The sequence below is a fragment of the Misgurnus anguillicaudatus genome, chromosome 20 (genome assembly GCF_027580225.2).
Source record: "Misgurnus anguillicaudatus chromosome 20, ASM2758022v2, whole genome shotgun sequence".
Lineage (NCBI taxonomy): Eukaryota > Metazoa > Chordata > Actinopteri > Cypriniformes > Cobitidae > Misgurnus > Misgurnus anguillicaudatus.
Window position 1 is genome coordinate 15,197,749 of NC_073356.2, and position 139,302 is coordinate 15,337,050.

At 37.9% G+C, this 139,302-nt stretch overlaps 7 protein-coding genes across 13 annotated transcripts in view; 2 read left to right on the forward strand and 5 right to left on the reverse strand.

Annotated features, from left to right (window-relative positions):
* The window catches only part of rit1 (Ras-like without CAAX 1), a 13,494-nt gene extending 6,024 nt beyond the window's left edge, over nucleotides 1-7,470 (reverse strand). Inside the window, exons 1-3 of one of the 2 annotated variants that reach the window (XM_055219905.2) lie at nucleotides 7,312-7,470; nucleotides 1,921-2,010; nucleotides 1,110-1,166 (exon numbers count right to left, since the gene is read on the reverse strand). In XM_055219905.2, the coding sequence (XP_055075880.1) occupies nucleotides 1,110-1,166; nucleotides 1,921-2,010; nucleotides 7,312-7,417 (253 nt within the window). In that variant the 5' untranslated portion in view covers nucleotides 7,418-7,470. The remainder of the gene's footprint in view (nucleotides 1-1,109; nucleotides 1,167-1,920; nucleotides 2,011-7,311) is intronic. The other variant, XM_055219906.2, reaches the window with a different exon arrangement.
* A 1,186-nt stretch (nucleotides 7,471-8,656) lies between these two features.
* On the reverse strand, nucleotides 8,657-41,611 carry syt11a (synaptotagmin XIa). Its single transcript, XM_055220189.2, has 4 exons — nucleotides 41,369-41,611; nucleotides 22,902-23,803; nucleotides 12,472-12,592; nucleotides 8,657-12,375 (listed from the first exon to the last, which is right to left on the reverse strand). Exons 1-4 carry the CDS (start codon nucleotides 41,400-41,402, stop codon nucleotides 12,065-12,067), a joined length of 1,368 nt encoding a protein of 455 aa, XP_055076164.2. The 5' UTR covers nucleotides 41,403-41,611; the 3' UTR covers nucleotides 8,657-12,064.
* Nucleotides 41,612-43,210: 1,599 nt separating this feature from the next.
* smad10a (SMAD family member 10a) lies at nucleotides 43,211-75,886 on the reverse strand. 3 transcript variants are annotated; one of them, XM_055218936.2, is made up of 12 exons: nucleotides 75,281-75,886; nucleotides 71,485-71,730; nucleotides 54,775-54,949; nucleotides 54,553-54,576; nucleotides 53,944-54,162; nucleotides 53,654-53,854; nucleotides 53,246-53,341; nucleotides 53,085-53,138; nucleotides 52,801-53,011; nucleotides 50,611-50,779; nucleotides 50,239-50,377; nucleotides 43,211-49,981 (listed from the first exon to the last, which is right to left on the reverse strand). In XM_055218936.2, exons 2-12 carry the CDS (start codon nucleotides 71,719-71,721, stop codon nucleotides 49,770-49,772), a joined length of 1,737 nt encoding a protein of 578 aa, XP_055074911.1. In that variant the 5' UTR covers nucleotides 71,722-71,730; nucleotides 75,281-75,886; the 3' UTR covers nucleotides 43,211-49,769. The 3 variants fall into 3 exon arrangements, with proteins under 3 accessions (XP_055074911.1, XP_055074912.1, XP_055074913.1); XM_055218937.2 differs by having other exon boundaries at nucleotides 71,485-71,725; nucleotides 75,281-75,885; XM_055218938.2 differs by having other exon boundaries at nucleotides 52,801-52,984; nucleotides 75,281-75,881.
* Nucleotides 75,887-76,693: 807 nt separating this feature from the next.
* On the reverse strand, nucleotides 76,694-78,165 carry snapin (SNAP associated protein). Its single transcript, XM_055218941.2, has 4 exons — nucleotides 77,870-78,165; nucleotides 77,577-77,623; nucleotides 77,327-77,445; nucleotides 76,694-77,231 (listed from the first exon to the last, which is right to left on the reverse strand). The coding sequence occupies exons 1-4, from the start codon at nucleotides 77,983-77,985 to the stop codon at nucleotides 77,124-77,126; spliced, it is 390 nt and encodes a 129-aa protein (XP_055074916.1). The 5' UTR covers nucleotides 77,986-78,165; the 3' UTR covers nucleotides 76,694-77,123.
* A 759-nt stretch (nucleotides 78,166-78,924) lies between these two features.
* chtopa (chromatin target of PRMT1a) lies at nucleotides 78,925-85,050 on the forward strand. The gene is made up of 6 exons (XM_055218940.2): nucleotides 78,925-79,222; nucleotides 79,655-79,746; nucleotides 80,788-80,938; nucleotides 81,080-81,257; nucleotides 83,078-83,212; nucleotides 84,198-85,050. The coding sequence occupies exons 2-6, from the start codon at nucleotides 79,682-79,684 to the stop codon at nucleotides 84,395-84,397; spliced, it is 729 nt and encodes a 242-aa protein (XP_055074915.1). The 5' UTR covers nucleotides 78,925-79,222; nucleotides 79,655-79,681; the 3' UTR covers nucleotides 84,398-85,050.
* Nucleotides 85,051-85,591: 541 nt separating this feature from the next.
* Nucleotides 85,592-97,157, forward strand: matcap2 (microtubule associated tyrosine carboxypeptidase 2). Of its 4 annotated transcripts, none has more exons than XR_008647885.2 (9): nucleotides 85,592-85,948; nucleotides 87,215-87,849; nucleotides 89,991-90,134; nucleotides 91,522-91,654; nucleotides 91,888-92,193; nucleotides 92,587-92,684; nucleotides 93,768-93,951; nucleotides 94,687-95,067; nucleotides 95,655-97,157. XR_008647885.2 is itself a non-coding variant. In XM_073858157.1 (7 exons), the coding sequence occupies exons 2-7, from the start codon at nucleotides 87,259-87,261 to the stop codon at nucleotides 93,924-93,926; spliced, it is 1,431 nt and encodes a 476-aa protein (XP_073714258.1). In that variant the 5' UTR covers nucleotides 85,595-85,948; nucleotides 87,210-87,258; the 3' UTR covers nucleotides 93,927-94,135. The 4 variants fall into 4 exon arrangements, 1 of the variants encoding a protein (XP_073714258.1); XR_008647886.2 differs by having other exon boundaries at nucleotides 85,593-85,948; nucleotides 87,210-87,849; XR_008647888.2 differs by lacking the exon at nucleotides 85,592-85,948 and having other exon boundaries at nucleotides 87,720-87,849; nucleotides 89,960-90,134.
* A 2,719-nt stretch (nucleotides 97,158-99,876) lies between these two features.
* eepd1 (endonuclease/exonuclease/phosphatase family domain containing 1) lies at nucleotides 99,877-137,425 on the reverse strand. Its single transcript, XM_055218915.2, has 7 exons — nucleotides 136,245-137,425; nucleotides 117,588-117,639; nucleotides 104,001-104,111; nucleotides 101,813-101,947; nucleotides 101,390-101,528; nucleotides 100,724-100,918; nucleotides 99,877-100,358 (listed from the first exon to the last, which is right to left on the reverse strand). The coding sequence occupies exons 1-7, from the start codon at nucleotides 137,075-137,077 to the stop codon at nucleotides 100,162-100,164; spliced, it is 1,662 nt and encodes a 553-aa protein (XP_055074890.2). The 5' UTR covers nucleotides 137,078-137,425; the 3' UTR covers nucleotides 99,877-100,161.
* Nucleotides 137,426-139,302: the final 1,877 nt, after the last annotated feature.

Consider the following 139,302-nt stretch of genomic DNA (forward strand, 5'->3'; position numbering starts at 1 on the left):
TAAGTAAAAGTTTTTAAATTAATGTTCCCATTTACTCCAGACTTTGTTTTTCAATGTCTGGTGGGAAAAAAGTAAATTTAAGCAATTTTTACATTTTCATGCTTGACATTTTTAAAACCAAGTTTTCGTGAGAATCACCCATTAAGAACACTGTCATTGCTGCTGTAATCTTTGGGACGTCGTCGCTGAACTTTTTTGACAGCGATCCGCTGTAAAATGTTTTGGTCCTGCTCGATTTTCATTGACTTTAAATAAAATAATGGAAAGTTTTTCATAAGATCCCCCGAGGTCAATGTGTTAGCATGACAGAAGCTTGATGCTGTTGGGAGAACAAGCAACCGCTGACATTTTTTTTGTCTCCAGAGTGCCTCTCGTGTAAATTATTCAATTTTGATGGCTTATGTTTCTTTCCCGTCACAGAAAACCACCACAGGTTTATCAATGCCATCAAAATTATTATTTTGTTTTTGTTTGTTTGTTGATTATGAAGTACAAAGTAGATGAGGACAACTAGGATTCTGTGTGTATTCAACGCGCCGCCATTGTTGTTTACGGTGCGTGGAATGGTGCGCTGTGATTTGTTAAGCAGATTTACTGCATTCTGCAGAAAAGTGGCGTTTATCGCGTTTTGGTAAAAAAAAGGGAGAAAAGATGACAGAATAAAACAGCGGATATTGAATTTTCCATAAAATTAAGAATTTACTTTTTAATACTGACCTGATATAATACTGATTTTGGCGGTAACAAATTTTTTTATGGCATTTATCACGTTTTGGAACCAAACTCTTCATATCATAATAAAAAATACAATAACAATCTGTTAAAAAACAAATCTGCCCACACTGTCTATCTGCCATTGGTCAAACTTACATATTGTCCGACCTCAAACTCAAATGGGTTGCTGATATGTCAAGGCTGTTTAAACAATAGAGCAATGTTTTGACATCACCACAGAGCCACAGTGTTTATAGGAAATTAACCCATGAAAGGATTACTTATAGTTTTCTCTGCACATTAAATCAGTGAATGTGCATAACAATGAATACTGTTTCTACCCTGGCAAAGATCTTCTGGGTCAATATCAATCGATATGCTCCTCACTGTCTTACCGATAGTAGGATCGTGATCCTCTGGAAATCTGTGACTTATAAACTGCATGATGATGGCTATGAGACAAAGAGAAAAACAGAGCTCTTACATAATTCTTGGATTATGAAATTCAACGAGAGAACTGTAAACATCGCCTGGCCGTATATAACCCCCTCCCTTTAATGTTGAGCAAACACGCCCGGCTGTCGGCATGTATTTGCTCTCCGCTCCGTGCGTTCCCATGGAGACAGCGACGTGAAGAGAGAACATCAGTCACCCTAAAGAACCTCATACAGTGCACTCTTAAACAATGAGACCTCTTCACCGTCTTCACCAGGTGACCTCTGCTTATCTCCTTGGCAACAGACTCCAGGAGGGGATAGAAGTTGCTAGGCACCTGCAGTGCACCTTCATAGCGACCAGACTGAAGGGCTGAGCCAACACCCACACTTTTATTGTCTGAGTGCTTGTGACTATACATGCAAGACTGTGGCACCAGCCCACTGTCTGACCACAATAATGAACTTTAGTAATAGAGACTTTGCTACGGTAATCTGTTCATGAAGAAAATACAACATGCATAGGATTTTAGGACTGTAAAAGTATCATACGCTGAGATATTTTAATTACATTAAGCAGCTATCCCTTTAAATTCTAATTACAGTCATAACACACATTTGAATTGTAGGCAGCATTTAATAGTATTTGTTGTACTTCATATAATGTTATTTTATGTTAAGTAAGTACTTAATGCACTACATGCTTTATTTGTACATGAGAGAGAGAGAGATAGAGAGAGGGAGAGGCAGAATACATGACAACATTACTCACCACTTTTGCCCACACCCCCCTCTCCTAACATCACCAATTTGTACTCGCGGGAGTGACCCCCTGTGCCCTGCGAGGACTCCATCCAAATAACTGAAACACATGCACGGTGCAAAACAAATGTAGTAAGCAAGTTTCAGTATCTGTTTCCAAAGGTCCACTGTTGCATGCATGTCCATTACAGAAACTGCTCTTTGTTGCATGCATGCTGCGTTTGACACCAGAGCTTCAGTTTGATGGAGAAGAGGAAGTGAGTCATTTTGTTGAGCTATTCATGTGACAAAGTGAAGCATCCACTGGGTGGGTGTTACATTAACCACGGTCAATATTAGATTATACACCACACTGTACTTTCGCATGATGTATTTTCCATTGTTTGATTAGATTTCTTTTTTTTTACATTTTGCAACAATTTAAACGATTTGTCTAGTAGAGAGTAGTATCAGTTATGGGAAATATTGGTCAACTACTTAATACTAGTACTTTAGGCAACATTTTACAATTGTCAGTCAGAATGCACTGTCAGAAAAAATTGTCAAAAAATGGTCTGGGACAGTACCCTTTTAAAAAGTCCTAATATGTACTATTTGGGTACAGATATGTATAGATTTGGCAATGGGTGATTCGCACGAAATTTGACTTATGAGGCGTCATGAAACATTTTGATAAAAAAGTTAATGCAAAGTAAGAGTATCAAAATAAGAAGCATACAGTTACAAAAATCTCTTCGTGTACTATTTTGCACATGAATTCAAACGACATCATACAAAACAATTTTGTTGTTTTTTCCACATTTAAGGGAAACATTTTCATTACCGCAACGTGTCCATGACTGGATTTTGGTTCTTTGACATGGAAATATTTATAATTAAAAAATCTAAAAAATAAAGAGCTTCAGTGCATGTTATACTATAAACATTACAGTAAAGAAACATGTGTTATTTGGTGATCATTGGTAAATGTAGAGACAATAATAAGGAATATAAATGTGTCCAAGAAAAATGTTCTCGTCCTCCGCAGCAATTTTCAATCATTGTTTAAGCCCTCAATGAACTAACATTTAAAAAAAAACAGTTGGAAGGGACATAATTGACCGCAACACTCAAAATAGCTACTAGGTAAGCAGTTCTTATTTTTTCTCTACAGAACTTGAAATTTTGTTTGTCATAGTACCTTGAAAACTTTTTAGTTCTCATTACCAAAACATGAGTTTGTAAATGCATATATTTAATGTAATATCATGTTGCGGTAATGATAATTTTTGGTAATGATAATCTAAAAAAAAATTAATAATTCTATATGAAATATTTTTAAATCCTCTGAAAATAATGGTTATAGTAAGTTCAGACCTTAATCTTATATGTGGAAAAAAATTGGCTTCAACGGCTTTTTAAAGATTCTGATGCTGGACACGGTTTTCGTGAGAATGGACACTGGATTTCATGAGAACCATCCATATGTATCTCTGAGGTACTTTTTAAACTCTTTTTCCTGGGAAACTTTTGCACCTAAAGGGGCGGCGTTTAGGTGCAAATGTGTAGTTTTTGAAAGGGTACTGTCCCAGTGATAGCTAGGGACCATTTTTTCTAATAGTGTGAGAAGGGGGTTAGCAACCTCATGAGTTATGAAACAACGTTTGCTGTGCTAAACTAATGTTTTTTTCCTAAAGTGTTAAAGAACCCCTATTTCGTTGCTAAAAACAATGTTATTTAGTGTATTTGGTGTAATACAATGTGTTTGCGTTGTTTGGGGTTCATTATTTTCCACATACCGTACATTATTGTTGCTCCTCTATGTCATGCCGCCCTGAAACGCGTCGATTTTGTAAAAAGCTCATTGTTCTGAAAAGTGCAGTGTCGACCGATTGGCCAGCTAACCAGAACGTTGTGATTGGCCTGAACACGTCAGCCGGTAATATGACGGTCCTTACCATGTTTGGAAGATTAGCTCTCAATGAAATACTGACAGAAGTTATTGTCTTTCCTACATTATCAATATGAGCTGAATCTGATCCAGAAAATGCAGATGACCAAGCTGATCGATCAGCTTTGCCAGCACGGCTTGAGCAGGACGTAACAGATTGGTAAGGTAAGATTACTAAAACATTAAAGCATGTTTGCATTTGTGATCGTAGAAACGACAAACAACAAGCGCTACTCTGCACTGCACAAATCTCGTGTTTGAGTCATGGTTTAGTCAGTAGTAAATTCTTTAAAGCGTAACTAAACCCCTGGTCTGAGCCTGACTCCACCCACTGGCAATATTTGAAAAATGCAAGAAAAGTGGGCAGATCGCAACGGAGATAGAGTCGACGAACTAAGCTCGTACCAAGTGTGTGGTGAGATCATAACAAGTTTTTTTTTTGGACCCAACATCCAATAGGAAAATTCAACTGCAGTAGCCACTGTTCAACCTGAAGAGGGCAGCACTCAGACGTTTTTACACCATATATTGTATCATTAATACACTTATACCCAAATGTCAAAAAAGTTACTCAAATCAATGAGCAGCACTAAAGCATCATTCTTACTGATCATTACCCAAAAAAAGTTGGTTTAGGGTTTAGTTACTCTTTAAATATGAAAATGTAGACTATTTACAGGCTGTGAGTCAGACGCGGAGGAATTATGATAATAACGTGTCCACGTTAACAGGTCGAGGAAGTAAACTGTTGCCTACAATCTGTGTGTTTGTTGTAGTCCAAGAAAAGAGATTTACACTGGAAACAATAATAGAGGGTATGCATGTGACGAAAGTGACTGCAGTAACGCCCACTGGGTGGCAAAAGACAGAGCGGCAGAATTTTTGTACAGTGTGAAATCAGCGGAAACACTGGAAAAATGCGTCTAAATGGTAAAAAGCTGTTGTGCAATAGACTGTAGTAACAGATTTAACAAGAATTTGGAGCTATCGTTTTACAGACTGCCAAAAAACATCGAAAGGAGAAGTAAATTGATCGTTCATGCCAACGTCCACAGACCACAGGTGGGTTAACAAGTTGCTAGGGTCACTATCAAGCAGAGCTTTTACTTTCAACTTCAAAGTATTTTTTAAAGTATTTGTATTTTATCCGTGTTTTTCTTTTGAAAACATAAAATCCAAAGCATTTTATCATAATTTTTACTCTATTCATAAATACATGTGTTTGTTATACATTTAATATTTAAGTACATTAACGTACTTTTACTCAAGTAAAAGTAAAGATTTTAATATAATTAGGTATTAAATACATTTTAATATGCAATATTAAAGAATACACAGTACATGTAGTGAAGTAAAAAATTTCCAAATACAAACACCCTAATAAAGCACAGATGCTTGGAAAATGTCACTAATGTAACTAATGGCGCTTTTCCATTGCATAGTACCCCACGGTTTGGTTTAGTTTGGGTCGGGTCAGCTTACTTTTGGGAGCCTTTCCATTGGGTGCAGTACGTAGTACCCGATACTTTTTTTCGTACCACCTCGGTTGGGGTTCCAAGCGACCCGAGCTGATACCAAACGTGACACGAAAACACTGTAGATCACTGATTGGTCTGAGAGAATCATCACGTCATCGCTATAATGTAAAAGATTAGCTTTACCTGTGCTAGGCTAGCTTGCGCTGTCTCGAGACAGCAAACATGTTGTCATCTGTGCTCTGCTAAAAGTTCCCAAACTCCCTTTTAGCGATGAAAAACATCCACAGGTTGAGAATCAGGAACACCATAACAGTTTTTTCCAAACTTGCAGTTTGTGGCGGAACATTCGCGACGAGCACGTCAGCATTATATGCTTAAATGCAACTTCAATGAGGCTCAGCTGAGCGCCGTCGACTGACACCGCGGTGTTTGAAATGAAACTGTCACGTGAGACAGCGGTAACGTTAGTGATAAACGCGATGTGCAAACATCTATTTGTGGTGGCCAATTTTAATATTGTGGCGGACTGAGAATTAAATGTATGGGAATGTACAAGGACGCTCTCAATTGTATGATGTCACAACAGTATGCAGCGCAAATATAACGACACGCCTATAATCCCTCCCACTGCAAAGTGATACCAAACTCGATGAAAAAGCTAACCACGCCAAAGTGAGGTGAGGTGAGCTGACCCGACCCAAACTAAACCAAACCGTGGGGCACCATGCAAAGGGAAAGCGCCATAAGTATGGTGCACCACTGCTATAAAGTCAAACTAAATTCAATTTAAGCTGATAATAGTCAGTTTTACTGGCATTTTTCGCAGCAGCCGCTATGAAAACCAGCCATTTTGTTGAACGCTTCATCGTTTACCTTTGGGTTTAATACCTTTTGCATATTGTTAACATATACTAAAACACACTTACACACCAAAGGAAATGTAAAATCGTGAATTGGATAATTGGTGCTCTTTAAAACCCATTTAGATGCTAGCAATGTGAACCCTATTTAAGTTATAAGTTTAAAACATTGCTTATTCCAGTTAAAACCATGGGTTAAAAAACATGAATAAAGATGTAGGCATTGTTTGAATGTACTATTATAAAAATAAGTGTGTGTGTGTTAGGTCATAACCATTTATTTATTAATGCAACAAGGTAACATTCAGTGAGTGTTAACATCTAATGTTTTGCCATTATAGTTTTTTACTAACACTCAACCATCATTTAAAGGTAAACTTGAAAGATATTTCTTTCACTTTATTTTTTTATTGACAATAGTGAGCAAGTTAGCACCGTATTATTCTTATAGCATTCACTGTAGAAACTATTGTATACAGTATATGTTGTATACAGTAAACGATGGTTACCATATATACATTTACAGAACGTTTATTATTAGGGCCTCAACTCATTAAGTGTAACAAATGTTCATTAAACCAAATAATTGTTTAAAACGTCCCTTTAGATAAAAAGACAACTGGTGACTTTAAAATATGATCACGAGAAAAGTATTTTAAATCAGCAGAAAACTAACAGCTGACCTTAATTACGGTATTATTATCTGACCGAGGCTGGGGTGAAAACCCTGACAGACTGTAAACTGTAATGACACAATGGTTTGTTTGATGTTTGATATTTGTAAGACTAATGTCTTGACCACACGCAATAAGGTTAACATCGGACAGCAGATAAAAATATATACACGTTTTGTTATATATAATACATACGTAAATATTTAAAACTTTTAAAATTGACCGAAAACCCCGCGTAAGTTTTTAACAGTCCTTTTTAAGTCAGTGAAAGGAGCCCGTGGTGTTGCTTGAAGTTAATGAGTAAGTTTGTTCATGTTGCTCGTTTAATACTTTAAAACAAACACACGAGTCTTTTAACAAAATTGTAAAACTGTGTAGGTTTCGTTACAGTGTTTCGCTATGTAACGATTAGATGCTAAAACTACGGTTATATACCGAGTGAGTTGTTTGGTGTCTTACCTGTGTCACAGGATCTCGGTCTCCATTGTAACGTTTGTATCGATGCAAATGATGTATAAATATTTGATGTTGAAAAATCCTGCCATACAATTCTCGCTGTAAACATAAAGAGCCCATGGACGTCAGGAGGAGAGTCGCGCGGATGGGTCCTAAAGCCCGCCGATTACACGCAATGCCAAACGTGACCAGCAGACTGGCCTATTTAGCTACCCTAAACATATGTGAATGTCAATAAAATAGATAAAAACAAATCAAACTAAACGTTTTACCGTCTGATATCATCACTGTTTCATGGTACCACAACAACTTTACCTGGTATTGTTGTAACTTGGTATGAGCCACTACTTCATATGGCCATTTAAATGTGTATTATGCAAATTTTAGAAGGATCTCTTGACAGTTATGCAATATAATATACATAACTATATTATCAGTGGTGAACCTTGCAAAATATACTGTATTGTTTTGTTTTTATTACCTTAGAATGCGTTTTTTTTTCAACATACACTGCAGGGCCCCTTACATAGAAGATACCATTTAGTGCCGCCATGTTTCTACAGTAGCCCTAAATGGACAAACTGTTCTATAGAGCGCGTTTTGTTACTATGTTGTCTCAGACAATGACGTGTTTGTCCTGTGACAGCAACCGTAGCTTCTCTATGTTTTTCGAAAGGTAGGGGTGAGCTGTGGACTGAGTTTTAAACTTTTTAGCCATTTAAAGAACAAGTTCGGTATTTTACACTTAAAGCACTGTTTTCAGATTGTTTATGATGATATAGAACGGTTTTGACTGAAGTTTGGACGTGTGCGGCTGCCCCGAGAATTTTCGGGCGTTTGTTGTTTCGCCTCCCACCTCTGCGGTGGGTGTGTGGGTGCGCAGGAACAATCCTTCCCAAAATGCATCAAACCCTCGTCCACAAAGACATGAAACCCACCGAGTGGTCGGGGGTGTTCACTGATGTGCGCACACAAAAATCGCTGCAAAAGACGCATTCCAACAGGTTTTATCATAGTTTTTGTCCAACTCCATTGACTTGTATTAGTTGTGCTATGAGGTACGGTATTACTCCGTGCCGGGAACTTTGTTGGTATTCTTGCAATTTGCAAAGGCGGATTAGCGCCACCAACTGGGCTGGAGTGTCTATTATTCAAGCTCTCAACGGAAGAATATACGAGTGTGAGGCGTTTGGAAAATAGGTCCACAAGTTTACAACGAATGCTAAAACATCTGTTGGAGGGCGTCTTTTAGGTATTAGGTATATTTATTAATTAGACATTTTCTGGATCATCCACAGTAAAAGAATGCAATTATGAAAATATATAAAAAAAGAGATCAGATCAGATCTATTTTATCAGTTTTAATTTTATTTGCACGTCCATTGTGTTAACAAATTCAACATACAGTACAAGTCAGCATTAGTGTAACTGTATTTAGCATAAACTCAGTAGCAGTATGCAGATAACCTGCATCGGAAAGCATTACAGGTCACACTTTATATTAGATGTCCCTGAATATAATGTAGTGAAATATGCAGTAATAAGCCAGCAATGCAAATATGTCTTTTTAAGTATGTTATACCACTGTACTTACATTAAACATAGATAACTTGCTTGTACTTACAAATATTGAAAAGCCAGGTAACCACATGAAATCACACTACTGTTTTGGTGAACTAGCATTGTTCATCATCTAAGTCTAGTGGGTTTAGGGACACCTAAAATAAAGGTGAGTCACTAAGTTTACTCCACCTTCACCATATCAACATAGCAGTATCCAAATGGACTAATATATTTACTACAGTCAGTTTCTCATCAGATCTTTGTTTGCCTTTCAATTTATTCGTACATCACATAACAGCAAAAACCGAAGGATTGTTAGACAAGTGGCAGACAGAAAAATAAAGGCAGCTACAGTAGCTCTTCAAAAGAGGTTTGCACAAAACGAAACCATTTCCATTCCCGATAAAACACTTACGAGAGGAGCGGAAAGAACCACTACCCACCAGTGCATTAAACCAAACACTCGTTTACAATAGGTTATATTTATTTTAATGCCTATAGTTATTAATTTATATAAAACAAGCGTTTTTGTGTCAAAAAAGTCTGGGTAACAAATGGAGCTGGGGCTCAAAATAAAGAGGAAGGCATGAATTATTTCACATAAGTTGCATTGGTTACCATTTTTACAAAAAAGTATTTTACTGTCATATAAACCACTAAAAACTTTAATATATACACAAGTTTTGAAGCAGAAATTTGATACTGTGCATGCAGGGTTAGAGAATGAAAGGATTCACTTTTTTGGTCTTAAATGTATCTGCAAGCTTGGACTCGGGTGGATGTAAATTACATCTTAATGTTGCTGTGTATGCAATAGGTAATCTCTTTAAGTGGTCTTAATGACTTACAATTGCAAAATTAAATTTTTCAAAAACAACACTGGGGCTTAAGTTACTGCTAAATTAATTTCACATTTTAAATATAATATGCCTTTAATCATCCAATCAATATTTTTTTCTTGTCTCACCCTCCTGCTTTCAGCAATGTACAGTCAGAGCATGTAAATCAATCTGCCTTAGGGGGCTATGGGGGCATTAAATCAGATAATTGGGAACACATCCACACACACACATTGCATGCACTTGGGTCTGTCAATGTCTGGCTGCTTCATTGTGATCCCAACACCGAATTTACATTGAGTCCAATGGTTTTGCAGACCAATTTACAAAGTTATGCACAAATTGTTCATTGGTCTCCACTTTGGTTATTTTTTGACACGTGCAGTGTAATGGTTAATAGCTAGTGCCAAAAGACTAACTTTCATATGGTTAGTTATTAGTCTCATTATAGTTGGTTTTAATACACATTTACATATATATTGTTTTTCTTTTGTTGGGCACAAATCATAAAAATAAATACAGTACTCTACGAAAGTGCAAATATTGATCTGAATCTGCATATTTTTCAACTAAATCATTCAATAATTATAAGATCCGAATAGATTGGCTAGTTGGGTTAAACATCCGGCTAAAACATCACTGTCCTTTCATTTGCATGGCAGCATTTGCATGCCAAAACATCACGTATATTTGGTGAAATTCAATTTCAGTATGAAAAAGAGAAATGGGAGAATAGCAATGTCGCGTCCTATTATACATTATGTACATCTTGACCAGACATTATTAAGAATTAGTTGTGCGACCTTTAAAAACACACACGTTCAGTGATGATAGAAACAGTGGTGCTAGGTACACGTAAACGTACAAATTTGCTGACAGTACACAAACATACTAATATCCATCACATTTGGCTTTGACTGCAATTCTCTCATTGCCATATAATCTAATTTTTCTCGATCTCAGTGCTATGGTTATACAGCGACTGGATAGATTTCTTTGCAGTTAAATAGAAATGTGCATAGATATGACAAACTAATACAATTAGGGATACATAACGATTAATCGCGATTAATCTATAGCAGAATAAAAGTTTTTGTTTACATTATGTGTGTGTGAACTGTGTATAACTTTGTATAGATAAATGCACACACATGCATGTACATATTTAAGATATGTATATACATTTGTATATTTTAGTATAATTTATATTATATATATATATAAATATAAATATATTATATATTTTTCTTAAAATAATACATGCATGTGTGCATATTTATATATTCATAACTATTATACACAGTAAACAAAAACTTTTATTCTGCTATAGATTCTTTGCGATTAATCGTTATGCATCCCTAAATACAATAATAAAAAATACATGTTGATTTCGGTCACAAATGGTTGTATAATAAGATGATCATATGTTAAGATAAATGCATAACAAACAGATCATGGAAGTGCTTTGTCCAAATCATCCACAATGAGATAACCAAGAACGTATAACTACTACAGCTACAAATAAATGAAGTAGCTACAGTGTCAAAATAGCAAGAGGCTAACTTTACTAAAAATAACAGAGTTTTTTTTACACAAATCATTGTAGTACAGAGCCGATGGTCACAACTTTTAATTTGCTAAATGGCTGAAAGGTCTGATCAGCTATGATGTAACTTACATTTAAAGTTTGAATTTTCGCAAAGATTTTACATTTCAGAAAAATCAATAAGTAATATAAACAATAAAAATATAAAAAAAATGTTTCCATGTTTCAACCTTGTTCGGTTGTAAATGGTTTGGTTGTGCTAAATATTAGCATGTTAGCTAATATCCTCAAAGAAACTTTTCGAAACTTTTCTAATTCATCAAAAAATTGTCTTATTACGTGACTAAAGACGTATCATACTTTTCATACAACCCTTCTTTAAAAAAAATAATTAATAATAATAATAAAGGCTTGTTTTATTATATGTAGCATGCAGCTAATTGAAAGTACTGTATGTATATTCTCAATACGTTTTTAGACTGGAAACGGCTCTGCGGATGCTGTGGTTTATCTTTAATACGAGTATAATTCTCATCTAATAAAAGAGAAAAACCTCATCTATGTGAATTTTTTGTTCAATTATTTAACATTTTTTGCTATTGGTTTATTAGGAAACATGTGGTTCTGTTAAACTGCCCAATGTCTTTCAAGTTTAGTAGAGCCTACGGTCCTCTTTACTATTGACACTCATCCACACATACACCTGCCTATGTGGGAAAAGAGGGTGGTTGTTAAATGGGTTTCTTTCTATAGAAGAGGTGACAGGAAGGGAGTGGTATAATACGCTTTCCTGTGTGTTAGCCGAACGCTAGTACTCTATAAGGTTATGCCACTTGGCGATCTGCCTTCGTGGGTTATCGCAAACTTCCCTCCAGTGAGTGACCCCCGATGGCACGGGACTCTGACCACCCAAAACCAGGCGACCTACGACCTCGTTTTTCGTGGTGCGGTCGAAATCGATGACCAGGAATTCCACAGAGATGTCCGGCATTAACTCTGCGGGAACATCGTAGATGAATGATTCGTTGAAAACGGGATTAAGTGTGCATTTCTTCACATGGGTCTTCTTCTTAGCTATGCGCTTGCGACCGTAGAAGACGTTGACTTTAACGTATGGGTCTGTCAAGTAAAGAAATATAGACATTATTATGACAAAGAGATATTTATATTTTGGTGTATGGAACTTTGTACATGTCAATATTGGTGTGTACTTACTGCCTGAGAAGCCAGTGATGTCCATGGTTGGCAGATGTTTGGCCTTCAGCACCACCACATTAAGCCTGTGAGTAACAGGCTGGTAGGACAGAGAGACCAGCAACTCCCCACGACTTTCACACTGCAGAGAAACAGAATAGATATTGAATACACAAATTTTGGATATTTTTTGTCTGGATGATTCAACAGTTGCAATAGAAAGTCTCCAGTCCTCCTGGCCAGTCCCAATGAAAGATTTCACTGAAAATCGTGTAGTCTATGATGGACACTGATTTTTACCTTCAGACTATGATTTGATCCAGTAGGAGGATATCAAAACGTCTGATAATTTCTGCCGATTGTAGAACTCGTATAACATTTACCCCCGACGTGCCACAAAAAATGTTGGTGTCGGCTCCTAATAGGTGTGGTTTAAGTTTGTTATTGGATGTTTTTTAAAAGGGTTGTGAATACTTGATTTGTGTGTTTGTGATTGAGTTAAACGAGAAATTGGGCGGGCCTAAATACTGTGGCTCTACCATCTCACGATCACTATGTCGCAGAACAGAGCTGCGACCCAATTCGCCTACTTATACTATGCCCTAATAGTATATACTGCATATGCACACACTGAGAAAGTGACGACACTTAAAGGGACACTCCACTTTTTTTGAAAATATTTTTTTTTTCATTTTCCAGATTTCCAGAGTTAAACATTTGGTTCTTACTGTTTTGGAATCCATTTAGCTGATCTCCGGGTCTGGCGCTAGCACTTTTAGCATAGCTTATCTTAATCTTATTAGACCATTTAACATCGCGCTCAAAAATAACCAAAGAGTTTCAATATTTTAAAACTTGACCCTTCTGTAGTTACATCGTGTACTAAGACCGACGGAAAATTAAAAGTTGTGATTTTCTAGGCAGATATGGCTAAGAACTATACTCTCATTATGGGATAATAATCAAGGACTTTGCTGCTGTAACAAGGCTGCAGGAGGCGCAATTAAATATTTTGCAGAACTTTGTAACTTTCAATAGCAGGGGACTATTTTCGGGCACTGCGTAATGTCATTGCGCCTTCTGCAGCCATGTTACGGCAGCAAAGTCCTTAAAGTGTCCCTTTAAGAAATTCAAACATCAGAATACATCTTTGCATTCAAGCATTTTTCCATTCATTATTTGTCATGTAATGTTTACTCAGTAATTTAATTTATTGATTTAGTGGTGCATCGTTTATTTAATTTGTTAGTTCTGGGTAGCGCAACTAATCCCCGCCCTCTTGCTGTGAGTATCTACACTCGAATTTTCACATTCAACAGTAGAGCATCCGGGCACTTTATGGATACTCATTGATTTGGGACATACTAATTCTAATTTTGAATACTATTTAGAATGGATAGTATGCAGATTGGGATGCAGGGTCTGGCTCCAAATGACGTCATTGGCGCAAGATGTCCCAAACATTTTAGAGATATTTTGGCTTCATTTTTTTACAGTGGAAGTCTATGGAGATGCGTCGTCCATCTTTTTTACAGTCTATGGTTAACCCACACAAGACCATATTTAAACGTGCATCAGAGACATGTTTTGCTTCTGAATGCAAGATCACAGAGAAAGAGGTACAAGTGTTTACTTTCTCATGTTGCCAGATTTTTCAAGAAACATAACAGTGAACTGCAACAATTCTACATGCTTTATATTAGAAAAAGACCGAAATATCATGATACACACTTGCGCACTTTAAAAACATTAATTAATAAACTTTATCTTTTTATGAGCCTAGCCAAAACAAGCTCAAAAACGGTTTAAATACATGAGACATGGCAACACAATATAAAAGAAGCAGCTTTACAAACACATTTAACACATAATGTCTCTGCAGATGGTGGTTTTAAAATTGTGTAACATGATGTGTCTTTTGTTGCTGAAATAATATTTTGAGTGGAACGTTGAACGTTGCTATGGTTACTTTGTGTCAATCATCACAGTGTCGTTAAAAATGTAGGGGGTTTACTCCTATATTTAATCTCCCACATCTTTTGGATTCCTCTATCTATCAAAGAGTGTGAAATTGCGTTAATTTCAATATCCACACTAAAGCCATGTAACTTTGAAGCAACTTTTCTAATCTTTTATATTGCTGTTTGGTTTTTAGTTACTGCATTTGCTTTGCGCAGAAGAGGAGAGCAACATTACCTACAAATTTACATTACATTTATGCATTTGGCAGATGCTTTTATGCAAAGGTGCATCATTACAAGGTATACATTTTTTAATCAGTATGTGTGTTCGAACCCATGACCTTTTGCGCTGCTAACCCAATGCTCTACCACTCAGCTGCTATACAGAAACACCTGTAACTACTTCCATCAGAAAACAAATCTCATGTAGTTGGCAGAATATTTTGTCCTTTTACAGAGCAGAAATCATTGTATAGATCTGCCCTGTAGTTCTGTAAAATGGACTGAGAGAGCATTCATTGTGCATGCCAGGGACATTAATTTGCCACTTATTGTCCAGATGGACAAGGTGGAGAAAAACTGTAATGCTAAGCCATCTGCGCACCTGTCAGTTCTGCTTGGGCAATGATGATCACATGATCAGGTGGGCAAGACACCCATCCATCATATAAGAGAACATTATAGGAGTGTTGGCATCTCAGTACCCTTTAGGACATTTTTAGGACTGTTTTATCCTGCTTTATTGTTTGTTCCAGAGGACTTAACAAGGGTGGATTTATGTGGCTATATACAGTATACACAGATGGGCAGGCAATTATTAAAACAGGTGGCGTCCTCATTGCATGCTGTACTTGTCCATTCAATGTTATTGATCTCATAAATATGCAAATAAGAACATTAAACCAGGGTCAACCAATGTAGTGTGAAAGTTTAAAATCTCACCAGTCAGGATTAATGAATAACTCCAGTATATATCAGATTTAAAACAACTATTTAACCACTACAGATTGAATTCTACCTAACTACTGAGACAATTTTCATACAACAGCAGAAGATGCCTTAATGGATTAAAATATATATATATATTCTTAAAATTTCAAAAAGTATTTCAGTTTTTGAAAGGTTTGGAGTATTGTGTATTTTTTCCTTGTCTGTTCAACAAATGCATGTACTGTGAATGTATGTAATATGCAAACACTTTGTTTCTAGATCTACACACTACACTGTAACAAATTGCTGTAAAAATTACAGCATTATTTTAAAAATACAGTTTTTTACAGTAATATCTGTAAATTAAATTACAGTGACACTACTGTAAATTTTACAGTAACTGGCTGGCAACCCTGCTGCCAGTATTTTACTGTAAAATTTACAGGTAATTTTTTTACAGTGTATTAACCTTGTACTTTTCCGCTCTGTGCTTCTTTCTCTCTTCTTTTTCTTAAAACAGAATGATTCAAGTCTTACTGCTGGTTATCACCATGGTAACCAGCATTGTAAGTCATCCTGGAGCTAAGCGTGAACTTAAAACAGCCTACATTTTAGTGTCTAATGTGTGCAAGTGTCTGTGATGTTCTCCTGAGCTGTACTGCACTACTGAATCTTATATTTTTTAATTTCCTGTAGTTTTAAATTCATCGACATCATCCGTAATATTTCCAAAAGAGTTGTGTGTTTATGATGCTATATTAAGCTCTGGGTGTGTGAGTTTCACACATGTAAACACATCCATTTCACAAATCAAAGGTAAAGAAAGCGTATTTTGTGCTAGGAAGTATTTTAGGACCATTAAATATTTTAAATTATTTATTTGTCTTTGCAGTATAACATTTTTCATCACAGGGTTTATGAATTTATGGCACTGTTCCTATAGCTAACTTGATAAAGCATTGCACAAAGGATGTGGTTTTGATTCCTAGGAACAAGCATACTTAGAGCTTTAATGCACTGCAAGTCATGTAAAAGTGTTTGCAAAATGCAAAAATGTTTAAAAGCAGGTACAAGCTTCCAAACATAAAGAACATGCTGTTGCCGCATAATGTCAGTCAAATTTAATGTACACCCATCTCTCTCTACCACTAACTGCACTCCATCTGTTTCCTGAGCTTTTCCTTTCCCTCCATCTCACCCATAATCCTCTCTCTCTCTCTCTCTCTCTCTCTCTCTCTCTCTCTCTCTCTCTCTCTCTCTCTCTCTCTCTCTCTCTCTCTCTCTCTCTCTCTCTCTCTCTCTCTCTCTCTCTCTCTCTCTCTCTCTCTCTCTCTCTCTCTCTCTCTCTCTCTCTCTCTCCAAGATCGATTAACATCCCTGCCACCCTCCCAGCCAACACTGTAATGCTTTTCTATCTTGCAGCGTAGTATAGCAACTGATTCAATTTAAGATATATAAGAGTACAGCACGCAGACAGAAAGTTCTCTGATTTGAGGTTATTGTGAATATTCTGTGTACTGATTTTTAAAACTGAATTCAAACAACTGAGAACTGATTTGTTCCCTGCTGCTAAAGATAATAAGAATATTTGTAATGCTATTCTTCCTGTTTAATTGAAATTAATGCATCAGTGTGCATTAGGCTGTGCTTACTTGTTATGCAACAAAAACTCTCTTATTTTTCTTCTCAAATATTGCTCAAAATGTTTGGTCCTTGAAGACACTTATTTGAAATGTTTATATTAAAATCTCTAAAATTTTAATTGCAGAATTAGGTGTTTAAGGAAATCTAAGACACATCTGGGGCCTCATTTATAAAGCGTGCGTACGCACAAAACAGGGCTTGAAACGTACGCCAGTTTCCACGCAAATGTTGTGATTTATAAAAAACAAACTTGATGGGAGAATGGGCTTGCAGGGTGGGATATTAGGATGATTCATGTATGCACACTTGCAGGTTAGCTGTGATTTATAAAGGGAACATTGCTTTGTTTTATAAGCCTTCATAATTTTTGGCGTATGCCATTTTTGGCTTTTGTGCGTACGTAGACTTTTAGTAAGAATCCTACGCACAGTTTTATTCATGAGGCCCCTGATCTCTATTTTCAAACCAGAGGAAACATGCAATTCCTATGGTCTGGTTCTCGAGAGCTAAATCTAAGAAACAGTGGACTCAGACAGAATGCAGGTGTTTGTACACCTTTCACCCTTGATCAAGGTCGGAGCAAGCACCCTCTGCTTGTAAATTTTTTATAAGTTACCACTAATGTAACAGTTAACAGCAAACCAAAGTTTCAAGAGTGCTCATGCTTTAAAAATGCCAATAAAATCAAAACTGACAATTCTTATTTTTTTATGTAATACTGCAGCGTTTATTATAAACAATTTATCTCCATTATTTAAAAAAAATCATGCGCCCTCATAAATGTCATCAAAATCTGAAAATGTGCTTCTGCCCTCTTGGGTCAGCTAAATGACTTGGGTGGGATCTAGAGGTCCTCATAAGTCCTGACCCAAACCAAACCGCGGGGTACTATGCAATGGAAAAGCCCCATTAAATCCGAAAACCCGAGGTCCGACCCGAGATGTGTGACACGGGTTGGGTATAATAATAGTAGCATCGGGTCTCAGGTAATTAAAATGAATGTGTTTTTGCCGAACGGACCAGAGAAGACCCGAACTATCTTGCGTGTGTGCGTTGGATCCTTTTCTAACCCGTCCCCTCTGTTTGCCATGAGCGCTTGTGACATTGTGTGGCTGGCATTATAGGTTAAAGAGTAACTAAACCCTAAACCAACTTTTTAAGTTAATGATCTGTAAGAATGGGGCTTTATTAGTGCTGATCATTGATTTTAGTAACTTTTTGTCATTTGGGTATAAAGTGTTTTAATTCTACAATATATGGTGTAAAAACGTCTGAGTGCTGCCCTCTTCAGGTTGAACGGTGGCTACTGCAGTTACATTTTCTTGTTTGTATGTTGCGGTACTGCGTGATGTAAGCGGTACGACCCTTTGTAAGCAGGTTCAAGCTCACCATGCACTTGGTACGAGCTCAGTTCGTCCCCCCTATCTCCGTTGGGGTCTGGACACTTTTCTTGCATTTTTAAAATATTGCCAGTGGGTGAAGTCAGGCTCTGACCAGGTGTTTAGTTACGCTTTCATTTTCATTGAGACACACCTGTCAATCAATTTTAAATGTAAATTTTAGCGGTTACCATGGTGTTGTTGTCAGATAACAAATAAATGGATCAGGGGGCCAAATTGGTTGTGAGGCCACTGGGGTTTTTTTCTGACTGTTTCGGTTACGAAACAGCTTAAAAATAAGATAATTTCAGTGATTTTTTTTTATTTAAAATTAAACTTTGGCACAATCCCATTTTGTACAAAAATAAAGCAATAATAACGGTGCTAGCACGTCAGAATCCATGATATGTGAACACTTGATATCATATCCAGTTGCTGCCCACATACGAAGGGGTGTGCCTGAAACTAAAGGTCTAATGCAAATGTTTCTTTCTCTTTTTATGTTTGTTTACTAAGAGTTTGGAATAGCCTATAGAAATCTAATATTTTTATAAACTGCTGTTTATTGTGGTTGTATGGGGGCATCATTGCTAATGATGCGAGCATAAGTGCTGGTTTCCAGATGGCTTTTGTGATGGATGTTCCCCCTGCAGTTAGTGGCCTTTATGGCTACACTGTGTCTGCAATAACAACACTTTAATGGGTCATGGATCAATAGGCGCTTCCACACCCCATACAGCCCAGCCCATATAGTTACATTATAGTTATAAAACAAAACGTATTTATACTAAAGAATATAACATGCTAGCAAAAAAAATATATATATATATAATATGGTGTTGTTATGTAGGGGCCAAGGTGTCCTGAATAGCCGTTAGTCTGTTGATGTCTGGTTGCTTATTGTCCCTAATGTGCTGGACGTGTTACACTTCCATGTTTTTTTTTTCTTTTTAAAAATGCATGTCTAACCAGGATGAAACAGAAAGGGCGATTTTCCGGTCAGGGCTTATTTTAGTCCCAGACTAAAATGCAGACTTGAAGGAATGGTCTACTCATTTTCAATGTTGAAACAGGTTGTTACCTTAACTAAGAATTGTTGATACATCCCTCTATCATCTGTGTGTGTGCACGTAAGCGCTGGAGCGCGCTGCGACGCTTCGATAGCATTTAGCTTAGCCCCATTCATTCAATGGTACCATTTAGAGATAAAGTTAGAAGTGACCAAACACATCAACGTTTTTCCTATTTAAGACGAGTAGTTATACGAGCAAGCCTGGTGGCACAAAACAAAACGCAACGCTTCTCCAAGCGGACCCAAAAGAGGAACCACATTCTACGGCGCAACAGCACCCCCGGGAGCACCTCGACTCGGCGCAGTAACACCCTCCCTCTCCCATTATGAGAGTGAGAAGGGGAGCGGACTTTTCAGGCGAGTCGAAGTACTCCCAAAAGCGCCACCACGCCATAAAATACAGCTCCTCCCCCAAATCCGCCCAGAAAAGCGCCACGTTTTACCCTGCACCACCAAACCTGCTCGCACAACCACTCGTCCCAAATAGGAAAAACGCTGATGTGTTTGGTCACCTCTAACTTCATCCCCGTTTGATACCATTGAATGAATGGGGCTAAGCTAAATGCTATTGAAGCGTCGCAGCGCGCTCCAGCGCTTACGTGCACGCACACAGATGATAGAGGGATCTATCAACAATTCTTAGTTAAGGTAATAACATATTTTAATATTGAAAATGAGTAGACTATTCCTTTAATTTAAAGACACCTTGCACTGACATATCTTAACATATCAGTTTTATTGTTTTGTCACCAGTAAGGTTTGTTTGTAAACCTACATAAACATCCGAATATAACTAAGGCCTAGTCCTGGATTAATCTAACCCCTGTTCAGGAAACCTCCCCAAAGAGTTTAATCTAAATCGCAGGTTTGGATGCAGCAACAAAAGCTCATTGGATAAGAAGGAATATCCCTCCTCAACACCTTATACGACAAAACATAAAGCCTCTAAAATGTCCACAGGAAAAATCAGTGCCAGTCTGAAGAGACGGAGGATAATAGCTTTACTGAACTGATGGTCTTGCTGCCACTTGGAGAGCACTTGTATCAATCACAGAGGTGCTTAACCTGAGGCGAAAAGCTCAAAATTGTTCTCTTTACTATATTCCCTATACCAAGTTTATGTCTAGAAAAGCCAACACTGACTTGGGGATCTCTAATCTCATGAAAACTTATTAAATGTAGTTATTGCTGTGCATGATCAAATAACAGCTGAGAAATATGATGATGTACAGGGTTAGGTGCACTCTATTGCTCCCTTATAATGTTGCCTTATTTCAGGATAATACAGCTCTACACTGCTATATGAGCATAGCTTTAAGCCATTTAAAATGTGAAAAGTACTTTGTAATAAAGTACAGGCAGGCTAACGTTCTGAGAATGTATATATAATGAACATAATGTAAAGTATTGTGTTATTTATAATTTCACAAAATGTAACATTAGTTAAAGGTTAAATTAGCAGCATTATTTTTAGTTAGCTGCTCCCCAGCACTGTTGCTTGCTGAGTCAATATTTATCTCTCTTACCACATTACTCTTCCCAGTCCTCTGTCTCTATTATTTAATGCACTATTCAGTCATTTTTATCTTTAATCTAAGCCTCACAGATGGCCCTCTAATGGTTGGAGTTAGTGGTGGGGCTTCACCCCCTTCATGGTTACATTTAACTTACAAAATGCATGTTTTTGTATAACATAATTTAAACATTTTCATGAGATATATTTGACTCTCTTTTCCTTGCACTGTAGATTTATTAATTTTTAATTGAACAGACACTGGTTCATCTACAACGTGTAAGTCAGAATATTAGGTTGGCTAAACAAATACAAATAGCATCTGATGAAGCATTAAATTCATTTTTAAATTTCAAATTTACTTGCATGATGATGCTAATGCCAGTAAGCAAAATCTTGCTTGGAGTTTCTGTGATCTCTTTGCTCTGTATGGCAGCTATAGTGTTTAGGATTTGTGTCTGATTCATCTATGTGTCTCATTCATGATAGAGTCTAAACTTACATAAGAACATTTGAATACACGTGCCTTAAACAAACAGATGCATTTGTATTGTCCGACGCACATCTTAAATGCATTTCCTGAGGTCTGAGTAATCAGATTGCTATCAAATCATCTCAGATCTTAAAGGAGACATTCACTATATGTATTTTTTTAAGATGTAAAATAAATCTTTGGTATCCCCGGAGTACATATATAAAGTTTTAGCTCAAAATACTATATAGATAATTTATTATAGAATGTTAAAATGGTCACTTTGTATGTGTGAGCAAAAATGGGTTTTTGGTTGTGTCCTTTTAAATGCAAAGGAGCTGATGAAATGCAAACACTGATCGCCATGATGCTGGTTTGTTGAAATTGAAACTCAATTGTGCTGTCAATTATTTTTACACTCTCTCTCTTTCTCTCTGCACTAAATGGCAATGCAGTGGTGCAGATTAAGGAGCGGTATTATCCCCTTCTGACATCACAAGGGGAGCCAAATTTCAATTACCTATTTTTTCATATGCTTGCAGAGAATGGTTTACTAAAACTAAGCTACTGGCTTGTTCTTTTTCACATTTTCTAGGTTGATAAAAACACTGGGGACCCAATTGGAAAAAGTCAGAGTTTTATGATATGTTATTAAATATAATTATTTATGTAATAACGCGAGACACAAGTGTAAATACCCATTAAATATTCACTTGAATCTGCTATTTCACACTGCACACTGTCAGAAAAAAAGTCTAAATATGCACCCTAGATGTCAGTAGGGCGGGACCCTTTCGAAAAGTACAGCTTTGCACCTAAAGAGTTCATATTAGTATCTCAAAGGTACATATTGGTACCAAATGTATACATATTTTTACCTAAATGGTACATATTAGGACATTTTTTAAAGGGTACTGCCCCAGTGACAGCTTTGTACGTTTATTTTTGACAGTGTATCCATGTTGGCTCAATGAGAAAATAAGTTATTAAATTCAGCGATTTTATAATACTTAATGTTGCTGGCCCTAAGACATGCCTGGCCCTATTCTTTATTAACTCTTTCCCTGCCATGGACGAGTTATCTCGTCAATCCGCAATACTGTTATTATTCACCAGGCGGCGCACTTCCACAACTTATAAAACCCCGAAGTATCGCCCTAGGGCAAACAGCTGTATGTCCGTGTATGTTTTGAGGATCGCTCCGAATCTGATCTCTATCAAAAGTCCTTCACAAAAATGAAATTTTCTCAGCTTTTTGCTCAAAATTTGGTGTTTTTGAAGAAACCTACCCATATTTGAGAGGTGATAAAAAGAAAACTAATGAAGGTAGGATGAAACTTTTTTTTTAGAGTTAATAATGTTTGTGTCCGCTAAATTACTATGCATCTCTCTTCAGTTCTGTACAAAGCCCTAAAATGGGTGTCTCATATCAGTGAGACCTAAACTGTAACATTGACAATGAATGATAATGCTATCCCACCTGTGTGTTCCTCTTGCTGATCTGCTGGGTGATGTGCACTTTGCCTGTACTTGGGTCCACGCCCGCCATTGGCACGACTGCCTCCCCGATGACATCATCCCGTGCGAATCGATCAAAACTGAGCACTAGGAAGTGCAGCGCAAGCTCGGGCAGCAAACTGTACTGGATGCCATAGAAGGTAAATGTCTCGTCGAAAACGGGCTCCAGCGTCTTCCTCAGCACGCGCGTCTTCACCCGGTGCTTCTTCTCCGGCAGGATGGTCATCTTCACGTAGGGGTCAGAGCTGCCTGCCTGTTCATCCACAGCGGGGAGCCCTTGAGCTCCAACGATCGTGACGACGAGAGCTTTCTTGGGAAAGTTGTAGTCAATAGTCAAGCTGAGCGTGCCCAAGGAGGGTGAGCTGAGACTGTAGGGTGTTGCTGTTTTACTGGGAGCTTCGCTGCTGCTTCCTGAGCTGCTCTCCATACAGCAGTAGTCTGCACGGATGGGCAGCGACCTCTCCAGTTTGGGAGGACCCATGGGTGGTACCAAATGGTTCATCTGAAGGTGCGGCGTACCATTCAGCAGTCCACCTTCAGGATCTGCATCCACAAGGAGAACGTTACCATTTCTTGACCCACGACCCCATTCTTTTAATAAGGATCCTGTTCCTGAGCGCCGGCCCACCCGCACAATCTTCTTGCTGTTGCTGAGGGTCTCGGGGTAAATGCTGATGCCTTTCAGCATGTGGATGAATTTGTAAGGGGGGTCAACAGGTGGGTCGTAGGGGCCGCTAGTCAGCTTGTACGCGCCTGTCATTTGACGATAACGTCGCTGACAGCACGTCCACAGGAAAACGGACACCGTAACGGAGACCACCAAAACACCCGCACCAAGAAAACCCGCAAGAACTGGGGACACATCTGAAAAAAAGAGACAGAAAAAAAGATATATATTGTATTTAGAGAAGAAAGAAGGTATTGGTTCGTTTTTCTCAGTGTCAGTATGGTACTGAATTACCAGTACTTTTGACGCATCTTGTACCTTAGTACTCCGTTCTCAGTACACTGACAGACATGTTTATTTGTGACGAACGTAACTAAAAGTTAAGGTCACTTTGCTCATAAAAAAAAACATTTTGATTTAAGAATTTTTAGATATTTGTACTGAAAACAAGACAAAAAAACTAAGTAAGAACGTAATTTTTTGCAGAGTAACGCTGGATTTCCACCGACTGCGGAACGGCTGCGGATCCGCTGTGGAACGGTGGCGGAGTCAATCGGTTTCCATTCAAGTCAATGTGTGTATTTCCATTGACTGCATTTGGAATCCGTCACAGCTCCGGCCATCGCGTGATCATACCTGAATTCGCGAGATCTCGTGTCATGATCTGGGCTGGTCCAGCAAAACGTCATAATTTAACGTCATAATGGGCGGAGACAGAACTAGATATCGCTCGATCATCACGTGATTTGTGAGACCTCATGGGTCCTCATCACTTCAGCACGCAGCCGCTCTGCAACAAATTCGGAACTGGTGGGTTTTGGCGGACGGCGGAGTGCGGAGCCATAACGCAGCGGAGCCGATCTGCAGCCGCTCCGCAGTTGGTGGAAATCCAGCGTAAGATTCAGAGCATCAAAGTTTGATTTCACTCATTGATTTTATTCTTTGACATGACCTCAGTTAGTAAATATTAAATATATTAATGTTATATTTTCTTTACGTTATGTAGCATGATTTTATGTAGATCGAAAACAGTAAATCACAAAAAAAGGGTTTTCACACACTGCATCACATATTCTCTGAATTTTTAACCTTCCTCGCAGTTTGTCTCTCACTCATTTTCCTGTGAAAATGAGCATTAATTGCTCCTTAATTTATCACTAACTCTTTAACATGATGACAACAGCTAGTTTAACATCGATTACAAAAGTGTGCATGAAATACAGGAACATTTGAAGAGCTTAGATGCAAAAGCCACTAAACGCCACCTCAGTCAAAAATGAGATAATGACATTAACCGAATGCACTCGGCACGTATTATAAGTTCATCAAATATCTTGGCTTCAAATCTGCTTAATCCCGACGTCAGGCTATTCAGAAATACCGCTTTGTTGGCAGAATCCATTAAACGGCACATTGATTTTATTTTCAGCAAACTCCTCTAAGTGCACGAAAGATGAATTGGATGAACGACGGTGTGCCAACAATAGCAACAATCACATTCAAACTTGGGTCCCTTGTGAGTACTTGGAGCTGAAAACAACCTGAATCTGGCAATCACATGGATCTAGGGATGCTCATATCAGTTAATTTTCCCGACCGACAACCGTAGCTTCTGAACCGAACATTAACCGTTAACTTATAAGATTTTAATATGAAATTGATATTGAGTAAAAATACAGTTGACGGTTGTCTGAACTAGTAAAAACAAAACATTTAATTTGAACGTGCAAACAGCAGCGATAGATCAACAACCGAACCAGGATTCATACATTATCAGATATTCACGCAACATTACCTTATTAAAAAGCACGCGATCAGTCCAGAGGATTAATATCCAAAAAGGGCAGATTGTGTCTGTTTCATCTACCACAGTGATCATAAAGCAGGACGCTTTTCAGAAAGTTTTGCTTTTGCGTCGTGTTTCTCCGTTTGTGCAAAAAGAGAGATGTTTATGGTCAGGGTCAGAGGCCATCAGCGAACGTCTGTCCGGATGTGCGCGAGATCGTGACGGACCGCGTCATCTTGCGTGGACACTTCTCCATTCAGCTTCCAAACACGCATACAAATGATTTCTCATCCAAATGATTACTTTATCAGATCGTCAGGGCAGCAATAATTTGTGTCATATACAGGAAATTCACAAATTAAAGATAGAAAAGTGGGCTCATGACGACACGCACCATGTATTAACAATTTTTTTTTTCTTTTAACTGATAACGTTAATCGGTCATAAATTCTTTCCTTCGATTAACGGTTAAACGGTCAATGTGAACATCCCTACATGGATCACAGCGCCCCCTAATGTGTGGTTCAGTTTCATCAATTTTACATTTTGTCTAGTGATGTCATGAACAGTGAACGAGTTGAATCAGTATACCAAATCAGACTGAATCGTTTAAAACATAAATTAGATATGAATGGCGTCATTACGTGAGCACGGTTTGATCCGTTTTTTTTAAAAGAATTGTCCGAAAGGTTACTGATTCACGAAAAAATACGGATTTCCCATCACTAATTCTGACTTTAATCATTTGCAATGTGTATTAATCCTCGTGTATGAATGTAAAGTTACATGTTTAGTGATTCTGCAATTGTTTACTATGACTCCTAAAAAGTGGATTTTTTAGCCAAAAACTTTTGCATGCAATTAAATACTAATGAAATGACTAAGGTGATGTTTGTAACATTTCAATACTGACTATTAACATTTTCATTGCCAAAATAAAATGACAACTTGAACATAAGAGCCTGATAAAAATGCTTATTTAAAAGAAAACATGAGGGTTTTGCACCTGAACTCCTCGTGTATTAATGTAACATGCATGAAAACAGTCAGGAGTATAATGATGTCATGGTTTAGTGTAAGTAAAAACAATTAATCTAGTGTTCCTTTAGCTTAACTGGTAGAGCATGGTGCTTGCAATGACAGACAGGGGTCATGGGTTTGATAAAATGTGGATCATTTGTAGAAAAGGATCAGGCAAATGTCTAAGTGTGATCACTATTAACAATACAATACACCTTAACTGTTTTAGCCTTGACTTAAGGTCATTGCAAAAGATGTGAGACTTGACTTAGATCCGGCCTTAAAGACTTGAGATTTCACAAGACCATCAGACTGTCGACACAAATGTCTGAACTCTAAAGCAGCTTTCATTGGCCAAGGACAGAAATGTAAAGCAACCAATCACATTCGACTTTGTTTCCAAGATGAAAAACACATCTCCTGGAAATCCTGTAGAATAAAACCAATAAGATTGATCTCAGATCTCCTGAAGATAAGTGCTTTATGCATCAGATGTTCACCCAACAGTCTGCTGACATGACATCTGAGGCTGAAACTGAATAAAACATTATGCAACTGTCTTGCATCTAAAAGCAAATATAAAACTTGATCTCACAGCAAAGCAGAGAGAATTTTACATAGACAAGCACTCCTCTCAAGACCTGCTAAAGTTTAAGATGTCAGCAATTTCCAGAAGCAGAGCAAAATAGTCATTCATACTCCAAGTGATCAAGTTACAGAAGTTTATGGTCAATATTATTTTTATGTGTTTGGAAAATGTGATGTGTGCATGTCACATATATCTTGGTGTAGCTTATCACATACGGTGCCTTGTTTAATTGAAACATTTCCGGTATAGATGAAACCTTGGTGTCATCTTTTGTTTTGTCATGTTGTCTTACTGTTGTCTCACAGATGTTTCCCGACAGTGATAATAACAAAGAAACTAAAATTATTTTTAAACTGCAGTTCCTTGGAGCATAATTTCTTCTGCAGGACTGTAATTAAATCTACCGTACAGAGCACAAATCATTTTTCCATAACTTCATATCAACTCATTATAGTCCAATGGAGACATTCTGACCCACATTCATACAGAGCTGTGTTTGAATAATGTCTCTATGAGCAAACATCTGGTCTAACTATATTTTAGCACAACAACTACGACGAAATGGTGATATAATAACCCTGTTAGAAAACACAGAAGGTCAGAGATGAATAGGGTCAGTTTAAAGAATGCAAAAAGAGGAATATACACTCACCTAAAGGATTATTAGGAACACCTGTTCAATTTCTCATTAATGCAATTATCTAATCAACCAATCACATGGCAGTTGCTTCAATGCATTTAGGGGTGTGGTCCTGGTCTAGACAATCTCCTGAACTCCAAACTGAATGTCAGAATGAGAAAGAAAGGTGATTTAAGCAATTTTGAGCATGGCATGGTTGTTGGTGCCAGACGGGCCGGTCGGAGTATTTCACATATTCACGAATCTGCTCAGTTTCTGGGATTTTCACGCACAACCATTTCTAGGGTTTACAAAGAATGGTGTGAAAAGGGAAAAACATCCAGTATGCGGCAGTCCTGTGGGCAAAAATGCCTTGTTGATGCTAGAGGTCAGAGGAGAATTGGCCGACTGATTCAAGCTGATAGAAGAGCAACTTTGACTGAAATAACCACTCGTTACAACCGAGGTATGCAGCAAAGCATTTGTGAAGCCACAACACGCACAACCTTGAGTCGAATGGGCTACAACAGCAGAAGACCCCACTCAGAAGGTACCACTCATCTCCACTACAAATAGGAAAAAGAGGCTATAATTTGCACAAGCTCACCAAAGTTGGGCAATTAAAGACTGGAAAAATGTTGCCTGGTCTGATGAGTCTCGATTTCTGTTGAGACATTCAGATGGTAGAGTCAGAATTTGGCGTATACAGAATGAGAACATGGATCCATCATGCCTTGTTACCACTGTGCAGGCTGCTGCTGGTGGTGTAATGGTGTGGGGGATGTTTTCTTGGCACACTTTAGGCCCCATAGTGCCAATTGGGCATCGTTTATATGCCACGGCCTACCTGAGCATTGTTTCTGACCATGTCCATCCCTTTATGACCACCATGTACCCATCCTCTGATGGCTACTTCCAGCAGGATAATGCACCATGTCACAAAACTCGAATGATTTCAAATTGTTTTCTTGAACATGACAATGAGTTCACTGTACTAAAATGGCCTCCACAGTCACCAGATCTCAACCCAATAGAGCATCTTTGGGATGTGGTTAAACGGGAGCTTCGTGCCCTGGATGTGCACCCTACAAAGCTACATCAACTGCAAGATGCTATACTATCAATATGGGCCAACATTTCTAAAATATGCTTTCAGCACCTTGTTGAATAAATGCCATGTTGAATTAAGGCAGTTCTGAAGGCGAAAGGGGGTCAAACACAATATTAGTTTGGTGTTCCTAATAATCCTTTAAGGTTAAGTACTACATGTAGACTAAAGAGATGAGCAAACTATATAATTACAGATCAACCCTGCATTTTAAACTGCATACTTTTCTGCAACATAATATGCAAAAAGCAGTAAATTAAATGTAAAGGACACTTCGGATTTTTTTCTGTCCAGTTTGTTTCTTGATTGTTTCAAAGACATTTAATGCCTAATGGTGCAGATGCTGAGCACAGCGGTTATATTTATGACATGGATTCTTTATTACAGACTATAAGTGGATCCAGTGGTAATATTCACCTGAGTGAAGCATTTACTGTTACGGTCCTCTATTACTTCAATAAATGAGAGACACTACAGACAAAATTTGATTGTTTATATTGCTTACATACTGTATCTGATTTGTTAATACAAACCCCACTGAAGAAACCCATCTAAAATGTCAACTACAATCCAAAACAAGCTTAACTAGAATTGAAAGGTGCCATTTTCTTTACAAAACATCACACATGGGCTTCCTTCAGGCGAAACATCTTTTTATAACAGATGTTGTTATTTTAGTGTGTTTGGAGGGTAAAGTGGGTTATTTAAAGTCTATGTGAAATGACATCCGCAGCCAGTTTTACTTCCGTAATGTTAAATATGTATAATTTCAAAACATTTATAATAAATAAGGTATTAAAAAAAAAATATGTACTACTGGATAGGGCTGTCGCGGTGAAGGAATTTCCCTTGCGGTGATTTTGCGTGGCTCACCAGCGCGGTATGCGGTTTTACCGCCCTTCATTTACTAAAATAAAATTATTTTTTAAATCCAGAACAATGAGGTCAAGTAATAGATCTACCCGTTCTCACCAAGATGCATACAAATAACACGCAGTGTCATTATCGTGCAATAGATACGCCAAATTCCGATTTTGCGTGCATATGATACGCCAGTCCTTCCCATTCACTTATATGGCGAATCGTTTCGTGACGTTTTATTTATTGTTTTCTCATTTGTTTTCTGTTTTTTAAACCATTTTCGCTTGGGTTTAGGGTTAGATTTCACATTTGTTTAAGCAGGTTATTTAATATACAGGTTTCTCTATGTTTTTATCTATATTTAAGCCATGGTCGCTTGGAGTTGGGGTTAGAGTTGGGGTTTGGGTTAGGATGTTATTTTTATATAACAAAAAGTTGTTCTAACCCTAAACCCAAGCGAAAATGGTAAAAAAAACAGAAAACAAATGAGAAAACAACAAATAAAACGCCACGAAACGATTCGCCATACAAGTGAATGGGAAGGACCGGCGCACCACACGCACGCAAAATCGGAACCTGGCGCATCCACTGCACGATAATGACACTGCGTGTCATTTGTACGCTTTTTGGTGAGAAGGGGTTGCTACTGCATGACGTGAAAAACAAGGCGGCATATAGTTTCATGAATTTAACGTGAAAAGGCGCGGTTGTTGCGGTTGCTTTTTTTCCATGCGGTTGGGCTTGTCAGTAGCGCGGTCATGCGGTAATGCGGTTACCGCGACAGCCCTACTACTGGATCAGGAATAGATTAGCTTGCAGTTTGGAGTGGATTGTGTACAACTGCATCCTCCTGAAACACCTCCATTCAGTGGTGGCTCGTGATTGCTCTTCCGAGATTATACGAGTATCTGGCAAACATGAGCATCTCTTTTATCATAAACCCTTTAGATGCGTTTACATCAGGCGCTTATTTTGACAAAACACGTGATGCACATAGGTTCACTCCACGCACCAAACTCATATTTTGAAATGACGAAGCACACACATTACGGTACATACATGTGTTGAACTTCGCATCGTGCTCCCTCGAAAAAAGTAGTCACCGGCCGCCACTGCCTCCATTTCAAATAACTGGATTACTTTTGTGCCAAAAAAGCATGTGTGTTGTGAGTAATCCAAGCATGAGATGAAGCGCTGGGTCTATATCGGATTTATTTAATTAAGTAAATAAACAAGACAAGGCAACTACACTAAACAACTACCTCAAATACATTCCAAAACCGACAATAGATAATGAAGACAATAGGGCTTATAAAGGGGCAGGGAACCAATGGGAACATGACAGATAGACAAGGGAACCAATAAGAACATAATATGAAACAAGATGCAATGACCGATATCAAAATAAAAGACATGAACATAAGATAAGAACACATGACAAAACCCTGACAGACTACCACATCATTTGCGTTAAAGTTGGCAACCCTGCTAACATACTTACTAAGTAATTTACACAACAAAGTACATACACTAAAACTATTCAGATAACTGCATCCAGATCGCTCTCCAAAATCCACTCCACTGAAATCTAAACTTCCTGATCAGGGAGCAGTCAATCCAAGCATCATTAGCCAATGAGAGTAAAGCACGGTTAAGTCCATCCCACACAAGAGGGTTGTGCCAGAATGGCGAATGTAAACTTGTGAAGTAAAAACAAAAACTTGGGAAATGACTAGGGATGCACGATATATCGGCCGACATATCGTTATCGGCCAATAACTGCTTATTTTTAATATTATCGGTTATCGGTCTGATAGCAAAATTAAGCAGATAAATGAAAGCAGATAAATGATGGATTATTTTGGTTTGTTGAACCACTTCACTTGCTCATTGCTGGCCATGTGGAGTTTTGATTGGTGCTTTCTGTGACATAGCATGAAGATGACACGTGTTGCGGGCTTAAGAAGAGTATGCTAGTTTAGCACAAAGACAAGATGTCCGCGGTCTGGGAGATTTTCATTATGAAAATAATATTAATATTTATCAGTCTAAATATATCGGTTATCGGCCCCCAAATATAAAGAGTTATCGGTTATCGGTATCGGCCAAAATTTCCATATCGGTGCATCCCTAATGAATAAACTCTGATTTGCTGAAGATGCTTAAAGTCTTTGTAAAGTCCAATATTAAATGTGTTTCTCGTGACACCACAGAAAAATTTGAAATTAACCACTCAGCCAAATTTGAATGATAAAAATGGCAAAAGTTATCAAAATCTTGAAAAAATAGGCAGGATTCTCGGCTCTCAAAAGCAAGGGGGCATGTCCGATGTCCCACTCGTGGGAAAGCTGCCATCTCTCTGAACTTTATTTGAAATCTATGTTATATTTTTGCATTTGAGGTTATTATTTTTTTATTTTTTAGAGTGTTTTTTCGTTGTTCTCATTTTATATCTTTGTTAATTTCTTGAAAGTTTTTATTGGCACAAAAGTAGACCCATACATTTTTGATGACACAGATTACAACGATAAAATGTATGCTATGAATATAAACAAGAGAATTTATGTTGACATAATAAAATCTCACTGGTTAAAGCACTTTTTTATAATAGATTTGCTGCCACCAACTATTTTATTTGGCATCTTGTCTGCAGTATCTAAGCATCTAAGCATGTCTCATGCTCCTTCATTTATCCATTTACTTATTTGACACTCTTCCCCTTTCTTCTGTTAAATGAGTTTCACACTGTACCCTATTTCTTCCCCTGCACTTCTCTCATCTCCTCTTGCCAAAATCTAGGCATGGGGGTGGTGAAATGTTCAGGTCGCCGTGGCAACAACAGGTCTTTTTCTTTCGTCATGCCGGTCGAAGCTGATTGGAATTCTGAGTTGAGTTTGGGTTCAATGAGCTGATGAGAACAGGATGTGCCCTAGAACCCCCCAAGACGGCCTCCTTAAAGAAATACCAGCCAATGGGAACACAGAAACAAACCACATGCATGAGCAACAAAATAAAATAAAAAAGATGCGAGGGACAAGCCAGCAACACCACTTCCTACTACAAAATGTTGACATGTGGTAAAATATATGTTTAAGAAACATCATGGTAATGCATGACATAATATGGTTAAATAAGGCTAGAAATCATGATAAACCTAAATATCCGTTATTCTGTATTTTTAATAATTTTATAAATGTATTAAATAAGTACATTTTTAAAACATGCCAAACCTACACATACATGCACTTCAAACACATCCACACAGCATTTACTACGTTTCTGGTGGGATTACCAAAAACACATTTTACTGCTTTTAATATAAAAACATCTCTTATGCTCTACTGGGCTCAACCTGGGTAGTAGGTGTTAAGGTTTATTATCAAGGATTTTGCCTATTACAGCAACTTTCTGACCACTCAAGAGTGACTTTCAAGACCCTTCAGGGAACCTGCTGACATATACTCAAGTTTTAAGTCTAAGTAATAGTTTGTTTTTTACGTGTACACTAATGTACGCACATGGTCGAACGCACAGCTTTGAAAGGCATAGTTTATTTGCCTCGTACATGTACACATACGTTCCATGCATTGCGACAAAACCCAATGTTTCTCCTGGGCTACATACTACATTCTCCTGTATGTGCATGTGCGATCTACGCATACAAGGTACGAGCGGTTACACAATATACGGCGGTGGGTGTACAGTGTATGCAAACCCTCGCATATGGTAATAATGGATCTATATTTCTAGCTTAAGACCTTGAGACTATGTTACATTAGTGCGTTTTCGTTTTAAAATGCTTTGCTTTTTTACGCCTGGGATCAACATTACGATTACTCGTAAATGGAGACTTTTATCAAATCTGCAGACCCTGTTTTAGTTTAAAAACTGTGAGGTCGCACTGAAGTGTGGACGCACATAAACAAAGACGCATGTAAATGAAGTGCCCACTACCTGATTGGGTCTTCTGGATCATTTGCCTCTACTTCACTGATTGGACCGAAGGCTGACAATAGCTGCATTTCCGTTACCCTTTAAATTGCGCAAATTGACATTGCGAATCGAAAATACTTTGCAAAAACTACCATATATCTCAAAAAAAGGTTTTATGCTCGCATGAGGTGATTTTTCAGGCAATTCGGATGAGGTGTATTACGCAAAACTGCAACGGAAACAGTTTATAAGCTATTCAGGTCACCTGATGCAAGAAAGTCACATCATTATTTTTTGAAGATGACGCGGTATGTCCTAAAACCTACCAGAAACACCTTAAGGACACAATTACACTATCTAAACCGCACCCGGGCATGCTTGACCCCCAATGCCTGGTTGTTTGACAAGTGTGATCGCTTTGTACCGTGCCCGGTTTGAATAATCCTGCCCTGGCCGGCTTGCAGAGATGGGCTCGAGCGCGGTTCACTTAGGTCCAGGTGCGGACCAAAGGAGAGACGTCAATTCCGCAACCACTCACCTTCATCTGCCTTTGTAAGGGTTACGTGTATGTCTAAGCTGCACACAGTGTTGCCAGATTGGGCGGGTAAAAATTGGCTTGGGTGGGTGTGCAAAATTTGGGTGGGTTTGGGATCAGTTGGGCGGGTTTGAAACATGGCTAATTATTTAATAAAAAACGCCCACAGCATGTGTTTGTGTTGACGCCACGCCGATGAATGATGAGCCCGCTCTCAGTCTCAGAGGGAAATCAAGATGTCGAAATGGGAAATTATATAAAAAGTTACAGAAAGGAGTGGGAGAGTGACCCGGGCCTGAAGCAATGAATAATGCCATCTAAATCGGAAAATAGCACTGCAAATTCTGCAACACGGACTCCGGACATCAATTAATGCCGTGAATTAATTTCAGAGCATTTCAGGTGTACAGAACCAAATGTTCGACTGTCATTAAGTCAATTCTAGCTGATCAAATTGAACCAAAATTTAAATATTTGGGCGGGTTTTTTTTGAGTTTGGGTGGGTTTTGGACAGTTTTGGGCTGGAAATCATCAACTCTATCTGGCAACACTGGCTGCACACGCACCAGATCAACTAAGCAATATGATGGCATGTGACAGGGCTGTGTGTCATTGACTCAAATGACTCAGAATAAAAAACACAGACTTAACATTGTGAAGAGTTCCTGTGTTATGCGATAGGTATTTGTCGACATTTAGAAAATAGCGCTAACATTTCACGCAAATCTGCAATGGAAACTGTAAGCAATTACATGTTTTTTGCTACAAAAGCCATGGTTTTCATGCACTGTAAACAATATGCAGCATTTTTGTCAAATAAACATAATTTTTTGTTACTTTAACTTAAAAAAAATACGTTTCAACTTTTCAACTTTTCACAAGCCAAAACATAAAATAGTATGTTGAATTGACTCACAAAACCAAGTGGTTTTAACTTCATACTGCATTTTTTTTACTGTGTGGTTACTGCCGTAAAATTATGGTTTTGCTAATATCAATGCGCAAACAAACAGGGTTTCTTTTAAAAAAAGTACATTTTTAAGGTTAATGTTGGGGCTTGCCTGAACAAAACTGATGCTCGAAAGCACAATGGCTGTTTTGAGTGGTTGCCAGTTGTTTTAGCATGTTGCTAGGCAGTTGCTTATTGACCCAAGAGCCCAACCAATCTGATCTCTAAATGTGGCTTTTTAAGAAAGGTTTCAGACTTCACTGTAAATGTAATAATTAGAGTCCAATATTTAAACAAACCCCTAATCTTAAGTAATTTTAAAGTTCATGTCAAGTATCATAAACCTATAAGGAAGGTCCTGTGTTGGATGGGTCTCACATTAATGAAGAAACATCAAAACATTATGTGGAATAAACTGCAAGTCATAAGAGACACAGAACAGAATAAACAAGGAATGAGTATGAATAATTGACTATGGGCCGTTGAATTATAAGAAAATAATGCACACCCAAAGTGTTAATGCGCGACGACGTGAAGTGGAGTTACACTGCGGCTGTGCATTATTTTCAAATAACTCAAAGGACCGGAATCAATTATTATAAATAAAGATAATGTGTGACAGTCAGAGAAAGGGGCTACAGAGACTGAACAGAGCAGGGAGACATCATTTATAGAGCTTGTTTTAATGTGTCTAATTTATAAAGCTCAAAATGAATCTGTCGGTTATCTAGAACATGACTATAGGAAATGCATAACGTGGTTTGCACATGAAACAGCACAGCAGCGTCTCTCTGCCACGCCCTGTTTCATCCACACAAAGACCGAAGCCCTCCTCTATATTCCATTGGACATTATGACCCCAGAGGGACACTGAACATGATGATGTCACTTTTGGCTTTATGTTTAAAATCCAGCTGGATCTGTTGCTTAGAGACGACCCCTCTGAGAGAGGAACCAAATGGGAAAAAATAATTCTGCTGATATTTTTATCACAGTAAAAATGATATGTTTTACTGATCTGGCTGAAATGTGATGGTTTTAATAAGACACACATTAAAATGACCATAAATATATCACTATTAGTGGTGTTTGCCAACAATATTACCAATACTACTGCTTACAGTTAGGGGTATGAACATATATCACAAACACATGCAGTTTCCTCGAACTGTGTGGCATGTTGAGGAGATGTGTGCTATTTGCAAACTTTATTTTCACCTGGTCTCAGACGTAACGGCCACAGACTGCCGTGTGAAGGTCTGATCACTTTAAAGTTCTGCATAATTAAGGGCGTGGCCACTTGAGTGACGGGTGAACTGCCACTGCTTTCACTGCAGTCGAGCTAGACGGGTGTGGTTTCAGCAACCAGGCACCTCAGCTCTACCCTCTGTACCCCTTTTCGGTTATAGAGTGATGCGCTGTGACCGAGGGGCAACCTTCCGATCACTCTGATGAAGCCAATACGGAAGTGACTTTAACTGCAATTCATCGACTGGCCGCTAGAGGCAGGCTCCAAAAGGAAGTCAATTACTATAGACCTCCATGTTAAAATGCCCAACTTTACAGTAGAAAATAATTTGTTTACAGCCTGGTACAAAAAAGTGTTTTTGGTCTACATAGCTAATTTTGCCCTTCGTGACAACTGTGAGGGGGTGAATTTTTTTGTAACTCATCCGCTTAAATGATATTAAAGCTCACGTAACACACGCTGTTTCTGCATTTCTGGTGTTAATCTGGAGTACCTATAGAGTAGTATGACATCCTTTATATCTCCAAAGAGTCTTTAGTTTAATCAGATTTATAAAAGAAAGATTAGCTTTACCGAAAAAATTAAGAAGGAGGAGTTACTACCGCGGGTGGAGCGAGTACGAGTCATGCAACACTATACAACACTGTTTAACATATGATTCACTACATGTTTGTGTTATTTATATAATATGCACGCGACTATTTCCAATTTAAGACAGAAGTCTTACTTACCGCGTGCAACTCGTCATGACCCGGTTGGGAAAATCCACTGCATCAAACACACACGCAAAACTCCACTTCTACCCCGGATAATAAACTATATCCATTGTTTTCATAAGGCTGGCTTTCTTCTCCTTACATCCAAAAACACACTTCATCTTCATTTGCCATTGTTGAGAAACTAAACAAAGCTGAGTGGCGTGATAAGATGTTTGCAAGCTCTAGCGTATTCCACTGATTGACGGGTGGGTGGGGTTTTCCGGGGGAAGTGCCCATATAAAGAAGTGATACGTATAGAAAACCCCTGAAACGTCAGTTGGACCTGTAATCGAAAAAAATTTTCAGAAACTTGTACGAACCCTGGCAAAGTGCATTCGGCACAGAAATAATCTGTAACATGTCCAACTGCTTTTTTGACACTTTGCCTACGTTTAGCATAAGAAAACAACTCTATAACTGTGTTAATAAGTCAGAATGCTTAAAATACCATTGAACCCCCCCTTTAAGCTTCAAACTTCGGCATAATTAAGGGCGTGGCCACTTGAGTGGCAGATGAACAGCCACTGCTGTCACTAGAGTCGAGCTAGGCTGGTGTGGTTTCTGCAACCAGACACCTCAGCTTCACCAATGTCCCGGCTTTTTACCCATTTTCCGTTATCCGTAAGTAATTCGCGGTGATGCACGGTCAAGATGGCGACGGCAGGCAACGCCTACTGTAAGCTTAAAAAATTATTTTCACAAACCAATGGGTAACGTCACGTACACTACGTCCATCTTTTTTACAGTCTATGATTAAAACAAGTAACTACTCAAGACGATATCGTATGCGATTTCGGACGCAGCCTATGTGTTCCACCTGGAAGCTGAACTGATTGGTTGCTTGACATGTCAGTCAGACGACCTATTGGGCAGTCCTTAGCCAGTACCTTTTAGTTTCTGGCTTGTACAAAAAGGTTCTTAAAGAAATTGTTTTTTTCTCAAAGTATCTTTAGGGAAGTTTGCAACGCCTTTGGGCAGTTATTAAGTCCTATCTACTTGACAGATATCTTTATAAATGCATGCTAAAATCACAATAAACAACATATTTTTAACCTACAATTACACCTCACGTCAACTGTATCATAACGTTTGTTTTTTAAGCTCAAACAGCGTTAACAGCTAGTAAGCAAGCATCTCACTCGACTTAGTATAGATTCTCTCCCCTAGAAAATCGTTAGTATTTATTGATTGATTATTGGTTCTTTTAACTGGGATGCGGGACTTACGTCACCAGAGCACCTATATTAAGTGTTGCATTGTTACCCTATAGCAGTGCTCAATCTTGTTATATCCAAAATCTTTTCCATTGACCGAATGGTTTTATGGGGAACTAAAATGGTTCCTTTATGGCATTGTTGTGAAGAATCTTTTGTAGCACCTTTAACTTTATTAGGGTATGGAGTCCAGACTTTCTGTCGTATAGCATGCAAGACTATAACAAGACAATATCCCATAGACTTCTATTAAAGGAAGGACTCAAGGCTGATCTCAAGAGTAGTGTGTTGTCTTTTCACTTGGGCTATGAATCAACCAAAACACCCTAGCAACCACCCTTTAACATCCTAGCTCAGAACACAATAACTGCTTTGCCAAGTTTTGTCCAGCCACAAACAAGTGGTGGTGACATTTTGCAAAGACAAACATTGCCTACTTCTGTAAAAATCTGTTATATTTGCAGTTACTTTTATTTTAATCTTCCAGAGGTGGTGGCGATCTTGCAGATGTTATTAAACCTCACCCCAATTTATTCTTCAAAAAACCAATACATTATCTGCACTGCACACACCACTGATTATGACACGGTCCATTGCTCATGTATACAAGTATATAGCCATACACGTGCAAGTGTGCATGTGTGTGGGCGCACATGATTAATAAGTTCTGCTAAATTGCCCACAAATGAGAAATGATCCCATTGTCTGCAGTCGCTGGTGAGCTGTACAGCAGGGTGAAGTTCATGATGAGCAGAAAGTAAGATCCGAAAATGATGAGGTGCAAAAATAAAGAGGGATTATGAGTTGATCACAGAGCGAACAGATGTGAATAACGATGATAAGCACTGCTATCTCTTTCTTATATTGTCTTTGGTTTCTTTCTGTTCAAAAGCCTTACTGTCAATGGGAATATATCAGTTGCAGCTGAGAGCAAATGAGCGATACAGTCAGCGGTCGTGTCGTTGAGAGTCAGTGTGTGCAGGATTTCACAGCGTGAACAGAGAAGGGCTTGTCATTCTGACACCAGACACATACATAAATCAAAGCATTGTTCGGTCTCACATACTCTCTCGACACAACAGCACACACACTCACATATACACTTTACAGACAGGCAGGTGTTAACCACATTTTATTATTATGTGTAATTTGCAAATTGTTAAAAAAAATCATCCTACACACACACACACACACACACACACACACACACACACACACACACACACACACACACACACACACACACACACACACACACACACAATGATTGGATCTGCCCACATAACATGTTTAACAATTCACATTTAAATGCTGAAATCTGCCAAAAGTGTATCTGCCATAAAATACACCCATTTATTATTTCCGAAATCTGAATAAGTTAAACGCCTGACATCAGACAAGCTACTGCAACTACGCCGCTGCCAAAATGAACAAATCAAAGCAAACTGTAAATCTCAATATGACAAGCAAAAAACAATACTATTGATGTCTATTTGACCTGGTCACCTTCCTTCCTGAAAGCATTTTATTTTATTCAGTTTTGTTTGATGAAAACGATGTTCTGCAAGGTCAATTGACTTTCTGTTCAGTCAATGAAGGCACTGAATGTCCTCATTTGAATGTTATAGCTTTAACAGAAATGTATATTGTTTGGTGTCTGAATAATTTTTACTTTTATGCAAATATTTAGGTTTATTGTTATATATTATAAAGCATATTTATACATTTGTGGATATAAAAACTAAAGCCTGTTTATCTGCCTGGATCTTGCTATTGATTCAGTCTGCTGGCAACTCCCACGCTGCAGACTGTGAGCTTCAGACTCGTTCTTAAAATACTTGACCCAAACTACATCACACGCGGCAGGAAGTGCGTCAAAATGATCCGCCTCCCTCATGATATAATCAATTTCTTAAAAAACTACAGGTTAGAAAGTTTGATAAAAATGGATCCCCTGCAATTGATATTTAGGGGCATATTATGAATAACCAAATAAAAACAAAATATTTAAGGGTAAATTAAGAATTTATATTTGAGCTTTAATACTTTTATTTTGTAATTTTAGACTATATCTTAGATTATACAGTCCTCTGCTGAGAGGAGGGACATCACAGAGATCAAATTTAAAGAGACCAATATCAATCTATGTCAAAATATGAAACATTTAATCTTAGTTAATTTCTGACATTGAATTTCAATTACATTTAGTTTCTAAAATTGTCTTTTTTGAGGATTAAATTTTATTAGTCATTCCCATAATCATAAATAAATTCTGGGATGTACAGTATTAAAGCGTAGGAGAGCTGACACTAAATTGAAGACAGAAAACGTTCTGCAGTGTGACATGATACATATTATCTCAAACAAAACTTTTTAATAAAAGTTATCAGCTACTACTTAGTCAAACTCAGCTGGCTATGATGCCGATCAGGGCGGTGACATATCAATGTATTAGTTAGTTACAGGACATAACATGAACTATTTGGAAATCAAAAAATAAATAGATATATCACAAAATAAAAGCTGTCTAAACCATTGGATATGAGTTGAATTGGTCCTGTTGACATGACGTCATACACGCAGTGTCATCAGGGATGTGAGGCCTCACAGCGGATCATCTGCCCATCTGTGCTGCCCACAAATACTTCAAATATCATTCGCTCTTACTTTCTCATATATGTGTATTATTACTTATAGTACACATTTATAAAACAACTACGTCATCTAAAACTGCCGTACTTATTGTGTGTGTTCAAATTAATCATAACTATGCTTGAGGTGCGTACTTCCGGTGCTGCACTTGTTATACTTGATTGGTTCGCCTTTATTTAATATTTAACCTACTATTTATTTTGAGACACTATTTCCAACTTATTTCTGTAACATAATATTCGATCATATATAATAAAATAATCTAAAAACTCTTCACTGTTAACAAAATTTTACTCAAGGCACTGACTAAACCAAATAACCCACGTAATCTAAATTCTCTGGCTATTCTAAATACATTTAAGAACAAATATGATATTAAAATGTTGTCAAGACATATATTAAAGATCAACAACACAGCTTTAGCCTCGTATAAACTCCCGACCATTACGCAAAAAACGCGTAGCCTAACGTTACAACACATTTACTTACCGTAGGTTGGTTTTAAATCAGCGATCTCAGCCATTCTGAAATTCCAATGGTTTGGCTGTGGTCCGAAAACAAAAAATAAGAAGCAAAGAAAGTGCGTTTTCTATTTTATTTCCATGAATTTCTTCAGCCCGTTCCTCCAGCTGAATGGGTGGCCGCGCTGTAGGGATGTTTTCTTCTGTGCCTGCGCGCTCCTCAAGGATGCGATCGGTGACGCGCCCGCGCTCCCGTCTCCTCCTCCGCTCCAGATGCGAGTGATGCTCAGGCCAGGGCGGATGCGGCGCGTCGAGAGCAAATACAAGCCCTTCAGCACCCCCCATAGTCCAAAAATCACATTACATGCAAACTATTGCATGTAAACTACAAACTATTTCACATAAGTTACACTAGAAATACTTATTTTGAAAAACGCATTTTATTATACTAAATTAAACCATAGCATCGTTTTATAATATTTGTTAAATTACTTTTCACATTTAAAACGAACTAGGCTGATTTTCACAAATTGAAATTTTAATCTAAAATAATTTTATATATAATGATAAAACCTGGAAATCAACTTTGTTAAACTTTCAAAAAATTCCAAGTTTTCATGACTTTGTGGCTTAAAATGTCTTTTGTTTATAGTGCAGCTTTGTTTAATATGCTGACGTTATTTCCACTAAAACAGGAAGTCAGGGTGTAACATTACTAAGTCCTCCCATAAAAAAAAAAAATATATATATATATATATATATATATATATATATATATATATATATATACACACACACACACACACACATTTTTATTGTGAATCTGGTCAATGTTTTGAAGCACTAGGTATATCCTTAAAGCTAATATATTTATAGTAAATTAAAAATAAATATTTAAATTTAAATCAACTTTTAAAACTAATTTCATGTTCGCTTAAATTTATATTACAAACACATCCCCCCTCCAAAAAAGACACATTACAAAAGCATTTATATCAAAATGACTTTTTTACTTTGGTGTACAGTCAACATACAAGAACAGAACGTCCTTTAACAATAATAATTATAACAACAAGAATTGAAATGACAATATCAATAAAATAGTCAATTCAAATATATTCACACTGGATAGCATACTGATAAATACTTGTAAGAAATAGGCTTATACATGGAATGCTGTTCATTTGACTTCCAGTTGGGTGATTGTCATGTTATTGTTTTCATCATGTCTACACAATAACAGTATGTCCCACCAGTGAAAACACACAAGTTCTGTATTTTAAAGTGTGAAGTTTTTTTGGATAAAGCCGTCCTTTGGACTCCTTTAAAAGAAAAACTAAATTACAGTGCAGAACAGAGTAGGCAGTGAAAAGAACGTACAGTTAAGTGACTCTTAATATTTTCTTTGTCTGAATGACATTTGGGCTTGATCATAACACTTTACTCTTCAGCGTTTAAGGCTAAATAAACTTTAAATCATGTAACATCACTGGAAAATGGTTTAAACCAAGCAAACGTTTTTAATCATGCCATATCTGTGATTCTAAACAAACTATATGTAATGAAATTGCTAATGACATTTAATTAGCAGTTTATGTCTTTTTATTATAAAAAAATTTCAGCTTAAATTACAACACATGTTGTTATACCACCAAGGTGTATGAGACTCACCTAAAATGACCTCAAGATTTGAAGATAACACTGATTCAACAGATGAATTTAGGCATACATTGCAAAGTGCCTTTGAAATCTGTATTAAAGCCAAAGCGTTTCATTGTAATTTCTACTGTCACTGTATGCGTCACATCTCCAATGAAATACAGCACAAAGGCACACATCAAAACAATGAGTATACCTGACATGTTTTAAAGCAACTAACGTTCATAAAAAGGCCTTAAAAATAAATTTACAGAAAGCCTCATTTTTTTCAACATGTCCTGAGCCTACGTGAACTATACCCTGCAGATGAAGATTTGCATCACTTGCATCGCGGGTGATGAGAGGGTCATAACCTGAAAACACTCTGTGAATGGAAGAGGACTTAAACATCCCTGCCATGCTTCATTGCTTAAAACCGCAGTTACAGATTTCAGACCAATAAAAGGTTTACATTATAGTCAAAATGAACGGGAAGGCCTTTTTTCTACAAATAAATGAGCACAACAGGAAAGGCACAAATACTTTAACTGTGATAACAAAAAATAAGGACAACCTAAATCCCTCTATTAAATAGTTGTGACTTACCACAGCTAATACTCACCACACTATAAGTAGTAAGGATGTACATGTAATTGAAGTCAACATGAAACAATAATTTCTACTTCAGTAATGTGAGAGATTTGTCCGAGTGAACCCATCAAGAATTGTGGAGGATGTCACTTCTAACACAGACCTCTGAGGAGAATTTAGACAATTTTTCAGCACAATGTGCTTCCTAAAGCTTTTGTTAGTTATTATTATTGCTGTAAGCTCAAGCTTACAAGGCCTTTGGGACATAAGTCAAGGAAATTTATTATAAAGACCAACACTCATTTGTTTGGAATAACATGCGCTAAACAATAGTGCACGATAAGACCAGAAATGTGTTTTAAGAAAATAAATAGGGTCCATTTTAATTTCATGTTGACTTCAAGAAACTATAGGTGCATTCACATCATGTCCGTATTACTGTAGTTAGGAATTATGACCTGTAAAAAGCCTTCAGAATAAAAATCTTAAATGTTATTCAAAATAACAAGCCACCTGAACGCTGCAATGTCAACACTTGAAATGGCAGCGACTTCATGAGTAAAATGTTGTTAAGTAGTTATGTAGTGAACTATTGCTTTAAATGGATCGTTCACCCCAAAAATAAAAGTCATTTTATATTTTTTTATAGTAACCAGGAAACCCTTCAAGCTTCAAAATGACTACTTTTAAAGGGACATTCTACTTTTTTGAAAATATGCTCATTTTCCAGCTCCCCCAGTTAAACATTTGAATCATTTTGGAATCCATTCAGCTGATCTCCGGGTCCGGCGCCAGCACCCCCAGCACAGCCCAGCACAATCCACCGAATCTGACCAGACCACCAGCATCGCGCAAAAAAACAACCAAAGAGTTTCAATATTTTTCCTTAAAACTTGACTCTTCTGTAGTTACATCGTGTACGAAGACCGACAGAAAACCAACAGCTGCCATTTTCTAGGCAGATATGGCCAGGAACCACACTCTCATTCTGGCGCAACAATCAAGGACCCCGCCGCCGCAACATGGCCGCAGCAATTACGCAATGCCCCGAAAATAGTCTCCTGCTATTGAAAGTAACCAAGGGGACTATTTTCGGGCAGTGCGCAATATCACTACGCCTCCTGCAGGCATGCCACAGCAGCAAAGTCCCTGACCACCACGCCAGAATGAGAGCACAGCTCCCAGCCATATATGCCCAGAAAATTGAAACCGTTGGTCTTAGTACACAATGCAACTACAGAAGAGGAAATATCCAAACTCTTTGGTTATGTTTCAGCGCAATGCCAATGGTCCAATCAGACTCAATGGATTATGCCAAGCCACGCCAAAAGTGCCAGCGCCAGACCCGGAGATCAGCTGAATGGATTCCAAAACTGAAAGATTCAAATGTTTAACTCTAGGGGAGATGGAAAATGAGCATAGTTTCAAAAAAAAGTGGAATGTCCCTTTAAAAGAGGTTGCAAACGTGCGAGATGCGCAGCGCTGCGTCACGTAGGAAAACTTGCAGGTATCGGACACCAGAGGTGCACATTTAATAGCGCAAGCTTAGTCAGACAGTCTACTTCCAAATGCAAAATATGCATTAGCATCCTACGGGTATGTTAATTGTTAATTATTTTAGACAAATATGATGTTATTTAATGTTAAACTATGTGAGTGGCGCTCTTTGGCACGGCAGGGATTTGAGTAGTGCCCACAGCGGACAGCCACCGTCAGGTGCCACCAGTGTGTGTACATTCATAGAAAATATATGTTCGTATTTGGATACATGGATATTTTGAATACACTTTAAGTTTCCTGAAGACATTTACTTTTTTCTTTCTTGTTGTGGATATCGCCGTTGTTGCAGTTGTCACACATTATTTAAAAGTGATCATCCGAAAACTGCCTAAACACCAGTTCACACACAGAGAATGTGCACTGAAATAGAGGCAATGTGTTTAAAAAAATCTGATATGACATAAGGGTGAGTAAATAATGACAAAATTAAAATTTTGGGGTAAACTATCCTTTTTAAACAAAATTAATGTGAATATTTCAGTGTGAGCAAAACATTACAGTTTGTCATCTCGTAATTACGGTAAATACGACATGATGTGAACGTAGCATATAATGGGCATCAATGTTTACTCTCAGACATTTCAGTTAAATATTTGCATTTGTTTTCGGATGTACATATTAAATGAACTAATTTGAAGAGTGTTTCGATAAATGCATACATGTGCAGTATAACATACACATTTGTAACCTGGGATGGCAGCAAAAAAATACTTAACACTTATAGTTTAGAAGTATTCTTCTACCCGTTTGCAAATGGGACTGCCTGACTATGAATTTTGGTCACAATCTACACACTGACAGGCAAATGTTGCTACAACAGTTTGAAAGAGTTGCATTCCAAGTTAACCTAAACGCATAATCTGAGTAACCGTCAAACAAACCATTGTTTGCATCAAGACATTCGGTCTTCTTCAAGCCACGCCTCCTTTTGGTTTCGGTTAAAGTATGAGGTGAACATGAGGTCCAGAAAACAGCAGACTCCAATAGCATTTTGGCATAAAGAAAAATCCACTGGGTTCGTGTTAGATTATCATGAGGTATTCTGGCTTTGGTGAGTTACACCGCATGGCAAATGATTTTGGTTACAGACACCAAACTGCGTCATCACAAATACTAATACCATTTTAAAGCTGAACAATTCAGGCTTTTTCTTCTTTTTTGGTATGAAAATAAAGGAGCTGGAAGGCTACTGTATGACTAACAAGAAGCTTGGAGAGTAAGCCACGTTTACAGCAGGCAGCGATAGCCGAGTTGAGGTCCACATCTAGAGAAGCACATCACAAGCACAAGAGATGAGGAATTTGTTTAAACACTCTGACAGTTTTTATCCGTGTAACCAGCTTTAGGAGAAATCTGGTTCAGCTCCGTCCCTCAGAGGCAGGGTTTGATCCCGAACGTTGAACGTTTACATTAACGGTCCTCTCAAACGTTTCCTGAAGTGGTCGGCGCCGTCATATTGGCGCACATTTGCTCTGAGGCATTTGGTGCTACCAGACCCGTGGATTTTAAGTACATTTCTGACTTGGTGTAGGATGAACAGTCTCTTCCTCACCTGAACATAAGTCATCTTTGACGTGTGTGTGTGTGTGATACCAGAGTGTAAAATAGCTTAACAGAAGGGTTCTGGAAGTAAAAATCCAATTGATTGTTTTCTTAAAGATTATTTTTAGTGAACATAAAAGGCCTGAGGTTGTTTCACGCTTGTAGAAGCAACAAAGTTTTCATAATTTGCAATATCGTAAAAATGCATGGTATTTTAAACAAACCTGTAGCGTGCCGTGTAACTTACATTGGTTCTGATTTTATTATTTGCAATGCTTCATTGGACCAGTAGTTCATTGCCTCATAACAGATGCTAAGGATACAATCTTTGTCTTTTTTACCGATAACCAAATCGTTTAAGGACAAATACTTCCAGATCCCAAGCGCAGAAAAAGTGAGCAGTCATTGTTGCGCTTTATCACGTGATCAGATACTGACCCCATTCATGTATTTCTCACAGGACAGATTGTAAGCGTTTTCTATCAGTATTGCGAAACTATTAGGCTCTAATATTTTCATCATAACTACTTGATGTGCAAAGCTAGAAAGGCATATGAACAATAAAGCTATTTCCCTGAACATAATTTTTAATCAACCCTGTGTAAACTTGCATTCATTATTAGACCTGTAGCGCTAACGTATATACATTTAATCTGAGATGGTGAATCTCACAAAACGTCAAGAACATGTGCAGGTTGTATTTTTTGACCCCATAATTAAAAGAAAAAAGTATATTATCTTCATAATGAAAATTACGTTTATTACATGACATTTTATTCCCATTGCTAATGTTTAAAAATATTGTGATGTGTTATGTATAATTTAAAGTATTTGTACATTATGATAATGCTGAATTTATACAGATTTACTGTATTACAGTAGTCTATTCTTTCTAATACACTAAAATAAATTGTAAAACGGTCATAAAGTGTTGCAAAACAAACAAAGGTAATGTCTGAATACGTTACAGTAGTTTAGATGTACTTCCCTTAAATATTATATGTAACGTTACTTTAGATTTTAGGGTGATATATGACCTGGATTGCGTTTCCCGAACAATGACGTAATTCTCTGCTGAACCACCATAGTACGATGCATAGTTGGGAGAAACTAACTAGCTATTCACGACTGTTTCCCGAAAACATAGTAACTTTGTCGCATATCCATCGTTTGAACCATATTGGTTCAACAATACAGTTGATGATGTCACGCAGGAGGTGGAGTACTAATTAATATTTTCAGATTGATTTAAAGGGCACATATTATGCCTATTTTTACAAGATGTAATATGAGTCTCAGGTGTGCCTAAAATGTGTCTGTGAAGTTTCAGCCCCAAATACCCCACAGATCATTTGTTATAGCATGCCCAAAATAGGGCTGTCACAATGATTAAATAGACGATTATTTAAAATTTCAGATCACCGCAATGATTGCACATCTCTCTAAAAAACACAAGGGGGAGCTGCAGCGCCTGTATAAACGAGACAGTATCAGAATACTTTTAAATGTGTGTTATGTGTATTGATATTTACTGCCAGGTAAACCTTGCAAAAGATTTTATTTAAATAATCAAAACAATGTGTGAAAATTAAAAAAAATGTATGAGAATTAAATGTCAAAGCAACAAAACAGACAATTAATAGTAATAATCGCCAAAGCCCTTAAACAGGCTATTAATTGACACAATTTATTAGGCAATTAACCGTCAGCCAAAGTTCATAATCGTGACAGCCCTAGCCCAAAATACCTATTTGGGTGGCAGTAACTGTACCTTTAAATGCAAATGAGCAACAGCTCCTCACTCCCTCACAAACAGACAGTGAACGCATTTGGTTAAAAATAGATCTGATTTCTGTGAATAAAGTCTGAGACAATAGTTTCTTTAATCGCATTAGCGCTACAACATGCTAACAAACATTTAGGGGCGGTTCACATTTAGCTTCTTTTGCACGCGCAATACGTTGTTTCGAATGTAGACGTGCGGCAAGCGCCCTCAAATAGAAAGTGACATGCTCTTTTTCCAGATGTGTCGGTTTCGCAGCTAGTCGACTACTTTAACTTTTCAAAATGCTGTGTCCGAAAACGCATTGGAAAGTGGCGCAATCACGTTTTCAACGAGACTTTAGACGTAAAATGTGAACCTACCCATAGAAAAGCTTTTGGGTAAAATTAACCAGTCAGTCAGTGGCCGTGGGTGGAGCTTTATCAGTGTGACATCACATAAACAAGAGAATCAATACAGCATGTCTATTGAGACTGCTTTGGTTTAATGGTTTGGTTTTTGGTTTAAAAGATAAGAAAGCAAGGAGTGGGTTTTTAAAAAAAAATGTTAAAAATGTTTTTTTAGTTGCAGGGTTGTTGTGTTCACACACATTTATGTCCTTGTAAAAGTGGATTTTGCATAATATGTGCCATTTAATGTCAGATTATTGCTGTAAATAATGTACATTGCATCTGAAGATGTTTTTGTTATCGTGTTTTAGTTCTCTGTTGTTTTATTTCAAGATATTCATTAATATTATTAACATTCCTCTCATGTCACTCCTACCAAGGACTCCCTCCAGTAGTCTGCACACATGTGCACTTTTCAAAGCAGTGATTTAATTCTGTTTACTAACTAAAAGAGGTCAAATTTGTATATATTTAGAATGATAGATATAAAATGCACTCCATTTTGCTTGCTTATTTTGCTCAAACGCGTGATCAGTGTAAGTCTACATGTCATACTATCAAGGAACTATGCTTCTAACCACAGCTGGAGAGTTCGCGATGCAGTATGCGAATGGAACGATGGTTTCGGGAAACACCATCTATGCCATGAACTATGCTTTAGCTTGCGACCATAGTTGGCTAACAAAGCTATTCGGAGACGCTATTTTGGACATTTATGAGATTCACCAAAAACAAAAAGTATAATTTATCTAACTATATAACAATTAGTGAATTGAATTAGTGAATTTCTGTCCGACTGAATGACTGATAAAAGTGCAGACCGATTCTTCCAAGTGAGCACACTGGTTTGCACGCTTACTGTAAGTGAGTACAGTATCTGTGTTATGAGTGTATGCTGAGGTGTGTATTGTTTCCTCTCACTGGCTTCAGTTAGCTGGTCCAGGGTCTGCTAGCGGCATAGTGTGCAGCACCTCATCCAGCAATTGCAGTGCACGGTGCAGATGGACCTCCACCCAACAGGGGGTGTGCTTGATACTCTGCCGTGGGTAATCTGGTCCCCAGCCTTTCACGAAACTCAGACGGAGGATACACAGCCTCCTTAGATCATCCACACCGATACCTGCTGCTGCCGAGAGACCTGGGAAATAAACAGTCAGAGATTTACAAAACTTTGCAAAACATATGACATCATAACACAACATGAACACAACATATGCCCCATTTTTATGCATTTGCTGAATAAATGTTTTTTTTTTACTATTTAACCAAAAAAAGTTACAGTTGCAGCTTTAAAATAAATACAGGTAGATAGCAGTATTTTTTTGTTGGTTAGTTTACGGACTGTAAAATGCAATGCAACCGATAAGTTGTTAATGTTTAAAAGGAGACACTCACTGACTGCAGGGGCAATTCCACCAACGCTTCCCGGTCCTGGAATATTCCCTGCAACCGCTGCAGCCTGTGCTGCTGCAGCTGCCTGCGCAGTGGCCGCCTGCTGTTGCATCTGCCTGTGGCACTGCCTGAGGTCAAACACCTGCAGAAACAAAACGACACATTCACTTTTTCCATCTGATGCAATAGGCCTCAATACCCTAACAATGGAGAAGTTGCTCAAACGCACTCAAAAAAAAAAAAAAACTCTGGCTCTGGGTGAAGCAAATCTAATGTGACAGTCGGGAAACTAAAATACACACACAGTTTCAACATGCACAATATTATTTACTGCCCATTAAGATGCAGGCTGGAGGCGGAGCTTGTGTCTCTAACCTTGATGTACGCCCCTGGATAAATTTTGTGCACTGCATCTCCAGGCGCTCTGCCCGCCTCTCTGTCCAGGTAGTAGCTCTGCACAAAGACAGCGTGATCACTCATGCAACGCATCCACACGTCGCCCTCTCCACGGCACTCCAGCTGCACGCCTTTGCCTATATGCAACCTGCAGACGGGGAGAAAGAAAACATGACGGATCAGAGCTGTTGTAGACCTTATGGTAATGCAGCCTTTTCAGTATATTTCATTCAATCGTCTTTGACTCATCAGGTTCTGATGGGATTTAATCACTTATATAAGGCCGTTATAACACTGTGCATCAGAATAACACAATCTGTTTGTTTATTATTGTTTAAAATGGTGTCAAGAAACATTCTGGCATGCGGTTTATTTATTGTTGTGATGTGTGCTAAAGCAAATACAAAACCTGTGAAAATCATTTACATCTAAGGATGTAAAGGATTCTCACACAAACACGCACGCAGGCACGCACGCACGCACACACACACACACACACGTAAATGTTTCTTAAATACATGTAAATGTGTGTGTTTGTGGTTACATATACAAAAATAATTACACAGTGCACACTATGCAATTAATCGCAATTAATCTTTTGACAGCCCTAATCTTTTCACAATTTGTATCCCCATATTTTCTCAGAAAAGACAAAATACTAAAACTTTAAAGGAAAACACCACTGTTTCTCAATATTTTAGTGTGTTCTTACCTCAACTTAGACGAATTAATACATACCTACATTTTTCAATGCGTGCACTTTTAATCTTTGTACAGCGCATTGTGAATGTGTTAGCATTTAGCCTAGCCCCATTCATTCCTTAGGATCCAAACAGGGATGAATTTAAAAGCCGGCAAACACTTTCATGTTTTCCCTATTTAAAGACTGTTACATGAGTAGTTACACGAGTAAGTATGGTGGCACAAAATAAAATGTGGCGATTTTTTAAGCTGATAAAAAATATGAGCTATATTGTCTGGCGGAAGAGCACTTAGTTTGCACTACGTCGACCTCAGCGTGCAGTGACATCATCACTCCTTGTGTAACTACTCATGTAACAGCCTTTAAATAGGGAAAACATGGAAGTGTCCGGTGGCCCCTAAACTCGTCCCTGTTTGGATCCCAAGGAATAAATGGGGCTAGGCAAAATGCTAACACATTCACCACGCGTCGGACGCGCTGTACAAAGACCAAGTGCACGCACTGAAAAAGATAGGCACGTATCAATTAATCCAAGTTGAGGCAAGAACACAGTAAAATACCGAAAAACTGGTGTTTTCCTTTAAAAATTATGAGGGCCTGTCAACACAAAGAATTAAAAATAATCATGTTATTTATGTGCACCAATATACAACAACATACAATAACAAACAACTTATATACTGCATGTTTGATCCAAATTTGATCCAAAATATTTTATAGCTATAAAATGTAGTACAGATTAATTGAAAATGACGGTTTGCAGAAATTAACCAAGCTTCACAGCTCTATTGTTGCATTTTATATTTATTCAAGAAAGCTATTAAAAGGGCCATGGCATGAAAATCTGACTTTTTCCATGTTTAAGTGCTATGATTGGGTCCCCAGTGCTTCTATCAACCTAGAAAATGTGAAAAAGATCAACCCAGTAACTTAGTTTTGGTAAACCATTCTTTACAAGCACATGAAAAAATAGGTCGTTGAAATTTGGCTCTCCTTATGATGTCATAAGGAGCTCTTATTATAATAATACCACCCCTTAATCTGCACTATCCAACCACAGTGCAGAGAAAAGCACAATTGGGTTTTAATTGCAACAAACCACCATCATTGTGATCAGTGTTTGAATTTCATCAGCTCATTTGCATTTTAAAGGACACACCCAAAACGGCACATTTTTGCACACACCTACAAAGTGGTAATTTTAACATGCTATAATAAATTATTTATATGGTATTTTGAGCTAAAACTTCACATATGTGCTCTGTGGACAACTATTCTACCTCACAAGCTTTAGGAATGAGAAAAACACACATAAAGCACATTAAAATAATACAAAAAATTGCTGAAAAATATATTACCACAATATTGTAAATATTACAATATATTGCATAGCTCTAACAACTATACATAGATGGACAGAAAATAATACTAATCCCCTGCTTGCTAAAACAGCCTGGCACACATACCTGGCTCGCTCACTGGCGTCGGTGCGGTGCACATTACTAAGCTGACCCAGGCAAAAGCGGTCACCTCCTGAGGGGTCCACATACCCATCAATCGTCACCACCGGACAGCTGGACAAAACTTTAAACATCTCGCCCACTTGAACATCCATCTCAAAGTATGAGATTGAACACCAGAATTCAGGACCTACAGATGCGTCACAGGTATACGAAACTATAAGATACACATAAATAAAAGTTTAAATACGCAGTGTGTTTATGTAAGTGAAGTTATTTAACGTAGAAACCTGGATGGTTGGAGACTGGAGGGGGGAAAGATGCTGAGCTGTGATGCTGAGACCCTGAAAAGTCCAATTAAAATGATATTATTTAAATAATTAAATAGGTATTGTATTAAATTAATGTATATTTGACTGCAATATTGTGACTGTGTTTATAGCAAACATACAGAAGTGGGGGTGATGAAGAGGCGGCTGATGGCCACGCCCATTTTGCTGGGGTCCTACAGGCGTGTAGGAGGCTGTACTGCTGCCTGTCCAGGTTGCTGCAACAATTAAGAGATATTTTGTATAACATGTTTTCAGTGGCAAATCTGCTATGAAAGTGAAATGAGGTACAACGTGACCAAACCTCAACCATTGAAAATTTATTTCATGTTTAATGTACAAGTATGTGAAGCCAATGAGATTTCATTGAGGGTGGATTTACCCAGTGCAATGCTAGCGAAGAAGGAACCAAATGAACAACAAAATGTGTTGCAGCTTGTTTGAACAAAAACATCAGAATAACACGGAAAGCATTTATCGCCTGTCGAGTCACGCTTGGTTAGATTAGGACATGACTACGTAACACTCACTGTGAAATGAACCCTGCGCGTGTTTGGAGCTGTTGTAGCCATTCTGGTTGGGCGGTGGCTGGGGTGGGACGGGGGTCTGCGAAGGTCCGTGGGTAGGGGTTGAGGGAGGAGGCGTTGGGGTCATGACCTGACCCTGAGGAGACGCGATCTGTAGCAGGCCTTCACCATGACCACCCTGCATTGGCATCATAGAGCCTGAAGCTGAAAAGCATAAAAGTTAAGCAATCAGCTGGGATGCCCAAAGCTGAACATCTTAACACCCCACAATCCCATGCGGCCAGACGTCTTACCAGTGGGTGAGAGGGGCATATTAGAGTAAAGGGCGACTGGCGGAGGGGCGCGTGTGGGCTCTGGAGGCATTTGGAGAGGGGGCAGTGGCTGGCCGTAGTGGTCTGGAGGGGGGAGCTTCATCGCCCCCTGGTGGTCCTGCTGAGGAGGCAGACCTGGAGGAACGTCCATCTGAATGCAGTCATGGCTGTACTCTTCTTTTATCAGTCTGCCGGAGGGACCTAGAGAAATGATAAATCATGAATTTGATTCAGCGAATCACACAGCAAGTTACAAGAATTTTATGACTGACAATATGTAAGGATTAATTGACGACAGGCCATTGAATTATTCGAAAATAATGCACACCCAAGGTGTTAATGCGGCAAGAGGCGAAGCGGGTGTGCATAATTTTCAAATAATTCAAAGGAGTCAATTATTCTGCTTATACCATGGTTACCAGTAACATTGCTCTGGTGATTATTTTTAGGACATTTGACATGTCAAGTGTGCATTTATTCAAAAGTAATGCATGCATACCCGTGAAACATTTCTCAACCAATCAGAATATAGCTATGTATATAAAGTATTGTGTACTTTCATGCTAAGATATTGCTGCATACAGAACTCACCTGTGTTTTGAAGACTAAGGCCAACTGCAGGTGTGTCAATAATGTAAAAAGGTCAGAAAGAAAAACATGTTATGAATTTGCAAAATCTATGCATATATAAAAATGTATTATGGTTCAACAAGACAAGCCACACTGGACAACACTGCAAGAGTGCACATGATTTAAAATCAACTGCACATTTAATATCACTTTGTTCATTCAATAAAAGGGCAGCAGACTCACCGATCCCGGGTGACACCACTCTTTCATAATGGTAGGGGTTGACACAGACATTATCATATTTGAGGTCAAATGCGTACTGGCAGAATTTCACATGTTTTAGCTCATTCTTGTGCAGGTCTGGCCAGCGCCACAACCGTGCGTAGATTACATGAGGAAAACCTTTTCGGCCCGCAACCTACAAAAAGATGAGAACAGAACAGAGAGGGGAAGGTAAGTTAAAATAACAGAATTAATTGATTAAAAAAAATCTATCAAGTATTGTATTTTGGAGAAGAAACCAACATTGGATACTACAGTTGGCATTATTACAGCAACATAAATATATCCAAAAAAATCACTTATGTATTGTCTATTGTCTGATCTGCTCAGTAAGTCACATCTATCTTTAAAGGAAAACACCACCGTTTTTCAATATTTTACTATGTACTTACCTCAACTTAGACAAATTAATACATACTTATCTTTTTCAATGCGTGCACTTAATATTTGTACAGCACGTCATGAATGTGTTAGCATTTAGCATAATCCCATTCATTCCTTAGGATCCAAACAGGGATGAATTTAGAAGCCACCAAACACTTCCATGTTTTCCCTATTTAAAGACTGTTACATGAGTAGTTACACGAGTAAGTATGATGGCACAAAATAAAACATGGCAAATTTTTAAGCAGATAAAAAATAAGAACTATATTGTATGGCAGAAGAGACTTAGTTTGCAGCACTTTGACCTCGGGCGCAGTAATATTGACAGAAGTTGAGCGAGAGGGGGAGTAGTCAGGAGTGATGATGTTACTGGACGCCGAGGCCGAAGTGAACTAAGTGCTCTTCCGCCATACAATACAGTTCTCATTTTTTATCCGCTTAAAAAAAAATCGCCACGTGTTATTTTGTGCCACCATACTTACTTGTGTAACTACTCATGTAACAGTCTTTAAATAGGAAAAACATGGAAGTGTTTGGTGGCTTCTAAATTTGTCCCTGTTTGGAGCCATAGGATTGAATGGGGCTGGCCTAGGTGCTGGCACATTCACGACGCGCTGTACAAAGATTATGTGGAGCCATTGAATAAATATGGGTATGTATTAATTAGTCTAAGTTGAGATAAGAGCATAGTAAAATATTGAAAAACAGTGGTGTTTTCCTTCAACAAGACACAATTTTAAGACATCATACACCTAAAAAACAAACCTACGTGACAAGTTACATGCCATATTTTAATAGATTTAGGAGTTTGTCCAAGCATATGCTTTTGTATGCACCTCTTATTAATAATCAATTATTAAAGCCCCCAACCTAAAAAAAAAAAATCACTTTTAAAGGTCCTGTTCTTCCTGATCCCATTTTTCAAACTTTAGTTAGTGCGTAATGTTGCTGTTTGAGCATAAATAATACCTGCAAAATTATAAAGCTTAAAATTCAATGCCAAGCAATATACTGTGAGGAAAATAAGTATTTTAACACCCTGCTACTTTGCAAGTTCTCCCACTTAGAAATCATATAGGGGTCTGAAATTGTCATCGTAGGTGCATGTCCACTGTGAGATACATAATCTAAAAAAAATCCAGAAATCACAATATATGATTTTTTAACTGTTTATTTGTATATGATACAGCTGCAAATAAGTATTTGAACACCTGAGAAAGTCAATGTTAATATTTGGTACAGTAGCCTTTGTCCACCTTCACTCCATTTATTATCCTAAATTAGATGCACCTGTTTGAGCTTGTTAGCTGCATAAAGACACCTGTCCACCCCATACAATCAGTAAGAATCCAACTACTAACATGGCTAAGACCAAAAGAGCTGTCCAAAAACACCCCTGCTGAAAAAAACAGCATACCAGCAAGACCAGCATATGTTGTGTTTTGGTGCTGGTTTGCTAGTAAACACCAGCTAAACCAGCACCAAACCAGCATCAGCACCAGCATTAGCACCAGCTAAACCAGCAACAAATCAGCATTAGCACCAGCTAAACCAGCATTAGCACCAGCACCCCATGCTGGTCATACCAGCATATGTTGTGTTTTGGTGCTGGTATGCTGTGACCACCAGCTAAACCAGCATAGACCAGCATAATTCCCATGCTGGTCCATGCTGGTTTGATGCTGTTTTTTTCAGCAGGGACTAGAGACAAAATTTTACACCTCCACAAGACTGGAAAGGGCCACGGGGAAATTGCCAAGCAGCTTGGTGAAAAAAGGTCCACTGTTGGAGCAATAATTAAAAAATGGAAAAGCTAAACATGACTGTCAATCTCCCTCGGACTGGGGCTCCATGCAAGATCTCACCTCGTGGGGTCTCAATGATCCTAAGAAAGGTGAGAAATCAGCCCAAAACTACACCGGAGGAGATGGTCAATTACCTGAAAAGAGCTGGGACCACCGTTTCCAAGGTTACTGTTGGTAATACACTAAGGCGTCATGGTTTAAAATTATGAATGGCACGAAAGATTCCCCTGCTTAAACCAGCACATGTCCAGGCCGTCTTAAGTTTGCCAATGACCATTTGGATGATCCAGAGGAGTCATTGGAGGAAGTCATGTGGTCAGATGAGACCAAAATATAACTTTTTGGTCAAAATTCCACTAAACGTGTTTGGAGGAAGAAGAATGATGAATACCATCCCAAGAACACCATCCCTACTGTGAAGCATGGGGGTGGTAGCATCATGCTCTGGGGGTGTTTTTCTGCACATGGGACAGGGCGACTGCACTGTATTAAGGAGAGGATGACTGGGGCCATGTATTGCGAGATTTTGGGGAACATCCTCCTCCCCTTAGTTAGAGCATTGGAGATGGGTCATCCAACATGACAATGACCCGAAGCACACAGCCAGGATAACCAAGGAGTGGCTCTATATCAATGTTCAGGCGTGGCCTAGCCAGTCTCCAGACCTAAACCCAATAGACAATCTTTGGAGGTAGCTCAAACTCTGTGTTTCTCAGCGACAGGCCAGAAACCTGACTGATCTAGAGAAGATCTGTGTGGAGAAGTTGGCCAAAATTCCTCCTGCAGTGTGTGCAAACCTGGTGAAAAACTAAAGGAAACCTTTGACCTCTGTAATTGCAAACAAATGCTACTGTACCAAATATTAACATTGACCTTCTCAGGTGTTCAAATACTTATTTGCAGCTGTATCATACAAATAAATAGTAAAAAAATCATACATTGTGATTTCTGGATTTTTTTAGATTATGTCTCTCAGTGGACATGCACTTACGATAACAACTTCAGACCCCTCCATGATTTCTAAGTGGGAGAACTTGCAAAATAACCGGGTGTTCAAATACTTATTTTCCTCACTGTATTTTCTTTAACATAATTCCCCTTTCAAAGCCTACAGCGAACGGCTTGTTTGGATTACAGCCCTCTACTTCCCGGTTGAATGACGGCAAAGCAAGGGTTTTTGACTAAGCTCCGCCCACAGGAATATGCCAGCCGCCCGCTAAGCTAAGCAGGTGTTGAATCAAAACACACTAAACAAGCTACACAATCAGAACTCGTAACGTATTTTTGAAGGTGGGACTTCTTAGAGCAAGGAAGACATCAGCCTGTTAGGACAGCGAAAACAGCGCTATAGAGATAAGTAAATAGTGTAAAAAAAACACTGCATTTTTTACACACAAAACATCTAAACATGTTATATTGCGCACCATAAACAAAATCAGAGGTTCAAAAACACAGGAAATATGGGACCTTTAAATGTGTTTCTATCAGAAAATCAGTGTGCAGAAACATCCTGTTATTATACAAATCCATCTATTCTTCTTTGTGTAATCTCCTTTATACCGCAACAACACACAAAACAGGCTGGTGGGGATCCCCTAGCAATGTGATGTCACATTGATTACGCACCAACCATAACCGCTCACAGACTGCGCCTTATGAATGCAAAGTTCAACCTTCTACCAGAGACACATGTTTTGATGTAGTCCAAAGCACATGAGTAAACGCTCATCCCCATACTTTGCATACGGGGAGGGGAACAGAAGCTTTCTTTGCATTTAAAGAGACACACACAATAACAAATGGCCATATTTAACATCATTTAATGAAAGATCTGTGGTGTATTTTGAGGTGAAACTTGGACTGGACAGAAAGATGGGAAACGAAGAACGGGCACAAGAACTGACACAAGCCTCAATGCAGTTCAATGCAATTCAGTAAAATCTGCTAAAAATATGTCACAAAATAGTTTGAACATAAGTGGCTATGTATCAGGAATGCAGTAGTATGAGTGAACATAAGGTCATGTGTTGACTTTTGAGTCCATATCACAGCTGCTTGTGCTTGTGTAGTGCAACAGGGAGGACATGTGTGTGATATGATAATCCTTCATAGATTAACACAACGCTAGAGTTCAGTGAAGGGATGAATCCAGCTGTCTTTGCCATTTAAGCAGCCAGACTAACCCAAACACAGAAATGTTGCGGTAGTGTGGTGGTTAAAGATCTGGACTGGTCACTTACTCTTTGTTTCTTACTAAGCACATACAGTAAGATATAATGAAAATCTCTTTCCTTAAGACAGACGAATTTAAGAAAAACAACAGATATTAAAAAAAGGGATTTTAATTTGACAAAAAAAGAACATAAAACTTTTTTTTAACAATGGTTCTGGCTAAGATTAACTATTAGCAATAAGCCATGACAGGTCACATATTAGAGTTAATATGCTATTAGGACAGACATAAACCTGCATATTACTTTACAAAACAAATAAGATAAAGCATGCTGATATTCAATGAATACAATCTTGCCATGTTTACCTGAATTAAAATGTGTGTAAAGGCATATGCATAAAATAAAACAAAAAACTGACCTCAAAATTTCTTATTCAATCACTCTCTATCTTCGGCCTTATTTTTCAATACTTCCTTTAGTGGTGATTGCTAAGACATCCCATAATATTCCAGAAATTCCATGACCCGTGGGAACCCTGTAATTTAATTGCATGCAACCAAATTGAGCAAATTCAATAAAAAAAGTGCATGAATGACAGTAAATCATAATTTCTGCATTCACCGCATTGCTCTCAGGTTTTCTTTCTTTCAGCCTTTTCCTTCACAGCTCTTACAATCTCTGATAAGGTCAAAACTGTGACAAATAGCTCTCTCCCATCATAGGCACACTTAGAGTTAAAGTAACCTTTAAAACACGAATGCCATTTCAAAAGATAGGCAGCAACACTACACTGCCTCCTAAAATAGCTCATTACAGCCAAATTCTAAGGTAGCACAGCATGTATCCTTCACATGCTGAAGGCAATCCCAAAATGCACTGTGACAAGCTCTTGTGCACACTTTCCCTGCATCTAACCGTAGTCATATACTTCCCTACTATATAGTATGCAAAATCTAGCATGATCTCACAAAAATGAAAAATACTCTTTTAAGAGGTCGATAATTCGTATTCATTCATTCATACGATACAATAAAGCCCACCCATGTAATGAAAGCAGATCATACTAAAAACTACAAATGAGATCGTACAAGGTCATATAAATTAGCGTCTTGGTAAAATAGTTAAAAAAAAATGTTGTTGGAAAATCAGTGTTTAAATTCATCTACAGGAGAAACAGTTGCTTAAAATGTGACCTTAGACCACAAAACCAGTTATAAGTGGCACATTATTTGTAGCAATAGCCAACAATACACTATATATGGTCAATATTATAGATTTTTTTATGCCAGATGGCATTAGGATATTAAATAAAGATCATGTTCAAGATATTTTGTAAATTTCCTACCGTAAATAATATTTATCATTAGTAATATGTGCTGCTAAGGACTTTATTTGTACTTAAAGGAATAGTCCATTTTCTTGGAGGAGAAATCCAGATGGTTTGCTCACCACCATGTCATCCAGGGTGTTGATGTCTTTCTTTGTTCAGTCGAGAAGAAATTGTGTTTTTTGGGGAAAACATTGCAGGATTTTTCTCATTTTAATGGACTTTAATAGAGCCCAACATTTAATACTTAACTCAACACTTTTTTTTTCAACAGAGTTTCAAAGGACTATAAACAATCCCAAACGAGGCATAAGGGTCTTATCTAGCAAAACGATTGTCATTTTTGACAAGAAAAATAAAAAATATACCCTTTTAAAGCACAACTTCTCGTCATGTAGATCCGGTCGTGATGCGCCAGCTGACCCCACAGAGTGTTTACAGTGTGTTGAAAGAGGACCATTTCTACATTGTTGTATGTCAAATGATACTAATTAATGTCTTTGTGTCAGTTTATTGTTTAAAATGGTCCGCAAATGTCCTTTTTATATATGTAACACGTGACCTCCCTACGTCACTACGCATTTACGTTAGGTCACGCTGGACCGGACCTAGACGTAAAGTTGTGGTTTAAAAGTACATATTTTTTGTTTTTCCTGTCAAAAATGACACTCGTTTTGCTAGATAAGACCCTTATGCCTCGTTTGGGATTGTTTGTAGTCCTTTGAAACTCCATTGAAAAAAACTGTTAAGTGTTGAGTCAAGTATCAAATGCTGGGCTCCACCAAAGTCCATTAAAACTAGAAAAATCCTGCAATGTTTTCCTCAAAAAACATCATTTCTTCTCGACTGAACAAAGCAAGACATCAACACCTTGGACGACATGGTGGCGAGCAAATCATCTGGATTTTTCTTTTAAGAAAATGGACTAATCCTTTAAAAGGCGATTTTCTCAATATTTTGATTTTTTTCTGCACCCTCAGATTGCAGATTTTATAGTTATATTTCACCCAAATATTGCCCTATTCTAACAAACCACACATTTTAGATGTATAAATCTTAATTTAAAAAAATTTACCCTCATGATGGTTTTGTGATAAGTTTAGTCTTTAACAACTTGTTATTTTGCATTGAGTCATCCTCGTGCACATTTCAACCACTAATCCAGTACTGCCTAGCTATCGTCTTTCTGTGGGAACAATTTGCATGTCAATGTGGCCATAGTTTGTATTTGCAAATGTTTATTATAGGGACAAAAACTTATTGCTTGGGCCAGATTGCTGTCTGGATGCTTTCTGTGTGCCCATCACTGCATGATTTCTGCTCCTTTTTGCGCTGACTTTAGATAAGCCATCACTACAAATGATACATTACTGAGTATGTCACTTCAGAGTCCAGGCTGGTGGTGTGAATGCCATCGGGGAAATGGTACTGGGACGTATTTAGTTCTCTGAAAATCACCCAGTTCTGGTAATTAGTAAGCGATGCGAAAGGCCCTTTATTCATGACACAGCACTATCCTCAGAACTGTGTAACTCCGTTACCGAGCACTTTCTTTCTTTAAAATCATATTAAGATTTTATTTCACCAGACCATTTTGTGTGACTATTTATAGGCACATACAAACTAACATATTCTTCTTAAATTTTGGTTCATTAATTGGTGAGTGACACTGAAACATCTAGTGGAAGTGTAACTCCGTTACCGCGTGATCTTCCCCATAGTGAGTTAAAGTTAAATGATTGAGCCCAGTCTCATGAAGTGCATATAAATAACACGCAGTGTGAAAAGTCGTGCAATAGATACGCCAAATTCCAATTTTGCATGCATATGATACGCCAGTCCTTCACATTCACTTAATACGGAGCATGTTTTTGTGTCGTTTTATGTATTGTTTTTTTTTTAAGTTTTTTTACCATTGCCGCTTGGTTTGGGATTAAAACAACTTTTTGTTACATGAAATGACATCCAAATGCCAATTCTAACCCCAACTCCAAGCGGCCATGGTTTAAGAATTGACAAAAACATGGAGAAACCATGTAGAGACTCGTAAAAAAAAGAAAAACATTAAGAGACCAATACATAAAACGACATGAAAAGATGCGTTGTATTAGGCAGGGACGTCATGCACCAATTTTTTTTAAGGGGGCACAGTGTGCACAGCTCACAGAAATATGTGCATACACAGACATCAAACGAAATATATTATAGAGCTTTCAGTCTTTTCCATGGCACTTACATTTCTAACAATCTGAGCACCTTCATGCAAAAACCCTTAAAATAAAAGTGTTGAACTTTTATATCAAATACTATTCAATCGGAATAATGACATATTGGCCATCATATTTACATCTGAAACGGCATGTTTTGTTTATTTACGTTTTTTTAATGACTTCTTTAATTGTGTCTTTAATGCATTTTCCATAACAACTGCATTATCCTATGAAATTAATGTAATTTAAAATCCATAAAGTATATAAACAATGAGAATTACATAAGCTACAGCCACGCGATTGATTTTAATGTTCAATAATGATTTTAAAAAATATGTTTAGATAAAATTATTAGAGGATAAAATTTGACCTCATATGTGAGCATGTGTGATTCCGCGCCCCGTGAACTCTGGCGAACTTTGGCATTTATACCAAGATAAATCTAGAAATCTCTACTAATATAACGTTAAGACGTTCACATTTTAAACCCAACATTTTCTACACAGAGGAGGTTAACTGCACATTACCATACTGGGGTTTGGAAATGTTGTGAGCGTTTCTTACACTTTTTAATTCCTCAGATAGCAAAATACAGCACCAACAGCAAGCTCGCGAGCGCGCTCAGACGCTGATGACATCTGCGGCTGCGCTGGCTGTAGCGCCTGCCGCCAGAATGATCAAAACACTATCAAAACGGCAAAAATATCTGAAAAGTGACAAGGATGCAGCACATAATTTATAATATTGTGCACATTAAACAGATTAAAAGAAAGTAACAGATTAATAGACGCTTCTTTGATTTTGAGGTTACATGCAAAATCCATTTGGTTCAAAAAACTGAGGGGGTACGTTTGAATGGGCATGACGCCTCTGGTATTAGGTGAACGGGAAGGACTGGCGTATGTATTGGGCGACTTTTCACATTGCGTGCTATTTATACGCACTTCCATGAGACTGGGTTGAATTTCCTGCTGAAAAAAAACAATAGAACCATTACAGAAAATTTGAATGGTTTCCTTTAAAATACCAATAGGAACCATTAGCTTTTACCATTAAAACCACTACACTGTAGTGTGTTTTGGGCCATATTCCATTAGAACCAATACATAGAACCAATACATACCATTAGAGACAAACAAAAACCAATACACTGTAGTGTGTTTTGGGCCATATTCCATAAGAACCATTAAAATTCCCAATAAATCCAATAAAACCATTAGAATTTTCTGTAATGGTTTTATTGTTTTTTTCAGCAGGGTTATCAGACTTAAAGGTGCAGTGTGTAATTTTTAGAAGGATCTCTTGACAGAAATGCAAAATAATATACAAAACTATATTATCTGGGGTGTATAAAGACCTTTTTATAATGAACAGTTATGTTTTCATTACCTTAGAATAAGACGTTTTTATCTACATACACAAGAGGGTCCCCTTATGTGGAAGTTACCATTTTGTGCCGCCATGTTTCTACAGACGCCCTTAACGGACAAACTTTTTTATTAAGTTGTCTCCGATGATAACATGTTTTTCCGGTGGCGGCTACCGTAGCTTCTCTATGCGTTTCAAAAGCGAGGGGTGAGCAGTGGACGGAGCCGTTGGTTGCAATTCCCAAACTCACCACTAGATGCTACTAAAATTTACACACTGCACCTTTAAATTGAGTGAAATATCGTTCCTCAACTTGGTCCATCTTGGTCCAAAGTGAAAATCGTATGATGAAATTACTTGTTTAACAACACCTGTACTAGTCTGTTCTATGTCCTTACTAGTTGTTAAAATTAAAATTGTGACATGACAAGGAAGACATGCCGGATGTAGTATATCTGAAATGTATGTACTTCAACCATGCATACTACATAGAATGCACTGATTTAATGTTTAAGAAGTAGGAACTTTTTCTAATGCAATACAGACATTGCAGGGTTTGGGACGCAGAGTTTGTATTATTGAGTTGCTGCCACTGTAAAGTGTTTTAAATTATTTTCCCATTTAAGTAGGATACTGCAAATGATGCAGATTATGTGGACAGTAGACCGCTTACTAGATTTTTGAACAGAGCCCCTTAGTCGACAAAGTTCAGTTCTATTCGCCAACATCCCTTGTTTCTTATATTTGTGTGAACTGAATAATATCACTACATCTTGTGTGTAAAGAATACAATGTACTATCAACAGCCAGTCCTTCTACACACAGCGAGGAAAAAATAGACGTCCTTAAGTAAACCCGCCCCCTTTCCTGTGTTTTAGACAAAACAACCTTCACAGCCCCTTCACCCCTCCTCTCTAAATCTGCTCATAAGAAAGGGTGGAGAAACTGCACACCCTCCTTCTCCGTGTAAAACCACCACTTTTACTTTGAGGCTATTGAGGTTTACAGTTAAAAGCTTTCTGATGAATGGCCCTCTTTGTAGCTGCCGTCAATCATCTAGTATCCATGGATACCGATGCTGAGGACAGGAAGTTATTAGAATTGGCTGAAACTTCAATAGCATCGCATTTTGCCACATGAAAGCCGTGTGTGAAGTGGATGTGATTAGCAGGCCTTTAAGAAATTACAAAGTTTGCCTTAAGGGTGATTTATAGATTTGCGTCGGACCTACGCCGTAGCCCCTATGCTGTAGGCTACGCATCAAGTTTTAATTTATACCTCTGCGTCGTTGTTCGAGTCAATGTGCAATTACACATGCAGATCTCTAGTAGGCCACGGCATGTTACAGTATTAAAGCAAAAGCCAAAGAAGAAGCAGCTTGAGTGTACGTTGTTGGAGAAGGACCACCAATAATGGAGGTAAATAGAAACATGCAGACGATTTTTACATTTTTTTGCCCCAAATCCTACACAATACACTGATGGCTCAGTCAAAGGTTAGGTCAATATATTTTATTAGGTTTAATACAACAAGTTCTGCAGCCTCAGATTTCAAGCAGGCCTGCGGATGAGTGATCATAAAGCCAATACAAGCAATTAAATAAAGCAACTTTCACAGAACCTGAGAAAATTAAAAGAGAAAATACTTTTTTAACGTTTCATCAACAGAATACACAGAAAATGTGTATTATTTACTGGCAAAGCTGTCAGACAGAAAGGGGAAACAGAAGTACCACTTCCGTTTTTTATTAGCCAAAATGTCACGGTTATCATCAGCCAGTGCCAATCATCTCAAATTGGTCATTCATCGGACGACAAGTCAACCTATCACAGAAATTTTTTCATCATACAGTCGAAGCTGCATAGATGCTGATGCATGCTCGCAGAACAAACTTATGAAACCATTTAAACGCCTCGGCCATTGTTTTATGTCTATTGAACCTGATGAATCACAATCCTACAAAATAAAATCCTACAATCCTACAGGCCTATTCACATCCACAATGATAACTTTAAAGATGATTGTAACAATACATTAGTGTCAACATCAAGGGATGATAACATTATGTGCACTGTTTAAATTCAGAATTTTGATTGCATGTCAATTTTCTTTTTATTCATCAGTTGGGTAAAATTACTCTGAAAGTGATTCCATTGATATTGTCATGGTCCTGCCTTGTCATAGTTTTGTTCCTTGTGGCAGGATCATGACAGCCCATGTGTTTTATGTTAAGGCACTTGGCTTTGTTTATCTGGCCATGTGCCTTGCCTGTCTTGTCTATAACCCCGCCCCCTTGTCTCCTTGTTAATCACCTAATTATAGTTTGATTCATGTCACCTGTTCCCTCTTGATTTGCTCCCCTATTTAGTGTCCTTGTGTTTGCTGTCCTGTGCTGGTTCGTTTTGTCTCATGTATGCCATGTTTCCTGTCTTGTGAGTTATTGTGCTCCCTCGTGGGCCTTTATGTTATTGTTAATAAAGTTTTGTGTTAAATGTCTGCATCTGGGTTCTCCGCCTCGTGATTCCTGACAGAACGAACTAGCCAGCATTGAACCCAACAGACGGTGAGCCTTGTGAGTTTCCTGGACGGTGAACCGTGAGGGCGTGATCCCGGTTGGTGATCCATGAGTGTGTGTGTCCCTGGACGGTGAGCCGCAAATTGTGTGATCCCGGATGGGGATCCATGAGTGTGTGTGTCCCTGGACGGTGAGCCGCAAATTGTGTGATCCCGGATGGGGATCCATGAGGGTGTGTGTCCCTGGACGGTGAGCCGCAAATTGTGTGATCCCGGTTGGTGATCCATGAGTGTGTGTGTCCCTGGACGGTGAGCCGCAAATTGTGTGATCCCGGATGGGGATCCATGAGGGTGTGATCCCAACGGTGAGCCGTGATGGCGTGATCCCGGACAAGGAGCTGCAAGGATGTGTATCCCGGTCGGTGGGCCTCAAGTGTGTGTCCCAGGATGGTGAGCCGCGAAGTGCGTGATCCCGGATGGGGAACCGCGAGGGTGTGTTCCCGGACGGGGAGCCAAGAGTGTTTCTGGGTGGTTAGCCATGGGGGCTTCCTTGAACAGTCCGTCCCAGTCCGACTTCGCCTCGGACAACTTTGTCTCAACCAGTGGTGCTGTTCTGAGCCACGGTTGGCTTTGGTGGCTGGGTTTCACATGAACCCATTCCAAGTCCCCCTGTCATACCTGCCTGGACTCCGGCTCTACTTTTATTGTATCCCCTGATCAAGGACTAATTCCCTAACTTGCCCACCCATCCTGAACATTCTTGTACATTCATGTTTGTTGTTTATATTGTTCCCTGACCTATTGTTCTCTATTTATTCTTGCCCTGATTTGTTAAATGTATTGTGTCCTTGATCTCTCATTTTGTCTTGTTAGTTGTGTGTGCCCTTTTGGGACGCCAGGTGGCGTCCCTTGAGGGAGGGCTAGTGTCATGGTCCTGCCTTGTCATAGTTTTGTTCCTTGTGGCAGGATCATGACAGCCCATGTGTTTTATGTTAAGGCACTTGGCTTTGTTTATCTGGCCATGTGCCTTGCCTGTCTTGTCTATAACCCCGCCCCCTTGTCTCCTTGTTAATCACCTAATTATAGTTTGATTCATGTCACCTGTTCCCTCTTGATTTGCTCCCCTATTTAGTGTCCTTGTGTTTGCTGTCCTGTGCTAGTTCGTTTTGTCTCATGTATGCCATGTTTCCTGTCTTGTGAGTTATTGTGCTCCCTCGTGGGCCTTTATGTTATTGTTAATAAAGTTTTGTGTTAAACGTCTGCATCTGGGTTCTCCGCCTCGTGATTCCTGACAGATATACTGTAGCTCAACTGTATCATTATTGTTATAGATGAGGTGTGGACTCCTATATTCTTTTAAATTTTTAAATAGAAAATGTAAACTTTACTTTAAAGGCAGGATAGGCAGGAATTATCTAAAAAACTTTTTTACAAATTTGTTTAAACTGTCCAATACATAAGTAAAATGTAAGTACTCTGAAAAAGAGAGTATAAAACTTGAGTGTCTGTAGACCTCTCACAACTGTTTTAAACACAGCTAATTATTTCCATTCGGGACGAAACAAATGATTGGATTGCGCGACTATCTCTCTCGCGCGATTATGGCACCCTGTTGCTACGGGATCTGCCCACACATGCGCACACCCGATTGATTTGAACGTGCACGAGGCACTCTAGGAAGAGCAAAAGTACGGCAGAGAAAGAGCATTCAGAACTCACAGTACCTGCATATGCAGACAGCAAAGGCAAACAAGGCAAAAAAAGGAATAAACGAAAAAATCAAACGAGAGTAAATATCGCGTGGTTTTTCCTCGAGTCGACGATGCTGTAGCGGTATTGTCGGCGGTGTGCAGTCCTCCTCACAGTCAACAATGCTTTCATCACGGAAACTCTTCCATGCAAAACACCGTAACGTTGTATGTTATGAATCTTCCACGAAATTCACCTTCGTCACAGTGTAACTGATGGTAATAAAAAAATTCAATGCAATCTGTTTTTAACTTTGTCTTATAAATATAACTAGCTCGTTTGTTACCGAATCAAACAAAATATATTTTAAACTTTGCCAGTATCGATATGCTAGCTTAATAGTGAGTACTAAAAGCCATCCTATCTGTTTATATTCCTAGTGATAAAGTTAGGTGTATTATTACATGTGATTGTGACATGATGTTACTACATGTCATGCACCGCGCTCCTTCCTCTCCGCTCGTCTCAGGTAAATGCTTCTCCCAGCAGAGCCGGTCATGTGTTTTGGGGGCGTGGCTTTAGAAGAAACCCAGAGTGGAGTGAATGGAAAAATGAGCTGTGTTTAAAACAGTTGTGAGAGGTCTACAGACACTCGATTTTTATACTCTCTTTTTCAGACTACTTACATTTTACTTGTTTATTGGTGTATAAAGACAGTTTAAACAAATTTGTAAAAAAGTTTTTTTTAGATAATTCCTGCCTATCCTGCCTTTAATGGGGGCATATCATGAAAATCTGACTTTTCCATGTTTAAGTGCTATAATTGGTTCCCCAGTGCTTCTATCAACTTAAACTCTATTCGGACGGGATTAGTTTTACAAGTGTAGATGGCGTAATGTAATTTTATCACAGGACGTCTGTAATATTGATGGTCAATACGGACGGGATTAAAAATCTCAGTAAAACATTCAGAAGTGGAAGGGGTAATTCGATTGCGCAGCGCATCACCTCTCTCGTCGTCACGTGCACATTACCTTGCTTCCTGATATCACATGTGCCAACATCATGACACAGATGAGGAAAACTCAAAACACTCTGTTTAATTTCAGTTTGAGAAGAACGTCAGTTTCAGAAACAGGTCCATGCCTCTGAGAAGTGAATTTGACTTTTTTTTAAGTTTGTGTCATATTATTCAGGAACTGACTTGCCACTAGGTGTTTCTCAATGTCAAGGAAGGATCCTCGGAAGCCGGGATTTCGAGGATGTTACATCATCGACATCCGTCGAAGGACTGTTTCAATGTCGAGGATCCTTGGAATTTCAACCAAGGACTATGTCCTTCGTTCAAGTTACACCCCATATACAGGAAAGGATGCATATGTGTAGCCTTCACGCTCTAATGCTCTGAAATCACCCACAATCCTTTGGTGCAGCGCCGAAAGCACACCTTTTCACTGACGTAATGACGCAATGACGTACACTTGCTAGCCTGTTCCATTTACGCGTTCTCCGAATGCTAAAAAGAAGCCTCGTCTAGTCTCTAAAGGAAGTGACCAGGCCAAGGAAGTATCCTTGACATTGAGAAACAGCTACTGACTTGTTTTTCCGCCTAGAACACAAGTAAATGCTTCTTTAAGTGCTTTTATATTTAAAAGAAACCCACAAATTAAAAGCAAATGACGAAATTTACACGTATATTTACAGCTGGTCTATTCACACTGGATTAGTATTGCCTGAGGTAATTTCTCCGGACCTTTTTATAGAAGGTAAAACTCGCCGTAATCTTTATTGACATTGTCCGTAATGATTACTGAAATGAAGCATTCGGAGAGGACTAAAATCACTGAGAAGCTCTGATAAAAATTGCTTTACCCCACCTCCCTATGTAAAACTAGTCCTAGTACTCTAGAAAATGTGAAAAAGATCAACCCAGTAACTTCGTTTTGGTAAACCATTCTCTGCAAGCATGTGAAAATAGGTCATTGAATTTTGTCTCCCCTTGTGATGTCAAAAGGGGATCTTATTATAACAATACCACCCCTTAATCTGCACTATCCAACCACGGCACTGCCATTTAGTGGAGAGAGAAAGAGAGATAGGAAATAATTGACAGCAAAATTGAGTTTCAATTTCAACAAACCACCATCATGGCAACCAGTGTTTATTTTATCAGCTCATTTGCATGTCTCCTTTAAAGGCGTGGTCCACAATCTCTGAAAGCCAATGTTGACATTTGAAATCACCTAAACAAACAAACCCCAACCCAATAGAATCTGAACCTTCTTTTGATAGACCCGCCCCACGCATACGCAACCCAGGCAATGATGTTGGTTAGTAGACACGCTCCTTACTGCTAATTGGCTACAAGTGTGTTTTGGTACTCGGCCTGACTCCCTTTTCCAGAGCGTTTCTCAAAAATCGTGTGTTTCTTAAAAATCGTGCACCCCACCTTTAGGTAAAGCATTACAACACACAAGGGGGATTGGGACCTATATCACAATATAATGTGGTGTTGTTTTTCCCCTGCCGTGAATATTGCAATATTCGCAATACTGAACGGCTTTGCCAAATGACCTGGAAAGCTCTGTTTGAGAGAAATTCACTTATGTGTTTCTTGTATAGCTTTGGCAAAATGAGGGAAATAGTTGTGTGATGGTATAACATACCTCTCGTAAAGCCACTAGATTGTGTTACTAAAACGTATAAATTGTTACTACCATGTGTTTCCCAAGGTGAAATGTTACTGAATCTGTGATTTCTCTCTGCCGTTTGAAATGGTTCTCATATACACTGTTGGAAAAAATGGTCAGTATATGTACCCCAGCTGTCACTTGGGCTGTACCTTTTAAAATGTATAACTTTGCACCTAAAGAGTTCTTATTAGTATCTCAAAGGTACATATATTGGTACCTAATGTATACATATCTGTATCTCATAGTACATATTAGGACTTTTTAAGTGACAGCTGGGGTTCATATTTTGACAATTTTTTCGAACAGTGTGGGGTAACACTGGCAAAGACATTTGAAATAGCTCTGCTAAAAAATGCTCTGCAAGTTCTGCGATGTGACTATTGCAGATGCGCACATAGCAATGTCTATGCTGAAACGAAATTTCATGCAGCCCTAGTCCATATCCACAAATATTTCACTGCTTTAAACATAAAAACTTCAGTGTCAATCACTGCATCTTTAATTCACCTGTAGGCGTCCATCTAGCGTCCTCTGGATGGTCACACACTTGCTGGGATGGACTCCATTGGTGGTGATTGCTGTGATGAGGGAGTCTAGCTCGTCCTTCTTCTCCTTTAGTTTCTTCACCAGGCTCTCGATGGCGCGTTTGGCGAAGCCCTCGTTTTCACCACCCTGCCTGTGGCACATGAGACTGTGCACGATGCTAAGGCAGGCGTCGTTACTGTTGGGAGGGTTCACGGACATCCTGCTGCTCTGACAGATGGGAAAACAGAACAGCAGCATCAATGCACACGTCTCAGTCACGCTTTACACACGCTGTATATGCTAACACACAGTATGGTACTGTACTCGTCCTTCATGGAAATTTGCGGCAGAAAGGAAAATAGTTGTTCTCAGAAAAGTAAATGTTGTCATTATTTATTCAGTCTCACATCATTTCAAAGGCAAAGTTTTGATGTTATGATGTTTGGTTATGTCACTCTCATAAAACCATTATGTTTAAAATATGTTAGTGACGTACCGCCATCAATTCGAAAGCTGGAGTGATAGTTAAAGGGCACCTATTTCATTACTAAAAAACAACGTTATTTTGTGTATTTGGTAAAATACAATGTGTTCGCGTGGTTTATGGTTCAAAAAACACATTATTTTCCACATACTGTACATTTTTGTAGCTACAGATAACCCTGTCTTCCTGAAACGCACTGATTTTGTACAAAGCTCATTGATCTGATCTCATTGAGTTCTGTGTCCCTGATTGGACAGCTGATATGTACGTTGTGATTGGCCTGAATACCTCTGACATCAGTGGGAAATGTGACCCTCCTTACCATGTTTGAAAGATTTGCTCACAATGCATTCCTAACAGGAGCTAACTTAAAGGCTGAGACCGAAGCGAGAGGAATTATGATAATGTCGGTCTTTACTACATAACCAATCCTAGGAAGTAAACTGTTGCCTACAATCTGTGTGTTTGTTGTAGTCAGAAAAAAGAGATTTATGTTGGAGACAATAACTCGCGTCATCGTTTACTCTGTGATATGTAGCTTTTGCGTATGGTTAACATCATGTACTAGGGGTGGTCGTTATGACCAAAAATCCATTTCACGGAATGGGTCATTTTATTTCACGGTAGCGGTATATTTCATGGTTTGTACGTTTTTCAGTTTATATTGTTTATGGAATATAAAAATTTGCAGAAATTTGCCACTCACTATAGCTTTTAACTAAATGCTCACCACAGTTTTAAAATATGGGCAAGTTACAGTTATTGTTAAGTAAAAATGCCCAGAAGATAACAACAGATTAAGCCTTGATAGACAGAATCTTGTTTTTAATTGAGTTATTAATTTGATAGACTATTGAAGCTATAGTATGCATTCATTGTATTTTGTATTTATGCATACAGTACATTAAAAATAGGCAATATATAAAATGAACAGGTATGAGTATGCACAAACCTACAGACAGGATAAATACCTGTATATGAGAGATGAAGCTCTAGATATAGATATTATAAATATGACAGGTGCTATGAGGTGATGACCATGAAGTCTGTTTTAAGGTTTTGACGCCCTTTACTTTCTATTAGATTAGACCTTAACCGTGTCTCTTTCTCGTTTTTCCGATCAAAGATGTTTGTAGTATAAGCAAATGACACAACAAACTACATTGTTCCAGCAGCGAACGTGTCAATGATATAAACGTGAGCTTTGGCTTAACTTTAGTTAAGATGTTTAGATGATAGATTCTCTTTAAGACTTTTAATGATTCATACTGCTTTTAAAAATGTGTAAAAGTCTACCTTTATTGAGCTTTATAGTGTTTTTTGTCCTTTCTTGGGGTGGGGCCCTTGATGATTATGACCAGTTGAAAGAAATGTTAAGATTCCTTAAATAGATTAATTAACAAAATAACAACATATTAACAACCTGAAAGTGTGAAAATTATGACATATTTCTATGTATTTTCATTTTCAACTCCTTTACAGCAGACACAGTTACTGTATATACTGTACAAACCGCCTTCCAGCTGTTCATACACTACTAAACGTTTTGGGGTCCTAAAAGCGCAAACGTTTATAAACGGATTTTAAAGTTTTTGAAAACTACGGTCTGTCGTCTTCATGTAAACTACGAAAAAACATGAATCTGTGATGTCGTCCACATGTGTTAATTCAGTCTTATAGGCATGTATGTGCAAGTATAACCAAATCAACAATGACAGCCTACAGGACGGTGTTTGTGCTGCTCAAGATACTGAGTTTATTAACACATCCAACTAGGGCTGGGTATTGGCAAGGGTCTCACGATACGATACGATACGTATCCCGGTACATTGTGCCATGATGCAATATATCACGATACGATACAATGCGTTGCATGTTGCAATACATTGCAATGCTTTTTTGCTGATTTTTTTAAACTTTTTTTAGCCAAAGTGCGTCCACACAAAAACTGCAAGTGTTTTTACATTTTCTGCCATTTTTTCACTCCCGCTAACTTCTGAGACATTGGCCGTATATGACTGACAACTGGACAGCGACAAATACAGCAGCGCCGGAGGAGGTCGTTTGATGCATTGCACACAGATGGATTTTTGTTGCTTTAAATATCGATAGTAGAGATCGAAATATCGAAACACTATCGTGGAAAGAAGTATCACCATAGTTAGCTGTATCGATATTTTTGCACAGCCCTACATCCAAAACAGTTTGCAAAATTGCATCATCAACTCTAATCTGGGGGGAGTCTCTGAGACCCTTATTATCAGACTCAGAGATGCTCTCCATGTCTGTCCAAGTGCTTGTCTGCATACATGCAATGATATTAAATTAAGTCAATCAAAATGTAGGCTATTTAAAGGCATACAGAAAACGCCAAAACTGATTTTTCTTTCAGCATGTATTTAAAAAGTCTTAAGTGAAGCATGCATTATTCACTTCTTTTCTTCAGATACAAAAGAAACGCTGGGTGTATTACTTGTTATTACATCATGTCGTGTACTAGAGAAAAGCATGGCCTGATTTTTCAAGACATCCAGACCCAAACCCATCTTAAGATATCCCAGTATGATGAAACCGTACAGTGTAGACACAAAGCTAAATATTTAAACATCAGAATCTCTCAAATGCAAGTAATAACAATGGTAGTGCGCTTAATCCAACAAGACTAAATAAGGAAAAACTGCGTGCTAATGTTTAAACTGTAAAGAAACCAGTCCAAGGCATTCCTTACGTACTGTCCAATAACATTAATGCTGTTAACGTACATGCAATGACATAAATGTCACACAAAGTTAAAGCCAAATCAAACTGTTGACTGCGCTGCGGGCGAACGAATGCAGCGGCGAGCCCTTATATGGTCACATGACGTCATCAGCTCCACCGTCTAAACATTTCACGAGCTCGCGCTGAATATGTGCATGGTTAAAATGACCCGCAAAACGTTCGTGCGGTCCGATTAACTAGTCTGATCGATACCATCAAGGTGAAAGGTGCAACTAATAGCGTCTTGATCATGAACTTGTATTTTTGGGGGGTGCAAAATGTCTTCGAGACAGTATTCAAACGGCAGACACTTATGAAATATTTCAAATCTCAGACAAGGGCAAAGATAAGAGTTATTACGACACAGACAGACACACCTTTGACGTAATATGATGTTTTAGGAGCAAGCTCATTGTGTATATCTGCCAGCCAAGACCTAACGCTGAACCCCCGGTCAGTTTCGTGTAAGGTCTCGACTGATGCAACGTGCATTTAAAATGATTAAAATAAACAAATAAAATGTCAAATACTCACACATCAGTCGGGTTATTAGAGAATTCAAAAGACTTGTTTCTAGACAAGGACGGAGAGGTAGAAATGCGAGTCCCCTTCCCCCTCCAACATCTAATATGAGTCTATCGGAGTCGATACGGGACTAACAGGCTCGCTGTCTCCGTCCGTGCATCCTGCACGCTCCCCCGAAGCCTCTCGCCTCGCTCTCGGTACAATAACAAAAGCGGGTAGACATTGTGCGCGTGAGCGTCTCGCCCGGCTCCAACCAATAGGGATTCGAGTCTCAAAAGAACGGCGGGACTTAGCCAATCAGCGCACGGCTCTCACGGCTGGGCCCCCAGGCCGAGGTCTGTCTGGGTCGCGTCTGGATTGACATATCGGCGCGACTGTTTTTTTAAGGTGGCGCCGCCTTGATTACTCCGCCCCGTATCAGCCCACTCGACTCGCTCGCCACGCCCCTTTCATGCCCGCTCAGTTTCCATCGATGATTGAAATTTACAACAGGTCAGGCAGTGACGGCTACTTTTAGATTAGTATCACAGTGCAGTATGTGTGCTTCAGGGTATTGAAAACGAGTTTAAACAAATTACAGTTCTGGCATAAAATATTAGAATATTTATGATGAGCAGCCTTTAGGTCACGAATCAAATTTATATCCATAGGGTGAACCTTTGTACAAATGTTTAGATTTCATAGACTTCTATGTTGGCTTGAATGCATGCTTTATTAAAGCAACAGGAACATACCAAATACTGAGAAATTTTAACATGCATGGAAATTCGTTTTTGTTATAGAAACACACATTTTGAAATGATAAAAATAAATTATAACTTCCCCAAAATTACTTTACAATGACTTATACAGGAGCATAAACATAGTATGGAGGCTTATGATTGTATCCATATTCTAAATAATGGGATAAGTCACAATTGCAACCGTCTGCTTTGTTAATGTGATTAAGACTGCAAACAACTCATTTACCCCTTTTTTGAAGTGAAGTGGTTTCCAGAAATCTGTCTTTAATCTTTCATCAACAAAGTGACTTTTAAGAGGCCCCTCATATGATTCCAACTTCCTATTAGATAGATTCCCCCTCTTGACCTTTCACCTGTCCTAAAATCTTTGCCTAACCCTCTCTCTTTCAGCTAAAACAAGAGGTCACCTTTAAATGCCCCCTCTCCTCTCCTGTTACAAAGCCTTCACTATTTACATAAGAAATGTGCATACCTAAGATTTTACTGCTGATTCAATTATAATGCATTGGAATGCATTGCTTGAAGTTCATTTTTCTTCTAAATACGGAATATTTATATACTTGCTTCCTTTGTATTGATTGATTACTTGCAACATCAACGTCTCAATGATTAATATTATAACAGTAAGTTTAACCAAAAGGAATTCAAAAGTCAATATAAGAACACAAGTCAAACTCCATAAAGTTTTGAAGTCTTGCTTAATATTTATGGAAAGGAATACTGAAATACATCCAATGCATTGGGGACAGACAATAACTGAATTAAAGTGCTGACATAAAAAAATATGTAAAGAAAATAAGCATATTTTGTGCTTTGTTGCTTTAATCTCAAGTATGTCATGAGAAGACCTAGCAAATTATGAAAAACAAACATTTTAACCCTATTTCTATCTTTCATAAATATCATATTTCCACAAATGGGTGCATATTTACAACGCAATCTCAATGACTACATAAGTAACTCAGATAACATTAATGCAGGGTGATGCTGTAGCCAGTGTATTATACGGCCCAGGGCCTTTTAATGATATGCAATCAATTCTGCTAATTTACAGTGAAGGTCCACTGCACAAAGCAATGCTGCATTCCCAGTTTATAAAATGAAAGACATCATGGTTTACTGGGAGACCGTGGGGTAAAAGCTCCAGATGCCTCAAGCATGGTCTTCCTGCGTGCGGTCTCTTTTGCAACATTATGATTCAACCTTCGCAAGCGTTCCTGGTGTGACAAGACGACAAAACAGAAAAAGAGGAAAGTGAGCCAGGTGGTTTAGTTGACTACATACAATAAAGTTTTAGCAGTGAATAAATTACCTGTGCATTTTGAAGTATATTGTTGACCAGCACCACTCTTCGCCTGGCATTTAGAAGTTTTTTAACATATGGGTCTAAGTCAAGCGCCACCTTCTGGTGTTCATTAATCCTACACAATTCTGAAATTAGGGAAGACACAGTACAAACCATCGTTTTACTAAACACCTTATATTTAGATATTGAATCATTTGACAATCCAATTTACAATATATAGCCTAATTATATTGTTGCATAAGTCAAACTAGCTTACCGGTGGCCAAGTTGTCAATATGTTCTCGAAGTTCCACTTGGCTTTCTCTGTGGAGATAATACAATTATACAGAAAAAAATAAGCAACCGTTTAATACAAATGCAAATAAGATCTTAATAGCATGTAACATGTCAAGGTACGTTATTCGCCAAGCATACAGTAACGAAACAGACACAGCGAGAGTCACGAGACCTGTCATGTTGACAATCATTAGCCTGTTAGCAAACACGTTTGTTTATGCTTAATAATTTAAAGGTTTACAAATATACCGTTCGCCTTTCAAAAGGTTATACCTGACGGAATGCACATGTAAGTCAAGCTGCTGTACGGCTGGTTTCAAGAGATCCAGCAAACCTTCAGCAAGAGCATCTTTTCCTGATGGAGTCTCCACAACCGCTAACGCTGCCATCTTACAGTTCGCAGCCAGAGCCACTGCGCAGTATACAGATTTAAAAACCTTTTTGTTATTTCAAGACTTGTATGTAATGTGTGTTGAAGAAACGCGGCACTCGATTATTTGGAAATCCGCGATTGTACAGACAGACTCGCGTAAATAAGTGTCACACGTTGATGACGTCATAAAAAACTACCGTACTACTCGTACTATTTCTGTTGTGTGCTGTCCACCGAATGCAAATGTATTGAATGTACTGTATTTACTCAAATGAACTTTGACATTGGGGGAAATGTCTAGTATACACAAGAGAATAAGCTCTCTTTTCAACTTGAAGAATGAACCAGAAGCATATCCACTTTCTTGATTCCTTTTATCAGGATACCAAAGGTTAAAACATCTGTAAACATTTTTAAAGAAAAAAATGCTGTTTTGAAAATACGTTTATTTACTATTTATTATATCCTATTTTATAGAATGGCGCACTAAAAAACATAATACCAACATTTATTGTTGCACTTTGCGTACTGTTTTATATACTATTTAATGCAAAATATTTTATGTCCTCTCTCATCTCATTTGTGGGTCACTTAAATAAAAGTGTCTGCTAAATGTATTCATGTATTTGTATTTAGTAGAATATACTATATTTAGCATCATTAACCATTATTAATTTCTGAAAATACCACATCAAATATACACATTTTGATTATTATTTTGAATACAGCAAATTTGCCCAAATTGACTTCATGCGGGTCCGCGGGCGGGCCGGCGGGCGGATGACGTCGGGGTACCGCGAGAGCGAGTCGAGATTAGACTTCTCCGTATGGGTTCTCGGGTCGCTCTCGCGGTATTTCGGCGTCATCCGCCTGTCGGTTCTTGCGACACCGCATAAAGTCGAACAAGCAGCGTACATCTTAAATCTCGCGATATGTGACGCTAGCACTTCAGCGCTCCATTTTCCCAGCTGAGCTCGCGTAGTTAGCACCATTTTGTGATGAATGAGGGAGGGTAGATAGGTCGAGGCTCATGTTAAAGTAGACGTTAAAATAGTTAATTGTATAGGGGGTACTGTCTTTCTTTTAGTCCTTAAGAAAATATCTGGGGGTCTGGCGATAATTGTATTACTTTACCGAGGGTCAAATAGAGAATTTCCGAGGAGAAATTATTCAGCGACTGGTTAGCTAAACCGCTAATAGATCTGCCGAGTCAACCAAAACTCGCTTCACGGAGTCATTAAAAGAAAATAGAGGTGAGAATTAAATCAAATTAAATTATTGTACATTAATAGGCTTTCAAAATAGTGTTTCAGGACGACTTTTGTGTCCATTTTTGATGTTAAATCGTTGGGTGGTTAGCACTCCTAAAGACCTTGTCTGGAATTTCTGTGCTTGTAAATACATTTGTTTAAACCCGTGAAACTCGTTTTAAATGCCAATGGTAATGCAGGCGTCGACGTGGAAATAAAGACAAAGTGTTTCATTCAAACCCCAGTGATCTGCCTAGACAACATTTAGGGATCATCCCTTTTAGCACTTTCACACGTTTTAGTAATCCCAAAAATGCTAATATAGCCTCCAAGTTTGGAAACGTACCTTATGTGTTGGACCTCCCCTTCATAACTTGTATATATTTTTTGTAACTCTTTACAATCTTGTGATACAATGACATATTTATTTTAGAGGAGACATCCCTTCCAGCCTGAAGAAACATGAGTGCCCCTTCTTCTCAAAAAGTCGTGCTGAAAAGCACCACCAAGGTGTCCCTGAATGAGCGGTGAGGCTCTACGCATCCTGACAGCATTATCTCAAGGCCGGGGGGATAAAGCATACAAAGATAACTAAAGGCAACAAGCCTCGAGACACATGTACTATGGAGGTCATTGAGTGGGAGACATCAGACCTGACATGGACGCTAGACTGCCCACGCGATGTGCTCCGCTTACCCAAAGTGGCAGCTGTTTACTTGATAATTTTGTTGAGTCTGTATGAAAGAAGTAATGAAAAAGCCAAACTTTGGCATGGTGTGCGGCAGTCCTGTTGCGTAAGCGGAGCACATCCGGAGGTGAGAGGGTAATGGTGAGGTAAGCCGACTGCACTTGAATTCACTGCAGAAGTGCATCCTCAGCCATGGGAATGAGTTGATGTATGCCGGATGGAGTGACATCCGTTTTTATTGCCCTCTCTCAGACAAACACACTCTCTCTCCCTTAGACTACCTTTTATCTGCATCTTATCTCATTTTCTGACTTTCTCTCTGGCTGTCAATGGAATAAGGTGCCCAGTCCATGCCTAGACGTGACCCGTCGCCTTCGTCTCATCAGAAGCGTCTTACAGAAGTGGCGTACCAGGTCACGGTCTTGGTTGTAAGTGGCTGGGTAGCCAGACACCCCTCTAGCCCTGGACCAACTCGCCATGTGTTGTCTCGGTCCGATGACATCACAATCGGTTGATGATGGTCTGTAAGTGGCAATCACTCTGATAGAAGTCCATCTATCTCTGTCTATTCTCTAATTTCTTCTGCTTTCTTCTACCTCTTGTTTTTGAAACCACATAATAGGCTTCAATTAAGTTTAAACCAACCAGCCGATGTGTTGGGGTGTCTCCAAACAGAGAGAGAGAGAGTAAAAGATTGTGTGGTCTAAAAATGGGCATTCACTAAATTGCTACAGATTCCCTGTAGCTGCGTCCATGCTGTGTGAAATGATTTGATTTGGAATCCTCCTTTCCTCGTATCCCCTCTTTCTCTTTTCCTCCTGTCTCTCTCCCCCGCTTTCTCTGCCTTTCTATCTCCCCTCCTTCTGTTCTGTCCCACAAGCTTCACAAACATGCTGAAGAACAAGCAGCCGACCGTGAGTAGCATCAGGGCCACCATGCAACAGCAGCACACGGCCAGCGCCCGGAATCGTCGCCTCGCCCAACAGATGGAGAACAGGCCCTCTGTGCAGGCTGCCCTGCAACATAAACAGGTAGGGAAAAAATGAGGAAGATTATTGAAATGCACATTCAGTAAATGTATAGTTTATCCAAACTGTTTTTGGACTTTCTATACCAAAAGGAAATAAGGTAGTGGGTTTTTCTCTAAACTGACTTGATATCACTATCTGTAGAGCCTAAAGCAGCGACTCGGGAAAAGCAACATCCAGGCCAGGTTGGGTCGACCCATTGGCCCGCTGATGCGAGGAGGCGCTGGAGGGCGGGGATTTATCGGAGGATTGCGCGGAGCTGGACGAGGATTGCGTGGAAGAGGTAGAGGTGGTGCCATGAGAGGAACGCTCTCTCTCAGAGGTGACTTTTTGCTTTACTGCAGATTTTGTTTTAGGTATGCTAGTCAAATTGCTGCTCTGCCTTATGTCACACTATGTTTATGTTACTTTTGCTACTGAAAGTAGGGCCTGACAGTTGACTTAGCTCACACCAGTTAAGTAGACCGGTTGCATTAGGCTATTTAAGTTTTAAATCACAGAAATTTAAGTACTGTGAACTTGAGTCATGTGCAATTATGCACTTATATTTAAGTTCACAGTACTCAAATGTATGTGTTTTAAAACTAATGTAACCGGTTTACTTGGATGGTTTGAGTTGAGTTACCTTTTAGGTTTTACAGTGTGATAATGACCAGCCGCAACATCTGTGTAAACGATAACATGGAGTTTCAGCTGTTTAAACACTTTTTTCTTTAACCACATTGTGTGTTTATTCATGACAGATGCAAACAAATGAAGCGCGTAAAAATATGCTAAAAGTTTTTTCTAATAAGAACATGTTGCATATTCCATTAATGGAAGTTTGAACCGTAAATATTGCACTTTTAGTGCCACAAACTATTGCCACGGATTATAAACTGTGTTCCAACTTGTGTTTTACAAGTATCCTGATGGATATATGGGTGATTCACACGAAATCCAGATTTCGAAGGTGTCCAGCATCGGAATTTTTAAAAAGCCCTTTAAGCCTTTTTTTTGCACATCTAAGGATAAGGTCTGAACTTACTATAACCATTATTTTAAGAGGATTTAAAAAATATTTCCTATAGAATTATTTAAATTTTTTAGATTATCATTATCAAAAATGATTATTACCGCAACATGATATTACATTAAATATATGCATTTACAAACTCATGTTTCGGTAATGAGAACTAAAAAGTTGTTTAGGTACTATGACAAACAAAATTTCAACTTTTATCTGGGGAGAAAACATAAGAACTGCTTACCTGGTAGCCATCTTGAGTGTCACTGTCAATTATGTCTCTTCCAAATATATATATATTTTAAATGTTAGTTCCTTGAGGGGTTTAACAATGATTGAAAACTGTTGCGGAGGATGAGAAAATTGGTCTTGGACACATTTATATTCCTTATTATGTCTCAACATTTACCAATGATCACCAAATACCACATGTTTCTTTACTATAAATGTTTATAGTATAACATGCACTGAAGCTTTTTATTTTTTAGATATTTTAATTATAAATATTTCCATGTCAAAAACCCCAAATCCAGTCATGGACACGTTGCGGTAATGAAAAATTTCCACTTAAATGTGAAAAAAAAATTGGTTTGTATGATGTCATTTGAAATCATGTGCAATATTACATAAAGAGATGTTTGTAACTGTATGCTTCTTATTTTGATAGCATTTACCTTTTTTTAAATGTTTCATGACACCTCATAAGTCTAATTTCGCGAGAATCACCTATATAGTGTTAAAGCCCACAGTTTTCAGCTGCTCCTATCGATATTCAAAATGTGCTGATTGGTGTAAACCATCATTTTATGGCATTTAATTGGGGCCGTTGCGAGCCCCTGCTGTGCTACTCGCTTTCTAATGATGGCACCTGTTCTGTCTGCTAACAGAAAGCGACAGCTGAGGTCTTTTTTACAGTTTACCCCATTGGGTTTATATGATTGTAAGTGTTTTGGAGCCAAAATTTGCATGTGCTTTTTGTCTATTTCACAAGAAATAATTAATGACGAGCCGTTGATTTATTTGAATTGGTTTTAAACTGTATCAACAAGCTATGAGATCAGTTTCTATTACAGTGTTTGAATAAAAGCAAAGTAAAAAGTATTTTTATTTAATAAAGGTTTTTATTTTTTGTTTAGGTCCCGGTCAGATGCGAGGGAGGGGTGGTCCCGGTCGTATGGGTCTTCGTCGTGGCATGCGTCAGCGTGGAGGAGCCATGGGACGAGGAGCTATGATGGGCCGAGGAGCAGCACGTGGAGCACCTGGAGGAAGAGGTGAAATGAATACCACAGCCTTTACTAACTTTACTGCATGTAAAAGTTGATGTTTAAGAAATAAGGAGGTACAGTTTGAGCAATTTTAGCATTGTTGATTAAAAAAATCAATCAAAAATGTAAGTTCTTAGAGAATGTATTTACTATCAAATATATTAAACCATCTTTATATATTTTCTTAACCCTAACTCCAGAAATAAGAAAAATATCAGTCTATACTCATGTTGTCTATCTTAGATAAGGGAAATATACATGTTTGTGTTATTGATATGACAAAAAAGGACTTCGTAGAAATTCTGTGCAAATGCACAAAACAAAAGCAATAATACCCAACAAACGGCTTATCGAAGAACAAATCAGTTTAATTTTCATTTGCATATTTATGAGGAAGAAACAATGTTATGAATGTGACATTTCTTTGTTATGGATACTTGCATTGGTATTTAAAGGGGACATATCACAAAAATCTGACTTTTTCTACGTTTAAATGCTATAATTGGGTCCCCAGTACTTCTATGAACCTAGAAAATGTGTAAAAGATCAACCCAGTAACTTAGTTTTGGTGAACCATTCTCTGCAAACATGTCAAAAAATAGGTAATTAAAAATTTGGCTCCTCCTGTGATGTCAGAAGGGATTAATACCGCCACTTAATCTGCACTATCCAACCACGACACTGCCATTTAGTGCAGAGATCAGCTCATTTACATTTAAAAGGACTCAAAACGGCTCACACCTACAAAGTGGCAATTTTAACTTATAATAAATTATATATATTGTATTTTGAGCAAATACTTCACATATGCACTCAATCTATTTGACATCTTAAAGTCTTGTGAAATGTCCCCTTTAAGCATTGTGCACGTTACATAAGTCATATGTAAATAAAAAAAAAACTACTTTTTCAGATCACCTAAAAATTTTACGTATGAAATTCTGCCCGTTTTGCAGTCTGTTCACTTCCTACTTATTTTCTTTCCTCATAGGCCGTGGGGGTCTGAGAGGTCGTGGAGGGTTTGCTGGAAGGGGTCGTGGACGCGGCAGAGGCCGAGGAGCAGGTCGTCCAGTCGTCACACGCGAACAGTTGGACAACCAGCTTGACGCTTACATGTCTAAAACCAAGGGCCATTTGGATGCAGAGCTGGATGCATATATGGCACAGGCAGATCCTGAGAGCATGGAGTAACCAGAGCTGAGAATAACAGCAGGCTGCCCAAAGATCTGCAGATAATAGACTGATTGACAAGTTACGTATTCAGTACAATTTCTTGTTGACACTCTCAGACCGGCATATACATTTGGAAGTGATACAGAGTCACAAATCTTATCCCATTTATGTTTAATCAGTCAGCACTCGCATTGCGTGTGTCACTGAACTTAATATTGTTTGAAGATAAAGTCTCACTGGAACCGATGAATATAAATGACATCTTTTGCGACAGTTTTGTATAACAGGAGTAAAGTGAGAAATCATTGATCTGTAATTTTAGAGATTGTACTTGATCTTTCTTGCCTTTTAGTAAAACCAGAAGAGTTCAGAAAAATTCTGAAATTGATGATGTAAAAAAACTGTGAACTCTAACCTCAGTAAATATGATCAGCTGGGGTTAAGTTATTTTATATAGACAAACAAGTGTTCACAATCTCAATGTTCTACTAATGTAGACCTTTTATTGTAATGGTTTTATGTTTTAAAAGTTAGAAGTTTTATTATGTATAAGGTGTTACCTTGCACTGTCTTAAATTGTCATTCTTTTTTTGCTCAGTTGTCAAAAGTTATATTGTAATTCTGTTCATTAAGTTTTTCTTTTGGCAAATAAAACTCAAGCAATAAGAGCACATGCTTGCAGTGAGTTCCCTATGATATTTGCTCAATTTGCATTTAAACCCTTTAAGGCCTTGCATTTTTGTGTATATAAATATTTGTACCCTTGCAATTCAATGTAACGTTTACACAACACACATTGTATTTCCGAGGATACTTTTAACATGAAGAAGTCAAAGGATGTTTGGTTTTTGTGCTGCAGGTTTAAATGTTTTGCCTAGTGTCTCCAGTAGATGGAGGTAAAATACTTGAGTCTGCATCTATGTACATGCACAAATGTGACTGGTTAAGCGTATATGGCTTTAAACAGAATTTGTTATTAGTTTTTTTTCCACATACGCTATGTAAATACTACCATTTGTTACATTTATGTAGATTCCTTTAGGAAGAGTCCCAGAAAATAAATTTTTTGGATGTTCAGAATTTCTTTTGCAAGCTAACTCATCCAAGACGGCTCATTTTATTGTGTTATTATGGAGTTACATGATGACGCTTAAGTCATCACTATGGCAACAAGCATCTACTTCTAACGTTTGATTGCAGTACTTTATAGATGAAGTATTTAAAAAAGCAAAGAAATCGACACGTTTGGCAGCGTGCTCACTGCTCAGTACTAGAATATGAAAAAAATATGATATTTCGAGTATTTTTGTAACGGAAGTGATGCTTTTTTGATGACGTTGACAGCGCACCATGGCAACGCGCTCGCGTGAGCTCGCCAATAAACCCGCCGACAGAGATTTGCAAACTGCACGTATATACCTTAACTGAATTAATAGATATGTATGCTGTCTAGTTTATTTGTGCTCTTTATCTTTTATCTTCATATTGTCATTTTTATGTAAACATTAACTTTACTGTTGAAAAATAGCACAGCGCGAGCGATCTCGAGTCTATTCCTTCAAGTTACAGGTGAGTCTGTGTGAAGAAACTATAGTATGATATCTATGTAGAAATGGGCGAACATTATAGTGTAATATACACTTTTTTTAATGTATACTATTATTCTGTAACTATGAATTGATAAACTGTTATTTACTAACATTAATTACTAAGGTAATGTTCAAACATACTGTAGTATCTGCCTGGTAATTGTACTAAAGTTTACTATACAAAAAAAAGTATACTACATGTAGTGGGTTGCATAAAAACAATGCCATATCATAATATATGTTTGACAATACAGTGCCCTAATAAAAATATTTGGGCAATTAAAACGCAGTTAAAAATATGTTCTAATGTCATTGCATACGATAACACAATAATACTAAGTGTATCTTTTTATAAGAAATTCACTTTTAATGCAAAGCACTTTATTTGTTTAGAAATGTATTTGTTTAAAATAAATACTGTTCAAAATGCTTTTTTATTGTTATACATTCTGGCTGTAAAACTTTGTTTGTAAATGTCCATAGTTAATGTGATGATTTATTTGCAGATGGCAATTATTTTTAGCTATGCTATTGTATATAATGCATTTACATTAAAGACTAGTTCTCCTTATAAATGTTGGAGAGATGCTATAGTTACAACAACAGACAGTTTTACTGTAGGCTGTGTTCTTCTACTTCAGTGCATCTGTCAGATCTGTTGTTTCTTTTGAGGCGTGGGATTGTACAGAGGAACGTGGACTGGTGCTGTGATGCAGAACAATAGAGAGAAGCACGACATAACACTACATCCTTAGAAACTCATTCTGAAATGATGTAGTAATAAAAAGATACTGGATGTGATTATAATATCCTGTATTTGACTCGAGTACAAAAAGTTTGAGCTCTTATACCGACGACTAAGTAGTTTTGTTTTTCTTTCAAACATGATTAATGCTCTTTGTGAAATCCACACACCAGTACTTAAAACAAGCTTCATTACACTGTGTTGTTAGGATCTGTTTCTTGTCTTTTGTGGGTTAAGGAGATTTTATTTCCTGAGGAATGAGCACTGCACTGACAATAGCTGTCCTGGGTCTCAAGTTTAAGTCAAGCTTTATTTCCTTGCCTTGTAATTTCATCCGGTGCCCTCAGCAATCACATTCAGATACATTTACCTAGAGCGGAAATATATTTCGGATTGTAATTAGAAAAAAGCTTTAGGGAGTACTTGATGATCGTTCAGTCTCTGTATTAGCATCTATCTATCTTTATATATCATTTCTTATCCCATTTCTTTTCAGAACAGCTCTTTTAGCCATAACTTGAAACATCTAGGTGCACCCAAGCCCCATGGAGAAACCTGTGAGCCCCAGTCAGGTGCGTCTGGATCGTGTGTCCTCTAATGTTTTGAAGGACCTGTTTAACACCAGCACGCTGCTTCAGAAAGAGACCGATAGGGAAGAGAGGCGTCCCAAAAGAGCGCAAATAGTTTCCACAGCAACACAGAGCGGTGGACACCGGCCAACCTTTGAACCACTCGTGACAAGTGGGCTTGGCATTGGTTGCAGAGATGCTAGGCACACTCAGTCAGTTTTTTCCTGTTTCTCCACCAGCAGTACCAGACAAATGAACAATATTGCTGTGCAGGGCAGCATCATCCACCTGTCCCCTTGCCCCAAGCCCAAGAACAGCTGCCCGGCCGCTTCCCGTGGCACAAAATTGCCCCAGCTGTACAGAGGATGCCCTGCTGGTCGTTATGGGGAGAACTCAGTCAAGAAGTTGTGCATACTTACCGCTATAAAGCCGTCTAATGTGGAGAAAGAGCGGGCCAGGTTTTTTAAATCAGACTTTAACTACAATCCTCAGTTTGAATACAGTAACCCCGTCTCAGCACAAGTTCTGGCAAGGCATGGCAACGCTTCAGACCGCTTCCTCCCACAGGTAAGGGTTATGCTTGAAGCAATATGCATATCTAATAAAGCATTTTGTGTTGTGGCATACAATGGATCATTGGTCCAAATGTCACAATGTCTATTTGGGTGATTCTCACGAAACCATTGAAACACCATGGCACTAATGATTTTAGCTTTAAAATGTGTAATATAGTAACATTAAAAAGCATCAGAATTAACACAATACTGTGTTCTACCTTGCACAATGTGTGATTTCAACATAAGAATTTATAATTGGAAATTTTATCTCATTTTCTGCTGAAATTCTCATTACCGCAATGTGTCCGGCTGTGTTTGAATATGCGTTATGTTGTAATTTAATCAAATTAACACAAAAATATTAAGAAAAAAAATAAATGGATGTTTTGCTAGACTACTTTAGATGACAGAAAAAATATTTACTGAATATTCATGTATAATAATAATGAAGAAAAATTATGAAAATGATGTGTCCATGCCTGATGTTCTCATCCTCCGCAACACTTTTTGAGAACAATTTAAGCACACATACAGAATTTTAATAAAGTTTGATTTTGAGTGACCAAGCACATGGACCAGTTACTTCAAGATGGCTACCAGGTAAGATCATTTTTTTACAGTTAATTTGAAATATTGTCCTGTCAGAATGCTTACATGACATTTTGATTATCATTACCGCAACAGATGCTTATTAAATGTTAATTTAATTAATAAAAGCATAATACTTTGATTTTAAATGCATGTGCAGAATCTCCAAATTATGTTCTTTCAGGTTTGTCATGTCATTTTGAAAATATGTCAGTGTTGATGTTTTCTGACTGTTGCGGAAATGAGATTTTTTTAGGACAAATTTTTTAAATTATGTTACAAAAAGTGTTAAATGATAAGTAAAAGTTTTTAAATTAATGTTCCCATTTACTCCAGACTTTGTTTTTCAATGTCTGGTGGGAAAAAAGTAAATTTAAGAAATTCTTACATTTTCATGCTTGACATTTTTAAAACCAAGTTTTCGTGAGAATCACCCATTTGCTCTTGAATAGCTTAATAGTTTTTTATGCATCTGAGCTCTAGGGCAGAGTCAAACCAACAATGAGTTTATTACACTGATCATCTCAGAGCGCTGGCCAAATTGTGGATTTTCCCCCCGGGCTTATCCTCATATACCACAAATCAGGACTCATAAATCAAAACACAACTAAGTTTGGGAGGAGCGTGGTCATGTGATCCAATCTATCAGCGTGAAGAGGTGCCTATAAATAGCAGTCCCTCACCTCTATCTGTGACTGATTTTTGCAGCATCCCTCCTCCACCCCATCACCTCACTCTCAACTAGTTTAATTTATTCCAGTTAAAGAGGGGGGAGTACTCGGACAGCACGCCAAATATGCTTTATCTCATTCCCTATCGATTACATGTTAATGCGAACTCGTGAAAATCTTGTCAAAATGCTAAAAACTCATCTCTTAAAATATTTCTCTTCAGCACATTACCATGATCTTAAATGCATGGGATGTTATTACGGGGAGTAAATTATGAAATAATTTTCGGTTTTGGATGAACTATTCCTTTAAGAACAAGTAATGTTTAATGTTGCTGTAAACATTCATATTGTGTCAAATTTCCAACTGCCCCAGAAACTACATGCATATTTTTATTATTATTAATATTATTTCATTAGTTCGAATGCGCATTCAGATCTTAATGATGAATGGTAAACGAACTTGGCTTGCCGTCTTCGAAGGGAGCTCTGAACCTTCAGAGAGAGCTAACCTGAGGCCGGGGCTCGAGCCCCAAGTTCAACCCACCGCAACAGAACTGCACAGAGGAAGAAAGAGATCAGTGAAGGAGAAGATGGGATGAGGAGGGATGCTGGAAAAATTGCAGCCGGAGGCGGAGTCATGAAGGCTGCCTTATAATGATGATTGACAGGCCTGAATGCTTCGGCTCCTCTCAAACCTACGTTTAGAAGAACTGCTTATATTTGTGCTATATATAACCTTTAAGATCATGTTCAAAAATGACTTAACAATGATATTAGCAAATAAAAAGTATATTACTAAAATGATTCCTGATATAACAGAACATTTAAACATTGATCTATATTGATGATCTATATGCAGCGGATGAGGTCTGTTTGTCTGCTGTTCTCAGGCTGTGCGGATCATGGAGTCGGCTTTGCAGAAATACGGATCATATGAGAAGTTTGAGCAAGCTACAGGAGGAAACCTCCTCACCAAGAGCCGCATCTGGTACCATGTCAAAAAGTACATGGAAAAGGAAGGATGTATGGGAGAGGTGAGAGAGATACAAACTGGATAAAGAAACATTTAATAAAACCACATTTAATATATCTCATCACCACAATAACAGTACTTCAAACACAACTCAAAAAACATAACTGGAAAAGTACAGAAAACAAAAGAGAAGTTGTTTAATGTTTTGGGTTGTCAAAACATTTTTTGAAGTTTTAACATTTTTTAATTTAGGAGTTAGTTTAGACAAACTATAGGCAACATGATATATTCATATGCACAGTTATACCCTTTTAAATTTGTATTTATTATTTAAAGAAAGTACAACCACTCTTGTTAGGAAAATTAATACAACAAGTCTTCAGTTGTTTTAGTGGGCGCATTGTGTAACTTTTAAAAGGATCTCTTGACAGAAATGCAATATAATATACATAACTATATTAGCAGTGGTGTATAAAGTCCTTACATAATTAACTGTATTGTTTTTATTACCTTAAAATTAGACGTTTTTATCTACATACACCTCAGTTTCCCTTACATGGAAGTCGCCATCATGTTTTTACAGTAGCCCTAAATGGACAAACTGTTTAACAGAGCGCATTTGGTCATTACTTTCCTCACGCCAAAACAACGCAGTCTCGTGGCAAGTCGTGTTATAGTAATGCAAATTTAGATTAATTTATTCGTGTTTGATGACACAAATTTCCTCTGTTTTTCGTGTGTCTCTGGAGACAAATTTTTGTTTCGTTCTTCCCAGCAGGAATTTTTATCAATGGCTGTTCGTGTCTGTGGCATGACTTTCTTTATCGTGTCATTTTATATTTAGTTTTCTCATCGTTCTTTCCTATATTTAAATCATTGTCGCTTGGGGTTAGGGTTAGATTTGGGTAATTAAAAAAAAATTACAGGAGACGCCAAGGAATCAGACTGGAAACTGGGATTATTTCATCAGGGTTTGTTTTCATTCATTTTTAGGTTATTATTATAGAAATGGGTGCGAAATTTAGTAGTCGGGATTAGCAGCCGCGACCCGTACGTGTGATAATCCTGCGTAGAGCCACTTCATTATTTGCCAAAAAAAAAAAAAAAACATTTTAAAAGCCAAAAACAATCACGTTTTAGTGAACTATATGTAAGTAATGACATTTTTTTTATAGAAATTTGTGCTGGGAAGGACGAAAAAGACATTCGTCTCCAGAGACAGCGGAAATTCTTGTCATCAAACACGAATAAATTAATCAAAAATTTCTTTACTATAACACGACTTGCCGTGAGATTGGGTTGCGCCAAAATACCTTCACACACCTTTAACATGCAATACAGTTAAACTCTGAATCGAAATATCACATTATTTACATTTTGAAAGTGAGATCATTAAAACCTACTCACAAAAATAAATTGAGTGACATGACTTCCTTTATTCTCTGCAGATTGTGGTTAATCTTACCGATGATCTGCTGTCCAGAGCATCAATGACTGTAGTGAATGGCAGGCCTACACTTACCATTAACATCTGTGCTGCCAGAGAGCAGTGGCTAGAGGGAATGCTGAGACATGAGATCGGTATGATTGTTATTCAGCCTTGCATATTAAATGATGCCTGTGTAGACTTAAACATTCATTCAAGTAAATGCATTTGTCAGGCTCATATTATTATTATCATTATATTAATGCAATGCTGTTAAAAACACATTTTCAAGTCATTGAAGAAATAAATTGTGCTGTACAATGACATTAATGCGTATGATCCTTATTTTCTTATAATTCGATGCATGGACTCGACTGCGTCCAATCAGGTACACATTACTTCAGAGGCATCAACAACAGTCACCAGCCATGGAGCAGCAGCGTGGGCAGGAAAAAGCACAACCTGCGACCCATCAACCCCACTGAAGAGGGGCTGGCCAGCATTCACAGCGTGCTCTTCCGCAAGGACCCAGTCCTGTGGCGGGCCGCACTGCTCTACTACACCGTACACAAAGCCAGCCATATGTCCTTCTCACAGCTGTTTCACGACCTGGGCCGATTCGTCCACGACCCAAACACGAGGTGGGACTACTGCGTCAGAGCCAAACGCGGACAGACAGACACAGCACAGCCAGGTGATCATTAGGATTTGTGGTGCTTACCCAAATTTCACACTTGTTTGCACTTGACTTTAAAAAAAAAAGGCTTTTACACAGTCAAACTCTCTGATAGTTAATGCACAATAGCATGAAAGCAGGACTGTTTGTAGAAATGATTAAGTGCTTATTCTTTGAAGAATTGTGAAAGTGACTAAAGTAAATACCAAAGATGGTGATGCATATTACACAAGAAAGTTTTATTACTACTACGGAGCCATGCAGTATATCAGTCTGCATATATGCTTTTCCTTATCTAACTGTCCATCCAGTATGACAATAATATGTACAGCTGAGGCAAACAATAATGACTGAAACTTATTTAAGCATTGTTTAGATATGTGTAAATCATGTCTGATGTTTGTTCTTCAGGTTGTTTCAGTAAGGACCAGGTTTATCTAGATGGTATTCTGAAGATCCTCAGATTCAGAGACAAGATTGACTTCCATCGTCTTATGGCTCTAGGAAAGGTTTGTTTAAAACTTTTTCAAGCCTTGGTTGCTTACATTTTTTATGTATCATTGGAGCATCGTTCATAACTCATTCAGTCTCTATAACCACAGTTTTCTGAACATTGCCTTTAGTAACAGTACTAACTATATTATTCGTTTTAAAGGTACAATAGAGTTTTAGCGACATCTAGTGGTGAGATTGCAAATTGCAATCAAGCTCAATTTCGAAACGCAGAGACAAGCTACGGTAGCTGCCACAAGAAACATCTGAGACAAAACACACCCTGTAAAACAGTTTGTCTGTTTACGGGCTACTGTAGAAACATGACTGTGACTCCCATGTAACCGTGGGTTCACACCAGCCGGGTTTGAGGCGTCAAATTCGCGTCTACCACGTCTAGTTTGTCGCTTGAACATTTTGAGTGTACTCGTTTCATTCACGCGTGAAATTCTATTTATCGAGACATTCATGCGGAAATTTGCGTCATGGGAGGGGCTTCTGCAACTCTGCTCTCTTTCTGTAATCATGTCACTACTAGAGCAAGCTCCTGATTGGTTAACGCGACACGTTTTTCCAAAGTTTTTTTTCCACGGAACCGCGTCTACCTGGCCGCGCCAAACGCCTCATTCGTGCCACGAGACCTAATGCTACGAACACACCAAATGCAGGGCATCGCGTTTCTCGCTGTAGATTACTCGCGGGATTAAACTTTGTGGCATGCAAATTTTTCCTTGAGTTGATTATTTTCAACTTGAGCGAAAACGCGTATGAGGCGAATAGCGTGTGTTTTTGCGGCAAACGCCCCGCCAATATCGCGTCATTCACATCGCCCCTTGCGAGGACACGTCTGATTGCGTCTTTGCATTGACTTTGTATGTAATCTACTCGCACAAATTGTTGAACTTGCATCTGGTGTGAACCCACAGTAGCATTGAAATCACTCGCACTTGACGCCTCTACCTCGGCTGGTCTAAACGCAGCATAAGGAGACTTGCAGTTTGAAAGTTGAGAGAGACGGCAGCTTTCCCATGAGTGGGCGAGGCATATTTTAGTGCAGATAACAGACACACCCCGCCTTTAACTGTGTGCGCATTGTGCAGGTATCGTATGAGGATGTGGATCGTCTCAAGGGTTTGGCTCTGATGGACCGTGTACGCATTCCTCACTTTCTTCAAGACAGAGCACGCTACACAGAACAGCTCCACAAAATCATGAAGGTCAACCAGATAACCGACGAAGAGCTATGCACACTTATTTGAGCATGTGACCTTTGACCTAAGTGAGGTCAGTGATGGGTTTGGGACAAATATCAATATTTAAATTTTTTTAATAAAGTGCTCTGAATAAATATCTCTGCTCTCAGTGCTGCTACTTCATGTCTCCTTGAGGTGGCGCTCAATACATAAATGAAGTAAACATGAACATAAGTTGAAGGGATGGTTCACCCAAAAATGAAAATTCTGTCATAATTTACTCACTCTTATGTTGTTACAAACCAGCATAAATGTCTTTATTCTGATAAACACAAAGGAAGATATTTTGAGAAATGTTTGTAATCAAATTGTTTGTGGAGTATTCTTTTTTCCTACTATGGAAGTGAATAGGGTCCATGAACTGTTTGGTTACGGACATTTCTCAAAATATTTTCCTTTGTGTTCATCAGAATAAAGAAATTTATACAGGTTTGTAACAGCATGAGAGTGAGTGAATGACAGAGGTTTTATTTTTGGGTGAACTTTTAACCACCCTTTGAGGTAAAATAATATATGCCCCAGCCACGAAAAAGTCCAATGTCTGGATCCACTTCGAATTTTTGGACATTGATGGGACAAACAATATTGGCAAAGGTGTTGCAATATGCAAGAACTGCCTGGGTAAAGTACACGGCTAATACCACAAACATACAAAGCCAGTTCACCCTGATCTTATTGAGAAAATGGCTGATGCTAATGTTACAAGTCAACGAGAAGCTGTGAATGCAATGTTTAAAGCCAAACTTCATTTCTTCTCATTTTCAAGAGCTGCCAGTATTGTGAAGTCAATGGCTATATTTATTTACAAGGACCTTCACCCATATTATGCCGTCGAAAATGGCCAAGTCCTGAAAACACCGGGAATTCACCAAAAATTGTATTCCAGCTCTTTAAGATAAGACGAGGAAAGATTTAGAAAGCACACAGAGGGTTGCACAAACGTCTGATTGATGGACAATGGACATTGAAGGGCAATGGACAAGACTCATATTGCAGAGGTTACACAGAAAACCACGGAGTGCTGCAGCTTCCACAACACAAGTTCATAACTGATGATGTTGTTTGCTGGAACAGCGCTTACGAGATGCTCTCCGGGTTTCTTGAGCAGCAGCCAGCTGCCATCTACGCTGCCCTCTTATCTCCTAAAGTGAGTTATTTGTCATACATCAACATTTTCCCCCCCATGTATTTGTGGGTTTGGGCCCTACAAATTGCAGGAGTTGGGTGTGAAATAAACTCCCAGGAACCAACTGTTCACTAAATTTTGATATATAAACTTTAAAAAGGACATATAATGAAAATCTGACTTAAGTGCTATAATTGGGTCCCCAGTGCTTCTATCAACCTAGAAAATGTGATAAAGATCAACCCAGTAACTTAGTTTTGGTAAACCATTCTCTGCAAGCATGTTAAAAATAGCTCATTGGAATTTGGCTCCCCTTATGATGTCAGAAAGGGATAATACCGCACTATCCTACCACGGCGCTGCCAGCCAGATCAGCTCATTTGCATTTAAAAGGACACACCCAGGACTCACAGCTACAAAGTGGCAATTTTAACATGCTATAATCAATTATCTATGGCTGGGGACAACAAAGATTTATTTGACATCTTAAAAAAGTCTTGTGAAATGTTTAATTTAACTCAAGAATAGCAACATAGCACCTCATTCATAAAATCTAAATACATAGTTTTAATAAAAAAATATTTTCTACTCCGTTTTGTCATTAAAAGTGAGGAAGATTGTGACAGACTGCAGCCTAACTGAGACAGACATCTCAAATGCTGTAAAGATTGTCCAAGCTCTCAAGCCAGTGATGGTGACCACACAAATGATGTGCGATGTGCAGTTTCTGTCATTGCTCCACTTCATGCACAACTTTAAAACGAGACCACTGAGGATTCACCTCGTGTCAGAGAGATATAAAGCATCAATCAAGACCTGTCAAAAGGATATAACTCTGGAGAAATTTGTCAGTTTGTGTGTTTACAGAAAAAAAGTACTTTAATTTACAGACAGAAAAACCTTTTGTGCTGTTTTCTAACATTTTAAACCTGAATAATAAGAGAAAACCTGCACTTAAACGGATAGTTCCCCAAAAATGAAAATTATGGAAGTAAATGGGGCTCATGAACGGTTTGGTTACAAACATTTCATTAAAATATCTTCATGTTCATCAGAAAAAAGATATGTATACAGGTTTGTAACAACATGAGAGTGAGCAAATGACAGAATTTACAATTTTGGGTGAACTATCCCTTTAACATTTTCACAGGCAATTTGTTTTCATAGTTAGACAGATATTATGATGTATCATTATAAGATTGCTAGCAATATACAGCTGTATTGCGAGTATTGTACTGTATCGTGATGTCATAGTCAGTGACCTCACTAACATACTGTGACCAAACACCCTTCACTAAGCTTCTCATCTCTTTGCATATTTCTTTGAAACGTTTCTATCCATTTTTGTCTTTGTGCCTGTCTACATTCAATATTTGTGCACTTTAATGTTCACAACCCAGTTGCATCTAAATCTACTTGTAATTTTAGCAGTCGTTGACAAGAAATCAGTACAGTTCTTCATGAGTAATTAATGTTGTTCTTTAATATCAACCGTGGGATCAGATAATTCAGCCGATAAAGCACAAGTCCATTAAACAGAAGATAAACTATACTGTCATCAAATCAGGTCTACAAACTTTTTTTTTTTTTTGATTTTCAGGATGTTTTTGTGTGTATTTGTGACATTTAAATCTTTATTAATTTAGGGTAATTAAATGTTAAAATCAGGGTTAATATTATGGGTGCCAAAACGTTTATTTTAAGATGACGTGTCCTTTATGAAAGCAGACAATCCAGTGAGTCAATGTCAAAATCAACCCGAATATCTTCTCACTCCCATTGACACAACATGCTGTGATTGTATTTTATGAGCTTTTTGATCGGCTCTGTTCCTGATGTTTTTCCATCCTTTAATTTTCATTTTGAAAATGAAATATTTTCATTCAGATAAAGTGTGTTCAGTGATCTATAGGAAAGTGTGTTAAATTCAAATGAAATAAAACATTGTTTCAATTTTCATACCCGTATCACTCAAAGTTTGTTTACTTTGTTTTTATGAATTGGCTTCATGTCAGACATAGAGCACTGATAAATAATTGAATCTAATGCAACATTAAGTACATGTATCCACAGGACACTAGACTTCTGGGCTTTAAACAATAAATGTCAGCAGTTTAGCAATGATTAATTTACAGTGTCCATAACACTCTCTCAATTGTTTACTGTAATTTATGTCTGTAGAAATAAAAATGCATACATGTGATAATCTACTTTATTATTAAGTATTCATTCTTAATATAAACTGCATATACAAAACTGCATTAAGTCATTACCTTTAATTATTTTAATTCATTTGACTTTTTGCAAGTAAATGTCTATAAATCTGGTTCTGTGTCCACTAGAGGTCACACACGAGATAGACCAAACATTAGAGAAGGCTCTTGTTATTTATTATTTGTATCGGGAAGTTGGCATTATTATGGCAAATCACACATACCACCTTCTGTCTGATGCTGGTAAAATATTTTGCTGTCCATTCTGTGTTAAATACATTAAGGGTTGATCTTTAATTTTTCACTCATTCAAGTCGTTAAATCAGCAGTCAGTGAATACAAAATGTATATGCGCTGTTGGCGCCCCCTGCAGCTGGCGACCGCCTAGTTCACCTGTGCCTAACCGATTCATAACCACAAAGAATGTTATGATTTGTCATAAAATGATATCAAAATTTTGTAACATAGTTTTTGAAGTACAGTACAGACCAAAGAAGCTTTTTTCAGATGCAAAACAGCAGCAATGTTACATTTACTTGTTAGCATTAAAGATACATTTAAAGCATGACAATGGTTTAACAAGCTGACAGATAATGACTAACGTCCGGTTCACACTTTTATTTAAATAAGATGATGCAGTGTTTAAATTCAGCACCTGGGACACCGGTACAGACCCAGTGAGAGATGAAGGCCTTTCTTAATCCGAAGGCTGCAGCCGGCGGAGGGCGCATATGCAGGCTGTATACGTCATCAAACCGGTTTCAAGTAAACTGAGCATTACATTCGCAATTCATAAGCATAATACAACAATTTACGATTAACTAAGAATAATAGTTAACTTTATAATTGTTAATTTTGTGAAATAAGACAGTCTTGATGACGTAGGCAGCCTAGGAACGCGACTTCCGGAGGCTGCAGCCTTCGGATTGAGAAACGGCCATAGACCTGTTTACACAGCTGCCTATGTAACAGGTGTAGAGCCCTACTAAATAAGAGTCTACAAATTTTTTATACCTTAAAGAGTTTTTTTTAAGTAGGGATGTAACGTATCAAAAATTCACAATGCTGTAGTACAGTGGTTTTCAAACTGGGGGCCGGGGCTCCTAGGGGGGGCCCCAGTTTTGACATTTTATGAAATACATTAATTTATCTTGAATTCTGTGTAATTAAACCTATAAAAATAAGGCTACAAACCGAAATCACTACTTTTTTGTATAATTTAATGTTTTTTTATTAAAATGTTGAGTTTTAGAATAGTTTTGTCACAAATTTTCTTTGGGGGGCCGCAAAGGAATGCACCATACACAAGGGGGGCCGCACGCTGAAAAAGTTTGGGAACCAATGCTGTAGTATCGGTGTGGTGGTCACAGTGCGGTATTTGTTTTGGGCCATTTACAGGAACAAAAAAAAACCAAACACTTGAAAAAAGTGCTATAAGTGTTTATTAAACAAGACTCAACATTACAATGACTTACAAATTAACCATGTCATATCCTGTCCTTTTTTATCCTTTAATCATAACTGTAGATGTATGATATAAGCAGGGGTGCACATAACTTTTTTGTCCTGGTTCTCAAAGGAGCACCTGGAGATGTTGCTTGGTACTCACACTACTCATAGCACCGACGCCATACGGCTCTCCTGATTTTGCCAAGTGGGACAACATTTCAATCAACCAATCAGATTTCAGAAATTAGTTTATAGTTTGTTTTAGGGTTAGGCTTACAACCAGGATTAGCTGTTTCTAGACAATTGTTTTTCACTTATCATGTACCTCTGATTTTAGGGTTTGGTTATGGTTGGGGTTTTGGGTGGGTTTAGGTTTTATTTAGAAAAATGTTGTCCTGGGGTCAACACAATATGTTGCCCTGAGGACATCAACCACTTGGCAAAATCAGTTTGAGCGACATCGTACATGCTGTCATCACTAATCTCCTGACTACTCTCTTCGCCATATCTCTTTGGTTTAAACATGATGAACGATGATGTACAGAAAATAAAATATGCCCGTTATTGTTTTTAACGCATGTAACCTTAAGAAATCACTATTAGCTTAACTCATATAAATTTCAAGTTAATGGTCAGTAATAAAAAACTGAGCAATAGCACAAAGTACAAAAGAACAGACATGCAAATCTAATAAACAGTGCTGTTCATGTTTTCAGGTTGGTCAGTAAATTTCAGGTATAAAGTAATCAGATAATACTGCATAGTCTTTACTGTGTAAATCGTATTAATCCTTATTAAGTGATCTTGTAGGATGTGATGGCCAATGCTAATGAATTCACTATACAGTAGAGGAAATAATGTGGTGAAATACTGCAGCCATTGTATTAAAGGGGAAGTATTCAGTTTGTGCAACTTCTTATTTCTTAAACAAGTTGTAAACAAATTGGCCAAATCTCACACTACAAAGTGATCAAACTATATGTAGATTTGAAAATTGAGCATTCTAGCACACAATAATCCTGCAATTACATATAAAACTCCTCCAATCGAAAACTATAGCCCAAAACCCTTTTTTTTATTTATTTTTTTATAAAGATTTATGCAATAATCTTAGGACAGAAGTTAAAAAAATGAACATTTGTGAGACCATCTCTGATAGGACACAAACTCATGTTTTAAATATTGATTTATTGTATAGACTTATAAAGTTTTGGCACACATCATTTGTCTCTTTATCATCATCTTTAATAAATCTGTTTAAACATCTCTCTCTTTATATCGCTCTACAATAAAATCAGGTTTGCTGCTGAAGAATCTACTGTACATGGACAAAACGGAAAATAATAATAGTCGTTATTTCTCTTCACTTCATCTTCAGTATATTCAGTCAGTCATTGTCTTTCTCCAGCTGTCATTCATTCATTTATAGTCAAATAGTTTTTGATGTCAAAGGTCATCGCTCATTTTTGCTCATAGTGTCTCCTCTCTCCACCACTGTCACGCCGTTTCCATTGCACAGACGCTCCTTCTGGATTATGTCTACGTAGAATTCAGCCACTATGGGACAATGCTCGGATGCCACACCACCCCATGACCAATTATCTGGAATCCAGGGATTGGTGAGTCCTTCCCGCACCACTGAGCAATGACCTGAAGGAGGCAGCACAACACACAAAAAATTATGCTTACATTACAACTATGCTTACATTGCTGTTGTTTAGGTTTAATGTCTAATCTTATTTTTCATTTTTTTATATCAAACAATAATTGGATCTTGTAGTACAACCACAGACCCACTTTTGAAGATTCTTGCTTTAGAAGAGATCCTGTCTGTGAAAACCCAGCTACATAAAATCATCCTACATAATTAAAAAATATTGCATAACATTGATATCTTTAATATTGAATGAATAAGGTCATGATAGACTTAAGATCTTATAGACTTAAGCCTGGATTTCACAGACAGGGTCACATATAACCTTTTACCAACTATTTAAAAAGTCACGCAAACCCACCGGTGTAGATCTTTTTGAGGGAGCGGCTGGTCCAGATGTTGTCCAAGCAGCGGGAACCTTGCGGCGTTCGAGTGCTGATGTTTGTAAAGACGGATGCCGGGATGAGGGCGGTGAGTTTTTCTTTTCTCAAGCACTCCATCCCAGGACTGTCGGGAGCCGTGCCAAAGTGCCCGAGCACCAGCAACTCTCGTTCACCTACATCAGCAGAAGCTTATCTCAGTAAATGCATCTTAAAAGACTGCACATTCAAACACAATAAGGTACAAATGCATTTTATATCAAAATAGACGACATGCTGCACTAAATAAAGTGTTTTATGTTTTGTGGGTGTGTTTTTTAAACGTATTTATATCAAAGCTTAAGCTGACTCGTATAATAACAACTTTTAACACATTAATCAACAGACAATAAGTACAGAATTAATCTGACATTGATATTCTGTAGGTCAGCACTAAACTGATCACAAGAATATGTTATTAGGAAATGCCCACTTTGTTTTGTCAATTTTTGTGGGATTTTCTTCCCGAGCCCTGGACAATTTATGCCAAGAGTACACATGTGAAACATACAGCACTTTTCGGTGCTTGCCGAGACTGGCACAGAGCAGATAAGGTGCTCTTCTATAACCTGTGAGAGATAAGCAATAATACACAATGTGTCATTTACCTTTTAGAGTTTCCTGGATACCGGAGTTTAGTTTGTGGGTTTTGAGGTCATCAGCGCAGTTGTTTTTCCCCTTCTGTTCCCCAGCCAATGATGTTGCTGCCATGTGTACATTCACCAGCGTGAGCTCCGATGATCCAATCTGATAAAAAATAACGTTTGGTGAGGTTCAGGTGTCTTATCATTAATGAGCATTCAAGACACATTTTATCAGCAGGTGTTTTCTGTTACATAATTGGGTGAGGATTCGATTTATGATTGTTTATGTGTAATCATCTACATAGCAAGAACACTGAGTTTATCATAACATGATAGCTTTATTGTTTTTTTCGTCTGTTGATGTTAAAACAAATCCCACGTGATTAATTAATCTTCGAACGAGACAGACATCAGCTTGTTATTTGTATTCCTGGTTCATATACTTACATAAAACCGGCCCAGGTATGGATGTGGATCTGCATGTTTTCCATTTCCGTTAGTTGGAGAATTTTCCAAGACAGTGACATCCTTCATTTGAATGCCAGAAGAGCAGTCCCATAAGAAACCTGAGTACTCAGCACCCTGAAACAATTATAACCAAATCTCAATAAATAACAGAGTAGCCTCTTATGGAACGGCTGAAATTCCACAAGGGGGCGTATTTGTTCCTCAGACGTTGCACAATAAACGTGACATCCGAATATATTTATTATAAATCGTGAATGAAAAGTGAGATTCGAACGAATGTCCGTTAGTGAACTAATTGTTTACAGTATTTATATCGTAATTCGGTCAGAAACGTCAAGATTGTGAGATGAACAAATCGCTTTGGATTAAAAGGCTTGGATATTCCATTTCCTTGGACTTTTGGGGATTTATGAACAATTTGTTTTGGACAATTTCACCGAAGCGGATAAAGGGAAGATTTTGAAGGTAAGTAAATATCCGGTTCAGGTTACTAACAACTAGATTACAGTTTTATGACTGCTAAAAATGATAATATGCTTTGTGTGTGCGCTTAATGGAATCCCTAAAGTCTAAGCTTTACAACGATGTGCTGCATGACCGTATATTTTGAAGATTTTAATGCTTCAAAGTTACAATGACGTTTATGCAGCCTCACGTGCAAGGGAGGGGGTGTGACGTGTACGGCACAGTGTTTCTTATCAGGTTAATAAAGCAAAAAAAAAGGAAGAGCACAAGAAGTACTACAAACATATCATAGGTCCACACACACGTGACCCTGGATCCCAAAACCATATAGGGTCATAAGGGTCCGTTTTATGAGATATTATACATCACAGCTGAATGAATAAGCTTTCCATTGATGTATGTTTGTTTAGGACGATATTTGGCAGATATATTTGGAAATCTGGAATATAAGGGTGCAAAAAAATAAATATTTGGAAAATTGCCTTTGAAGTACAAATGAAGTCCTTAGCGACACACATCACTAATGATAAATACATTTTTGATATACAAAGCTGTACAAAAAAGTGAATACAGTGCAAAAATGTTATGAATAAAGTTTATTTCCTCATTTCAAACGTATTGAAAGCATTACCCATTCAATTCCAAATCAAAGCATTAACAAAATGCATCAAGTCTGTCTTGTTCTTTTAAAAGGAAGCAAAAAAAAGAATATTAAGCCGTTCAAAAAATAGCAGTGTCAAAATGTTTCTCTTTAGACACTTAAAACTGAAGAAAATTTCTTTTAAACTTCACTTTTAAACTATTGACTTAATATTTAGTTGCACAACCACTGTTGTTGATAACTGCTGCAAATCTGTGTCAAATTGAGTCATCATCTTCAGGCACCTAAAAACATATTTTAGCTCAGGATCCACAGTTCCTTTCAATATTTAGGTTTTGCATCAAAAACTGCATTTTTAATGTCACCCCCAGAAGATTTTAATGGGGTAGAGATCAGGAGATTGAGCTGTCCACACCATAACCTCAATGAAGTAAAATACAATAACTTTGTGTAAAAAAAACAGGTAAAAATTTTAGCAATTGATCTTCGATTTCATATTTACCGACTAATTTTTGATCCATTATAGTTTTAAAAGTTGAAAAAAAAGTTGAACTAAACTGATACTGAAGTGTTGACCAAATGTTATCCATCAAACACTGCGAATACTATCTTTCATAACAGAGTACAGTATATGTTTTTATCAGGGCCTTGCTGCACAACCAGACACTAGTCAATATTTGCAGAGATAGAGGATGAATTATGAATAGTTCATGAGTGCGGTGTGTGTTTAGTTAAATGCCACTGATGGGTAAATATGTGTCAGGTTAGTTTTACACTGATGCCCCATTTATAAGCACAAAGACAAGAAAGACCTGAGGGAAAAGTCCATCTGAACAGTGAACACACGTATCAAAACATTAAATACTGCGTGCAAACATCTACAGTACTTTTTAAAATGTAAACTAAATGTGGTACAGCATGTTCAATTGTTGGTACTTAGGGTCAGATATAAACCTACTTGAAGTACGAATCTTACTAAGTATTAAACCTCTCTGTAAGGTTTGTACTACAAAAACGGTGTTCTGTGACTTTGCTAGCTAATCAGATATTTCATAGACAATTAAACAGGAAATAAAATCCCATAGAGATATAAAAACTTACATTATTGCATTGTCCGGTGGGTTTGTCTGAAACAGCAGATTTCCACAGACCTCTGACGTTCTTCCACTTGCGAACACTTGAGAGAGTTGGCTGATTCAACTCTGCACAAAACTGACAAACAGACAGAAAAAAACAGATGATCAGCTGGGAAAATCCATTACATTTCCAGATAACTGGATTTCTGCTTGCTATAGCAAAAATAGTTCAATGAAAAAATGCAGTATTAAAAAAAAAGTATTGCTGGAGTTACAAAATGGATAAGAAAGATATGTCCTAATTATAAATCATACTGGAGATAATATACAGGTATTGAGGGCAATATTGCTATTGAACAATTTTAAATGCATTTTTAAGGTAGTTGTATCTACTACTGCAAGTTATAATGTTTTAACGCCTGATCACTTGAAACACAAATACAAATGTCTAGAAAGAAGTTTAAGGTATTATAGGTATTATAAAGACCCATAAACAATCTGGCCATTATATTGCATTGACATTCACATGTACTGCATGCATTAATGCTTTTATCCAAAGTGACTTACAGTGCATTCAACTAAATTACTAGTACAGTATGTGTGTTTCCTGGGAATCAAACCCATGACCATTGCATTGCTTATGCAATTGGTAGGGCAGTGCTTGGGTGATTCTCACGAAACCATTGAAACACCACGGCACTAATGATTTTAGCTTTAAAATGTGTAATATAGTAACATTAAAAAGCATCAGAATTAACACAATACTGTGTTCTACCTTGCACAATGTGTGATTTCAACAAAAGAATTTATAATTGTAAATTTTATCTCATTTTCTGCCGAAATTCTCATTACCGCAATGTGTCCGGCTGTGTTTGAATATGCGTTATGTTGTAATTTAATCAAATTAACACAAAAATATTAAGAAAAAAAATAAATGGATGTTTTGCTAGACTACTTTAGATGACAGAAAAAATATTTACTGAATATTCATGTATAATAATAATGAAGAAAAATTAGGAAAATGATGTGTCCATGCCTGATGTTCTCATCCTCCGCAACACTTTTTGAGAACAGTTTAAGCACACATACAGAATTTTAATAAAGTTTGATTTTGAGTGACCAATCACATGGACCAGTTACTTCAAGATGGCTACCAGGTAAGATCATTTTTTTACAGTTAATTTGAAATATTGTCTTGTCAGAATGCTTACACAACATTTTGATTATCATTACCGCAACAGATGCTTATTAAATGTTAATTTAATTAATAGAAGCATAATACTTTGATTTTAAATGCATGTGCAGAATCTCCAAATTATGTTCTTTCAGGTTTGTCATGTCATTTTGAAAATATGTCAGTGTTGATGTTTTATGATTGTTGCGGTAATGAGATTTTTTAGGACTAATTTTTTAAATTATGTTACAAAAAGTGTTAAATGATAAGTAAAAGTTTTTAGATTAATGTTCCCATTTACTCCAGACTTTGTTTTTCAATGTCTGGTGAGAAAAAAAGTAAATTTAAGCAATTTTTACATTTTCATGCTTGACATTTTTAAAACCAAGTTTTCCTGAGAACCACCCGCTTATGCAATTAGTAGGGGATTGCTTATGCAATTTCTTCATATTTGTAGCATCTTTCTGATGCTGGATCTTGTACTACAAAATTCCCTTTGACTTAATAATGCTAGTGTGCTTAAATTTATATTATATATATTAATGCATTTGGCAGACGCTTTTATCCAAAGCGACTTGCAGTGCATTATAAGGTAAAAAAATGTTTTATTAACACTTGATAAGTCAAACTCAAGATCTTTGATTGTTTCGGCAACACAACCTGCATCTATTCTACACAGGACCCCGAGTGTGCTTACAGGAGCTTGGTAATCTGATAACCACATCTGACATTCCCATTACCTCAAACCCTCCAGTTATGATCTATATTTAACCCACAGTGACAGAGGAGAGTTTCCTGCAGGAGGACCAAAAGTCACGGCTACACAGAGTTTAACAGTGCCAGAGATATCATCAGCTGATCTTTAAACAGCGCCTCAGGAATGTGGGCAGGTCTATGCTGCAGACCACCACAAGAGAAACCTCTGCTGAAACAAAACTTAATCTTAAAATATAAATCTGTGCAGTTGCCAAATCTCTTTCTGCCTCTCATCTTGTTTATTTATTTATTTATTATTAATGCGATCCCAGCATCTAGTGAATCTATACACAATTAGACTCTAAACAAGTTATCTATACACAAGTTGGGAAATCTCTAATTCACCTAACCTGTATGTCATTGGACTGTGGGAAGAAACTGGAGTACCCGGAGTAAACTAACCCTGACAGAAAGTCCACCTGACCCAGCTGAGACCCAAACCGGAGACCTTTTCGATGTGAGGCAACAACGCTACCCATTGAGACACTGTGACGCCCAACTCGGGTTTTAACCGTTAATGTAATGTGCTAATAGAGTTAAGTTGATATTTCTGTAGAGCATTGCATTAGGAGTGCAAAGGTCATGGCTTTGATCCCTTAAATCTTATACAATATTGAATGCACCTCACTGTAACTCACATCTGCCAAATGCATTAATGTTAATGTAATAAAAAGCTCCCTCATGCATTTATTAACTAACCAGATCTGATACACGAAACGACCATTTTTATCTCTCCTGTACAACCCTTGCATAATAAAGCTCAAAGCACCAAAATTTGCTGACTGACTATGATTTTGTTGCATGAGGAAGCTTGAAGAGAAAAGGATTAGTGCTGGAAATTTGTGCGTCAGTCGGTTTAGGACGTTGTGTACATGGCAATGATGGAAAGGTACCGAGTGTTTCCACAACGCAGGTAAGGTACGTTCTCATCATTAAATACAACTGATGACGTCAACAAGAGCTTTGGCATTGTACCTGTCTGAGAGAATCAGATCACAAACACAATTTAATTTACTATAAAAGCTTAAATAGTAAGAAAGCAAGTGGATTTTTCACACACTAAACTTGACCTAACCCTGAATTTGCTCATTTCCAATACCTACCTGTAGTGAGCATTCTTACAGTCTACTAAGTAGGCACATACCTACAATAATAGCATTGATTCTGCGCTATGCTAAGGGACGTATGCAAATACGTTATTTTGAATGTAGCCGCGGGGCACTTTATTGTTATGTATGGGATACTCGACTCCATGATTTAAATTTAGTTTTAAACAGGAGCTCAATAATCGAATAAGTATACAGCAAGGACACATATTGGGTTGTGGCTAGAAGGGAAACAGCAAATGCAAAAAATCTCACAAAATATCACCAGTTTTTATCCTAATCCAACCCAAAACCTAACCCTAAACCCAAAATCTCGCAAAATTTCAGCGTTTGCTGTACCCCTTCTAGCCAAAACCCACATATTGGAACTCGTATGCCATCTTAGATTGTTTTACTTCCTGAGAGTTTACTGCAATGCATTTTGGGATTACCTTCCGTAAAGCAGAAGTTGTCAAACTTTTTGCGGCCAGGGACCCCTTACATGGAAAACTATTTTCCTGTGTGTTTTGTTTTGTTCAAATTACATTTGGATTTATTAAACTTTTATAAATGATCTTAAAAGCTTTCATATAATTAGCAGTAGCAAGACAGACATGGGTCTTGGATGGTCCCCATATGTAAAATCCCTTTCTTAATAATACAACACAATTATATAATTCATAACAAATTATTTCACGAACCCCCTGGCTAAGCATTAAAGACCACCAGAGACCCCACATTAAGAACCCCTGCCGTAAAGGATAGAAGTAGGATGCGGCCAAAACATCATAAATTAATGCCTGGGCTTATGCAACAACCTTCATGTTGCGATAGAGTCCATTATGTCTTAAAGGTGCGTCGAATATAAAACTGTATTTATCTAGGCAAAGATGAATAATAAGAGCTCTGTACATGGTAAAGACATATCCTGAGCCTTAAACATGATTATTTCCCCAATCTTATGTAAACCTCGTGCACGCAAAAGATTGCTGGAAAACAGATCAAACTCGACATAACACCAACTGTGACGTTACAGTCGAGATGTATGGCCCAACATTAAATTAATTACAATGTTGTTACAATGCTAAAAACAAAGTTGTGACTGTTGAGTTAGCGCTATATGCTAGTTAATGCTATATGCTAACGTTAGGCTAGTTCCACTATTGACGTTACAGTTACGTTTTGAAGGTCCATACTGAAAAAAATAAACTTACTACTCAGAAACGTCCATTAACAATCTCCAAACTATTTATTCCTCAAATTCTGTATCTTTGTCTGATACAGGCTCAAACATAAGGTCTGTTTACACACAGAGCTACTGAAAGGAGCTGCTCTGTGAAACAGCCAATCAGAGCAGAGCTCAACATTATTATTCAAAACCCTTCCAAATAAGGTAATAACTCACCATTTTATTCTAAAGGCAAATCCTAGGGTTGTAAATGGACATATAAAACAGTTTCTGGGTAATTTTTGCACTTAATAAAGCCACATACCACCCATGTACAGTACTGTGCAAAAGTCTTAGGCCACCACCACCAGACTTGTTGTTTTAGAAGTTTTAATGTCCATCCATATTTATTTTTCAATCTATTTTATTAAGATACAAAAAGAAAATACAGGAAATATGTAAAAAAAAAAAAAAAAAAAATTCAGGACTAAATGTCTTCTTTATGCATCTTCTGTGTTTAGTGTGACCTCTCTTGGCACTAAACACATCTTGAGCGTTTTTGAGCCGAATGAAGTAAAAAGACTATTTTCTTTAAAATTAGACATTTGGATTTAATTTTATTTAAGTTTAAGAGATCCTGCAGTTTCCTGCTATTGCTCAAGTTAAAGGGGAGTTTACCCTAAATACTTGACACATCAGTTTACATTTTTATACAGTTTTTAATACTACATACACATTTCCTGTATTTTCTGGATGTACTCTTTTAAAGAAACGGAGAAACAATCTTATATGATTATTATAACATTGCAAAAACAATAAATCTAATTCTGGTATGGTAGCCTAAGACTTTTGCACAGTACTGTAGATATCAGAAAACAATTTAACATATTATTTCAATGCATTTTTTGGCACCTTTAAAAGAGCTAAAGTATTGCTGGAAGGAGCAGAGAAGATGGCACGTAGATTCTTTGCGAGTGATTCAGCATAAATGTACTGATAACAAAACTTGACAATTACATAACTAAAGTCTAAATAATTTGTGCATTACTCAGACAATCGGTTTGTTTGCCAGAAAAGTGTGTTCACGGAAACTTTGTTCATCTCTGTTAGTCATTTCTTCCTCACACCACCAACAAACAGGCCGGAAACAAGGATCAATATTCTGCCAAATCCCATAAACCTACTTTCAAGAAAGTGTTTACTGTAGAAATGTCTGTTTTATGCTTACGGTTTGAATACTGAAAAGTTCCCATTTAAAACACACACACAACATTTTAGCATTTTTACTTGCTGCTCACCAAACAGAAATGTGGCTAAACTCCAACACACAGATCGCTTCACCTGGTGAAGATGGTCAGTGTGGGTTTGCACAAGAGCATGTGATGCAACATTGTGGTCAAACCGACAAAAAACTGAGAAATGGTGTGGAAAAAGAGAGAGAGATAGAAAGCAAATCATGCCTTTGAGGGAAACATCAGATGATCTCAGAGTGTCCGTTTTGCCAGCTAGTAAACTCAACAATGACGCACAGCACGTCTGCGGTCTGGGGGAAGTTGAAATAGTCACGAGAAGTTTTGTGGAAATGTTCATTATAGCAAAGCGATGGTTCAACCACAAACTTTGGACTCCATAGCAACAAAACACAAACTAGAAACAAAACAGCCCCCAAACCCGAAAGCTCAAATGTGTTGCTTCACTGAATTTGCAAGACATCAATGCACATCAAAAACTAATGCTTGTTGTGTGCAGTGTTCGAATTATGTCAACAATTATGGGGGTCCCATAGCTAGGTCTTCAATACTTTTAATCCTTTACCCTTAGTAAAGATTTAAAAATAGACTTGGCTTGTCTTAAAGCTCACATAACACACGCCGTTTCTGCATTTCTGATGTTGATCTGGAGTACCTATAGAGTAGTATGACATCCTTTATATCTCCGAAGAGTCTTTAGTTTAATCCGATTTATAAAGGAAAGATTAGCTTTACCGATTCTTTCCGATAACGTATGAAAAAATGAAGGATGAGGAGTTACTACCGCGGGTGGAGCGAATACGGTCATGCAACACTATACAACACTTATAACTTATGATTCACTACATGTTCGTGTCATTTATATAACATGCACACGCTTATTTCCAACATAAGACAGAAGTCTTACTTACCGCATGCAACTCATGACCCGGTTGGAACTTTTTAATGAAATCCAGCACATCAAACACGCGCAAAACTCCGCTGCTACCTCGTATAAACAAACTATATCAATTGTTTCCATAAAGTTGGCTTTCTTCTCCTTACATCCAAAAACAGACTTCTTCATTCATGCCATTATTAAGTTTAGAAATTAAACAAAGCTGTCGCTTAATGTGATGTTTGTAAGTTCTAGCGTCTCTCGCTGATTGACAGGTGGGCGGGGTTTTCCGGGGGAAGTGACCATAAAAATAACTGATTTGTATAGAAACCTCTGAAACGTCAGATGGACCCGTTATCAAAAAACTTTCCGAAACTTTTACGAACCCTGACGAAGTGCATTCGGCACAGAAATACTCTGTAACACGCCCAACTGCTTTTTTGACACTTTGCCTACTTTTAGCCTGAGGAAACAACTCTATAACTGTGTTAATAAGTCAGAATGCATGAAATACCATTGAACCACCCCTTTAAAGCATTAAAAACACAATATGGACATATAAACAACAATAAAACCACAGTGGGACTTTAAGAAACGCAGTTGGAATTAACTCTTTCACCGCCATTGACGAGATATCTCGTCAATTACGAGAAAACGCCTCTCCGCCAATGACGAGATTTTCCGTCTTTCCGCAATACAGCTATTATCCACCAGGTGGCGCACTTCCGCAACTTATACCACCCGGAAGTAGCGCCTCACATGAAAGAGAAAGAACTCCGTGTATGTTTTAAAGATCGCTCTGCATCTGATCTCTATCAAAAGTCCTTCGCAAAAATGGAATTATCTCAGCTTTTTGCTCAAAATTTGGTGTTTTTCAAGAGAACTAATGAAGGTAGGATGAAACGTTTTTTTTTTTGTTTGAAAGCAGAGGGTCTGTTCTTTCATCTGATATATTGTTTGTTTATATATTTAAAAAAGAACATTTTCTGAAAGGCATTAAACTTTTGTGAAAATCATGAAAAATGCTGGCGGGGAAAGAGTTAAAGAATGATTGTCCTGAACCGTCTTAACGGACAGATTGTATTGTCCAGAAGGACTTTGAAAAAAAACACAGTCATGCTCTTTCATTCCAGGCCAAAAGTCACAAAAGCGTGACTTTCCATCTCTGTCTATCTAGTCAGCACTTGTGAAAGCTTTCTAGAGAAGAGAAGAACGATCCGACGGGTTCACTGCGGCAGAACGGACAGCAAGGGTGTTAAAATCAGTCATTCACGCCCCGTGTGACTCTCAGTAATGGAGTCGAGGGGAAACGGTAATAAAGCAAAGTGAAGAAAAGAACAGGGGAGAAAAACTAAGCAGTCATTTGGCAGATGCATTGCTACGCATTTAAACAGAGCTTTAGTCAATGTTGTCTGTGGCCAACACTCAGTCGTATCATCGCGAATCAGAAACTCTCATTACAAATAGATCTCCATCACAGTGTGAACACTCAGAGACAATTCCCCTGGTACACAAGGGCCCAACGGTTATCGGGTTAATGGGGACTAAACCAGCACCCTCAGGTTACCAGCCCTGACCGTAAACATGTCTAAAAAAAAGTTGTGTGTCCTTTTCTGCAGTGAGAGAGAAAGATAAACATAGATGTGAGGAAAAAAGGTGGAGTGAAAAAAGAGAAAGGAAAAATATGGGACACAATTCTCTTTAAGTCACCTGACACACTTCTGCTCTGTTAACCTACTTTACCAGTCCCTTTACCGATACTATTCCCAACACAGAGGAACACACTCACTATACACACACAGAAACAGAGCCAACATGACATAAAAATAGCATCCCAAGAATAGCACAGATTCACAGTTTGTCTGGGTTGGATCAGAAAACGAATGCTTTTCACACATGAAGTTGTTTTTGTACTGCACTGTACATTTTTAAACCGTGGGTTATAGTAATATTTCACAAAAAAAATTAAATCTTGTCATTTACTCACCCTCATGTTGTACACTGCAAAAATGTATGTATTACTTAGTATTTTTGTATAAGCAAAGTGTCTTTAAAGGTACAGTGTGTAGGTTTTAGGAGGGTATCTTGACAGAAATGCAATATCATATACATAACTATATTATTAGTGATGTAAAAAGACCTTACATAATGAACCATTATGTTTTTTTACCTTAGAATGAACAGTTTTTATCTGCATACACAGCGGGTCCCCTTACATGGAAGTCGCCATTTTGTGCCGCCATGTTTTTACAGTAGCCCTAAACTGTTGTATAGAGCATGTTTTGTCACTACATTATCACAGATGATCATAGATATGTATAATAAAGGCTAGATGTCTTACACTCACAGCATTGTGTTTTAATGGTGCATGTACTATTAAATAACCTTAAAGGATTAGTACATTGTCTTAAAAAAAATCCAGATAATTTACTCACCACCATGTCATCCAAAATGTTGATGTCTTTCTTTGTTCAGTCGTGAAGAAATTATGTTTTTTGAGGAAAACATTCCAGGATTTTAATCATTTTAATGGACTTTAATGGATCCCAACACTTAACACAACACTTTTAGAGTTTTAAAATACGATTCCAAACGAGGCATAAGGGTCTTATCTAGCAAAACGATTGTCATTTTTGACAAGAAAAACAAAAAACATGATCCCCCAAACCACAACTTCTCGTCCATCTCCGGTCGTGTGACGCGCCAGCGCGACCTCACGCAAAATGTCATTACGTCAAGGGGTCACGAATGACGAATGCGAAACTACGCCCCAGTGTTTACAAGTGTGGAGAAAGAGGACCGTTCTGACGTTGGTCCACAAATGTGCGTTTCATATATGTGACACGTGACTTCCCTACGTCACTACGCAATTACGTGAGGTCGCGCTGGCGCTTCACAGGACTGGAGATAGATGAGAAGTTGTGCTTTAAAAGTGCATATTTTTTATTTTTCTTGTCAAAAATGACAATCGTTTTGCTAGATAAGACCCTTATGCCTCGTTTGGGATCGTTTATAGTCATTTGAAACTCCGTTGAAAAAACTGTTAAGTGTTGAGTTAAGTGTTAAGTGTTGGGGTCCATTAAAGTCCATTAAAATCCTGGAATGTTTTCCTCAAAAAACATAATTTCTTCTCGACTGAACAAAGAGCAACATTTTGGATGACATGGTGGCGAGTAAATTATCTGGATTTTTTTAAGAAAATGGACTCAATTTTCTACCGATTTTCAAATGGGATGGTTTCTTACAAACGTTATTAACGTGGCTATAACTCCAGGTCCGTAGCCAGCTTATTGAAAGGGGGGGTTCTTTTTTCAAAAAGTGGACCTTTTTTGCAGTTTTTCACCTCCTTTTGTATTTAATTATAAGCAGGACTATACGCAGGATTTTAAAAATACCGAGGTCCATATATGTATTTTTCTAGGGCATGCACCACAGGAAAAAAATATTTCTCTGCTCTACATATATGAATTTCAAAAAACATCAGAAAACCAAAGAATCAAATAACACATGGTTTTGTGTATATAGATTTCAAACCATGTCAGTATGCAGAAGATTTGTGTTGGTCATTATAGGAATGCATAGTAATAATTATTTTACCATCCTGGGCACAATGGGCTGTCAGTAAAGTAAACATAGGCTTACTGAATATAGGATCATTTTAGTGAATTATCTAAAGGCCATCAATAATTCGTTTTTTAAATGAATTCAAAATATGCACACACTTATTATACACTTGATATGCTTAAATACAACATCAGTAATGCAGGAAACTAGAATTGTATAAATGGGTTGGCAGAGACTACTTTAGGGGGTCCTTACCCCATGAAAGAAAACTGTAATTATTAAAAAAAGCATAAATGAATCTACGATTACTTCATGTTACCCCACATTAGATAAATATTCTTCTTGCCCTGCATGCATTATACTAACTGTGTAAAATGTAAACATAATGCAAGCCTTAATTTTAAATTTCTCACATCTGATTTAATGTCTGGTAATGAAGCAAAAGGCTTCTTGTTAACTGTAGTTACTTTAGTAAAAGTTGTTCAGAAAATCAAAATTCCACGATAAACCTTAAACTTAGCTACTTTTAATAACAGAGCTCAACACTATAGGTTACAGTCAGGACCAGTGAGTGACTTTCTCTTCTTTTGTTGTTTAATTAACTTTAATGACTTCAACAGGTACTGTTTATTGGGCTTAAAGACCGAATGCAATAAAATGTTTAAGCCAAAAGATGAATATGGGCTCATTTAAACTCCGTGCACGCGCATTACCGGTGGATGAAGCGTTGTACCGGGCACGTGATGCGTCGCGTTTTCAAGTTCAAGCTTCGCAGCAGTTCAGTACAACAAAGTGAATCTAATCATACAGTAAAAAAGATATCTTATCGAATTAAAGAGTGGCGTTGAATTTTGTTAATAAACACGCTGAATAATGGGAAGTGAATTACTGGAGGGAGTTAAAGCAGCGCATTAAATTTGGACACCCATATGTGCTTAGCTGCAGTAATGTTTGTCACCTTGACAATCAGTGTGTTTCATGTTTCACATCATTAAACTGCTGTATAATAGTCAGCGTTTGATTACTTACATCTTTCTTGCACTTCCACTAACTGCGCATCTGACCCCTGTGTTGCACCTCTGTATGCCTGGTCTGATTTTATTGGTCATCTCGGAATAATTTTGACTTTATCTTACTTAATGGGATGCAGCTCAGACCAGTTGGCTTGTGACACCACACTACCGCGAGATCTATTTAAAAGCATACGGAGTCATTTACTATTGAATCGGTCTCGCGGTGCTAAGACGTCACATGCCGATCGGTCTGCTTAGCGCAGCCAGAAGTCAAGCGAGCGCTGAGCGTTGAGTCAAATAAAACGAGCATCAGAAAATGACAGAAATCCTGCGTCCAGCTTCAATAATTTATCGAATTAATTTGAAACAGGAACCCAGAATATCCGTCACAAGCATTGATTTAAACAATGATGACAATAATCAAGCGAAAAAACAACTTAAATTCTGGACCTTTTGGCAGTGAGGGGGGGTTCGTTCGAACCACCCGAACCCCCCCTGTCTACGGGCTTGAACTCTGGATACTTGAACATGTTTCATGAACATTATTCATAAGTATGCAGTGTCATAGGTACATCTCTGATGTTTATAACAAACCAAACCATTTGAAAATCGATAGAAAATTGAGCAAGTTATGGTTATTTAAAAGTACATGCACCATTAAAACACAACGCTACGAGCGAGCGAGCTAACCGGGACAAGATGGCCGCCAGGTGCGGACATCGACTTCATTGGCCAGCAGCACGGGCGAGCCATATAGGCTGTTTCTCAATATGCATTCTTCAGCGATCTTGCGTCCTTGTGTTCTCGCTCTACGTCATCATTAACCGTCGAAGTTCAATTCCACTTCTCAAGAACGCAAGTACAGAGGACGCATGAAAATACCCGAATGTGTTCATGATATCGAGGATGCATCGAGTGCAGACTTGCATGCAGAAATCGCTTTACACCCCAGAAGTCATTGCGGCAAAACAATGGCGGCGGTCAGGTGACCAACAGGAAGATCGCACACATCTCAATTCTCACAAGTGCGTTCTGTGTTCTCGCAACCTTCTTAGTTTGTTCTTCCAAGGTCGCATGACAAGACCGATCTCCACGAGAACGCCGAAGTCTGTTCTTTGCGTTCTTGGAATTGAGAAACAGCCCTAGCCTTTATTATACATATCTATGCAGATGATGACATCTTTGCCCTGTGGCGGCTACCGTAGCTTTACTATGCGTTTCGAAAGGGTGGGGTAAGCTGTGGACTGAGCCGCTGGTTGTAATTCGCAACCTTACCACCAGATGCCGCTGAAATCTACACATTGCACCTTTAAGTCTTGTTTACTGAAATAAATTATAAATTTAAGAGGTTACGGTTTAAAACAAGCAAAAACATCTGCCAGTGGGGCAAGAAAAATAAACCCAAATTGAGTTTATTTAATTAAGTTAAAACTGGAATTAAGTTTATTTTTCCTTACCACACTGCCAGATATTTTTACTTGTTCCAAGTATAAACCTCTTGATTTTCATAATTTATTTTAAGAAACAATACTTACGCCACTTTCTTACCAAGTAAATGTATCTCAATATAAGAATTTTTAGATATTATGCTAAGACATTCATTTTTTGCAGAAACCTGTACAAATTTCTTTGTTCTGCTGAACCAAGCGTGCCGCACAAGCCCTGAAAAGTGAAGCCAAAACGTCTCAATTGCCCCCAGTGACTGGTCCCAGTATAGGTCATAAACCCTGCCTCCCCATGTTATTCAATGGGACTTGAGACCAACTAAAAAAATGAATTACACTTCAATTATCTTTTTTCCGAAGCTGGTTTCTGTCATTTACTGTCGTTTTATCACGCTGATGTAAATTTAAATGTTTGTTTATAAAATAAGTTTATGTTTAGTTAGTTATTTAATGATATACATGGTGTCACGTCATGATTGACAGCTGTGATATCGTGTGATATGCGCATTCTACGAGAGCGAGGGCGGGGTTTTGACTTCGCGCCTTCCCTTCCTGCTCACTAGTGCGCATGACTGGTCCCGAAATCGCTATTGCGCAGACTCAAGACCCAAGATGTCAGCGCCATATCGGGACACTGGCGGCTTCACTTTTCACCAATGGAAGAGAGCGAACAGGCATCGTCCATCTTTTTTACAGTCTATGTGCTGAACACACAGGAAGATATTTGTAATAAAGTAGGAAAACAAAAGCACCATTGATGTAAATAGTAGAAAAAAATACTACTATGGAAGTCAATCGTACTCAAAAGTGGTTTGGTTATAAACATAGCTCAAAATATCTTCCTTTGTGTTCATCAGAACAAAGAACTAAATACAGGTTTAGAACAACATGAGAGTGAGTAAATAATGACAGAATTTTCATTTTTGGGTGAACTATCCCTTTAATGTCCTTATTTGCAAGGTTAACAACAGTACAGTTATGACAGATTAGGGCTGGGCGGTATATCAAGTTTCGTTAATATATCTGTATTTTTTCCCAGCGGGATGCAGGACGAGAAAATAGTGTCTATATCTGTATGGCCTGATAAGAATGTTCCTTTGCAATAGAAGCTCTGCCAGAAATGTACACTGAGGTCAAACGTAAGCTTTCCAAACAGCTCGCTCGGGATATTTATTGTATATTGCCATCCATCCCAAAAGTACAGAGATATAAATTTCAGTCAATATCGCCCAGCCCGTTTCAAAATTAAATGCGTCTCATTTCAAAAATGTTAACACTACCTTGTCAAGAGCTTCCCGGTCAGCCAAGTCTTGAACCGCTAGCAGCTTAATGCTGGAGAGAGAGAGAAAGAAAGAGACAGAGAGATTTAATCACTATTTATAAACATTAAGGAAATAAAGGTAGAAATTGAAGGTGCACACTATACAAAAAGATCAATAACACATTCACTCTCATCTTTAACTGCCCTCATCAAATGAGTCGAACTGCATTTCCACATCCTGTGCAGTGAATTAAAAGCAACTCATATAGCTTGCAAACATTACATAAACCTCAAAGTGATGATGATAGTGTTGACAAAAAATACCCATGCAGGGTATTGATGAAATACATCCTTCTAATAAACAGTAAATCGCTTTGGATAAGCATATGGCAAAAACATAAATGTAAATGTAAATACAGTAGCCTGGAGGGGAACATTCGAGACATTTTGGGACCATATGAAAGTTCATCAAAAATCTCTCATGTAATTTAAACTTTATTCATCTGTAAAAAAAAAGATAAACTGTTACAGTATCATTTACATGGTTTGAAAGTTTTCAAAAAACAATTGAAAATAACTTATTTTAGTTGCCATATAAAAAGATAAACAATTTTATAAAAAAGTATGGTATACTGAAGAAAGGATGTTACATACATTTGGGATGACGTGTGTGAGAAAATAAACGATTCCTTTGAAACTAAGGCTCTGATAAGTAATTAAATGCTATAAAGCAATGGTCACCAACCCTGTTCCTGGAGATTCACCTCCAACCCCAAATCAAACACACCTGAACCTGCTAATCAAGCTTTTCACAGCTACCCAAAAATGACAGGTGTGCTGAAACAGGGTTGGTGTCCACTGCTATAATGTAATAAGCTGCAGTGCGATACTATAAAATATGCGTGTAGTATGAGCACATCTCCAACTAGAGAAACTGGTACGACATTATAATAAATGAAAGGAATATGTTCTTCAACATGTATGTATGCACATTATCCAGTATTGACCAATCAGAGGACTGCCGTGTCTCTCACAGGCAAGTCTCCACAAGTTCAAAGAATTTATCTTTGTGTAAAAAAACAAAAATTAGCCAGTCAGCTTGACTTTTCCCCTCATTCCCTGAACCCGATGACTGTGCCTCAAATCTTACGTGCCAAAGATGAGGGTTTCAGCAATTTTAGGAAGAACAGAACAGGATTGGCTGGTTACACTTACCTCCCATTTCAAACCTTTGATTGGCTATTACTGACATAGCTGGGACAATACTACTGCAGTCTGCCTTAAACATCTAAACAAAATGATCAACAAGGTCAAAGGTGTGTCTGACATGTTTTCTTGTTCTTATCTTTAGGTTTAGTAATTTTACTTTAATGGCAAATGAAAAGGTTAGCAATTGAAATTCCATATTTTCTAAATTGTCTCCAAAAACATTATAAACCTTCAAAAACCCAGTGCATGGGCTACAATGTCCTTCATGTTTATATTAATATGAGTTTTTTGTCAGACCCTGTAAGTTTCACTGTAACTGTTTGACCCACTGCTTTTCAATATTCATGAGCAGACGGTGTGTGGATGATTGGTATTCTGCTCATGACCTCTGGAAATCAAAATGGACTTGATCAGACGGTACACAAGACACCTGTGTGACACAATCGCTTGATTTCTTGTAGTACCTGTATGTGTTGGTGCATTTCTCATATATTATGCCATGTTTTTATCGTCATGTGACCCATATGTTCATGAACCGTTGACGCAACAACAGCGGGAAGATTATTAACTCAGGTTTGTTTTTAAAAAAAGAACAAGCGTAATGGAATTGAACCACGAGGAAAACATTATAATATCACATACAGCTTTTGCATACTGAAGTTTCGGACACACTAATGTATAGACACATGCCATAGACACAATACATAGACTGTATTGCATAAGAGTACACACTGCAAAAAATTATTTTCAAGAAAAAATGTTAGTATTTTTGACTTGTTTTCAGTAAAAATATCTAAAAATTCTTAAATTAAGATGCTTTTTCTTAATGAGCAAAACGACCCAAAAAAATAAGTCTAGTTTTAGACCAAAAATATCAAATTTAAGTGATTTTGTACATAAAACAAGCAAAAAAATCTGCCAATGGGGTAAGCAAAAAATCGTGAAAATTTGGCTGATTTTTTTGCTTGTTTTATGTACAAAATCACTTAAATTTGATATTTTTGGTCTAAAAACTAGACTTATTTTCTTGGGTCTTTTTGCTCATCATGAAAAATCATCTTAATTTAAGAATTTGTAGGTATTTTTTACTGAAAACAAGACAAAAATACTAAGAATTTTTTTTCTTGAAAATATTTTTTTTGCGGTGTGTACTTTAATGCAATACAGTCTATGTATTGTGTCTATGGCATGTGTCTATGCATTAGTGCAGTACACTGAAAAAAACTCTTATTAGTATTTTTGTCTTGTTTTAAGTAGAAATATCCAAAAATTCTCAAACCAAGATGTATTTTCCTGTTAAGCAAAATGACCCAAAAAAAGAAGTCTAGTTTTTAGACAAAAAAATACAATTTAAGTGAATTTGTGCTTGAAACAAGCAAAAATATCTCCCAATGGGGTGAGTAAAATTTTCCTTGAATTAAGTGTTGAAGAAAAAACTTATTTCAAGATTTGTTTCTCACCCCATTGGCAGATATTTTTGCTTGTTTTAAGCACAAATTCACTTAAATTGTAATTTTTTTAAATCTAAAAACTAGAATTATTTTCTTAGGTCATTTTGCTCTTCAAGAAAAAGCATCTTAAGAATTTTTAGATTTTCCACTGAAAGAGAAAAATAGTAAGTAAGAAAGTCATTTTTTGCAGTGTACAGGGAATGTGAGTGACAGGTCCCTTAAATTCATGTGACAGGAAACTGATGACAAAGACATTAACCACAAAGTTTCCAATCGACAAAATTAACAACATATTCTTTATTCGAAATATAGTATGATGCATAATGTATATTCGCATGGGTTAATTTTTGTATATTATTCGCAGAGTATAACGTCAGTAAAATAGATTTCCCTATCTCTTTATTCATCCACCCCAATGGCATGCTGATTATTAGACGGTTCCTGTTTTGAGAACAAACAGACAGACGTGAGACTCCAGGACAACACCCCGTTCCCTCTGAGGTGAGCACGCACTGTGTGTGCATGTTTCATTTGAATGTATTTATAAATGTGTGCTAGATAGACAAAAACTCTGATCTTTCAATGACAAACTGTGGATGCGAGCAATTGCAAGCAAACAATAAAGCCATTTGCTTATGCAGAGGTCAGCATAAAGCTTTGCTGGGTATGCAGTTGTACATGTATGGTGACAGCAAAGTGGTTGCATCCCCAGTAACTTAAAGATCCTGCCAAGTTGCTTAATACTCAGGCTTACTTTAAATCCCTCATCTGTCAAGCAATCGTAGTGATGCTTGCTTTAAAAGAACAACAACTTGATACAAAACCTAAATTCATCCATTTAAATCTGGAAACCTTGGAGCAATATATTTGAACCCACACCAACCCATAAAACACAAACTGAAGGATTCCCGCAAACAAGCCCAATAAGCTTTTACAGAATCAACACCAATGCAGCCATAAAACCCTTTATTTGGGCAGATGAAACAAAGGGTAGAAATCAATATACAGCTTTTTCACAAGCATTAATCTCTGAAAAACAGTGCAGCTATTACTTATCGTGGATTTAATTATTTTCATCCTTAGTTTGATTTGGTAAAATCAGATGATTTAACTTTATAATGGTGCTAATCCTGAGGATTAAAATATCATCAACAACTAATTTTGACCTCTGCAAAGAATCAGAGACATATACGCCACCCAAATCCACACAACACATACCCGGCTACAATCTCTTCTGTTCAATCATCCTAGTTTTGGCAATCATGCTATTTTGGCTACAATTACTGCTGGCTATATAATCCTGGATCTTTTCAGCATAGAGGGACCTGTTTACCGGTTTCAGGGTCCGTCTAGAGAACCGGCAGTCAGGTTGAAAGAATTTAAATCCTATACAATACGCGGTTTAACTACATTTATTCTAATTCTGAGTAACAATAAATGTTTACCAGTACGAATACCAGTTTCAATGTATACATAGGTCAATGTATAAGAGTCAAGGTTTTAAAACCACAAAAATTTTCTGTGATAACGTTTCCAAGGTATGAGCTGTATTTACACACACACAGACACAAAAAAATTAAATAATTAAGTCGTGTAATTGATTTGATGTTTATATTTAATGCATATTACAAAAACATTTTTGGAAAGAATATTATAATTTAAAGACTTCATTTTTACCTGGCATACATGTTATATGTTGCTTAAAAATAAAATGTATGTGTAAATCTATCTAGTTAAAAAGTTCAGAGTACCAATTAATAAACACTATTGCCTTAATCCCATTAAACATATCCATTCATCTTTTACAATGACAAGGGAACTGATTAAATCAGATCTCTGTCATTCAATTCAATATATAGGTACGTAACGTTTACATGCAACCAAAAATACATTTGTAATCATATTGATGGCTCAATCGCCATCATGTAAACACTTTAATCAATATGATTGAGGTCGATCGGATACAAATTTTGATCATATTTAAAGGGGTGGTGTAGTCTAATCTTTGATCTGGGCTTTAGGAAAAAAGTAAGCATGTAAAACGCGTGAATCGTAGTATTTTCTCAATCAGATGCAAAAATACATGTGCTCAAGTTCACATCTTATATTTACCTCTTATTTACGTCTCATAATTCTTGTCAACGTATTGTTAAGGTAATGGGGTCACGCGCTGTACATTCTAGGAGTTCATGTGTACATTAGGCTGTGCAAAAATATATATTATAAAACGGGCAGTTCTGGTTCTTCATTCTGATTGGTTGAAACGCGTTCTAAGCCGTGATAAAATACACCGGTAACCGCACGGTTCAGACCACATTACATAAGTATCACTGCGCCACTGTTGCTGCGTACTGATTAATGAAAATAAACACAACAGTCTTTAATCATATTTTTAATTTGTCTACAATTGCACAATTAATGGCGATTATCCAGATAAATGTCAATAAATATTGTTGCATCATCTCGTCGATAAAGAGAAAACATTGTCTGAGGAGTTTATAACTCAAGCTCATAAGTCCGCTATTATCCCCTGGGTGGCGATCTTACCCAACTTAAACACTGACGCATTCACTGAAAACACCGTGTAGTACTGTTCATGGCTCTAAATCTGATCTCTTACTAAAGTTCTTCACAAAAATGGAATTATCTCCGCTTTTAGCAAAAAAATTTGAGAGGTGATAAGAGAACAAATGAAGGTAGGATGAAACGTTTTTTTTTGTTGTTGTTGGAAAGCGGATGGTCTGTTCTTTCATTTGATATTTTATGTTTATTTAAAGAAGATAATTTTTCTGCAAGGCATTAAACTAAAACTGGGTGGCAACTTAAAAAAAAACGCTGACGGGGAAAGAGTTCAGCATGCTTCCAAGCATATTTGATCATCACTTCAACAGTTGCACTATATAAATGTTAATGTATAAATTAGATGAATGTTGATTTATAAAATAAACACCACAGTCTTTAATCATATTTTCATTGTGTCTTTGCTGCGTCTGTGTTGGTTGGGAACTGTGCTCTGTTTCAGTCACACTTGATTCTGAGGAACTACTTTGTTTGGCGGAAGAGTAATATTTGTACTAAAATAATTACAACTTATTTGGGTTTTATTTGATAAAATACCGCTAACGTTATGCATATGAAGTAACCGTTTTATAAACGCAATAAACCCCTCAAAGCAGTGGGGTTACAGTGCATTTTATAACAGCTAAGGGGGTTTTAGGCACTCCGCTTCGCGTCGTGCCTAACAACACCCCTTAGCTGTTATAAAATGCACTGTAACCCCATTGCTTTGAGGGGTTTATTGCTTTATAGCGATATAGCTAACTATCGTGATACATTTTTCACAATAGTGTATCACTATTTCAATCTCTAGTATCGATATTTAAAAGCCATCAAATCCCTTTGTGTGCGTCAAACGACCTCCTCCGCCGCTACTGTAGTTGTTGCTGTCCAGTTGTCTGTCGTATAAGGCCATTCGGCCAATGTCTCATTAGTTGGCGGGAGTGAGAAAATGGCAGAAAATGTAAAAACGCCTGCAGCCTTCAAAGCCGACGTGTGGAAGCACTTTGGTTTAAAAAAAAAATCTGCTTTATTTTTTACATTTTTGATAAAAAGTACTGTAATGTAATGTATCACAATATGCACTGCATTGTATCGTGCCCATGTATCGTGATATGCATTGCATCGTGAGGCCCTTGACAAAACCCAGCCCTAATTAGGCAACATAAAGCAATAAAATAGCGTCATGCCTTTTGAAAATTGTGTTTGCATATATCTGAAAACTTCTTTAGAGCAACTTTCTCTAAGCGTGAACTCGATGAGAGATGCTGTGCACTGGGTGGTGTTGCCAAGTCCTCTGCTTTTTTCAAGTTCAGATTTGGGCTACTGTTTAAACTGTCTCCGTGGGTTAGTTTTTCCTGCGGGTTAAAGATGAAAGGATTTCGTTCATTAGTTATTAGGACTGTGAATAGTCATTTGGATGCCTTTGTGCTGGTTTGCATACAAGTCTATTCCTCTCATTTTTGCATGTCACAGACAGGGAGAATTGTGCATCACATTGTAACACCGCCATTTTCTGTCAGTCTCGTGGCATAATAAGAACTAACCTCAAAACCTACAGTGTAAAAACCTGCAAGGATATATGGACTAAAACAACAGAGAGTACAGAATAACAGACAGACAACTAGTAAAAGATTTATTGTGTGAAATCAGTAGAAAGTAAGTCAGTCCCACCTTTCAATGAAAAGACCTCATTTCTAAAAGCTGCCCATAGATTGTACAAAGATGGCCACCAAGTAAACCAACTTACTTGAAAAATCATTCAACTCTTGAAAAAACACAACGTCTCTCGGTCAAAATGTAACCAGTGAGTATGCAGTTCTTATGTTGGTCTGAACAGGATGTAAAAATGTCAAAAAAGTCAAGAAATTCCTGTACAGACACACACATCAAATATACACCTAATGTCATCTCCACTGACTGCTTGCGAGTTGTGTTAGAAGAAATCATAAGATAAGATGTGGAAAAGAAGGTCTGATCCGACCGTGTCTATGACACTAAGTTCAGTCCTGAAATGAATCTCTTGATTTCCTCACTTTCCCCTAATATTGCACAACTGCTGGTGTTAGTGGTTTTCTGCTGATGCATGCATCAGGGATTTGAACATAGCCAAAACCTAGTATTAAAGTCCATGTAGTCAATTCAGAGATGTTTCTAAACACATTATAAATGTTAGAAATGCATTGCTGAAACACATTACAAAAACTGTTAAACAGTGTTTCACCATTTCTGACTTCAAGATTTTTTGGGTGGGCCTGAAATCATGGCTCGATGACGCATCAGAGCCACTAACACTATATTAAATAGAATGCATTAGCATCAGTGATTCGCCCGCTCAATTGGAAGTTAATAGGTGTGTTTGACTTCATGTGGCCTGCACAGACCGATCGGTGGCTGACTTGAAGCAGTGCTTGCCATTTGGTATTTTGTCTGACTTGAGCTGGCGGTGAAGGCATGTGACTGTTACGTATGGTTTTAAAGTACTACAAGAGTTTCGAGAATAGCCGGCTGACTTAAGGGGGTCCCACACCGGACGCGCAGTTCAGCGCTGCGCCACGCAGAGTCGCGTCTAGGACAACTTGGAGGTATCGTAAACCTGAAGTGGATCTTCATCAGATAGCGTCTACTTTAAAATGCAAAATATACGTTAGCAGCCAATGATAATTGTTATTGATTTGGGACAAATATGATGTTATTTAATGTTATGTTAAACTATGTGAGTGGCGCTCTGTGGCGTGACAGGGATTCGAGCAACTTCCTACGTCGTAGCTGGGCAGCGTGGACAGGCGTCACCTGTCGGCGCCGGTGTGCGTACACTCATAGAAAACAATGTGTTCGATTTTTTTAGAACGGCGCTGCGCTGAGCTGCGCGTCCGGTGTGCGATCCCCTTTAGCCAGCGCAGTTTCTCCAGAGTTCTGATGACGACACAGCTCTTTGTGATTGGTCGCCTCACTGATGACAACAATCCCGTGCATTTTATGTTTAATCCAACCTTCAGTTTCACTAATAAACATTACAAATTCATGTCAACAGGTAAAACTCGTTAATATACCCGAACATGTTATATTACGTCATGTAACAAAATAAAAAGAAGCGAAAGACGAAATTCTATTGGTATTTTAATAATGTATGTTTCCCATTATTTTTGGGCATACAACAGTGTTTCTGGTGGCAACCTTTTATTAAAAAGTTTGTTTTAAACAAATTCACCATCAAATTAACTACGGCAAGCAGCAGGTGTCCGACTTGACGGCTCCGTCTTCAACTCCTCCCTAGACTGCAAGCGGCAAACCTCGCCGATTGGTCTGCGCAGCGCCGCATGAACTCAAACACACCTACATTTTGCTAACTAGGTATGTTTTTCATAGACAAGCACCACTGACATTTTAAATCTATGATATTCAATGAAACCCAAAAAAGAAGAAACTCAGATCATAAAAACAACTTTGAAGATGATCTATCTAATTACAGCACAGTCACAGTATCATTACGAGTAAACATGCTTATGTAAACAGTACAGCTTCAGAATGAACTACAGTAACCTCAGATCAGGCCGTCTGCTTGCTTCCACTGCCCAAAGCATTTCAGAGTCAAATTTCCCTGCACTACTATCACCAATCACCTCAAACACTCTGTGCCCGGTTGCATGAAAGGCCTTAAAGGCGGAGTCCACGATGTTTGAAAAACGCGTTGGAAAAGGAGACGGGCCGACTACCAAAACACACTTATAGCCAATCATATCAAATCAAATGCCGGGTTGCGTATGTGTGGGGCGGCGGGTCTATCAACAGAAGGTCCAGATTCTATTGGGGTAGGGGCGTGTTTGTTTAGGTGATTTCAAATATCAAAATTTGATTTCAAACATCATGGACTCCGCCTTTAAGCTAAGAAACCCCTAAATATAAGGTTAAGGGTGCCCTTAATAAAAAATGGGTTGCAAGAAAAACCCTTAAGTGAACCTTAAGGCTGTCAATAAGTATTTACCCTTAAATGCTCAAGTATTACCTTAAGTTCTGCTATGCGTTGCAACAAAGTCCTTAAGTCACATTTTCCCTTAAAAACTTAAGGGACTATAACAGGTCCCTTAACGTCACACGCGATGGCTGATTTTTTGGTTATTTAAGAAAATGAAGTACCAACGCGCATTTCTAACGATCAAAATAATCCCTTAGGGAAAAATGATGCGCATTTATTAGAAGAATAGCGGTTTGATCGTCCGTCAATCTAAAGTGCTTCCAGTTTGAATTACTTTGAGGTTTTATACACGCGGCACTTTACAGTCTGTTATTTGCGATGTTTCATTGTACACAAATCCGCCGTCTGTTGAGCTGCGTGCGTTGATTTGTTACCGCTGTGAGATTTTGTAACTATAGCAACCGCGTCTCTGCTGCCGTCTTTTGGCAGAGACTACCGTAAAATACTTAGTATAAACACTTAGGTAAGGGTGACAGTTAAGACCTTTGTTGCAACGCTCTTAAATAAATCCCTTACCTCAGGGATTTTTTCTCCCTCAGGGAAACCCTCACTTAAGGAGTTTCATGCAACCGGGCGCTGAGCTATAATGCGCCTTTAACACAACATAGGGGTTCTGACACCATACTGACAGGGAGCAAATGTGAAATAAATGGTGCCAGCAGGAGTTTCATGGCAACAGAGTTCACTGTGCACTTTAATTTAAAAAATATTAAAGGAATATTCCATTTTCTTAATCCAGATAATTTACTCACCACCATGTCATCCAAAATGTTGATGTCTTTCTTTGTTCAGTCGAGAAGAAATTATGTTTTTTGAGGAAAACATTGCAGGATTTTCTCATTTTAATGGACTATAATAGACACCAACAATTAATACTTAACTCAACACTTAACAGTTTTTTTCAACGGAGTTTCAAAGGACTATAAACGATCCCAAACGAGGCATAAGGGTCTTATCTAGCAAAACGATTGTCATTTTTGACAATAAAAATAAAAAATATACACTTTTAAAGCACAACTTCTCGTCTGGGTCCGGTCCAGCGCGACCTAACATAAATGCGTGGTGATGTAGGGAGGTCACGTGTTACATATATAAAACACACATTTGTAAACAATAAACTGACACAAAGACTTTAATTAGTATCAGTTGACATACAACAACGTAGGAACGGTCCTCTTCTCAACACTTGTAAACACTGGGGCGGAGTTTCGCATTCGTCCTCCGTGACCTCTTGACGTGATGACGTATTGCGTCGGGTCACGCTAACGCATCACGACCAGATCTAGACGAGAAGTTGTGCTTTTAGAAGTGTATATTTGTTATTTTTATTGTCAATAATGACAATCGTTTTGCTAGATAAGACCCTTATGCCTTGTTTGGGATTGTTTATAGTCCTTTGAAACTCCGTTGAAAAAAACTGTTAAGTGTTGAGTTAAGTATATTAATTGTTGGTGTTTATTAAAGTCCATTAAAATTAGAAAAATCCTGAAATGTTTTCCTCAAAAAGCATAATTTCTTCTCGACTGAACAAAGACAGACATCAACATTTTGGATGACATGGTGGTGAGTAAATTATCTGGATTTTTCTTTTAAGAAAATGGAATATTCCTTTAAGTCAAAAGGGATGGCAGGGAAATGTGCTTAAATGGTTTCCATCATACTTGATAAATAGACGATTCTGTGTCTGCTTGGGTGACGTCTCATCCTCCATAGCGCAACTATCCTACGGTGTACCTCAAGGGCCCATACTTGCCCCTGCCCTTTTTTCTTTCTATATGCTGCCAAATGGGCTTTATTTCACTAAGCATGGGTTATCTTTTCACTGTTACGATACACATACCTGCCCCTAAAACGCAATGACCTGCCCTGAACCCTCTTTCCCTTGCCTAGAAAGGTTAAAAAGATCAGATCCAATTTTAAACAAATTCATGTAATTTTTTTGAGGTTACTATTAAACATAAAACCCTTATACAACATGTTAAAATAGTAAGGTTTATAAAGTATAAACAGTCAACCAAATTTTATTTGAATAATTTGAACAAAATTATTGTTGTTTAACCACTATCATGTGCTTTATGATTGCCTGCCAAAAGGGCTGTGTGTTTCTTCAACTGCAGGAGCTCTATACAGATGAGACATTTTTTCATTTAGCTAAAAAACAAAGCTGAGTCCAGGTCAGTTAATAAATGTTGTTGGACACAGGGGTGGCCTCTTGTGACTTGGGCCAGTAAACAAAAACCAAACAACAACATAATAATACTAGCAAGACCATAGCAACCATCCAGAACATCCTAGCAACACCCTAACAAACACAACCCTTGACCAGATCCCAGCAGCAACCCTGTAAAACCCATGCTAAAAACACTCAGAACCCCTTAGCAACCATATAACAACAACACCTTAGCAACCATCTACATACAGTAGTAGTTGTAATGACTTTTCCAAAGACAATCACCTCAGACACTTTCAATCTATGATATTTAAGGGGAAACAAGAAAAGAATAGATCAAAATTCAGGTCAAACGTTTTTGTTTTTAAGATGACTTGCTTTATTACAGTACAGTCCCATGTAAACATAAGACTGTAAGTAATCTAAGTTAAGAGGTATAAAAATGAGTCAGGCTGTTTGACTTGGCATGTGTGTTTGGCAAGGTTACTATAGGCCATTTCTTACTCAGAATGAACCACAGTAACCTCAGATCAGGCCGTCTGCGTGCTTCCTCCAGAGACGAATTTGGTTACGCCATTTTCACCCCGAGCACTGTGGTATATGTAATAAGTATTTCACACAGATTAAAAATCAGATGTCCACCAGATTGGGTTTGATTTACAAAAATACTCCGAAGCTGAGCCCAGGTCAGTAGCTAAAGTGTGTTGTTACGCAGCCTCCTGAATGCCGACTCAATTGACAGGACACAGGAGGACTTGAATGACCTGCAGTGACTCCCAGCATGCACTGCTGGATGAGAGCCAGAGGTGCACACAGCATTCAGTAACAAACTATTCAATATTTAACTTTTTTTTAGAACCAAGCAGATACAAAACTATAAGGAGTGTGTTGCTTATAATTAAGTAATGTGGGTATCATATACAGTGATAAACTATAGTAGATTAAGACGTTTTAGTTTTACTTTTCAGGGCTTGTGCGGCACTTGATTCAAATAAAAAGATTTGTTCAGTTCAGTTACTGTAATATAAAGAAAACGTTTCTTTTTTTATTAAAGAATAATTTTTCAAACTTTAGTTGGTTGTGTATTGTTGCTGTTAAGAGCATACATAATGCTTGTTGCAAAATTATAAACTCAAAGTTCAATGCAAAGCGATATATTTTCTTTAACAGAATTCGCCTTTTCAAAGCCTACGAACGGCCGGTTTGGACTACAGTCCTCTACTTCCCAGATGAATGACGTCAACATTATGCTGCGTTTACACCACCCACTGTAGAGGCGTGAAGCGCGAGTAATTTCAATGTAAAGGCGCAAATGAGGCATTTGGCGCGGCGCAGAAGACGCGTTTCCGCCTCATTTGCGCGTCTAGTACGCACGAATGGTGCTTTTTATACATTTTGTGTATTTTGCTTTTGACGCGAATTTGGGGCTGACGCCCGAGTTGAAAAATTTTGAACTTTGGCGGAATTTCGCGCCACGTTAACCAATCAGGAGCCTGCTTGCTGCTGTGGCGGCAGCCCCACCCGGAGCCACTCATTCAACCTGAAGGAACACTTGATATTGCCTGTGAGCTATACAACACAACTTCTTATTTCTATAGAGACAGGAATAAAAAGGACCTCGCTTGGAAGAGTGTCAGTGAGGACATCAGGCAACCTGGTAAGTTGTAATACACTAGGGCTGTAACGATATATATCGCGTGTCCTATTAAAAAGGCCTGTCTAAAATCGAATCTGCATCGCGATTGTGTGTTTCATGCGTAGCTTGTGCGTGTACTATGGCGTTTTGGTCAGTAAGAAGTCCGTTATCAATCTAAAATCATTATGAGTCTGAGTCGTTTATAACGTGCATTTGAAAAAGCAACACTCGTTAAACAAAGTCATTCAAAATATTCTTTATTATCATGAAAATACCTGAAACAGTTTGAAGAACAGCGATATATTCCTGTAGACATTTCCTGGAATAGGGTTTGTAACGCTACTTCTTCTGTGGCACAAGTGGCGTTTCTGCACTGCAATGTGCCCCCTGGCTTTTGGATGTGGCGGCATTTCACCATAATTCATTCATATTCATTCATTGAGAAAACGCGCATTTGCACGATAAATCGTTACAGCCCTATAATACACATTTCACTTTTGAGTCATGTGACGTTTATCGACCCGCCGCGTTTATTTCCCCCCTATAGTGAGGTAACCAAATACAAACCGGTAACTCTCTCGATAAATGCACAATCAACATCAGTCATCTTGAAAACAGACAACCGCATAGCACTTGCCCCTCCCACAAGTAGCGGATTTTGCCTCTACTTCTCTCTAGACGCGCGAATGCATTCAAACTGTTCAAGCGGCAAACTAGGCGCAGTATACGCAATTTTGACACCTGAAACGCGGTTGGTGTAAACGCAGCATAAGAGTTGTCGACTAAACTCCGCCCCCAGTAAGACATCAGTCGCAAACCAATCACAACACACTAAACAAGCTACACAATCAGAATTAGTTACGTATTTCTGAAGGAGGGACTTCACAGAACAAGGAAGACATCAGTCCATTTTTAAGACAGTGAAAACAGTGCTATACAGATAAGTTAAATTTGTGAAAATACTTAATTTTTTTTACACACAAAACATGAACACATGTTATATTACATTACAAAAACTATTATCAACATACACCTAAAATTTTGACCATGCATTACTTTTTGAAGAATTAAAATTAAATGAATTGCTTATTGCGAAATGCACATTTGCAATCTATCAATAGTTTCGCTATATTGAACATGGCAATTATTAAAACATGTTAGGAAGCAATGCACTGGATTATTACTATTGTCTATAATAATGTGCTTTCAAGTGATGTGACCTATTTTGACGAATACAGAAGTTTGTTACAAACAAACTTCTGTATTCTGCAAAACAGGTCACATCTCTTCCGGTTCAGGTCTTACATGTGCTTCATTAAAATGTAGAGATGTTTTCATCAAGATGCTTTCAAAAAAAGCTACCAAAGATAAGCACAAATGTCCACTGCATATACAGATTTACAGATACATATTTTAAAGTTTTATTATTTTTCTACGTCTCACTGATATTTGGATACTAATAGGGCTGCAACAACGAATCGGTTAAATCGATAAAAATCGATTACTAAAAGTGTTGGCAACGAATTTCATTATCGATTCGTCGTGTCGCGTGACGCAGAGACGTTTAATTTAAAAAAAAGAAAAAAAACACTTCAGTTAAGCGCGGAGCGGAGTGAACACACTCGTGCTGCGTCCCAAACAGCCTATTTCTATACTATATAGTAGGCAAAGAGTATGAGAAGTAGTGCTTCTCGCCTACTATATAGTATGGAAGTATGCGGTTTGGGACGCAGCGTCGGTCTCTCTCGCGCACTGTTGCTTGCAGAGTTCGGCGGCTCATAGACAGGGCGGAGAAAAGACAGGGCGGCGGGAAAAAGATGGAAAAAAAACAGCAAAGGTAGAGGAAAACCACATGTCAGTGTTTTACTCATCCCAAACGTAAGCGCGTCACCTGGAAGTTAGCCGGCAAAGAGGTAAACAAACAAAGACGACACGCTTATGCTTTATGGAGCGACGACAGCGGGTAAACAACGTTTCTAGAACGAATAAAAAACTCCAATGACAAACTCCACTGATATTAAACAATGAAATAAAACTTTGAGAGGGAGTTGTATGAACGCTTTTCCCCGTCATGGACCTGTACGTAAAATCATCGCGCCATCACTCTCCTGCTGCCCTTTCCTGCGCGCTCCAGCTCATGCCGACTGCCAAGCAAGTAGACGCGCGTGCCCGGCCCAACATACAGTAAGTGCCGCCTTTTGTTGCATAAACATCGTCTTACATTTTTTAAGGCGAAGTAATAAATGGTGTATTTGCATTTTGCGCGGGAGTAGAAGAAGCATTTTCCGTTTTGACAAGACGCATGTATGTGGCCAAATGTAAATAGAACAGTTTTAACAAATGAGTTAGCTATCTGATCAGAGAAAATACATGAAGTCAAATATAAAGCTACAAAGCTGTCACTGGGGCAGTACCCTTTATAAAAAGTCCTAATATGTACCATTTAGGTACAAATATGTATCTTTAAACTGCCAATATGTACTTTTGAAGTAATAATATGCACTTTTTGGGTACAAAGGTGTACCTTTTTGAAAGAGTACTGTCCAGTGACAACTTTTGTACCTTTATTTCTAAGAGTGTACTCATTTACAATCTTTTTGATCCCATCAAGAGAGGCTTCTTGATGGGAAATGCATCATAAAAAAGTCTATATATTTGGCAGATGTAAAGCATAGATGTGTATTTTTTGTGTTAGTCCATTTTTATTTTATTTTATTATTATTGTAACAGCTCAGGTATGTTCAAGGAGCAACATGTTTGTGTAATTTCTAAAGATTTTTGTTCTGTTTTGAACAAGGGGTTGGAAATGAATGCTTTTCTTGTTTTTTTGTTTTTTATCCGATTCATCGATTAATCGAAAAAATAATCGACAGATTAATCGATTATTAAAATAATCGTTAGTTGCAGCCCTAGATACTAAAACAGAATAAATAAAAACATCTAGCTAGTTTAGCTGAATACCATAACAGTTTATATTGTCGTGTCATCTGTGTATGCTGTTGTTAATGTTTTCTCAATATGTGGAAGCGATAAGACCTGTTTTCTGGTTTGTTCATATGAGGTGCAGCAAAAAGCCTATTTTGGGAAAACAGTTCTTATCAACAGTAACCTTCTAGAAATTAAGTGAGATTCTTCCTCTAGAAAATCTTGATCTTGCATGCCTCCAAAAATTCCTTCCTAAAACTTTAACCAAATACTAAAGTAGGTCTTAATGGTTATTTATCCAAGAGGCCAAACTATCATAGAAGACTCTCTTGTTTAGATGTGTCATACATCAGTCCATAGTCATCAATAGATAGTTTTTTTTAATGCACTGCTCTTCTGTCTTGCAGCACCTACAGACCTGAAATGGGGGGCAGCATGCTGACCCTGTAAAATCATCTAATAGACTAAAAAGAAATCCGATTTAAGATGTCAAGAAGATTTCTAACTTCTGTTATTAGTTCCAAATCAATGTGTGTAACAATTATATTATGTATTTGCTTTATCAGCCCATGTGTGTCCTCAGAAACAAGTACAGCAGTTAAACAAACACCTGAGCTAATGATCAATGAGAGAGACTGTTTTGCTAAGGGATCTTCTTTACTGTATATGCAAAGGGGTTTGCTGAAACTCTGCACAAAACATTAGATGGACTTTGGTATTTAATAGTATACGGTGCTCATTTCTAATATAATTTGTAACTACTCTATAGTCTCTTTGTCAATGGAGAGATTCTGGTTAGTGGTTACTACTATTTCGAGCCCCTTCAACACACACAGACAGACACAAGGGGTGTTGCCTAACTACTGTATGTGCCCTCATTCTTATCATGGCTCAGGGAGGTTTGTTACATAAGCCTTTGTGTCTGTGTGTGTGCGCGTGTCTCTATGTGTGTGTGCGTTTCTCTGGATCATAAAACAGCCAACAGTACAAGCATTTATCTTTCCAGAATCAATTACTCGGTGAAACAGGCAGGAATTCTGCTGATATCTGATAACACAGTCAAATGTGCTTTTAAATGAACATCTAAAGACCATAGACTTCTGACCTATGATCCAGCACACGTCTACTGTAACCATTATAACATAATCTGTCTGTTCTTGCTTGTTCAGCATTCTGACAAATTATCTTTCAAACCGCAAAAAATAAAAAGTACATTGAATAATAAATGCTACAATCAGATATTTAGTCATTATTTAAAGTCTGGTAGCCACGTATAAAATGCATTATAAAAAAAATCTTAACTTCAGGTCTCTACAGAATGCTGAAACTTTGTAAACTCTGTGTAGCACTTTCACGACTAATAGTTTGCAGAATAAAAGTTTTTGTTTACATAATATATCTGTGTGTACTGTGTATAATGATTATGTATATATAAATACACGTCGCACATACATGTATAATTTTAAGAAAAAAAAATATTTATATAATAACTATTTATATTTATATATTATATAAATTGCACAAATGTTTTTTAAGTATATACTGTGTGTGTGTGTGTGTGTTTATACATAATTATTATACACAGTACACCCACATATATTATGTAAACAAAAACCTTTATTCTGCAAATGATTAGTCGCGACTAATTGTGAGGCAGCACTAGCACTTTCATAATATTGCTTCCCTATGACAAATCGCTTTGCTGTTTTCCCTCACTTTTGTAAGTTGCTTTATATAATAGCATTAATACCTAAATCCCTAAATGTAAACGTAACACATCCCAAATGATACTCCAGCCAAATATTAAAATTATTAAATATTAAAATTTACTCACCCTCAAGTAATCCAAGATACACATGTATATCATCTTTCAGACAAACACATTTGAAGTTATTTTAGTAAATGTCCTTGCTCTTCCAAGCTTCTAATGGGAGAAAACAGGGATCAGGAAACAACTTCTCACTTAAAGCCCAAAAAATGCATTCATCCTTCACAGGAGTAATCCACACGGCTCCAAGGGGTTAATAAAGGTCTTCTGCTGGTAATCAATGCAATATTGTAAGAAAAATATCAATTTTTTAAAACTTTATAAATTATAATAACTTGCATCTGGTAACGAAGCAATCTTTAAATCACACAATCCATTACCAGAAGCTAGTTATTACAGTTTATAAAGTCTGAAATATAGATATTTTTCTTAAACTGCATCGATTACCGCAGAAGCCCTTATTAACCCATTAGAGCCATGTGGATTACCTCTGTGAAGGATGGATGCACTTTTTGAGGTTTAAAGTCAAAAAAGTTGTTCCCTGAAGCATTTTTTCTAACATTATAAGCTTGGAAAAGCAAGGACATTTACTAAAATAAGATGATGGACATGTCTGTCTGATTGCTTGAGGATGACTAAATCATGACTAAATTTGGCTGAAGTATCCCTTCAATATTAATAAGACTTTTTATCACATCTTGGACTGCAGTAATCCTGAAAGACCTTATTAAGATAAATACTGGTTAAATGATAATTTAAAGCTGCACTACAGTAAGTGTAAGCTGTACATGATAATTAATTGCAGCTGATGTTTAAATGCACTGAGGAAAGCATTCCCTCACAAACAGCACTGTGGTGGTACCATGGTACAGTGATGCTGTGAGATCACTTCACAGTACCATAATAATGACTATATTCACACGCAACGGCTTTTCCATGTTGACATAAGTGACATAAAACTTTTTGTCATCTATAATGGACTTACTCGTTTTCCAGTAAGGTCATACACACGACCTCCTTGACCCCAGGGTTGTTGGCTTTCTCACTTGAGCAGCGCTGCAGGTTCCACGTGCCCACTCGCACCACAGGCTTCCCATCGCGCGTGTCCGCGGGAGGCTCCACGCAGGGTCGGACAGAAGTGATAAACGCCGGTCCACCGGGAGGAACGTCCAGATCCACGCTGCACACGCTGAAGGAAGTGGGGCTCGGGTGCGTCAACCCCCCGTTCGTGTTTGTCGATGGTGTTCTGGAGCGCTCCACGAACACCTGGAACCGGATCCGGTCCAACAGCGATGAATTAAGGCTGGGAACTTTAACCAGGTCTTCGATGCTTTTAAACGGGCCGTGGACTGCTCGGAAGTCCACGATATTCTTGGCGATTTTCTCGGTGATGCCGCGGACGCTCATGAGCTGCGGCGTCGTGGCCGTGTTGATGTTCACGCCGGTGCACGGCAGGTGCTCGTGTTCTTTCCGCAGAGATGACGGCGAGTGATTGGACGAGCCGCACTTGCTCGACACGCAGATTTCCAGTTTAATAGCCTCGAGTTTAGTGGCGCCGATTCCGCTGACCAGCGCGAGGTCTTCGACTTTCTTAAAGCCTCCGATGCACTCTCGGTACTCCACGATGTTTTGGGCCACCCCGCGGTTCACACCCGGTAAGGTCATGAGCTCCTCCTCGGTAGCCGTGTTTATGTTTATCCGCTCCTGGTTCACAAGAATGTGGCTGAAGTTGCACGCCGCGCTGAACTTGCGCGTGCCATGGCACAAATCTGTTGGGTCCTTGGGGATGGACCGGTGGCACCCGAGATTTCCACCCATGTGTGTCTGATTTTGACCTAAACTAAAACCAGTCCAGACCGCTGTATCTAAGCGTTAAAGATCCAGTCTGCGTGCGGGACATTGATAAATACAAATGTTTATTTAGCAGCGATTTTTTTTGACAGAAGAAACGCGTGATCTCCAACTGTCAGATTCTGTAGACTTCGCCGCGCTTTCTCGGTCTGGATGCGTTGAAAACTGCGTCCATGTCGATGCTCCTCCAGGCGGTCTGAAGTGAATTTTAGAGTTGCTTCAATGTCATGTTGTCCGACTCGCGCAGAGTCGGTCTGTGGAACCGGATCTTTTATTGATTCGATCGAACCGATTCATAAATCAGACAACACCAGCAGAATAAAATCTGAAAGAAATAGGCATATTAAAAATGTAAATTCAAATAAATATACTGGATATAACTTTATCATTAATTTAAAACCAAAAATACGGCCACAGTAGCATGACTACAAATATTAGTAAAATGCGAAATAAGCATATTAAAATGAATCATTTCACCGAACCGATTCTCTAAAATGAATCGAAACTCCCAAGGCTTTTTAATCCACTCATCAAACTCAGAAGCCGAGTGGGCGTGGTCTGTTTGACTGATTAGTTTAGATGTGTCAATATTTGTAGTTCGCGTCTGCTACAAAACAACAGACAGACAATTACTCTTATACATTTTTAGTTTAATCAACTCGGATTAAACCAGTCATTTTAACTTACTGTTATTTATCCTGATTAGAGAGGAGATGTTATAACTTATAAAATATAGTTGAAATAAGTCGACTTCATTTTATAAGTTACTCATCTCTAGTCAAGATAAATAATAGTAAATTGAAATTATTTAAAGATTTAAGGCAACAAATCATTTTTTTTACAGTGTGTTGACATAAAAGTTTAAATAACTTATTCTATAACCACACAATTGTAATGTGACTGGGATAAAGTATTTTTGATTATATATATATATACACATTTTTATAGATTTTTTAAAATATTCTTATATGATAGATTTAGAAAATATATACTGTAGGTTGTGTAAAATTATACTTCATGGAGTTAATATGCAAATACTAACCTCATCATCTGCTTGCCATTCTCATAGGAAGTTGGCATTTTTAATGCAAGCAAGGAGATGTCTGCTGTCTTTAGAAAGTAAATAAATAGGATTCATTGGTCTGCAGATTTGTTTGCCAGCCAGTTATGTTGCCCCCTCCCATGGGCAGAGGATGATGGGAATGAGGTCACCAATAAAGCGTGACATTAAGTGGTCTGAAAGACTGGCCAGACTACAGTGAGAGCCAAAAACTATTGTTCCTCCTCAATAAGATGTCACCGTAAAGGCTTGTTTTTGGCAGGAGATACCAAGAAGGCCCATGCATAAAGTAAAGGGCTTGTGTTAGTTACATAAAAGTACCCTTTGATCAGGACGGGGTACAGCCAGAGTGCCACAGACGGCTATGAGACTGCAATAACAACATCACATTAACAATCTCCAGACGACTCTTTAAAATTAAGATCCAAAAAGGATTTTGAACTGAAGCATCTCTATTTCTTGTCACGTTGGTGCATCCTTTCAATCATCATATTAAGCTACAAGATATTTATTATACTGCAGAATGTATTCTCTGCATCTGTATTTATCTGTGAACCCTTGGAACATCGATTTACCTTTCAAATCCTTACCACATACCTGCAACAAATACTTAGTTTGAACCCTATTATGTTAAAAATGTAAGTTAGCACTGATTGGCCGAAACAGAATCTAGCTTGATGATCAGAGGTAACAGTGGACCAATCACAGAAACAAGTAGTCACCTGATAAGGGAAGGGTCCTTGTCAGTGGGTGCATGTTACTCCCTCCACAGCTTGCTAAAAGTCTCTATTAGTTTAAAGGTTTTTATGTTTGCTCAACTTAAAAGGGGATAAAGGTTACGTGATAGGAAAAGCCGAACACACACAGAAATATCAGAGCTAATCACAGTACAGAGACTCACAAAGAAAACACTGAATTTGCTTTTTACAGAGGCATTCATGAACGTAAAATAGTTTTCTCATGACAGTATTTTAAACATATAGCTAGTTAAAGAAATATTAAGTTAAACTCATGTGGGTGAGCCAGTACTAGACCTTAGTTTAATTACGAAAAATGGTAACACTTTGTCTTAACTAATATGAACAAACCATGAGCAATACATTTGTTACAGTATTTATTAATCTTTGTTAAT

What these genes read in the sequence shown, in the direction of transcription:
- syt11a (XM_055220189.2), bottom strand. Translation starts at nt 41,402, where the DNA reads ATGGCTGAGATCGCTGATTTAAAACCAACCTACG. An exon ending in TGATTTAAAACCAACCTACG is followed by an intron (nt 23,804 to 41,368) that starts GTAAGTAAATGT and finishes TCTTTTTTTCAG; the next exon opens with ATGTGTCCCCAGTTCTTGCG. An exon ending in CATCACTGGCTTCTCAGGCA is followed by an intron (nt 12,376 to 12,471) that starts GTAAGTACACAC and finishes TTTACTTGACAG; the next exon opens with ACCCATACGTTAAAGTCAAC.
- smad10a (XM_055218936.2), bottom strand. Translation starts at nt 71,721, where the DNA reads ATGTCCGTGAACCCTCCCAACAGTAACGACGCCTGCCTTAGCATCGTG. An exon ending in CGCGCAGGGTTCATTTCACA is followed by an intron (nt 53,342 to 53,653) that starts GTGAGTGTTACG and finishes TAATTGTTGCAG; the next exon opens with CAACCTGGACAGGCAGCAGT. An exon ending in TCTTCATCACCCCCACTTCT is followed by an intron (nt 53,139 to 53,245) that starts GTATGTTTGCTA and finishes TGGACTTTTCAG; the next exon opens with GGTCTCAGCATCACAGCTCA.
- snapin (XM_055218941.2), bottom strand. Translation starts at nt 77,985, where the DNA reads ATGGCAGCGTTAGCGGTTGTGGAGACTCCATCAGGAAAAGATGCTCTT. An exon ending in TTACATGTGCATTCCGTCAG is followed by an intron (nt 77,624 to 77,869) that starts GTATAACCTTTT and finishes TTATCTCCACAG; the next exon opens with AGAAAGCCAAGTGGAACTTC. An exon ending in TATTGACAACTTGGCCACCG is followed by an intron (nt 77,446 to 77,576) that starts GTAAGCTAGTTT and finishes CCCTAATTTCAG; the next exon opens with AATTGTGTAGGATTAATGAA.
- chtopa (XM_055218940.2), top strand. Translation starts at nt 79,682, where the DNA reads ATGAGTGCCCCTTCTTCTCAAAAAGTCGTGCTGAAAAGCACCACCAAG. An exon ending in AAGGTGTCCCTGAATGAGCG is followed by an intron (nt 79,747 to 80,787) that starts GTGAGGCTCTAC and finishes CTGTCCCACAAG; the next exon opens with CTTCACAAACATGCTGAAGA. An exon ending in CTGCCCTGCAACATAAACAG is followed by an intron (nt 80,939 to 81,079) that starts GTAGGGAAAAAA and finishes CACTATCTGTAG; the next exon opens with AGCCTAAAGCAGCGACTCGG.
- matcap2 (XM_073858157.1), top strand. Translation starts at nt 87,259, where the DNA reads ATGGAGAAACCTGTGAGCCCCAGTCAGGTGCGTCTGGATCGTGTGTCC. An exon ending in AGGAAGGATGTATGGGAGAG is followed by an intron (nt 90,135 to 91,521) that starts GTGAGAGAGATA and finishes TATTCTCTGCAG; the next exon opens with ATTGTGGTTAATCTTACCGA. An exon ending in AATGCTGAGACATGAGATCG is followed by an intron (nt 91,655 to 91,887) that starts GTATGATTGTTA and finishes GCGTCCAATCAG; the next exon opens with GTACACATTACTTCAGAGGC.
- eepd1 (XM_055218915.2), bottom strand. Translation starts at nt 137,077, where the DNA reads ATGGGTGGAAATCTCGGGTGCCACCGGTCCATCCCCAAGGACCCAACA. An exon ending in TATCCAGGAAACTCTAAAAG is followed by an intron (nt 100,919 to 101,389) that starts GTAAATGACACA and finishes CTGCTGATGTAG; the next exon opens with GTGAACGAGAGTTGCTGGTG. An exon ending in CCTCAAAAAGATCTACACCG is followed by an intron (nt 100,359 to 100,723) that starts GTGGGTTTGCGT and finishes TGCCTCCTTCAG; the next exon opens with GTCATTGCTCAGTGGTGCGG.